This window comes from Peromyscus leucopus, chromosome 3 (assembly GCF_004664715.2).
Source record: "Peromyscus leucopus breed LL Stock chromosome 3, UCI_PerLeu_2.1, whole genome shotgun sequence".
NCBI classification, from domain to species: domain Eukaryota; kingdom Metazoa; phylum Chordata; class Mammalia; order Rodentia; family Cricetidae; genus Peromyscus; species Peromyscus leucopus.
In genome coordinates, this window is record NC_051065.1 from 60,947,075 (window position 1) to 61,088,540 (window position 141,466).

General features: G+C 45.3%; 8 protein-coding genes, 1 long non-coding RNA gene and 2 pseudogenes across 31 annotated transcripts; 8 read left to right on the forward strand and 3 right to left on the reverse strand.

The window, feature by feature from the left end:
• Positions 1-12,770: 12,770 nt before the first annotated feature.
• Positions 12,771-17,144, forward strand: LOC114700099 (GTPase IMAP family member 7-like). The gene is made up of 2 exons (XM_028879592.2): positions 12,771-12,855; positions 15,986-17,144. The coding sequence occupies exon 2, from the start codon at positions 16,018-16,020 to the stop codon at positions 16,888-16,890; it is 873 nt and encodes a 290-aa protein (XP_028735425.1). The 5' UTR covers positions 12,771-12,855; positions 15,986-16,017; the 3' UTR covers positions 16,891-17,144.
• On the forward strand, positions 12,786-82,945 carry LOC114700098 (GTPase IMAP family member 7-like). 2 transcript variants are annotated; one of them, XM_028879591.2, is made up of 2 exons: positions 12,786-12,855; positions 81,783-82,945. In XM_028879591.2, exon 2 carries the CDS (start codon positions 81,816-81,818, stop codon positions 82,686-82,688), a length of 873 nt encoding a protein of 290 aa, XP_028735424.1. In that variant the 5' UTR covers positions 12,786-12,855; positions 81,783-81,815; the 3' UTR covers positions 82,689-82,945. The 2 variants fall into 2 exon arrangements, with proteins under 2 accessions (XP_028735424.1, XP_028735423.1); XM_028879590.2 differs by lacking the exon at positions 12,786-12,855 and adding an exon at positions 78,467-78,605.
• LOC114700137 lies at positions 33,300-37,530 on the forward strand (annotated as a pseudogene).
• LOC114700136 (GTPase IMAP family member 3-like) lies at positions 39,235-47,832 on the forward strand. Of its 6 annotated transcripts, none has more exons than XM_037203710.1 (4): positions 39,235-39,814; positions 40,300-40,346; positions 43,935-43,983; positions 45,869-47,832. In XM_037203710.1, exons 3-4 carry the CDS (start codon positions 43,941-43,943, stop codon positions 46,750-46,752), a joined length of 927 nt encoding a protein of 308 aa, XP_037059605.1. In that variant the 5' UTR covers positions 39,235-39,814; positions 40,300-40,346; positions 43,935-43,940; the 3' UTR covers positions 46,753-47,832. The 6 variants fall into 6 exon arrangements, with proteins under 6 accessions (XP_037059605.1, XP_028735476.1, XP_037059603.1 ...); XM_028879643.2 differs by lacking the exon at positions 40,300-40,346 and adding an exon at positions 40,541-40,611; XM_037203708.1 differs by lacking the exon at positions 40,300-40,346 and having other exon boundaries at positions 39,237-39,814.
• On the forward strand, positions 49,782-51,556 carry LOC114700135 (GTPase IMAP family member 4-like). The gene has a single exon (XM_037204302.1). It carries the CDS (start codon positions 49,782-49,784, stop codon positions 50,769-50,771), a length of 990 nt encoding a protein of 329 aa, XP_037060197.1. The 3' UTR covers positions 50,772-51,556.
• On the reverse strand, positions 59,197-65,100 carry LOC114700097 (GTPase IMAP family member 6-like). Its single transcript, XM_028879589.2, has 3 exons — positions 64,823-65,100; positions 61,668-61,749; positions 59,197-60,055 (listed from the first exon to the last, which is right to left on the reverse strand). The coding sequence occupies exons 1-3, from the start codon at positions 65,021-65,023 to the stop codon at positions 59,415-59,417; spliced, it is 924 nt and encodes a 307-aa protein (XP_028735422.1). The 5' UTR covers positions 65,024-65,100; the 3' UTR covers positions 59,197-59,414.
• A 16,327-nt stretch (positions 82,946-99,272) lies between the features above and the next one.
• LOC114700095 (GTPase IMAP family member 1-like) lies at positions 99,273-103,498 on the forward strand. Of its 2 annotated transcripts, none has more exons than XM_028879581.2 (3): positions 99,273-99,420; positions 101,299-101,390; positions 102,437-103,498. In XM_028879581.2, the coding sequence occupies exons 2-3, from the start codon at positions 101,309-101,311 to the stop codon at positions 103,312-103,314; spliced, it is 960 nt and encodes a 319-aa protein (XP_028735414.1). In that variant the 5' UTR covers positions 99,273-99,420; positions 101,299-101,308; the 3' UTR covers positions 103,315-103,498. The 2 variants fall into 2 exon arrangements, with proteins under 2 accessions (XP_028735414.1, XP_037059612.1); XM_037203717.1 differs by lacking the exon at positions 99,273-99,420 and adding an exon at positions 99,427-99,668.
• LOC119087607 lies at positions 100,236-101,299 on the reverse strand. Its single transcript, XR_005091082.1, has 2 exons — positions 101,191-101,299; positions 100,236-101,104 (listed from the first exon to the last, which is right to left on the reverse strand). It is a non-coding gene; the product is annotated as an uncharacterized LOC119087607 (long non-coding RNA).
• LOC114700096 (GTPase IMAP family member 5-like) lies at positions 101,372-113,652 on the forward strand. Of its 13 annotated transcripts, XR_005091077.1 has the most exons (5): positions 104,951-105,837; positions 106,567-106,637; positions 109,956-110,004; positions 111,375-111,488; positions 111,891-111,977. XR_005091077.1 is itself a non-coding variant. In XM_037203715.1 (4 exons), exons 3-4 carry the CDS (start codon positions 109,962-109,964, stop codon positions 112,763-112,765), a joined length of 918 nt encoding a protein of 305 aa, XP_037059610.1. In that variant the 5' UTR covers positions 105,253-105,837; positions 106,325-106,371; positions 109,956-109,961; the 3' UTR covers positions 112,766-113,652. The 13 variants fall into 13 exon arrangements, 7 of the variants coding, with proteins under 7 accessions (XP_037059608.1, XP_037059610.1, XP_028735421.1 ...); XR_005091076.1 differs by having other exon boundaries at positions 111,375-111,983; XM_037203715.1 differs by lacking the exons at positions 106,567-106,637; positions 111,375-111,488 and adding an exon at positions 106,325-106,371 and having other exon boundaries at positions 105,253-105,837; positions 111,891-113,652.
• Positions 113,653-123,745: 10,093 nt separating this feature from the next.
• LOC114700093 (GTPase IMAP family member 3-like) lies at positions 123,746-130,797 on the reverse strand. Of its 4 annotated transcripts, XM_037203718.1 has the most exons (5): positions 130,551-130,797; positions 128,298-128,409; positions 126,745-126,876; positions 125,935-125,986; positions 123,746-125,412 (listed from the first exon to the last, which is right to left on the reverse strand). In XM_037203718.1, exons 4-5 carry the CDS (start codon positions 125,975-125,977, stop codon positions 124,532-124,534), a joined length of 924 nt encoding a protein of 307 aa, XP_037059613.1. In that variant the 5' UTR covers positions 125,978-125,986; positions 126,745-126,876; positions 128,298-128,409; positions 130,551-130,797; the 3' UTR covers positions 123,746-124,531. The 4 variants fall into 4 exon arrangements, with proteins under 4 accessions (XP_037059613.1, XP_028735408.1, XP_028735412.1 ...); XM_028879575.2 differs by lacking the exon at positions 128,298-128,409; XM_028879579.2 differs by lacking the exon at positions 126,745-126,876.
• Positions 128,032-141,466, forward strand: part of LOC114700134 — a 20,275-nt pseudogene continuing 6,840 nt past the window's right edge.

Here is a 141,466-nt window from a genome sequence, read left to right on the forward strand (position 1 = left end):
CCAGTGGGTATTTGACCTTGTATTTGAAAACTGAGGCATCAATACCTGGTTCAGCTCAAGTAGCTGCAGTCCTCAGGGCCTTTCCGGGGGCTTGTCGGTGTTCTGGTCCTAATCTTACTCCTACGGACTTCATTCTTGAAGACAGTTCTCACGAATGTAGGTGCTGCCTGGAAAGGGATGGCATGAGTAAGGCATGATGGTGAAAGAGGAAACCCAGGAAAGGCAAGGTTGGTCTTTCTTTTAGCTGGTGTCAGATTGCAACTCTTGAAAACTGACAGATGATGTATTTATATCAACTGAAAATGGAGGTGCAAATAGACCAAGGTATTTCCCCCAAATCTGTTCTCAGTCAGTGTGTCAGTGCATAAGACCTTTCCCTCAGCCTGAGTTAATGGTGTTAGCCATTTTAACGCTTTTATGCACAAAGTTTTTTTTTTTTTTGATGTGCTGTGCAATGATACTTTATAAACATGAGTTTTTGGTTGGTGGCAAATGCATCTTCTATGAATTTGATAAGTCTCTATGATTCACCATCACTAGGGTAGGATGAAATAGATTAATAATGAACAAAGAAAATCAGTTGAACGTTTGTTTTGCAACTTCATATAAATATCTTGTGTAAGTGTGTCTACGTATCCATATACATGTACCTGTCTGAGCATGCATGTGCCACAACAGCACATGTGTGGAGATCAGAGCACAGCTTTGCAGGGACCATGTAGGTTCCAGGAACAGAACTGAGGTTCCACGCGTGGTGGTAAACTCCTTTACCTGCTGAGCCATCCCAGAGGATACAGTTACGTATTTTGTCTTTCCGATTTGTCTGCTTTCCTGTGGATATAAGCCTTGGCACAGGTGCGGGGTGAGAAGGGAACTAAAGAGAGTGGTTCTCTGCTTCTACCACGTGGGTTTGGGGGTCAAACTCACGTTGTCAGCCTTGGCAGCAAGAGCCTTCACCTGCTAGGCACCTCGCTGGCCCCCAGTTGTGTGTTTTAAGGGCACTAAAGAAGCCATTTCTTGCCAGGTGATGGTGGCCCATGCCTTTGATCCCAGTACTTGGGAGGCAGAGGCAGGCAGATCTCTGTGAGTTTGAGGCCAGCCTGGTCTATAGAGCAAGAGCCAGGACAGGAAGAAGAAGAAGAAGAAGAAGAAGAAGAAGAAGAAGAAGAAGAAGAAGAAGAAGAAGAAGAAGAAGAAGAAGAAGAAGAAGAAGAAGAAGAAGAAGGAGAAGAAGAAGAAGAAGAAGCCATTTCTTCAGGGACATTATCCTTGCCATCAACACCACTGCTAAAAACGGCACGTTCTGCTGTACCTTTAGCATCAACGCTGTCATCCACCAAAGACAGTATAAAATGTAACATTGGTGCCTCCACTCTTCCAACCCTTCCCATAGATGTTCCAGTTTCTTCAGCTAGGCTGGCTATAAGACTAACTAATTTGAGAAATAATATAGAACAATTCCTTTTTAGGGCACACTGTATCTTTCATAGTCTCCATGCATTGCTTAGTAAACTCATCATAAGTAGTTTTGATTTTCTACTAAAGATGCCATCCCATAATGAGCTTTACAGTGGGTTCTGAGTTGTGACTTTTAAGATAGTTCTGGTGGAGACAATGCATTTGCTTTTCAGTTTCACCATTTTATAGTTCCAGCACAATCCCCAGTGCTCATGGGATTTGGCAGCGTGCATTTTTGCATAGGATGCCTTTTCAAACAACTCATGCAAAGCCCCTGCAAAATAAGCAGGCTGCCTTACCACAGCCCTCTACAAAAGAGCCAGTTGTCAGCTCATCTGTCGTTGGACAATCTTCCTTCATCTGTAAATGTGGGGGGCTGGGGGAGGCTTTGTTTTCTCCCATGTACCATGTACCATGACATGTGTACACCCACATACATACACACAGGGAAAAAATAAACATGAAAAAAGGAAAATAACACAAAAGCATTTAACTGCATGAGAAGGTTCAAAGGGAGCTTGCAGGGTCCTAGTGACCCGAGTTCCATCCTTGGGCTGCATATAAAGGTAGAAGGAGAGAATTAACTCCATAAAGATTATCCCTGACTGCCACACGTGTGCTGTGTCATAAGCATGCATTTTCTCTGCCTCAGACATGAGATTAGTGAATACATACAAAAGAATGTTTAAGTCAAGAATCAAGGCATGCTGAGATGTAAAAGTAATAAGTGAAGAGACTATATACTTTTACTATAAAAATTAATCAACAGGAAAATACAAAGCAAGATTTAGACCCTTGCACATCTCAGCTTAATGCTTTAGTGGACAATCAATAATTAAGTGTTGTGGGCAGTGAGAGAGGCATGGCCAAGGTATGGATGCACCCTTCAATATGAAATAAGAACACTTGCCCACCTTTCACATGACATCAAAAGCTGTCCTTGGCAGTGGAAAGTCACAACAGTATGGTTGACTGCTATGTCTCATGAGTCAAGTCACCATGAGCACAAGTAATGTCTGGTGGTGCCAGTTTGACCCTCTGTTCTGGGAAATTGCACACCATTTATACGAAGTCATACATGCATGTAGATGGTGAGGGCATGGATGCATTTATTTTGGGTGACACTGTGAAACAACGTTGTCCTCTACAAAGTTCATGTTTGAGAACCACATTATGGCTTACCAAAAAAAAAAAAAAAAAAAAAAAATCCCCTTCACACACAAGTGTCATACTTTGGTGATGTCATGATCATCGGGTAAGATCACTGGCTACTCTTGTGGAGGACATAAGTTCAGTTCCCAGCACCCACATGGCAGCTCCAACCGTCTGTAGCTCCAGTTCCAAGGGATCTGCTCGCCTTTCTGACCTCAGCAGGCACCAGGCATGCACGTGGGACACACACACACATGCAGGAAGACACTCATCCACAATAAATAAGTAAATAAATAAAGCTCATGCTTTAAGTAAGTTCCCAGTTTTGTCTTGGACCACATTTAGAGCTCTTGCGGGCTATGTGGTAGATACCCCTATGTCGGTACCCCAGTATTATAGCTTCACTTATTCAGCAAGTGCCTCAACATGGTCGGTTCTTAGGACTCACACGGTGCTCTTTACTGTTCCTTCCTTCATCATGTAAACATCGCTGTTCTTCCCATAATTCTTTCACCGTGTAAATATCGCTGTTCTTCCCATAATTAAAGAAAGGCAACTATTTTCAATTCTGATAGTCACTGTTTTCCACAACACTGCTTTGAGTCGCTCAGATCTGTGGCAGATCAGGTCAGAGATCAGTATGATATTTAGCTAGAATATCACAGTATTTGTTTCTGTAGCATAGTTGGGTACAACCTGACAGATGCAGGATATAAATGTGATATTCGAATATTGAGCTCTTTCCAACTTTCACTCCCCAGTCTCTCACTTTTGATGATTTCATTTTTTCTGGTGAGAGTTCCCTGGGTTTGGGTTTTGAATGGACATTTGGAGACTCCAGGGACTGAAGTCAGGTGCTTTTATTCCAAAGTTTGTATTTTACCAGGAACTGAGGAACTAGTACTACTGAACAGGGAATACTTTAGTCTCCTTATTAACGCTCTGGACTCATTCACAACTAAGTGAAGATGTAGGCCCAGGGAGTTCAGCTGACACCTTCAGTCATCACCCAGGAAATCAACCTTCCCCTTTGAGTGTATAGCTCATTAGCTCACAGTTCCCATCTCAACTTAAGGTCATTCTCTCTCTCTCCCTCTCCCCCCCTCTGTTCTCGCTCTCTCTCTCCCTCCCCTCCTCTCTCCTGAGCCAGGGTTTCTTCATATGGCTCAAGCTGGCCTTGAACTTGCTGTCTTCCTGCCCTAATGCCTCTTGGGTGCTGGGATTGCAGATATGTACCGCTATTCCCAGGATTTATGTTTGTCTTTCTGTGTGTGTTTAACTACTGTGTGTTAGCCTCCACTTCCTGAAAATCAAGTACTTCTTTGTTCAAGTCTCTTAGATGTCTGCGTGAAGGTGGTTCAGTCTTTCTCATTGTCTTGTCTATGAACCACATCTCTGCTCTAGAGCCTAGATGCCTGTTTCCTAACTAACAACTAGAAGACAAAGGAAGCATACAGTTGTCGGTGAACAGTGATGGTGTTGGAAATTCCATATAACTCTGGGGTTTTTGGAGAAAAAAAAATCACAGTTACAAATAACTCTTAAGAAAGTGTGTGTGGTTTATCGGGAGAATGGTGACTGCAAACGCAACCACTAACATTTAAGTAGCATTTGCTGTCTTTGGGACTATATTTGGGTTAACTCACTTCACCCTTGGCCCTCCGTTGAAGAAGAAAGTTCTGTTCTCAGCCTAGCAGATCAAGAAACAGGCACCATAGGCTGAGCTTTCTATTAACTACCTCGGGCTTGCTATGACTGTGTTCCCGACAAAAATAACTTAAAGGAGGAACTAGTTATTTCTGTCAGAACGAAATGCTAGAATGCAGGCAAGACTGCCGTTCTGCAGGTAACCACAGCAGGCCCCCCCTCATGGATGCGGCCTGGTTACCACTGAGGTGTTGTCCAGGAGCCCCCAGTTACCAGACTTCCAGCTGTTCAGATTTCTCACCCAGGGAGGTGAGTTTACCTCAAAGGGGCTTTTGATGCTCACACTTTCTGCCCAGCACCCCCTTCCCTGGTTGGGAATCAGAGTCAGACCACAGGGTTCTGCTGTTAAACTACCCCTCATGCTCAGAGAGCTGTAAGAGAGTTCCACTTCTGCCTCGGGGCCCTGATTCCTCCTCACAGTCTCTGCAACCATGCTGTTGTCTGTCTGTCTGTGTGTCCGTGTGTTAACAACTCTTCTAATAAACTCTTTAGTACCCAACAACCTACCTTCCCATCCAAAAGGACCTGAAACCAAGACCTTTTAAGTTTGTCTCATGGCTTCAGAGGGCTTGGAATGGGATTCTCAGACAGAGGCACAGGAAAGGGAGGCTTTTCTGCTGGTATTTTTGGGCTGGCACAAGTCCAGCAGATTCATGGCTGGAGGCTGAGCCCCGAGTGCAAGGCTTTGCCTTGTGTACATTTTGACCCTCTGTCCCCTTGTATAGACTATGCATTCTCACTGGCGTTTACAGTTGGAAGTCTGTGAGTCTAAGGCTGCACAGATGCCATGGCATTGTTGTGAGACTGTAGCACCCAGGCTGCAGAGATGAGATGAAGCACAGTGCTGACTAAAGCTTGTTGCCTTCTTTCCTGTCTTTTCTCTAAAGAGCCCTTACCACAGGTCCAGTCCATCACAGCAAAAAAGCAATCCATTTTGTGTCTGGCCTCCCAGACCATGGGATGATGCCACTCTTATTCAGGGTTGATTATCTTCCCTGGAGACATCCCCACAGGTACACCTGGAAGTATCCCTTCCTATTTATTGCTTATGTGATTCTAAACTTAGTCAAACTGATGATTCATCACGAGTATTTTTGCTAAGGCGCAGATCACGGAGTGGTCACCCTGGGATTTGGATGGTCAATCCATCTCCTGAACCCATGCTTTTTATTTTATGATTTTCAATACTTGAATCCAACCAGGGTTTTACATATACTACTGGGGTACTCTCTCTGACTTATGTCCCCTATTCCACTACCCCCTTTTTTTTGAGATAGACTTTCATTAAGATTCTTGGGTTAGCCTTGAATTTGTAGTCCTTATGCCTAGCATCCCATATTATTAAGCATCAAATATAATTTCATGAGATCACTCTTGAAGTAGCATGTGGTCCAAGTAGATTGGAAAAACAGAAAGATTCTCCTTCCAGCAATTTTATCCCCATGGCCAGAGCATTTGTGCTGCTAACACGGAGCCCACGTGTCTCTATATGCTCTCTGTACACAACAGGAGAACAAAACAGACACCATTTTGTATGAGCTGCCATAAAGATCCTGCCCCTCAAGCCTTGTCCGCCCCATGGGTCAGCACTTTGGGCAGAAAGTTGACCATCTCCTTTTCACAAACTCACAACTCATGTGGAAATGTGTCCTGACTAGTCTGCAAGTCCCAGATGGAGGGCAGTTGACATGGAGCAGAGCTGGCCCTGCCAACCCACCTGTTATGTAGAGGCTAACAAAAATGTCACCTGGCCTCGGTGACAGAATGCAGATAGATGTTCATCCAAATAATGGCCTGGCATTGCTGGGAGTGTGTTAGTTAGCTGTGGCTGATGTTGTTTTTCTTTTTCAAAGAAAATAAAGTATAGTATCTTTATTTTTTTTTGAGAATTTCATACATGCACACAATGTGTTTTGATTATACTTATCTCCCACTCCTCCCAGATCTAACCTCTACCCCTTCCCAATTTCAGGTCTTACCCTATTTTTTAAAAAACAAAACTCATCACATCCAATTTATGCTGCCCACATATTCCTGAATGTGTGGCCTTCTACTGAATGGTTGACTTATCAGGGGCCACGAAAATTGACTGTCCCTCCCCTAGAAGCTGCCAACTGTTTGACTGACATTTTTTTTTTTTGGTTTTTTTTCGAGACAGGGTTTCTCTGTGTAGCTTTGCGCCTTTCCTGGAGCTCACTTGGTAGCCCAGGCTGGCCTCGAACTCACAGAGATCCGCCTGCCTCTGCCTCCCGAGTGCTGGGATTAAAGGCGTGCGCCACCAACGCCCGGCTTGACTGACATTTTAAGTCAGTAGATTTCACACAAGTCAGATACCCTCTATGGCGTGAGTGGGTCTTGTCCAACCAGTTGAAGGCCTTAATGGAGCAGAGCAAAATTTCCCCCCAAAGAAGTTTGACCTCAAGATTAATACAGCAAACCTGTGTGAGATGAGAAAAGTACAATGATAGACACAAAAATGTCATAATGAAACCCATTTGTCTGCACACTGACTAAAAATATTAATTAACAAAGAGAAAGAGGAAACAGAAAACACCCCCTCAGTTTCCAGTCTGCCTCGCTTGGACAGTGGATTTTGGTCTATGGACAGAAACACCCTTCCCTCCCTGGCTGCTGGCCTGTCCTCTGCATTTTGGCCTTTTGAGTTCTTACAGTTGTGTGAAATGGCTCCTTAAAATATCTGTCTGTCTATTTGTCTGTCTGTTTGTCTGTCTATCTATCCATCTATCTGTCATTTATCTATCCATCTATCATCTATCTATCTATCTCATCATCATCTATTATCTATCTATCTATCTATCTATCTATCTATCTATCAATCAATCATCTACTACCTATCTATCATCTATCTATATCTATCATCATCATCTATCATCTATCTATCTATCTATCTATCTATCTATCTATCTATCTATCTATCTATCTATCTATGCATCTGTCATTTATCTATCCATCTATCACCTATCTATCTACCTCTTATCTATCTATCTATCTATCTATCTATCTATCTATCTATCTATCTATCTATCTATCCCCTTCTCTCTCTCAATACAGATAAAGATAAACTACAGATACAGTTGCCCTTTGGTCCCTGTGGGGGGGTTTTCTGGGGATATTCAAGTCCGTTACACAAACTGGCCCTGAATTTGCATATAACCTGCAAACAGTCTCCCTATACTTCAGATTGTCTCTAGAACACTCACAGTAGTAACACAGTGCAATGACTATGTAAATAGTTGCCACACTGTGCTGGCCAGAGAATATCCACAAGAAACAGGGACCATACATGGTCAGTACATATCAAGCCTTGTAGGCCTGACCACATTTTTATCTGCATCTGACTGAATCCATGGATGCAGAACCCATGGGCACACTGGGCATTCAGTCCAGATCAGATCTAGATCTAGATCCATAGAAAACATAGAGTCGGAATGTAGAATTATAGATACAGGTATAAGATAGTACTGATTATATAGATTATAAAGATACTTCTTACTATATTCCACAGAACTACAGAAGCCTAGTTCTGCCAAGCTGGACCCAGCTTTCTCTGCTAAAACCCAACAGAACCACACACCAGTGTAATAAACTCAGGATTGAGCCCCACAGTTCGGAAGCATTTTATTATGTGACACTATGTGGCAAACAATAGCAAACACCACCAATCCATTTTCAGTGGTTTTTGCACGAGTGTGTGGACTTGGCCAAATGCTCTCGGCATTAGAAGATAATCAGATTTTCCAGTTCTCTATAGTCTAGATATGACTACCTGATGTGTAGCTCAACCTTATTTCCCATTCTGCACGCCGCCTCTTAACTCTTTCAGTTGCTTCTCACACTGAAATGTACTTCTTATACATTTTGTGTAACCCCACTGGTCAGTCCCTGGGGTTATGTCTTATCCTTTTCACAATGATCTTGCCTATCAGCATCTTGAAGCATTTCCCCTGAACTTTTCTCTGTAGTTTCAAAGCTTCAGCTCTCTCACTGTTTTTGATCTGTTTTGTAATTTTGTTTTTTTACAGGGTGAGAGTTAAGGATCTCTTCTGTGAGTGGATGCGCAGTTTGTCATCACTATTTGCTGAGGTGTTTTTTTGCTAATTGTGTTTTTGACACCTTTTTCAAAATAGTGGGTGTCTATAGCCGTGTAGTTGATTTCTAGGTCCTCTACTGTAACTCATCAGGCTACACGTCTGCTTTTGGGACGGCACAGTGCTGTTTTCATTACTATGGCTCTGTAGTATGGTTTGAAATCAGGGATTGTGGCATCTCTAGCTTTGCTCTTTGGGCTTCATCATCTTTTCTGCTCCCATATAATTTTTTTCCCTTTTTCTCTAGTTCTGTGAAGAATGCCATTAGAATTTGTTGTTGTTTGGTTTTTCAAGACAGGGTTTCTCTGTGTAGCCCTGGCCATCCTGGAATTTACTCTGTAGACCAGTCTGGCCTCGAACCCAGAGATCTACCTGCCTCTGCCTTCTAAGTGCTCAGATTAAAGGTGTGGGCCACCTCCACCTGTTGTCATTAGAATTTTCATGGGGATTGTGTTTTTGTAGATTTCTTTCAATAATGTTGCAGTTTTTACAATATTAGTTTTGCCAACCTATGAGCATGGTATCTTTCCATCTTTAGTAATTTCTTTAATATCTGAAGGGACACTGGCCCACTCAAGCATGTGGCTCTGGCAGGCCTTGCCCTTCTCCTCATTCCCTCTGCCTTGCTAAAAACTGTAAGATTACGTTCCTAAAGCGAGCTGCCAAGGTCTATTCCCTTATTTGGCCACTTCCTTCCCCTGAGCCTGACGACCAAGGTCCATTAATCAGAAGCCCCTTTTGGCTCACCTAATTAACATGCCCAATTAAAATTAAACACCTTTACCTTTATAAACCGCCACTTTCCTATGTGCCTCATCTGTCTCCCCTCTCTGCAGAGGCTGTCCTTTGCCCCTCCAGAGCAAATATCCCTGTCCCCTCTCCCTTGTCCTCCATCTCCTTTACCACCACATCCTAACTCATTCTAACACAGACCTCCCCCTTCTTCCTCTTAAAACCACACCTGCACAGGCGTTTGCTGCTGTTTTTCAGTCTGAGTCGAAAAGCAGCCACTTTAACTTTTCTTTCTGCTCTGTTCAAGGATCCAGTTTAACTTGGTTGTGTTTATCCCAGTTTGTTTGTTTGTTTGTTTTTCTGGCCAAAGCAGATGGGACTGTCGACAAACATCTTTCTTATATGTTTGCTATTACGACACAGAAGACTGGCTGAGATCTCTATGGTGGTTTTGTGTCCTTGTTGGAGTTATTTCAGTTTCTTAAGCATTTCATGACTTCTCTTCACTAACCATGGGGAAAACTGCTATCAAATTACTTATCAAGAAAAGTATCTATTCATAAAGAGATCTTGATAATCATTTTCTATTAAGCTGTGATCCCATTATGCAGGCCAGCAGAAACTAAAACAATGAAATAAATTCACCAGGTGCTCTGAGTCAGCAATGGCAAGCTCACTCATGGGGACACACACACACACACACACACACACACACACGCACACGCACACGCACACGCACACGCACACGCACACGTGCACACACACAGATGATAACTAAATATCAGCACAATTCTTTAACTGAATAACCTTTCATTGCTAGGTAAGAATGCTAAGGTAACTAAATGTTAGGACATCTACAAATAAAGTTTGTAGGTATACATAAATATATTTCGGATAGACAGGTGATCTTCAAACACTTCAAAGACCTACAAAATATGACACTTAAAATGTTTTAAAAATTTAAACTTTCTAGACCCCACTTTTCTGTGGGGTTGATGGCAGATTTTTCAGAGAGCCTCAAGAACGCAGCTTTCATGAGTCATGAAAGCCACTCCATGCTGGGATGGACTTTTCAGTGCCTTTGAGTCATTCATACTCCTTCCTGTAAGTAATTCCTATAAGGGACCCTAACAAATTCACTGGTTCACTAAGAGCTAAATGAGTTGGAATTCTTTCTGTGACCTTTCATTGGTGTTCTTTCTGGAATGAATAAACCTTTTGTTTCTATCTTTCCAGGAACAGTCACACATAGTCTTATGCACATAGTCTACTGACTGCTCTGCTTCTGGGTACACACCCACCATAAATAAACAAGGACAACAAGTTAGCTTGTTTGTAGAAATTTAGATCACCCACAAATAGAACCAGCTTTTCAAAAGACTAAAATAATTACACTGCATGGTATAGTCACTAGGGCCACCCTAGGCTGCTTCAGGTACCACAAACTGAGTAAAGCTAAGCTGGACCCTCCCCCAAATGGAGCCCTCAGCTTTCCACCAACATAGATGAGATGGTTAGGCAGAACTTTCTGGAGCTCCTAGAAGAAGTGCACAGGTAACAGATCGTTACATTGAGATATGTAGGTGCGAATGTACTTAGGATGCCTTCTAGGCACAACGCTTCTAGGACACTCAAGTAAACAGAAGACAAAGGACTGTGGTGAGTGCCAAGAAGACCCAGAGAGTCAGTTCAGTTGGAGCATGGGAGCTTGGGTGGAACTCTGGCCATATCCCAAATTAGTGCTAAAGGGTGTGCCTTTATGTCTCCATGCCAACCAGTCATTGATTAGGAGCTGCCTGGGCATGGAGGATGACATTTCAGGAGGCTACTGTTCAGCTAAGGGTGATCCTCTAGCGTGTCTGGGGTGGGTGCACACTGATCTGAGTCCTGTCAGTTGTTAGCAGTTCTCTCAGTTTGGAGATTAGGGCCACACTCCTGCAAAGAGGAGCAACGTGCAATCCTGCAGCAGATGATGGAGTGTCCTGTAGCTGGAGTTTTCTCTCCAGGTCCCACCAAGCCCCAGCAGTCCAACAGCCTACTTATAAAATAAACACACAGACATTTATATTATTTAAACTGTTTGACCTAATGGCTCAGGCTTTTTGTCAGCTGTTTTTATACCTTAAGTTAACTCATTTTTATTAGTCTATAAGTTGCCACATGGCTCGTGGCTTACTGGTACCTTATATCTCTCTTGTCAGGGCGGCGGTGGGCAGCGTCTCTCTGTCTCAGCCTTTTACTTTCCAGAATTCTCTTCTCTCCTTGTCCTGCCTATACTTTCTGTCTGGCTACTGGCCAATCAGTGTTTTATTTATTAACAAACCAGAGCAACACATTTAACATATAGAACATCCCACAGCACTTTTCCTTTTTTTTTTTAAAAGGAAGGTTTTAACTTTTGCATAGTAAAATTACAGATAACAAAACAATTATCAAGTAAGAATTACAGTTACAATATTTAGTTTATTTGTATTTGGCAAAATTAAAGAAGATATCCTATCTCTCTTATATTTGTGAGTCTGAGGTTTTATATCTAACTTAGCTCTTATCATAACTAAGGAAATTATAACTATTTAGTTTTTTATTACATCAAAGGCCCCAGAAGGATATAATATTACCTGAGAAATGGGAGAAGGATGTAAGTAACTTTTGGGAGTCTTGTGAGAGTAGACAGAGACAGACAGACAGTCACCTAATATTTTTTTGTAATGTTTGGGCATCTGTCTTTAGCCCACAGGCCTAGAGTCTTTTAGTTACTTTTCTCTGTGTTTTGTAGAATATTTGGTAATTTTTTTTTTTGTAAAGTAGGAACCTGAAGTAGTACCATTTTGTCAAGTAAAGTTTAGTGGTCACATTTCTTTGGGTCTTGTATGTCTAGTTGATATATATTTTTAAAGCAGTCTAGGCAAGAACAGTTTCTTGCCCAAATAGCTATTTTTGTCAAGAAGAAGATAAACTCTATACCAAGTGTCATTGATGTCCATCTTCTTTTTTGAAGTAAATCAGTGTTGTCAGGAGTAGACATGTCTCATTGTCTAGAAAGTTTAAATTTTTAAAACATTTTAAGTGTCATATTTTGTAGGTCTTTGAAGTGTTTGAAGATCACCTATCTATCTGAAATATATTTATGCATACCTAGAAAACTTAACTAACATGTTACAAGTTTGACTGTCATAGAAGACTAGTTAATCTGTATTTTAATTATCTTTTATAATCTAAATGAGTTACATAAACATAATTCCTCAGAGTAGAAATAAATATATATATAGTATAACGAAATTAAGTTTAAACTTGTATCAATAAACTAAAATTTATAGTAATGTAAAACATTTTAAACAAGTTGATTTTTAAAAAGAGATTTAATAATTTATCTTTTTATTTTATCATTATCTATACTATCCCTTTTGTATCCTACGCTGCATGCGGAGCACTGAACAGGGTCTTCAGAGCCAACACTACTGAACACAAGCCCTGGCTGTGACATCACAGCAGGCCCAAGAGGAAGAGATTCATCTAGGGCTAAGCTGAAGCCTCAGCCACAGCGCGGGACTGTTTCCCCTGCTCTTCAAACTGAAACCTCTGTGCTGGCTCCACCCCTCTAGTTTCTCTGCTCAGGGTTTGCAGAGCTGCAGCGGAGCGGTGGTACAGCCAGCTTCCTGGAGGACTGGGTGAGGACTCGTCGGTCCTGCAGGAGAAGGTGAGCTGGGCGGGATGGAGGACACAGAGCATGTGGGATGGGGGCTGGGGGTGATGGTGCACCCCAGGCATTCAGTGCATGAAGTGGGGAGGTCCTGAAAAGATACTCAGACTGCTTAGGATCAGGTCCATCATCTCATGGCTAACAAGAAAGACTTGCTTGATGGGTGGCATTAGATGCTGTTGCCTGAAAACCCACTACTTTTCCTTAAAATGTCACTGCTGTCCCTGGGGCAGATCTTAGAACTAGGAGGCAGGTCACCAGTTGTAAACGTGCCCTAACTCGCTTCAACTCCCCGTATCAAATCTCAGTGCACCAATGACTGCCAGAGGGACATCAAGGTGGGCAAGACTGATTCCTATTTCTGACTCCAAGTCGAGGCCCACCTTGTGCTTCTCAGGAAAGAGGTCATGACCCTAAAAGTGTGGGGGCTGGAGTGGAGGGTGTGAGCTCTAGGAATAGGGCACGCTGTGCTGAAGGCCCAGGGTGTCTGTGATTCTGGCTGAGCTTGCGAGCTGCTGTGTTTGAAGTCCGGGTCTTCTTTCACGGTGCTAGCAAGTCTAACCAAGGGCCATGCACACGCTGGGCCAATGCTGGGCCACTGAGCAATGGCTTCTGCCCTTTCTCAATTTTCTTCGTACAAATGGCCTTGCACAACAAATGCCTTGACCTTGAGTGAGGGTCACACTCAGCACTGTAAGCGACCTTTACAGAACTTGCCCTGTGGCGTCCTGGAACCATCCTGATGGGTTGGTTGCATTGTCTCTTTTCACAGTGGAGAGAACTGCATCTCACGGGGCTTAGGAATTCTCAAGAGTGGACTAGGTCCTGACCTATCTCTGCAGTATTCTGAAACACTCTCTATGTCCACTTCTTAGCTGCAGGTTCTCTGGGTCTTCCTAGAACCACTTTAGAAAGTTTTGAGATGAGTGTTTCTGTCTCCCAACCTTAGCTTGTCAGTATGAAAAAAAAAAAAAAGAAAAAAGAAAACCACTGAGAGATGGGTGGTCCTCACCGGGCATCCCTAGGGTAGTCTTATCTAGAGCTCCACTTCCTAGAGGGAGGGCTGTTCTCTCCCTTCTTGTTCCTGGTGGCACATTGATATGATCTCCACTGGCATTTAGAATCATGGCCTGAGGATGAGCCAGGAAGAGATTGCTTAGGGCCTGGTTATGAGGGGGTTTGGTGGAGTCAGAGGGTCTTGGCCTTCAGTCCCTGCACTGGATAGTGTGAGTATAGGGACCTGGGGCAGGTGTTTGGGTATGCTGGATCTGCAGTTTTCTTACCTATAAAATTAGGAAGGGAATTGATCCTCTATCCTTGAGCCTTTATGAGGACAAAATACTCCCATGAAATGTGCACATGTGTGGAAGCAGTACATAGTGAGTTGTACTTATATGCATATACAAACCATAACTCTTTACTAGAGAAAATACTACACATTTACAGAGGAGGTGAGGTGGTCATTCCCCACCTCCTGGTCCTGGGCAAATTGTTCCTGTGACATCCCATGGGATACAGCACATCCTCTGCGAACATATGAGTTACTCCACTAGTCTCCTAATTATGGCAAATGGGCTCATGCTTTGCTTTGCCTTTTATAACTATTACTCCCACGAGTGAGGGTCTGCACACTTTTCTTTATATTGTTCTCAGTGTGTCTCAGATTAGATGTTGTGGTTTCCAGGGTAAATACTTCAGTGATGACCTTTCACAGACCTGTGTGGCTCAGCTTTCCCATCTGCTGTCAGAGAGTTTCTGCTTTCCCCACATCTGTGTTAGTGGAATGTGCTGCTGCATGTTCAGACTTCTGCTAAATGAATATCTGGATAAGAATATCCAGGACTTACCACTTGTCTAGGGATCTTTCATTGAATGGTAGGACTCAGGCACCAAGATCAGAGCCCCTGATGAACCTGTTTTTACTTCTCTCATTTAGCAGGCAGAGTCAGGAAAAACACCTAGGTATCTCACCATCCTCTCACTTTACCTCTCTCCACTCTTTGTATGTGTATGTGTGTTTCATTTTTGAGAATTTCATATTTGAGTACTGTATTTATATAATTTCTAGTGCTCAGAATTGACTCTAAACCTTTGCACTTTCTTTATGATGTCATTATATTTGCAAATTGTTTAGGCATTTGTTCAGCGCTACTATTCATATGCTGATCCATATAACTGCAAGTAGCAGATTACTGGATAGAATGTTTTATCTGCAGTTTTCCTACAGATAGTGAAAATGTCTATTTCTTGTTCCCTCTATTTGAGGGAACAAGTCCCTAGGGAAAGTGAGGTGGGAACATCTGGGTTTTAGTAGAAAAGATTTTCCCCACTAATAACTTGCTAGCTTGGGCCCTCAAAGAATAAGAGGGAGACAAAGACAGAAGGACAAACATATGGGAAGCTTCCTCGGTCCACATGTTCTGCAGAGTTCTTATGTGAACCCTGACTGGTGGGTTACCATAGTAACTTTCTCTTCTTGAGCCCTGGTACTTCGCAGTAACTCCACTTTGTCATAATGTACCATGTTTATGAATTCCACTGGAGTCTATCTTGCTAATATTTTGTTAGGATTTGGCATTGATAATTGTATGTGAGATTTACTTGCATTTCTTCAGTCATTGTCAACTTTGGCCTATGAATTTCATTTGCCTCCTAGAAAGCACATGAAAGCCCTCTTTCCTTCGCTGGGTTCTGGGGAATAGACTAGCGTTGGAATTCTCCAGTCACCCAGGGTTTAATGGAATAAAATTGTTCCGAGAAGCTATGAGGAGCTGTGCATTTTGATAAGGAACTTAAGACGTGATTTGTGATGTCTCTCATGGTTCCCTGGACTATCTCACTGCCTGTATCCATTTGGTTCAAAACTGAAAGGGGATATTTATGGAGTTACATCTGTGATTTAAAATCCAGACATTAGCTTTCCTGTTTTCTCTTTAGAGTGGGATGATCACCTACAGTTCTGAGCCAGTCGCCCTCCAAGCACGTTGTGTTGCTAGACCCCACAGTGTGTCTGCTCTTGCCCCTGATTATGAGAACCTTTGCAGAATGGAAAGGTAGAAAGATTGGAAGGGCCAGTGTGCTTTTCAGTTTATCTAAACTACTTTCTTCCCTTTGACATGTACTCAAGGTGCCTAGAGTCCAGAGCTTCCTGAAGAAATCATGGCTGAGCCCAGTGACAACTCTCTGAGGATTGTTCTGGTAGGAAAAACAGGAAGTGGAAAAAGTGCCACAGCAAACACTATCCTGGGGCAAAAGCTATTTGCTTCTAGAATTGCACCCCATGCTGTCACTCAGACCTGTCAGAAAGAATCCCGCAAGTGGAAGGAGAGAGACCTCCTGGTTGTTGACACCCCAGGGCTCTTTGACACCAAGGTAAAACTGGAAACCACCTGCACTGAAATCAGCCGCTGTGTCCTGTACTCCTGCCCCGGGCCTCACGCCATCATCCTGGTACTGCGGCTGGGCCGCCACACAGAGGAAGAGCAAGAAACTGTTATTCGGATCAAGGCAATTTTTGGGGAGGCAGCCATGAAGTACATGATTGTCTTGTTCACCCGCAAAGACGAGCTGGAGGATCAGCTCCTAAATGACTTCATAGCAGACTCAGATGCAAACCTAAAAAGCATCATCAGGGAGTGTGAGGGCCGCTGCCTGGCCATCAACAACAAGGCAGAGGAGGCTGAGAGGGAAGCCCAGGTGCAGGAGCTGGTGCAGCTGGTGGAGGCCATGGTGCAGAGCAATGGCGGAGTCTACTTCTCCGAAGCCATCTACAAGGACGCGGAGCAAAGGCTGAAGAGAGAAGTGGAGATCTTGAGGAAACTTTACACTGTTCAAAAGGAGAATGAAATCAGAATAGTTGAGGAAGAGTGTGCCCTCGGGAAATACAGTGCTCAGAAAAAAGAGGAAATAATACAAATAATCAGGGAAAAATATGACAAGAAGATAAGACACGAGGCAGAGAATAACATACTCAGCCAGATTGTCGAAGGAGTTAAGAAAATTCTCTTGAAAATATGGCAGGTTTTTAAGTAGTCTATGTATTTTTTTCATTCACTCTGAGCATTTCTCTGTCCATCTCACTCCCTACCGTTCTCCCTGCTGGCCCTTTCCTACCGCCGCCAACAAACTCAAGAGATAGTAGAACCAGGAATTCGCTGACCCAGCGTCAAGACTCAATGTTGCACACTCCACACTCGGCTCCCTCTGCTAGCCTGCCCTGCCTTGCCCACTCTGATGGACTGAAATGTCTCTGTAACCAGGAGCCAAAATAAACATTGCTCGCTTAAGTTGCTTCTGTGAGATGCTTGTCACACTAGAAGGAAACACAAAATATAGCCCTTTATCAGTTTGTAATTCTGATTTTATTGACAAGGCATTCATCTATAGTGTTAGGACTTTACAGAGGCCTCTGTTCTGGATTTCAGAGTCACATTCTTTACCACTAGCACCCTCACACACCAATGTCTCCTCTAGGAATCCTCTCCATGCTTCCTTTTGTACCTCTTTGGAATCACACACGCAGGGTTGGTTAATCCTAACTCTACAGAGCCTCTGTCACCCACAGGAAGTGACTGACTGACACACAGAGCACAGCTTTGGGCTGGGACACAAGACTAGGAAGAGAGGAGAAAGCATCTCCTCACACTTGCTGTGAGGAACTGCCCAAGAGCACATGCCTGAGGGTCGATGCTCGAATGAATACCGTATCCCACTTGACTATAACCTGTTGTGAATTCAGGTTTTTGGTCTCCCAGATGGGGTGGCTCAGTTTTGTCCAGAATTTTCTTTCCGTAGTTGCCCTGTTTCTGTGTCCTTTGTGAAGATAGATTAGGATATGAAAACATGGCCATCAGTAATGTTTAACTGGTGATCAGAAACAAGAATAGAATCACACACATTCCAAAGAAACAATCATCTCCCAAGCACCCAGCCAGCAGGAGTGGCTCAGAATCTGACTAGCAGACTCCTCCCAAACTCCACCTGATGGGTGATGCGGCTATGAATACCTGCAACCCAGCTGAGGGATCTTCTAGCCCATGCCTATATTGAGTCCAGAGTCTTGCAATAACGGAGGACAGACCACTAAAGTCTATTAAACCAGAAGCAAACTTTATTCCAGAAAAATAAAAAATAAAACACTGTGGGGGCACAAAAGCTTATCAGCTAGCTGAGACCACAGTCAATGTTGGAATTCTGAGGCTGTGGCAATCAAGGTGGGTACTGGCCTCCTTTCATAGTATCAGGCATGGGATGCACGCTAGGAGTCACGTAAAAGCAACTATTAAAAGTTGACTTTGGTCCAGGCAGTTGTTGGCTATAAGGGGCAAGGGGGCTAAAAGTTAACCCCTGGCTGTTGGCGGAGGAGCTGGCCGTAAAGCAGAGAGCCACTGTTAGCAGTTAACCTTTAGAGCTCATGACTGTCAGTTTTTATCTCTTAAGCTTATAATTTTTTTTAATTTTGATATTTCTGAACCCTTTACCTGACACCCATTTCCTTCCCTCCTAAACTTGGCTCTCTTTATACAATTGATGAGATTAAGATATTCCCAGTGCCAACTCAGGATCAGTTGTTGCCCTAAGACTGATGTCTTTGTGGTCTCTGGCTTCTTCTAGCTAATTCCTGAGCCCCCCTGATGGCCCATGAGCCTGAGAAACCATCACCAGGGCAGGTAGAGCATGATTCCAGAAGCTATCCATGAACATGTGGTTAGCAGAGGCCAATAGACGATACACAAAAAATGATCAAGTAAATAATGTTAATTATGCACTCTTTAAGCAAATAGACCACTGTTTCTCAGAACAATTGCTCTGTGATGAGCAATTTTCTTAGGAGGAGTGAGTTTCACCTTAGTATGGTAATAATGTCTCTGTCGGCTTGTCTACCTGTGTGTGTGTGTGTGTGTGTGTGTGTGTCTGTATTACACAAATATGTTACATGTCTAATATATGTAAAGTCAATTAAGGTTTTGAGGATAAACTCCTGCATACCTTTTCCACATCTGTTGACAATTGTAACAACCCTGTGGCTCCTGGGAAGCCCAACCAATTCCCATAGACGCCATTTCTTTGCATTCTCAGTGGGTCAGCCACTGTCCTAATGAAATGCACAGATGGGGTCCCCAGACACCCGATCTTCCTCCCTCCAGCTCACGGAGAAGCTTGCCCTGGAAGAACCTCTCAGAGAGGTCCTGACCATTTCTCAAGGCCTCTGAACATGCTCCTTCCTCAGCAACCTCTCCTTCAGCCTTCTCCATTTGTATCACACAATTCCATATAGATCTTACAGAATGCTTGACTTGATTTTTTTTTGCATTGCTAATGAGGTCTTGCATGGCACTTGTCATCAATTGGTCTGATTACTATTGTGGTAGTGGGGGTGGACCCTAGGCCTCCAGCATCACTGGATTTGCATAATCACAGAGCTACATCCCTAGCTCTTGTTTTGTTTTGTTTTGGGCACAGGGTCTCACAAAGTTGTCCAGGCTGACCTGCAAAGACATAATCCTGATTATAGGCATACATCACCATACCAGGCAGAAGTTTCATTTTAGAATAATTGGAGTCCTTTATCTTTAACATTTGTTTTTGGTATTTTTGAAAGTTTGTGTGTAGGTGTGTGTCTGCATGTGGTTGTGTGAAGGTGAGTGAGAGGCCAGAGGCTTTGCACGCCCTTGGGCTGGAGCTCCGGACAGTTGTGGGCTGCCTGACATGGGTGCTGGGAACTGAACTCTGTTCCTCTGGAAGAGCGACAAGTGCTCGTAGCCACCGAACCATCTCTCCAGCCCCACATTCTCTTATATTAAAAGTGTCTCTAAAGCTATAAACTGCAGCGCCCAGGTCAAGGCAACACAGTCCCAAGTGTTAGAACTTTAACAATTGCTTGTGTTTCCATTTCGTGTGAAACTGAGTCCCAGTAAGTAGAGACTGGTCCCCACATCCCACACCTCCTCACTGTTTCCCAGGGCTGATGCAGCCTCTGTGTGCTGGTATCTACAATGACTTGTTATGGACATTTAAAATTTGAAAAATCATTTTCAATGTTTTTGTGGCTTCAAAATATACACTAAACCTAGAAAAGAGGGCTAGTGGTTTACACTTTGAGAACCATGCTACCCAGTTTCTCAATTGCAGGGCAAGACTGAAAGAACATTCCACAGCTATAGAGTTCTGCTTGCTCCTGGGGAGGAAAAACGTGCCCCGGTTACTCTGTTCTGAGCGAGACTCTGTGGGTTTAACAGGAAACATCTCTTATGTCACTCTGGTCCAGTACTCAGGAGAGCCTGAAGTGTCTGAAGGAGGCTCTGTAAAAGAGATTAAAACACCTCAATGGGACCCGTCCAGTCTACCCTTTTGACTCATCCCAAGCCTTGAATGGGCAGACTGTCTAAGGAATCCCACATAAGGGGAGAGCTGTCAGCCCCATTCTAATTCTGCCCTGTGGGGTTACCATGCTGTTATTAAGAGAGGTGGAGGTGGAAAAACAGGAAATGGCCCAGGTGAGGAGAGCATGTGTGGTACTGCTACACACACAGTCAAAATGACAGCAGACCATTTTGTTTTCATAATTTGAGACCTTTCTGAGAAACAGAGGTCACAGACTCCCAGAGACACGTAGAGACATGAACAAACCTACGTTCTGCATAATGAAGTGGGAGCAATGTTCTGTGAGTGGAGCCAACATGTATCAAGAAAGATAGGAAGTTACAAAAGACAGGGAGATCTGAAAGTAGAGTGCTGTGTTGACCTCGTGTGCAGACGTGGGGTGAACATGACTGATTCTCCTCTGCCTTCTTCCTGCTCACACTCTCCCTAGAGACTTGGCTTACTTCATGATAGTGGGGACCAGGTAGAAGCTGGAGGCTGTGCAAGGAGATAGTACAGTGTATGATGAGGTAAGAGAGGGACTTGGAGAAGAACTGGTCACTTGTCTCACAGTGTGACCTGCCCCCTGAGATCTTAATATTTTGTGCCAATAAGGGGGTGCTGATCCCAGTTTTAATCACTCACCAGTGTCTCCAGTGCAACAAGGCTGTGAGGAACCTTGGCAGCCAAAGTTTCAGACTCCTGCTTTCTGACAGAACTCTTTACCCTAGCCTCACAGAACCTTCCCCACTCAGTATCTCTGGTCTCTAACAGGGATTGCTAGTCCTGAGAAGTAGCACTGTAGAGTTTGAACCATGTTCAACTAGTGCTCTGGAGGCTGGGTCAGTGTTGATGGGCCAGCAAGCTGGGCCATGTCACGGACGAGAGTGGCTTGCTTGCTTGAGCGTGTCTAGAAATTGAGAGTCTTAGGTGTCAGAGGAGGAAGGGACTTGACTTGATCTGCTGTAGTCCTCCCTTCAGGAAGCTAGGCTCCGAGGATTAATAACACGTTGCCTAAGAGCACAAAGTGCAGGTCACAGCTGCGCCCCTGGTCCCCGGCCATTGGTTCTACTCTTCCGGGTTCGGAGGACAGGCACAATACTGAGGTGCTTCCCGGAAAGGCCAGTGCTGAGGGGCTCCCTGAGGAAAACTGGTGTCATTTCGAGCATATAGAGCCTTTCCCATTCTGAAATGGCTCCAAGATGTTCCCTATTCCCCTGGTGTGAAGCACTTGGTTTCTTTTTCATGGTTGTGGTCTCGTTAGCAATTTTCCCTCTGCCCTCTTGATAGGACTTTCTTTAAATGTGCTTCTTTTCCAGCTTAATCAGCTTTTCAGAAATTCCACTGTTCTCTTTGCTCTTTGTTCTCACAGCAAATTGAGTTGAAGGTGGTCAACAGTGCCCATGCCACTGCCTAGATGCTGTGCAGCCTAGAGATGTCGTCCAGCAGATGAACTTTCATCAGCTTTAAATGTGGTCTGCCACAAAGTCTCAAGGCAGCGACATAATGAATTCAGATTCTTTGCCAAGGTATAATAAAGATGTCATCTAGTCCAGTTCCCAGTAGAGAGCTTATTTACATCTGAAACTTCATGAACATAACCTTCATAGTCCATATTTCTATTAAGATTCTGGAATATTCTATTAAGATTCTGAGCTCCCATCAGAACTATTCATGAAGCTCTGCTTCCATAATTTCTAGGTACCAGATTCTCCAAAATTTTCAAATTCCTCCCACACACCAGTTATCCAGCTTCACTGCACCTCAGTTATAATCACAGTAATGACCCACTTTCTGGTTCCAATTTTCCGATAGCTTCTTGTGCTTTAGAAAATACCCAAGACAATCAGTCTGGAACTCATAACACTAGTGAGGCTGGTCTCAAACTCACAACCTGATTATCTCCTCCCAAGTGCTGTCATTTCAGGCACACACCACCATGCCTAACTAGAAAAATAAACACACAATGGAGAAAGTTTCTGAGGCATACTCCGTGTTCGATTGGTCCAGGTACTTTGGACCTGTTGTACCACCATAGACTTTGGTGGAAATGTGTGGTGAAGAAGACCTCTCTATCTCATAGAAGCAAGAAAATAAAGGGAGAAACAGGAAGGGCCATAGGGCACCAACAGCCGCTTTAAAGACACGTCTTCAATGACTGGTGCTGTGAATCACGACATGGGCGTGTAGGTACACACGGCTCCATGAAAATAGACTCAGAGGCACCTTAAGAATGTATTTAGCCTTTGGCAGCTGCAGAGGGGATCTAGCCTTGAAGGACTGAAGCACTTTCCCTTCGCCTAGGGCATGTTTATTTACTCTCTATTATAGTTCAGCCAGTTAATTTCTGTACCTTCAACACAACCTAAAAAGAGCTCCCAGAGACCAAATGCCAAGTGCAAATTACTTGATGTATCAGGTACCATGGTCTTCTGGGTTTCCTGAACCAAGTTTTTCATAGGCCTTTGATCCTTGGGGGACTCTGGGATCCTTGACTCTCAGACAAGATTCACATAGGTCGATAAGAGAAACAAAAGGTAAGAGAAAGGAAAGGTGTGGTTAAACAAAGGAAGGATTTGGGCTAGGTGCTATTCCCTGAAACCAGGCCAGGAGCTCAGCAGGAATGCACCATAAATGACAACTCCTTCACTGGGCTTTATCTCCTAATGGTCCCATCACCTCCTTTAAAGCCTTAGATGGGAGATAAAGCAGTCACCATGTGGGTCTTTGGAGACCATTGTCCACTCTATAGCACAGCCTAGATGTCACATATAAGCAGCAAACCTAGAAAGTTAAGATATCTTAGAAATAAACTCTCCACTTCTAATTATATAATTATAAATATTAGCCCAGGACCTGTTCTATTGGATATGACGGTGAGCCAGTGTCAGTAGTCTGCATGAGGGCAGCACCCCGGGACAGCAGTTGTGAATTTGAAGTTTCTGCTCCAGCAGCATCTTGGGAACCAGATCTTCCGGGCTCTGGAACAGGCCCTCAGGTGATGCAGACAGGTGAAAGGAAGAGTTAAGAGGGTGAATCTGGTAAGGAGAGTGAGCTCTGCTATCTCTTCATTTGTTTCTGTTTTCTTGACATTTCTAATGATATTAATGGCATGATATTTACATGTACACACATAGTGTGTACCGACCAAATCCTGCCTCCCTCTCCCAACACTTCGCAACCTCTGTAGTCACCGGTTTATATTCAGGCTGATTTTTAAAAAATTTCCATGTGTGGTGTTTATCTTTCTGTATTTCCTCCATTTTGCTGCAAATGACAGGATTTCCTTTATGGTTGAATGAAATGAACATATATATATATATATATATATATATATATATATATATATATATATAATGAATTATATATCACCTCCTTTTTATCCACCCATTTGTTGAGCTCCTACATTGATTCAGTCTCCCATCTGTTGTGAATACCGCTCCAATAAACAGGGGTGTGTGTGCAAGTATCTCTTTCCTATTCTTACATCATTTCCTTTGGACCTGCAGCCTCATGCGGACTCTCTGTATTATGTGCTACATGTTTTTCCAGTGTGTTGGAGAGCCTCCCTGTTTTCCATAGTGGCTGTACTAAGTAACAGTCCCCAGTCAGTGTGTAAGTACCCCTCCTGCCTCACCAGCATTTATTGTTGTTTGTTGTTTTATTATGTCCATTCCGATTTAGATGGGCTGGCATTTTGTTGTTTTGGTTTGCATTTCCTTCAAGGTGACTACACTGAGAATTTTTCGTATATGTGTTGGCTCTTTCTTTGTCGTTTGAGAAGCACCTATTTGGTCCATTTTTTTTGTTCGGATTTTACGTGTTCTCTGTGGTTAAGGCTTCCAGTTCCTTACATGATGCAGATATTAAAGCAATTGTGTTCTCCTGCTTGGTGTGGTGTCTCTTCATTCTGTTTTTTTTTTTCTATGATGTAATCTCACTTTGGGGTCATATACAAAGCATTTACCCTCAATATCAATCTCTTGAAGTATTTTCTACATATTTTTTTCTAGTAGTTTCAGAGTTTCAGGTCTTATATCTAGACCTTTCACCCATTTTGAGGTTTTCTTTTTAAATCTGGGTTACAGATAAGGGCAAAGTTCCAATCTTATGTGTGTAAATATCCATTTTTGGGGGTGCTATTGGTTGAAGAGAGTGTTGTGGAATATTATTTTAAGATGTGACACATTTGTTTATGTTGTGGGATATTTGTTTAATGATTCAAATATTGCATTCTTTTACGTTGCATTTGTTTAACTCTGTGAAGCTGTGTTTCTGTGCCTGTCTAAAACACCTGATTGGTCTAATAAAGAGCTGAACAGCCAATAGCAAGGTAGGAGAAAGGATAGGTGGGGGCTGGCAGGCAGAGAGATAAATAGGAGGAGAAACCTGGGAAGAGAAGATCTAGGAGCAAGAGAAAGAGGAGGACATCAGGGGCCAGCCACCCAGGGGCCAGCTACCCAGCTACACAACCAGCCACGGTGTAAGAAGTATGGAAAGGTATACAGAAATGGAGAAAGATAAAAGCCCAGAGGCAAAAGATAGATGGAATAATTTAAGAAAAGCTGTCTAGAGATAAGCCAAGCTAAGGCTAGGCATTTATAAGTAAGAATAAGACTCCATGTGTATTTATTTGGGAGCTGGGTGATGGGCTCCCCCAAAGAGCAAAGAGCCAAAAGAACAAAGAGTTAAAAAAACAAAACAACAACAACAAAACCAAAAACAAAACAAAAACCAGGCCTTCCTTTCTCCAGTGAATATTCCTGTCACTTCCATCAAGAATCAGGGTGAAATACATGTATTTTTTTCTGGACCCTCAGTTGTGTTCTGCTGGTTTATGTGTCTGTTTTTATGTCAGCACTATACTTGTGTGTTCCCATGGCTATGTTACACTCACAACATGGCTTGGTCCATGTGGAGGTCTTTTGTGCTTCCATATGAATTTTTGGATTGCTTTTTCTTGTTATCTGAAGAATATCACTGGAATTTTGATGAGGATTATGTTGTCTCTGTCAAGTGATTTGGGTAATATGGACATTTAAGCTATATTTTCTCCAATTCATGAACTTGGCCAGTCTTTCCATTTGTGTGTGCATGCACACACATGTGTACAGCTGTGTCTCTGGGTGTATCTATGTACATGTGTCTTTCTCAATTTATTTCATTAGTGTTTTATAATTTTCTTTGCAGAGGCCATTCACTTCCTAAGTTAAATTTATTTCCATGTGTCTTTGTAGCTATCATGGATGAAATGGCTTTTATTTTAGAGTATGCTATTTGAGCCTTGCATCTAAAATAAGTATTCAAACCCAGTCTCCTAGTGTTAGGTGTGCAGAGCTCACCTCATTCACATGGTGCTGTGCATCCAAGAGTAACAAATAGGCCATGGGTCATAACAGCAGAACTGCCAGCAAACACCCACCATGTAGGGACCTGAGTCCTTGAAGTGTTTATCATATTCAGCTGCTTTGAGCTTTATCCCAGCCTCTACCTGAGCTTTTTGCTTTGTCTGGTCATTGTCCTCATGGAAAACTTTGCTCATAAACTTGAGACCAGTGGGTGTATGTTTTGTCAGAGGAGGATGTGCGACCCTCTGCTCACACAGGGAAGGACGGTCCTCTGCCGTCCACGAGGACTCCGTAGCACCATCTCACAGTTTTCTTCACACATCGAACCCAAAGCAATGATCTTTCACACGTGGTCAACCACCTAACCGTATCGTTCATCTCACAAGATAGCTGAACTCAGCACAGATAAGAGGTCGAAACAGGAGGGGCTTTCACAGCACATTTGGAGAGGAAATGGTGGTTGTTGCGGAGCTTCTGAGGAGCAGGTGAGACACCCGGGAGCGTTCTCAGAGGTCTCAGTTAAGGTCTCTGCTCCCTTTGACCACAACCACCTGTCTACAAGCACTAAGGAGGTGGGTGAGGAAGCCAAGAAGTGGGCGAGGGTCCCAGTTAGAGAACCAGAACCCAGCTCCTGTGAAGCACAGTGAGGGAGAGGGATGCGACAAACCCTGAGGAGATTTTTCATTTTCTGTAAGAAAACTGTCAGGCCCCATCTGCCCGAACCCAGCTCCACGTCCTGACTTCCATCTGTAGATCTCTAGCCCTTTGGTTCCCTTGACAACCTGAGGGCATCTCGTTGCCACTGACCTCGGGTTGTGCTGCCGTTTCTTCCTAGAAACACATCCAGTCCCTTCCCAACTCACTTTCAACACTTCAGCTTCATTAAAAACCATCTCATCTCTTCTTAGAAGTGTTTACAGACTGCTGCCACCATCAGTGGGCCCCCTGTCACTCCCAGAGCACCCCAGAATTCTTCTCTATAACACTCGCCAGGGTGGGAGCACAGTCAGAAAAGTACCGCAGTTGAGATGTCTGGAGGTGAGATGGAACCTATGCTTTCCTGAACCAGGTTCAGATACAACTAAGGTGAGGAACCAAAGAGAGAGGAACTGGGGACTGGAGAGGTGGCTCAGCCGCTAAAAGCACTTGATGCTCTTGCGAAGGACCTGGGTTCAATTCCCAGCACCCACATGGCGATCACAACCATTTATAACTCAGATTTTGGGGATCCCAAGCCCTTTTCTGGCCTCCCTGGGTACTGTATGCATGTGGAGCACAGACATACAGGTAGGCAAAACACCATACATATAACAGTGATAAACTGAATTTTTTTTAAAAAAAAATAGAGAATCTTTCTATATACCAGAAGTGGACAAGATCACTTATTAATATCAATGCCCAAAACTAAATATGCTGACAACCAACAGAATCTGGCAGTGTCTTAAATGACTGAGACATGTCCTATGGAGGCAAACAAGATTCAATATTTGAAAATATTTCCATATAACTTAAAGTGTTCCAGAGTTGCGAAGCAGTGACCACTTCCTTCGCTACCAAATGGTAATTAATAAAGTTAAAACTCTGACAAATGGGTACCTTCCTACCTGTAGCTAAGTTTTTCATTCCAACCACAGTCACCATCCTGGTTAATAAGAAACACTGACATCATGCCATGGACACCAGGAAGAAGATACAGGACCTACTGTCACAGCCACTACTAACATTCTTCTAGACATTAGCTATAATAAGACAACAGTGGAAGGATCTAGAAGTTTGGTTTCTAAATTCAAGAGGACAAGGCAAGCTGTCTGTCATTTGAGCTAAAAAGAAAGTGTACCTCTACAAAGTAACATCAAAATAACCAACAGCAGAACTGAGAAATGGTCAGAAAATGCGTAAGATAATATCAATAGACATTGTTCTTAGTATATTAAAAATGATTCAACTATTTCCACACTGAGCAATTTGTATGAAAATCACAATGAAAAATTCACCTATTATATTGGTAAAGTGAGCAAAGATTTGAGAAAAACTAACATTAATAAGATGCTAGTGAAATGAATTTTGTGAGTTTTTATTGTAAGCAGTAATATTTATCAAACTTGTAAGTGCACATATCAATTATTAACTGGTTCTCCTTGAAGAAGTCAATTTAGGCAACTGAGTCACTTGTTCCTCCGTTAAGAGTCACTCTAAAATCTGAGGACATACAATACTTTTATTACATTCATGGTTTCAGAAGTTCTGGCAAAGCCCAGAGGGTCCAACTGAGTTCTGCTGGGGCTCAGAAAGAGTGGTCCAAATGACCACAGAGAGCAGGGACAGTTAAACAAGGGGACGTGTTTGCGCCTCTGGCCGTCACCTGTTCCTAGGTTCTCCGATGTGCACTAGTGAAGATAGTGAGGAGTGGGATCTTTCACACCTTCCCAAGGTGGAGCATTCCTGCCCTGATGAGTTTGCTTCCCAAGACCACCAGAGCACTGTAAAGTCAGAGGAGTCTGAAGGTGGCGTTGGTCAGCTCTGTTCGTTATTGGGCTAACAACAGGGTAGAAGGCAGATTCTGTGGGAGACCCTGAGTTCACAGAGGCACCAAGATTCCATTTTAACAGCCCACTGCAGCATCCCAGCAGCTCCACCACGTGCACTCACTGAAGTAACGGCTCTGAATATGCCCGAATGGAACTTTAAGAAGCATCGCTTTGCATGTGCCTTTAAGGACTTGTCTGCGAGCCCTGCAGACAGAGGCTTTGACCCACTCACAGCTCCCTCCCACTGAACCTTCTCCATTCCCATCACACTGTAGTTCACACTAAAGGCCCCCTTGTTCTGAATAGAGCACATCCAATATAAAGCTATATAGCAAAACTCCAGATTGAGAAGACCTACATGGTAATCTTAAGGAAGGAAGCCATCATTGCATTCCCCAGCCTCTGCAAAGCCCTAACAATTCCATCCAAACGTCTCGAAATAACTCTCAAGTAACTCTAACAATATATGATGGGTTTCTATAAAGTATACGGAAATTAAATGCCAATCTAACAGTTTACCACTTCTCTCCATTGCATGAGCGAGCACTAAATTTATAAGTTTGCCTGCAGTGGGCGAGGGCTTGAATGCCTTCATCTTTTCTAATACACCTCTGCAAACATCCAGTAAATAGAGTCAATACAAGAGTGGGTTCATATGAAGAATGACGTCACATTAATTCACAAATAAAGGCACATGCATACCAGTACCCATGGAGGTCAGAAGAGGGCAGAGGGCAGGAGAGGTTGGAGGTCAGAAGAGGGCAGAGAGCAGGAGATGGTGGAGGTCAGAAGAGGGCAGAGGTCAGGGGAGGGTGGAGGTCAGAAGAGGGCAGAGGGCAGGGGAGGGTGGAGGTCAGAAGAGGGCAGAGGGCAGGGGAGGGTGGAGGTCAGAAGAGGTCAGAGGGCAGGGGAGGGTGGAGGTCAGAAGAGGTCAGAGGGCAGGGGAGGGTGGAGGTCAGAAGAGGGCAGAGGTCAGGGAATGGTGGAAGTCAGAAGAGGGCAGAGGTCAGGAGAGGGTGGAGGTCAGAAGAGGGCAGAGGTCAGGGGAGGGTAGAGGTCAGAAGAGGATTGGATCCCCGGAACTGGAGTTATGAATAGTCAGTCATGAATGGCCATGAGCCATCATTAGGGCGCTGGGAATTGAACCTGCACCTCTGCAAGAATAGCATGTGCTCTTAATTGATGAGCCATCTCTCCAGCCCCTAATTCACAAATAAAAAGGACCACTTCATATGTATTTATCTACTCCTTAGCATCATTTAAAAGAGGTTTGGGGTGAGAAGAAGGAGATGCTGTCTGTGGAGCCTGAGGATGACATGTTGGAGCAGGACATTGCGCTGTCCCTGCCCAAGCTTTTTCCATGAACTGATCCAAAGAAGTGGCCACTGTCTTTACATCATGACCCTTGACCCTCAAGAAAAGGACAGTGGCTTACAACGGACACCACAGACAGGAAACTCACAAGCAACACATCTGTGTGCTTCCTGTGCTGGAGCACCTGCCTCTCAGTACTGGCTCCGTGTTCTCACAATTGCCTCTGGGGGTGTGTGGCTTTGCACCTGTCTCTTCTGTGAAACTTTGACAGTCTGCAGCAAGCAGACTCTGCAGAAAGAAGCGGGGAGATGTATTCATTCTGCTTCCTTCTGCCCTGCCCACAGGGAACAGAAACGCCTTCACTGGGAGTGCACAGGCAGCCTGGCTTCTGTGGAGTTTCCTCTGAAAGAACGGGTGTGGGAAAAAGAGATTGCAAGCGATTTATAGCAAATGATCTAATTATGAGAATTTGGATATTTTGGGAGTATATTCAGAACAATTAAATTAAACTCGTAATCATTCCAAAGTATGACGAGTCCAAAACTTCCCCCAAAGGACAGCAGGCTACTTAAGCTTACAAGAGAGCACTGTAAAACTTACCAGTGACATGCCTTTCCACCACAGCTTGGGATTTTTAAAATACTAAATCCATCTGTTCTTTTTGCTTTGCAATTTTTATCACATCTTTACTTGTGCCTCGTCCCTCACCACATACAGTATTCTGCCTCATCTTGTTAAAAAAAAATGCCTTAGCCAAGCCTGGTGATGCGGGCCGGTAATACCAGTTACCTGGGGAGGCTGAGGCAGGAGGATGGCAAGCTGAAGGGATGCCTCAACTACAGAGCAAATTCAAGGCTAGCTTGGGCAACTTAGTGAGACATTGTCTTATAGTGAGAGGTAAAAAGATGGCCAGAGATACAGCTCACTGCTACAGCACCTGCCTAGCGTGCATGTGCTGGGCCCAGGGTTCAATCCCCAGCACTGAAAAGAAAAAGGGGGAAGAAAATAAATATGATAACTTCTGCTCAAATGGTAACCACAGGCCACGTGAGGGCAATATTTAATCTCATGAACTAAAATGTGCAGAGTAGCCTCTCCCCATCACTCCAGCCACACTGCAAAACCTCATAGCCTCATGAACCCTGGGAACATCGGCGTCACTGCAGAATGCTTGGTTAAGCAGAAATTCTTCACAAACAAGGACTGTGCAAGAAACCACAAGACAGTTGTCAATAATGTCTTCATATGTCTGTGGTCTGAATCATTTCCCAGAATTGCTCTAAACTGCAAGAATAAAATGTATCGTGAATTCAGTAGTTCACAGAAGGCCTGCTCTTTGGCTTTAGCCGTGGTCTGTTTCTTCTTCCTCACTTCTGTCTTGAATTGGTCCACTTCTACAGTCACACGGCTAGATGGTGGAGAACACAGGGAAAATGTTCCTTCTAAGCTGAGTATTACAAGGGCAAGAGTGGAGAGGTGGGTCAGGAAGAAGCTTCCTTGAGGGGGTTCCCAGCCTCTCTAGTGAGGACTGAACCTAGGGTCGCACACGTGTTAGGTAAGTATTAGGCCACTGAGGTATTTCCCCGACCCCTTTTTAGTTTTTATTTTGAGACAGGGACTTACTAAGCTGCCTAGGCTGGTCTTAAACTCTTGATACTTCCTGCCTCAATCTCCCTAGACTTGGACATGTCTGTGCTTGTTAGGTACATCTTTAAAGCTGTGCTGAGACAGAGGCTGAAAGCATGGAGCAAGAGAAATTATATCAGCATGCCCAGCGTGTAGGGACAGCTCAGAGACGGCCTTTCCCTCCTCCAGCTGACCACTGGCAGTCCACACTGGCTATCACCCTTGCCCAGAGGCTGGCATCCGCAGAAGAGAGATGCCTCTAGGTGAGGCGTTTTCTCCAGGGGAAATTTACATCCAATACCTGGCTGATAGAATTATAGAGTCCAGTCTCCTCTTGTTCAATCTCAAGGTCTGTGCAAACTGTAGAGTGCCTTCCTGAAGTCACCATTTGTCGTGACTGAGTCTCAGTCTAACTTGTCTTTGGCCAATCCTGTGCTTTGCTTCTTTCTTCCGTAGATCTCAAGATGAGTCCCTAGCAGCTCCTTTCATCATCATTCTGTCTCCACATCAGTAGTCCACAAGCCTTGGAACTGATCTTTACACACACAAGCACACACAAGCACATGAGTGCACACACACATACACACACACAAGCTCATGAAAGCACACACATGCACACAAATATGCATGCACATATGCATAAATACACACATAGGTATAACATAGTTTACAATATTAATAGATCAAAAGAAAACATACAATTACCCCAATCACCATTAAAAGACCTTTTAAAATAACTTATATTTTGATAAAAATAATCTTCATTTAGTGAAATAGGAATGAACAAAGTGTGTATGCACTGATTTAAAAATTAATTACTAATAAGCAATATCAGTCTTAGTGATATTAGGTATTCTATTCTTTTAAAGTTTTCTTTTGTTACTTCAGTACTGTGTATATAACCCAGGACCTTGTGCACTCAGGTAAATGTTCTATCAATGAGTTACACACCCCTAACCTTTGATATTTTGTTTTGAGATGGGGATCTTTATTTTCCCTTTGTTTTTTGTTTGTTTGTTTGTTTGTTTGTTTGTTTTTGAGACAGGGGTTTTTTCTTTTGTAACAGCTCTAGCTGTACTTTGTAGAACAGGCTGGCCTCAAACTCACAGAGATCCACCTTCCTCTGCCCCTCAAGTACTGGGATTAAAGGCATGCCCGGAGAGATGGGGTCTTCTTAAGTACCCTAGAATGGCCTTAAATTTGTCATCCTCTGTCTCAGCATGAAGACTAATTTATAGTAAGAGAAACTCTTAAAGAACAAAAGAGAACTGAAGATTAGCAGGAACCAATTCTAGGATAGAGTGAGACCTCAGGTCCCAGATCTTCCTTCCATTCCTTAGCTATGGCAGCATGTTTGATGCTGCTGACCCTGCTGGACACAGGCACCCCTTGGTCACAGTGATGGATTCCATAGAGGAAATGCCAAGACCACAACTGCATGGAAAATGGTTCTTTTTTTTTTAAGACAATTTTTTCATTCATTTTACACACCAATCAAAGATCTCCCTCTTCCCTCCTCCCACCCACCCCCAGCCTCCCACTCCCAACCCACCTCCCACTCCCCCCCACAAGAAGGCAAGGCCTCCTATGAGGAGGCACATCCAGTAGAGGTAAGTCCAAGCCCCTCCCCCTGCCTCAAGGCTGCACAAGGTGTCCCACTATAGGTAGTGGGCTCCAAAAAGCCTGCTCATGCACCAGGGATGGATTCAGATCCTACCGCCAGGGTGCTCCCCCCCAAAAAAAACCAGATCAAGCTACACAATTGTCTTGCCATGCAGAGGGCCTAGTCCAGTCCCATGCAGGCTCCACAGCCATTGATCCAACTTTCATGAGTTCCCTCTGGTTTGGTTTGGTCGTCTCTGTAGGTTTCCCCATTATGATCTTGATGCACTTTCTCATAGAATCCCTCTTCTCTCTCTTTGACTGGACTCCTGGAGCTCTGCCTGGTGTTTGGCTGTGGATCTCTGCATCTGCTTCCATCAGTCACTAGAGAAAAGTTCTGTGGTGACAGTTAGGGTATTCACTGATCTGATCACTGGGATAAGCCAGTCCAACACAATAAAGACAATTTACAGCAAGCCAACAACCAACATCAAATTAAATGGAGAGAAACTCAAAGCAATTCCACTAAAATCAGGAACAAGACAAGGCTGTCCACTCTCCCCATATTTATTCAATATAGTACTTGAAGTAAGACAGCAAAAGAGATCAAGGGGATACAAACTGGGAAAATGTTTCTGTCTCTTTAAGCCATCATCATCCGGCCTTTCTCTCAGTTTCCTGATCTCTGAGACCCAGGCAGCTCAGTGACTTCCTCTCCGCTCAGCCCTCGGCACAGAGACTTCTGCACTCACAGCTGAAGGGAAGGCAGGAGGCTGGGGCTTCTCTGGGCCACTTCAGAGTCTATCACCAAGAAAGGTGAGCCTGAGCCTGTGAGCTGGGGTGGAGAGGGGGCTGGGCTGCGAGACCCAAGTATCTGCTGCCTACCCACCGCATTTTACAAAGCACCACGCAGGTACACACCAGACATGCAGCACAGACAAGAGCAAACTTCCAGATGCTTGAGAGATGGTCTGGGTTTCACCTTGAGCAAAGTTGGAGGAAGTCTTAGGAGTACACACATTCTTGAGGAGCAGACTTGTTTCTTCCTACACTTCTTTCATCCGGTAAGAGAAATCTGTTCCAGACTCCCTTCCAGGAACAAAGCGCAGGTTAGAAGACACCGTTTCTCAAACTGCACATGCAGCGAAGGCCAGAGATCCTTCTGGGTCCCTACAAACCATTCTTTTGAGGCCAGTCTCTATGTGCCCAGTCTGCGCCCCTCTGAAGTCTCTTATCCTCACTACCTGTAGGAGGGGGCTGTAACGGACCTCAGAGAGTGGAACTTGGTCATCAAGCCCTGTCCCCACCTAGCATTTAAACCTTTGCTTCCTAATTCAAGTTTGTCCCACTCCAACTGCAGGGACCTTGGTTTCTTTATGTCTACAATGAAGAGCTTATGAAATAGCTCGTTTTCAAACCTGGATGTGGATTAACTTCATGAGAAATGTGCCACTTGTACCAGAACCGCTGGGATGGGTCCAAGAAATGTGATGTTGAGGGGAACACCTAAATATTTTTGAGAAACATCAAGCCTGGAGGCAAGGAACCAGATGACTCTTGAGTTCTCTTAAGCACATAGAATCATTCATGCTTTATATTTCCAGATAATAAAAACCATCTGCCACCCAAGATCTTACCCAGTGTTTATTTTTCTCTTCAAAACCATTGAAAATAACATCTGCTTTCACTATGAACTCTGGGAGTCCTGGTGGCCTCCCTGGAGACCCCTGGTGTCCAGCACACACTTCGTTTTTTTTCTCCAGGACAAGGTCTTCAAGCTCCTGCAGAAGTCTTGATTCTTGCCCTCAGTCTTATGGTTGTTTCTTCGTTTCTGCATCGTTTATGGGAATTTGTCGATTTCTGCACCCAGAACAGTGACACAGAACCACACAGTGCATTCTACTAAAGACTTTGGGAGAGAGAGGGAGTGTGTTAACCCAACCTGTCCCAAAGCCCCTCAGGCTGTTGAGTTAACATTTTCCATTTCTCAGTGTGTGGTGTCCAGAGGAGGGAGTGTGGGAGGAAACACATCACCCACAATGGACGCAAAGAGATTCTGAAATGATGGAGAAATGCAGAGAAATGCTCAGAAAGAACGTGGGAGCAAAGCTCTCACCAGAGAAAAGCCAGAGAGGGCTGGAGAGGCTGAATCTGGTGTCTGTGCAGCCACGGGCGGAGGCCTGTTAGCTGGAATGAGACTGGCGCAGCAGACTGAGGGGACACGTGCTTTTGTGCTTAGAGACTCCTGGGATCAGGCACATGGGACCAGAGAGCGCTTGACTCTATCGAATAGCGTTGCAGTCAGAGCATCTTTGGTGGAAGGGAAGCTGCTTAAATAGAAGGGCTCAGAAACGGGTAGGATAACTTGTGGAGTTGGTCCTCTCCATCTGCCTTTACAGGGGTCAGGAAAGCAAGCTCAGGTTGTCCAGCCAGCACTGCGGCCATCTTTCTGGGCTCCCCAGAAGCTGTTCTTCAAAATCCAGATGCTATCTCTAAGAAGAAATAGCAGATTTTACTATGGTGGACAAAAGGCACCCACCATATCTCTAGACACCCACCTGTCCCCAAAGCACACACCTGCATGTTCAATTCCTTGTAGACGGAAGCCTTACTTTGTCTCCCTGAAGTCTCCTGTTCCCTGGACTCTGCCTGACGTTGTGTTTGGGTGTTGTTGCCTGTTTGCAGGAATGAGCACATGGATGAGGAAATCGGAACTGAGAGTCCTCTGAGACGCGTGGGGGGAGGAAGATGGCAAGAGACGAGGAAAGCACCTATGGTAAGAGCCCTTCTCTCTAGGTGTCCTGGCTGGTGTGGGAGCTCAGGGTAAGAAGTGGGTGGAGCTTCCTCAGGTCTGGAAGCCCCTGGATGAAAAAGCAGGGCCTGGGTCCTGCATTTGGCTGTGTCTCTGTCCTGCTGAGAGAAGCTCAGAGCTTTGACCAGCCTGTCACTGGTTCCTAAGCATGAAGGAGGATCCTAAACCTACTGGTCTCCACAAAGATGACACAGAGGATGGGAAATCCAGCAGTGGAGTGAGCCTCACTCACCAAGTCTCCAGAACAGGGACTAAGTGGGTATTTAGTATTTGGGGGATCAGGGAGATGGCTGTGGGTAAAGGCACAAGCAGCCAAACCTGATGAGCTGATTTCAGCTCCTGAGTCCACATGATGGGAGGAGGGAACTGCCTCCTGAAACTTGACCTTTAGCCTCCAGAGGACATGGCGGTATGACTTCCTCATAAATAAAATGTAATAAAATATTATCTAAAAGGGGGGCATTCTCTTTAGGGAGCCAGCTTCAGACAAGAGAGGAGGATGAGGGATGAGGGTGAGCTCTCTTCTCTCACTCTCTAACAACCCAGTTGAAAGCCCCACATTATCTCTGCTTTTGCAGAAGAGTTATGTCCTAGACTGAGCACTCCCTGCCCTTACACAAGGAGCACTTGGTGGGCTGCGATTCAACCCGTGTCTGGACTGAGGGCTCCCCTGTGCTCAATGGCCAGCATCTGGGGGGAACATGAGGGTCAGATCAGCATCAGGTCGGCCTGTGTGTGCAGGACCAGAGACCCTGGTGGACCCAGAGTTATGATGAGCACTTTCTGAAATGCAGCAGGAGCATCCGCAGGTGCACAGAGAATCCAAATGCAGAGAGGAAAGATGGGAGGGGCCTGAGCTCTGAGAGCCCAAAGCAGATGGGAGCACCAAGCTTCCTAGGGGAGCAGGCACTGTGGGTCCTTCCCTTTTGTGTGAAGGCTAGACCACAGGTGAGTCCCAGGGAAAAGCCATGACTCTGACTCAATGCTGCCATATCTGGTCCTCAGGCTCAGAGGAGGATTCTCGGGCCCCACGGGTGCCCCTACTGAGGCTCATCCTGGTAGGCAGGACCGGGACCGGCAAGAGTGCCACAGGTAACAGCATCCTGGCCAGGGTACTTCCTTTCCAAGCTGGGGGCTGTGCCTGTCACCAAAGCCTGCTCCTGGGCCAGCAGGAAGTGGGCCAAATGGCACGTGGAGGTGGTGGACACCCCAGATATCTTCAGCTCTGAGGTCTCTCAGATCGACCCCGCGTGCATGGAGACAGCCCGCTGCTTCCTACTGTCGTCGCCTGGGCCGCATGTGCTGCTGCTGGTCACCCAGCTGGGTCGCTTCACCGCTCAGGACAGCCAGGCGCTGGCCGGGTGAAGAGGGTGTTTGGGGAGAAGGTGATGGCGCGGACCATTGTGGTGTTCACACGCAAGGAGGACCTGGCTGGAGAGCCTCTGCAGGATTACGTGCGCTTCACAAACAACCGTGCGCTGCGGGAGCTGGTCTCCGAATGCGGGGGCCGCGTGTGTGCCCTGAACAACCGCGCCACCGGCCAGGAGCGCGAGGAACAAGCTGAACAGCTGCTGGGCCTGGTCGCGGGCTGGTGAGGGAGCACGGGGCGCGTACTACACCAACGAAGTGTACGATCTGGTGAGGACCCTGCGGGGCGCTGACCCCCAGGACCAACTCACCAAGGTGGCAGAGATGGTGGCAGCACGGATGCGGAGGCCCCTGCCCACCAGGCTGCTAACTGGGCTGTGGAAATGGATGATACCCCACTGGCCAAGCAGGAGACGGGGCATGATTATCTTCCTGGGTGTGGCCATCCTGATCTGCGTACTGTACCACAGAATGATGCACCAGGCCATCGGGGACCAGGATAGCAGATAACACTGGTCTTAGAAGATGTTATATCTAGGAAGAATATCTTATAAAAATTGATTTTTACTTCGAACTCTGCTCGGAGTTCACAGTACGGGGAACACGACAACAGCTTTGCAAAGGGTCGGAGGTGATGAGCCTCAACTTTAACTGTGTGCATTCAGAGTTTTAAAAATAAATTTGTCTAACTAAAGTTTCCTTTAGACATTTACATCGTCTCTGTGGGTCATTCTTCCCTTGAAATAGTGAATACACCTGGTAGCTTGTAAATGGGGACAAAATCACAGCACAAAAAGAACGAGCGTTTTCTTTTCTTTTTTATATTTATTCTTTGATAATTCCATAGAATATATTTTGGTCATATTCTCTCACTTTCCCCAAGTAAGTCCTCCCAAATCCTCCCTACCTCCATCCCCTCTGAACTTGATGTTTTTTAATGCCTTAACAACAACATGAAGTTGGATTTGTTGGCCAAGTACTCCTGAGCATGAGGCCTGCCCTGGGATGTGATTGACATGTCCAGTGTCATCTCCTTGAAGAAAATCGATTTTCCTTCTCCCAGGTGTTGTAACTCGTGAATAGCTTCTGGGCTGGAGTGGAGGTTTTTGTCTGGCTTGCCCTTGCTCAGGGGTTGTGCATGCCGTCGCAGCCTGTGTGAGCTCCTCTGTGCACCGCCCTGTTGTGTCTGGTAAACTGTTCTCTTGCAGTCACCCACCACCTCTGGCTCTTACAGTCCTCCTGCCCTCCCTTCCACAGAGATCTCTAGTGACATAAGCTGGCCAGAGATTTCCTTCCTTGTTCAAACCAAAGCAAAGGGCCTGGAATTTTGCTTCCTTAAGTAACAGGAACAATGAGAGAAGAGTCGTGAACTCTGAGGTTTCTGAGAGTCTGGCCCTGTCTGAAGAGCTACAGCCTGTCAGGATGGATCATGGCCCGATGATTTCCTCACCCCTACCCACCCAGCACTGTCACTGTCTACTGGGTTGAAACTGCTTGAAAATGTAAAAGCCAAGGGGTGAATAAAACTCAAAACAAGAAAAAATTCTCTCCAACAAGAGCAGAGCCACCCCTCAGAATTCTTTCTCTTTCCCTTTTCTTTCTTTCTTAACAAAGAAACAAACAAACAAACAACAACAACCCCCCCCCCCGGAACCTTTGTCCTTCCTCCCCCGATTTACTTTGAAATGTAGATCTTTTAAAAATCTCTCTTAGGTTGAAGCCTGGCTGCACAGCTCTTTCCTCCTATTGCAGAACTTCTTCTCGTCCTAAGGATGTGAGAAACTTACTTCCCTCTGGATAAAGACAAAACATAAAACCAGATACAGCTGAATCCCGCTGGAGAGCAGACACAGCTGGTCATTACGGAATTCAGGATAAAGGACGATGACACCCATACAGGGTGCCACCACATCCTCTTGAGGAAGAGCTATGGCTTCTTGTTAGCCTGTCTGACTCAGTGGCCTAGGCTGTCTTCTAACTCAAGGCAATGCTCCTGCTTCAACCCCCTGACAAACAAGCCACCATGCTTAACTTGAGTTATATCTTCTCAAATGCTGCAGAAGGCTGTACCTAACTGGTCTCCTCTCTCTCTCTCTCTCTCTCTCTCTCTCTCTCTCTCTCTCTCTCTCCAGTCTCTTAGTGTGTCACCTCCCCAGACCCCTTGAAATCCTAGTGCTCATAATCTAAAGTCAAGCACACTTGCCCGCCAACAGACAGCATCATGGGGAATTCTCTGAGATGAGAACCTGTATAAGCCAGAGCTGTGTTTTATGCTCAAGACTCAATACTTAACAGGTGCCATCAGGTAAAGAAATGCTTTGCCCTGCTCCCAGCCCATCTGAACGTCCCATAGGCGAGAAACTCCACAATGACCATCTATAGCCCTGTCACATGGCAGAGAAGAGGCAGCCAGCACCCAGTCTCAGGTCTGAGCTCAGCTGTGCTTTGAAAGGGGCTGTCCAGGTCCTCTGGGACCAGCAGTGCTTTTCTGCCCCTGTTTAGGGGATCCAAAGCTGGTGACGCGGAGCCCAGGGGCTTGGGGGGAGTGCAGATTCTTACCCTGAGTGCTAATGGGGAAATCTGTGGCCCCAGCACTTTCCAGTCACAAGAAGGCCTGCTTGAACCCGGGGGAGGGGGCTGTCCCCCACTTCCCGGAGCCTGGCTCCCAATGCTGTGTGTATTCATACCTTCCTGCAGGGGAAGTGAGTAGGGCAGGGTGACAGCTTTCCACAGGAAGCGGCCATTCACCACAGCACTTGTGCTGTGTTCTGGCGGATGTCAGGTCGTTCAAGGCCTTCCCACCGACTTTGGAGGGCAGGCTGCAGGGCAGTGGTGTGTGCTGTGTCACAGTGGCGTTCTTCTTTTCCTGACTGGATTGATGGCTCTGCAAGTGGTCTTTCTGTGAGAGCATCACGCAGCGGGCACAGGTCCCCCACTTGCCTACAAGGGACTCACACTGGTGACTGGAGGCAGCCCCACCGCCGCCGCCGGCCCAGGTAAGGAGGAACCCACCATGGCTCTGACAGCCACTTAGGGGCTGGAGGACCCCCGGGGAGTCGCTCTGCTTTTCTCTAGCGGGTCCTCAGGGGAGCTCTGGTACTTTGGGTGCCCTGGACAGTGAAGTGAGCATCAGCGACAGCATATGGTGGGACAGAACCCTGAAATTTCCATGCCATCGTCCCTGGGCCTATGAGGATGCTGGGCTTTCCACCCCATTTCCTGTGTCTTTCTCAAACCTGAGAAACTCAAGTCCCAGCACCCACAGGCTTTCCCCAAGCTCCCCAGCAGGTGGCGCACACTTCTCCGTTTTAGCCCAGACTCCTCAAAGCCCACTCAGGCCAGACAGGATATCAGGATAGATTGTTGAGGCCTGGGTGGAATCTCCATGTTCTCTTCCTCATGATCCAGTTCTTCCCTAGAAGACCAGTCAGTGAATTCTATCTTATGATGTTGTTCTGAAAACCACCAAATTCTTTTACAGCCCTGGGTAGCTCATACCTTTCCCATAACACATCCCAAGACACTGCGGTAGGTCAACAGCTTGAGTTCACAACTCACATGAACACTCTACCCTTGTCAGCTGAACCTTACAGGAGAGGGTGCTGCTTCCGGGACCCTTGGTCACTAACCTGCCCTGGGACTCCAGTACCTGGACATAAAGGAACAGGGGAGGGCAGAGGGGTGGGGTGGATACCAGTGAAAATGTTTGTGCTTGTTTTTAGTTGTTTGAGGGAGCACAGGCGCACACTGGTGCCACAGGACAGCTGTGGAGGTCGGAGGACAACTTTCTGAAGTAATTTCTACCCTTCTACTTGGTGTGAACAGCCTCTTGTTTCTGCCGCACCGTGGCCTGGCTGGCCCCACAGCTTCTGGCCAGCTCTCCCATCTCCACCGGCTGCCTCACTGTGAGCACGGCTGGCATTACAGATGCAGGCCAGCATCTCCAGATTTTCACTCGAGTTCTGGGCCTCAAAGTCAAGCTTGTGCATCAGTTGCTTTGCCCCGAGTCATAGCTGCCAGCCTGGTACCCGAGAATAAGGAAGACAAAAAGACTGTCTCTCAGAAAGCAGCTCCCTGAGCTGCGTTCTCACTGCTGGGTAAAATGAAGCGTCGTGATAAAGTGGCTTGGCTGCTTCTAGACGAGAATGTTCATCGTGTGCGTTTGCTTCTGCCTTTTTCTCCCTGAGTAATGCCTGCCCCTTGTCAGCCGCTGCCGTGGGCACACTCCGATCTCCCATGGCCTCTGCACCCACACTGTGGGAAATTAGCAGAATTTTCCTTTTGGAGGAGAAACCTCCGTCCATTCTCGCTCTCCCGACTGTGTGTGCTCTGCAGGCTCAGCAGCCACATCTCTTCACGTCCATCACACGCTCCTGCCCTCCCCCTTCTTCTCCTAGGCTGTTGTCAGTCTCTCCTGTTTGGTCTGTGATTCATTTTTGGGTCTCCATCGCCTGCTCCCTGTCTCACCTCTGGGCATTTGTTCATCTCTACCAACAAATTGGTCTCTTAGCGGGACATATGTCTCCTGTAGTCTGTCGGATTTTTCAGAAACTGATTCAGAAAACGTCCCTGCTAGTGTTGATGAGTTTGGTTGTGACCGCCACATTGTACACATGCGAGGGGCACTGAGAACCAAGTCAGGTTCTAACTGAAATCCTTCAAAACAGAACAGACCCCCAATGCAGTCTTATCTTTGAGTAATTCTTTTGGGGGCACAGTGGTATTTTTGTTTTGTGAAAGCATGAACTTAGAAATCGAAGCACAGTTCTCTGGGTTGATTCTGGAGAGACTTCCAGCGATCAGTACTGGCTTGTGTCTAAAGCATGGGACAGCGGCATCGTACAGAGGGTTCCAGGGGGGAGATGACCTCCCCATCTCCCCACTGGCTGAGAAATCCAAGAGCCGACGCAGACAAAGGGAGCCATTTGGGGAGAGTTAGCATAAGGTAAATGTATGGCTCTGGGCAGCTCATGTAACTTTAATAAAAATTCCAGTGGCCTGTCAATAACAGCACAGGGAACACAAGACAAAAATGGGCATGCAGGAAACCTGGACATGATGAGTGTCTGCAGAGGATCGTCACGGTGGGGAAGCTCAGTTTCGTCAACACTGACACCATAGCCTTCACATTCCAGTCTCCGACCTTCAGCAGAAACAGCGTTCTATGACTTGAAGGATTTTCATAAGGACTAGGCCATAGCTTACAGTGATAAGAATGGTACCTAAGAGATGGTCACGAGAGGGCTGCTCTTCTCTGGGTGCAAGGAAGAGGGTGGAGAAGAGTTCGGTGGGAAGAAGAGGTGGAGGGGGGAGTGAGGAGGTGGACAGGCAGAGCAGGAAAGAGGAAGAGAAGGGGGACAGAGGAGGAGAGGGAGATGTCTTAAGATATTCTGAAAAATGTGAAAAGACTTGATGGGCTTTTATGAAGAAGTCCGAGAAAAGCCATTTTTTTCTTTGCAAAATAAAATTGTGAAAGACAAAATAGCAGAAGCGCTATGCATAGCACATAAGCCATGCCATGCTTTCAATTCAGTCCATGACCAGTCCTGTGTCCAGAAGGGTGATCAAAATGCAGTGTGCCACCATGCAACACCTATGGAGATTTGGGGGTTTCCTGAGATACTGGGGTAAGCAAGAGCTGACTTGATCCACTTAAGAGTTAAACCGGGCCATATCTAGCTAGCAGGAAATGTGTGCCCCAGATGAACTGTTCAACAGGAGTGCCAAGGGGTACCTATGAGGATTACCTTATAGCATTCTTTGTTGTGAAAAAATGATTTCAGAACAGTTTGGATGTCTATTAATAAAAAATGAACAAGATGTTGCAAAAATGGCATATATGTAGAAGTTTAACATGCAAAAACAGGACTGAGAATTATCTAAAGATGTAAATACATATGCAAGTACTCAAACACATAAAAGTGTCAAAATACTGATTGCTGTGAAGGCCAGAATGAGAGAATGAGACAGGAGATTGGGAGAAAAACAACCAAACCGAAACCCATGAAGTACATCTGTGATGTTTTAATTTTTAACCAGATGGTGCAACTGCAGGAGACCAGCAGACCATTTATGTTCGTTCGGTGCAAATGGCGGCTACTTGTTTTTTATTCTTATTATTATTCTATGTTTATTCTAAGATTTATTGTTACTATTTATCTATTTTTTAAAATTCTATTTTTTCATGTGCATTCCTTCAAGTATGAGTACATTTTAAAACTGTAAGCTTTTAAAACCCAGCTGACTAACATGAGCCAAGAGTTCACGCGGGGTGGCTGGTGTCACAGGCTAGCCTTTCCTACTGAATGCTTCTCTTCATCCCACCAAAAACCAGCGACACGACATTACACCACTTTTGGACAGGATATTTATGCCGTGGTTGCTCCAGTTTCTGGCTGAATGTGCTAAAATATAAAAACCATGATTATTTGACAGAGCAGGACCTCAGAGCCACGCAGGGAAGATGCTTGGTTAAACTCCCAGTGGGAATTTGATCTTGTCCTGAGTGTTGGCTCTTTCCATCATGGTACGTGGTACACACACTCTCTCCAGGCGTGTGGGGGGCGGAAGCCTTGTCAGCCCCTCCTGCCCTCCTTCCTCTCAGGCCAGTCCTCAGAGGAGTGGCCATCCTCCATTCTATCCCCCCAGGGAAGCATGTTGTATTTGCCTCTTTGCCTCTGGAACATTTCTGCATGCTGGAAATGCCTGGTACTTTAAACAAACAAAAATGTGTTATTCATAGCACAGCAATTATTTTCTCTATCCTGGCAGGTTCATCTATATGGTTCAGATTTAGTTTGTTTGTATGTTTTTTAAGTCTAGTTCTTGCCCATAGAAGAATGCTTCCCACATTTTACACTTTCAGCTTGGTGGAGATAATCAGTCTATCCGTAGCAGAACAGCTGCTTTCCCGTGAGTGAGGGAAAGCAACAGCACACTATGCTGCGACGAGCCTGCCTCACTCCGGCCAGTTACTTACAGATGTGTGAACAATGCTGGGAGAGTTAGCATTGGAAATGACCGTGTGCGGACCATTATCCTGAGTCACCTGAGTCCAAGTGTCTTACCAGTTCCCATGTGGACCTGACTTTAACTTCTTGCCTGTTTTGGTTCCAGAAGAGAATGGAAGGCCTTCAGAAGAGCACATATGGAACTATAGTTGAAGGTAAGAAAGCACCAAGGTCCTAAAGAGATTGAGAAGGGGAGGGAGTCACTGTCCCTCATCCCACCACACAAAAGGTTCAGACACTCAGTTAAGATCAAGAAGAAAGAGGCAATGCTGTTTTTTCCCCATGTCTCCAAATCTCTTACATACAAGCTGCTGTTGTTTTCATGTACACATATGCATACATACATACACACTCAGAGACACACATACACAAAGACACATATGCTTTCAAACACACACATGCTCACATGTGCGTGCACAAGTACACACACTCCACTGTGTCACTCTCCTCCACACAATATGGGGAAACATGACTCTGACATGCACTCAGAATTAGAAGGGTCTGGAACTAAATAGTGACATAGTTTCTCCTTTTTCTTATCTGAAAAGAAAAAAGAAATGAAAGAAAGAAAAGAAAGGTCCCCTAAAGGGATTGTTTCCCCCAAAACACTAAGGGAAAGGAAAAACCAGCACAGAGTAAAAGGAATAAAATGGATTTTTGTTTTCTGTGATACTGAGAACTGAACCCTGGGCCTCATTTGTGTCAAATGGGCATTCTACCACTGAGCCACACCCCAGCTTTCCCCCAAATGATAGAGTTTTAGGTGTCTACAGTGCACTTAGAATTCATTTGGGCTCATAAGACAGCCCCAGATCCTCGTCCCTTCAATGCTGGAGATTTGAGCTCTTGGCTTCATGGTGTCCCTCCAGCATTCCTTTTGTTATGGGCCCTGAACCACACCCGGCTATAGATGAAATTCTAAACGGTCTTATTAAATAAGAAACACAGAGACAAATGCAGAGTTAAAAGCCCAGAGATCAAGGCAGTAGTCAAGAGCTAAGACCACGTTATCTTACCACTCACTGCCGTGCTTTCCCTGAGAAAGAGACCGTCTCCTGTGTCCTGTCTTTTTATTGTCTTTCTATTCTGCCTTCTCATTGGCTCTAAACCCAACCACATGATTTCCTCATCACTGCCTGTCTATATAGACCTCCAGGTCTCTGTGGTTGGTACTGGGAATAAAAGTTCAGGTCACCTTGCTTTGGATGTGTCCTTGACCACAGAGACTCTGCCTGCCATGTGATTGGATTAAGGGCATGTGCTACCACTGCCTGACTCCCGCTTATGGCTCGCTGTGACTTCTGATCTCCAGGCAACTTTATTAACATACAAATACATTTCAGCACAAATAAAATATCACCATACCCGGCCAAATAGATGACCTTTTTAGCATGTCTACTTCTAAGTGTTTCTAACCATCTTCTCTTCTACCCTTCGTCAGTGGCCCACTCTGTATCATTTCCCAACTTTGACCTGGTATTAACTGTCATTGTCCCCCGTCTCAAATCCCACTTTGCTTCCTAGGCTATCAGCTGGCCCTGAGTGTGAGTCACTACAGCTCGTCCACCTGAAATAACCTCTGGGGGCACACGCTGAGCACATTTACACAGCATGTCTGGAACATTGTGGGTAAAAGAGGTGACTCTGTTTTGTCACTTATGACTTCTCATCTCTGCCTCTTCTAAACTCAAACTTATTTCACAGCCAGTTTTCTGGGGAGATACCCTGAGCATCCTCCAGGGGAGAGTACAGGGACCTGTAATTCAGAATTGACATATTTGTTGTGAGCCAGATGCAGCAGAGCCTCTCTTTCCTGTGGCAGTCCCACCCCCTGCCCATGTGTTCTAGAATGGGCTCCCAACAGGGACTTCATGAAAGCCAAGAACCACCTAAAATTATAGGCAAACAGTTGGGAAAATTTGAATGACACCTGTTTTTCTGGGACTGAGGACCATTGATTTCAGGAGACATTTGCAAAGACCCATGATGTCAAAGCCCAAAGAATCGCTAAGTGAGGCACAAACCTTCTCTTGTCCACAGGGAGCAGGGGCGTCTACCATGCAGCAGAATCGTACTGGCTGAGGATCCTCCTGGTGGGCAAATCTGGCTGTGGGAAAAGTGCCACAGGGAACAGCATCCTCTGCCGACAAGCATTCGAGTCCAGGCTCAGAGCCCAGTCGGTGACCAGGACCAGCCAGGCAGAGATAGGCACATGGAAGGGAAGGAGCTTCCTAGTGGTAGACACACCCCCCATCTTTGAGTCAAAGGCTCAGAACCAAGACATGGACAAGGACATTGGAGACTGCTACCTGCTGTGTGCCCCAGGCCCCCACGTGCTGCTGCTGGTGACCCAGCTGGGACGCTTCACAGCCCAGGACACCATGGCCGTGAGGAGGGTGAAGGAGATCTTTGGGGCAGGAGTCATGAAGCACATGATCATCCTCTTCACCCACAAGGAAGACCTGACAGATGAGACCTTGGATGGGTTTGTGACCCACACTGACAACCACAGCCTGCGCAGCCTGGTCCAGGAGTGTGGGAGGAGGTACTGTGCCTTTAATAACAGGGCCTCAGGGGAAGAGCAGCAGGGACAGTTGGCAGAGCTCATGACCGTGGTGAGGAGGCTGAAGCAGGAGTGTGAGGGCTCTTTCTACAGCAACGACCTCTTCCTTCAGGCCCATGTGTTCCTTAGTGGTGACAAGAGTGAGCATCAGGAAGCCTATAGGTGCTACCTGTTGAAGGTGAGGCAGGAGGTGGAGAGGCAGAAGCGCAAGCTGGAGGAGCAGGAGGGCAGCTGGGTTCTCAAGGTGCTCCTCAGAGGCAAAGAGTGGGTAGCTTTGCATGATGGGATTTGTGCTAGTTTTGTGTTGGGCATAGCAATCCTCATTGTTATTTTTCTGCTCATGTTTTACAGGGCTTATTAAACTTTCCCCCCACTGCTACTTTTTCCTCAAGAAATGTTTATGTGACCCTAGGTACATAGGCATATAAAATAGGTTACAAGTCAAACATAAGAAAATTGAAATGAATTTTTGGTACACACACACACACACACACACACACACACACACACACACACACACACAATTTACTGCTTCTGAAAGATTAAAGCATATTTGCCCTGTTCATATTGTGAGGAGTTTTAGTTAGATAGGATGAATACATTCTGGAGACCTGTTACATAACATAGTGAGCATTCTTAATTTTACAGTTGATAAGAACATAGATTTTAAGTGTTTTCACCACAAAACGTAGTTTTGTGAGCAATAGAGATGTTAACTATTGTGAGTACCTGCATCGCACACTATTACTATGTACAAGTTGTGTTGAACAACTAGTCCTTGACAACACTGAAGAAGTGTATGGCATGTACAAAGAAAGTAAATAAGAAAATTAAAATTAATGAATGTATTATTTTTCTTCAACTTCAAAAAAAAGCATATTTGCACACTAGTGAGGTGGATATGCTTGGGTTTTGTTTTGTATACATAAGTCTTGAATGAATATTTGATACTGCAGGATAGAACATCTCAAACATTTTTCAGGGTCAATTGATATTTTAATTTTACAAAAATAAATTCTAAGAACTGCATTCACTAAGTCCATAATAGAAAGTGGCAATAGTCTCGAATCTGAGTCACAGTGTTTTGGGCAGTGTTTATTGGTGTTGCATGATATGAGCAAGACAAAGGATTGGTGTTTTTTGGTCAGAACCAAGGTTGCTGTTTCATCATAGAACACAGGGAAGTGCGGTCAGAGACATTACAGATTCATTACTCCTTTGATTTCAAAATCAGTTTTAGTTGTTGTGTGTTCAGAATCCCTTACTGTTGCTAACTTTTTCTCCTCCTCCACATGTTCAGCTTTGTGGCCCCACATGGGGGTCACAGCCTGTGGTCTAAAGAAGCTTGGGTGTAGTCATCTAGCTCTTGGGCAGGCCAGGGTGGTGGGGATCTTGCCTGGCTGTTTGCTCTATTTTTAAAAGGTCTTATTAATAAAAAAAACTTTTGAGCCAGATATTAGGGTAAATGTTGAAACATCAGAGAGACAGAGGAACAAGTCACAGCCATGTCTCACCTCGCCAACTCCACGAATCCTCTGTTTGCTTCTGAGTCTTCAGCCGAAAAAGCCTCAGCTGAAAGAACTTAGTCAAAAGCCTAAGCCAAAAAGCTCCAGCCAAAAGAGAGCCTGACTGTTTGCTTCTGTGTCCCCAGCTCAAAGACTCTCATGAAAAACCAAGCCAAAAGGCTCTCTCATGAAAGGCCAAGCCAAAAGGCTCTAGTTCCTGTCTCCTCATACCTTATATACCTTTCTCTGCCCAGCCATATTAGTTTATTCTTAGTGCTGGGATTAAAGACGTGTGATTCCCAAGTACTGGGATTAAGGGTGTGTGCCACCACTGCCTGGGTCTGTTTCCTTCCTAGACTGAATCAATCTCATGCAATCCAGGGTGGCTTTGAACTCACAGAGATCCAGATGGATCTCTGCCTCCTGAGGATTCAAGGTGTGTGCCACCACTGCCTGGCTTCTGTGTTTAATTCATGGCTTGTTCTGTCCTCTGATCTTCAGGCCACTTTTATTAGGGTTCACAATGTGTCACCTCATGGCTGCTGCTGTCCAACAAGCTAGTCCAGGTGTCTTCACCTGGCAGCCGTAGAGGAGCCAAAGGAGCAGACAGGCCACGTTGCTTAAGAGCTCTTGGAAGTTTTGCTTCCTGGTCCTCCAGAGCAGAGTGTCCTCCACTATGTGTGTCATAGTGTCACAGTGTCCTCCAGATCCAGACCCACCGGCTATATTTTACTGGGAAAAGCTGAAAATCTCCATTCTCAAAGAGGAGGGGATTCAGAGATGGGAAGGGTTGGGGTATGTATTGCAATCTACGCAGGGATCATCATCACATGGTATCAACACTGGCTAATTGTGGCACAGGAGCTATGATTGGTGCTTTTTCCCATTCTTCCTTCCTATGGCCAAGAAACCAATGCCCACAAGAACCTTTCAGATGTGGCCCTCCACTGTGCAGCTCGGTAAACGCTGATGGGAACGACCCTCACATCTTGTCTTAGATCATCTCAGACAGTGTTCGAGTAATAGTCTTTCTTTCATCCTGGGATTTTGTTTTCCACACATGGGGAACTGTCTTTTTTTTCTCCTGAGTCTTTATTTTTATTTTTATTCATCTATTTATTTTACATCACAACCGCAGCCTTCCCCCATCCTCCCTCCCAGTCACCCCCTCCCCACCATGCTGCCCCCACCTCAGAATCTCCTCCTCTTCCATCTTCATGGGCAGTTCTCCCATGAGTATCAATAAAACATGGCATATCAAGTTGCAGTAATGCTAAGCACCTCTCCATGTACTAAGGCTGAGCAAGGTGACCCAGTATGAGGAGTAGGGTCCCAAAAGCCAGTTAAAGAGTTGGAGACAGCCCTTGTTCCCACTGTTAAAGAAGCCCCGGAAGAAACCAAGCTACACAACTGTGACATATATGCAGATGGCCTAGGTCACTATGAGGAAATATCATAAAGCTTGTATGTCACCCCTACTTGGCTCTCAGTTGGAAGAAGGAAAAGTCATTTTTAAATACAAATCAGAACAAAATACATCCTTCCCTATAGGTGCCCCAAACCCATACTTTGTGTGCCGCCCTGGATTCCATTAGCGGGGTGGCTGTTGGAAGCAGCTCACAGTTCTTTTCTGAAACTCTTATTTCTCCTCTGGGGGCTTGGGAGCCACAAAGGGTCAGAATGAGGAGTTCAAAAGATTGTCGTCCAGAGGCAGTGAAGAAGAGAGACCAAGGGAGGCACTTGCTGGAGCTCCTTGTTGTCCAGTCCTTCCAGATGGTCATTTAGACCCAGAGGCTGTTTGCAGACCCTGGGGGCAGAGGTGACAGCAAGGGGGAGCCCCTGTGAGTGGAGCAGCAGGAGAGCAGGCACGGGATGATGGGGCTCTATGCGCTTAACTGTTGGGGGCCCAGTCTGCACTGAATTTTGTTTCTTTGATGTTCTAGGGTTCGGAAACCAAGACCAGGAAAATTCCCAACTGAGAATTGTCTTACTGGGAAAAACTGGAGCAGGAAAGAGTGCGACAGGGAACAACATCCTTGGAGAGAAAGTGTTTCCTTCGGGCATTTCTCCAAAATCCATCACCAAGGTCTGTGAGAAAAGGGTGAGCACCTGGGATGGGAGAGAGGTCGTTGTCGTGGATACGCCTGGTGTTTTTGACACTGAGGTACCAGATGTTGACACAAGAAAAGAGATAGCAAGGTGTGTTGCCCTGACCTCCCCAGGGCCTCATGCTCTGCTCCTGGTGGTCCCATTGGGGCGCTACACTGCGGAAGACCATAAGGCTACACAGAAGATTCTGAACATGTTTGGAAAGAAGGCTAGAAGATTCATGATTCTCTTGCTCACCAGGAAGGATGACCTGGAAGACACTGATTTCCAGGAGTACTTAAAGACGGCTCCTGAATTCCTTAAAGAGCTGATCCGTAAGTTCGAGGATCGCTACTGTTTGTTCAACAACAAAGCATCAGGAGCTGAACAGAAGGACCAGAGGACACAGCTGTTGACCTTGGTCCAGCGCATGGTGATGGAAAATGATGGAAGATGCTTTACCAACAAGATGTACAAAAGTGCTGAGGAAGAGATTCAGAAACAAACCCGGGAGAAGCAAGAGCGTTACAGGGAGGAGTTCGAGAGAGAGCGAGAAAGGATAATACATGAGTATGAAGAACAGATTAGAGATCTGAGAGATCAGCTGGAGAGGGAAAGGAGAAAGGCCCAAATGGAGAGGGAATTCACCAGAGCAGAGGCCTACTATGCAGAGAGGAAGCAAAATGCTAGGCAGGAAGTTGAGCACCAAAATACGATACTTGAATTAATCATGAAAGCATGGGAGGTTGCTCAATTTGTCTTCAATCATTTTATGCAAGATGACTAGACCTAGTCTATAAGACTATACCTCATCCCTATTTTCTGCATCCCTGTCCCCCAAACCCTGCCCTGCAGGACTCACTCCTCAATGTCCAAATGCTTTAGCTTCCATCTTCCAGGACTAAGGAATGAACTATTGGTTGCCTTTGACAGTTGGTAGATGTTCAATTATCCAAAAACTGACCCATCCTCAATCTGTGAAACGCCAAGGCAGAATGTATGAATGCTTGCCACCCCTGTGTTCCTCCTCAGAGCAAGCCAGCCAGGAGCCCCTAGAAGATGACTATGAGATGTACCCACTCTTCCTTCTCAGGATTCTTGACAATGGTCTTCACCTGCAGCTTCTACACATTGCTGCTCACTTTCTGGACAACAGTCTTCTATGTTTTATTAGGAAGTTCAGTGCTTTGCATGAGGTAATCTTCAGACAGAAATAGATGGCTGTATAGTTCTCAGTGAATGTCGGTTTGTTTTATTACATGTTCGTAAAGAGCCTCAAATTGTTCCCTATCTGCCCTTTGAAGACAAGGCAATTCTCCCAAGTCCAGTAGTTCAGGATGAGCACAAATTAGCAACTTCACAGACAATTTACAGTGTTCGCTGTGTTCGAGTGTACCTCTAGAAGCTCTCATCAACCTTTTAACCTGTTTGATGAAGTCAGCTCTCTCCTTGGGAAATGATCTGACTGCCCCAACCCCACCCCGTACCCCAATACATCTAGCTTGTTCTGCTTCTGCCCCACCCAGCTAATTTGCTTATTATTGTTACAATAAACTTTTCAGCTGCTTCATACTTGTTCAGAATTGGAATCTGTTTTGTCTTGGAGGATGGTGCTGCTGTTATAGCACAGAAATGAATTTTGTTTTACTGGTAAAAGTTTAAAGTGTTTTCCCAGCCAGACTTAATCTATTGCCATGACATCTCCTCATCTTCTGCTTTGTTTTCTTATGCATGTGGGTGCATGTGCATATATGTATATGTGTGTGTATGTGTGCATGCATGTTTGTGTGTGGTCAGAGGACAAGTTGTGGGAGTTTGTTCTCTTCCACCATGTGGGTCTCTGGGATCAACCTCAAATCCTCAAATTTGGTAGAGGATCACCTTACCACAGAGCCTTTTCACAGACCCTCTCTTGGTAGAGGACCACCTTAACACAGAGCCTTTTCACAGTCTCTTGGTAGAGGACCACCTCACCCACAGAGGCTTTTCACAGTCTCTTGGTAGAGGACCACCTCACCCACAGAGCCTTTTCACAGACCCTCCCTGCTTTGTTTGAGACAGAGTCTCTCATTGAAATTTGGATCTTAGCCGGGCGGTGGTGGGGCACGCCTTTAATCCCAGCACTCGGGAGGCAGAGCCAGGCGGATCTCTGTGAGTTCGAGGCCAGCCTGGGCTACCAAGTGAGTCCCAGGAAAGGCGCAAAGCTACACAGAGAAACCCTGTCTCGAAAAATAAAAAAAAAAAAGAAATTTGGATCTTGCAGGTTTTCATACACTGTCTGTGAGGAAGCCACGGATACTTGTTACCCCAACAAAGCAGAGTAAAATCCTAGTGTAGCATAAGGTCTCAGAAGTCTACGTGTCCAAATGCTCACCAAGGAAATGTTACACGGCAGTGCTTCAGTTATGGGGAGTTTGAGGAAAACACTACATATATATATATTTTTAAATTTTGTTTGTTTTTCGAGATAGGGTTTCTCTGTGTATCCTTGGCTGTCCTGGAACTCACTCTGTAGACCAGGCTGGCCTTGAACTCAGTATCTACCTGCCCCTGCATCCCATGTGCTGGAACTAAAGACATGTGCCACCACACCTGGCTCCTAAGTACTTTCGTTTTTATTATAGAAGAAAGATGTCCCATCAAGTCACAAAGCAAAATCTTTGGCTGGTTGAACACTATAAAATGTGCAGTTTTGGTTGGTGCCAGATGGGAAGTGTGGCAAGAATCCTGCTGGGAGAGAGGCAGTAACCCTACTGTGAGAAACTTTTCAATGTCCCCTTGCTCAGGAAGTTTAGCTCTGGTTCTGCCCTGTTCCTGGGCTGGCCCGGGAAACCACTGAACCCCATTTCTTGCTTATATTTTTACTTTTCAAAAGCAGAGACTGGATTGCTCTCCCTTTGGGTCCCTGGTGAGAAGAAAAGGGGACACGTTTTCTTTCTCTTTCCATTTTGTAGGCCCCAGTGAAGGCCTTCTGGCAGGTGCAATCTTTGGTGGTCTCACTGTGCTGGCCCTTTCTGGGGTACTTTTCATGTAGGTAAAAAGAGTGAGATACTTAAGCACAGGATGGCTGTGGGTCCCTGCTGTGGACTCTCATTAATGACTGGAGAGTCGAGTCACGTGCTAGGCAGAGCAATCAAGTGGGTAAAATGATCCTCTCCCTTGCTGATTTAGTCCTTTGTGTTAATCCAGTTCTCACAGACCCCCTAGGGAGTGTGTCTCTGATGTCCTGCTATTTTCTAGTTTATTTGAAGCAGGGGAGATGCCTTTTCTTTCGTCCAGCACAGGACCTCAGTCTCAGTGTAGACATTAGAAATGGTACAGAAATGCCACATCAGTCACACCTGGGGATGGGTTTGGACAGTGCATTATCAGCTCTTGGCCCACACTTGATATTTCAACAACTTCCGGGTACCTGGTGAATGTATATGACAAATCCTGGATGTTTTTGTGAAATGCAGTGTTCACTTCTTAAAAAGACAGAAAGTATACAGTAGTGATCATCTTCTAACATTAATGTAAAACATTGATGCAGATTTAACAAAAGATGGCAGCCTTCTTCGTGAGGGCGTTTTGTTTAGAATGGACTGCCTCTATTAGGGCTTTTCCAATTACTCTCACTAACCCCACCAGCTTCCCTCACTAGGAGCTAACAGTGGATACAGCGGGTCTGTAGGCGGTCAGTATAGAAGCAGCCCTTGTCCCACAAGGAAAGGATCCAAAGGCTAGAGCCACAGAATCAATTAAACAAACATGTACCTAAAATCCAGTTTTTCCGGGTGTTGCTCCAGGAACTAAAAAGCCCACAGGGCCTTCAGCTCTTCTCACTCAATGCGGGGTGGCTCTGTGTGCATTTCCTTATTTCAAGAACCCACACCCCTTTAGTTTCTCTAGGTTTGGTTGATTTCTCTCTACCCAGGGTGTCTCTGTAGGAGTCTGGCCGGGTACAAGCTCTGTGTGGTGCGGAAGCAGACTCACTCTGACGGTTAATTTCTTGACCCATCCTTGGCCACTGTGTAGAATTAACAAGACTACAGCGGTTCGATGTAAGAGGCCGCAGAATGAGGCTGCAGCTGGCTCCAGAGTGAGGGGCGGAGCTGAGTCACCGGCTGGGCATCCATTGTACTACTAGTCTTCTGTCCTTACCACCTTTTGCTCCTTCCTTATTCGCAGACCCACACTGTTGCCTAGAAAGCAGAGTGTCCACATTTGTGGGCTGCATTCCACAGGGTTTCCTGTGGCTGGCAGCAGCCGTATGACCTAGAACATAAGCAGAAGTACTGTGGGTTTCTGCATTTCCTTTGCCTCGGTAATAAAGGCTGTATTCTCTCGCTTCTCCTGGTGACTCAGAGGCTGGAAGTTGCTTTCAAAGAATGCTGAGTAGGAAGGAAGGGAAACATGACTCGTGGTGCTAAGCTTAGCCCCAAACAGACACAGAACCTCCCGCTGTCACGTCGAAATCAGCACCTTTGATTGCCAGGCGACTGTAGTGAATTATCTCGAGGTATCAATGTGATATGCCTAGGCTGATGGGGAGCAGTCCCCACATGCCATAGGGAATTGTAGAGCCCTTGTAACACAAAGGATATTTCCTGAGCTGAGGAACTGAGACCTCTGTGTTGACTTCTTAGAGCCTGAAGACAAGAAGCCTCACTGGAGAGAGACAGAGTGTGGTCTGAAGAGTTCATCTGACTCTAGAACATACACAGAGAACTGCAGGACAGTTAGTGAGGCTACTAAGACCCCCTCCAGAGAAAGCCTGAGATCCTCACATGGAAGGGCAGAGAATGTACCACCACCACCACCATATAGAGCTGCAGAGAATACACACCAACATAAAGACTGCAGAGAATGCACATCACCACCATAAAGAGCTGCAGAGAATGCACACCAACACATATAGAGCTCCTGTGCAAAGAGGTCTTGTGAAACCCGGGTTCCCACCCTACATGCCTTCTAAGCACCTAGCCTTCTCGAGCGGGATCCTGTCTTTCATAGACCCCCTTCCCTCTGCTCACCCTTCCAAATGATCCTCCTGCAGAGCTCATTCACACAAGCACACCCTCCCTTCACCCCATCCACACACCTATCAGGGTAAAGGAGGTTCATGGAAGTATAAAATATCCTCTGCTCTCTAATATTCCCAAAGCTAGATCTAGACTGGGTGATGGAACCCAGAGGAAAAAGGGGAGGTAACCAGAGATAACCAGCCTCATGGGGAAGGGGGTACTGCTCTTTCTTGTCCAAATCCATGCAGATGGAGACACCCCCCATACCCTATAGCCTTGGGGTAAGGTTCTCCTAGGCCAAAGCTGACTTCTTCAGTTCTTATCCCAACTCCACTCATTCTGACCCACAGGAAGTGTCCATGAGAGCTGTTTGTTACAGCTCAAGAGAATCAAGTGTCATTTTAATTTTTATTATTTATTTGCCCTCTCTCTATAGAGCTCTCTCTATAGACCTGCAGAGAATGTACACCACCACCATATAGAGCTGTAGAGAATACACACTACCAATATATACAGCTGCAGAGAATGCACACCACCAACATAGAGGTCTATAGAGAATGCACACCACCATCATGTAGAGCTGCAGAGAATGCATACTACCAACATATAGGGCTGCAGAGAATGCACACAACTACCATATAGAGCTACTGAGAATGCACACTACCATTCACTATATAGGCTGCGGAGAATGCATACTACCAACATATAGGGCTGCAGAGAATGCACACTACCACCATAGAAAGCTGCAGAGAATGCACACCACCACCTATAGAGCTATAGAGTATGCATACCACAATAGAGCTGCAGAGAATGCATACCACCACCATAAAGAGCTGCAGAGAATGCACACCAGCACATATAGAACTGTAGAATATGCACACCACCATAGAGAGCTGCAGAGAATACACACCACCAACATACAGAGCTGCAGAGAATGCACATCACCACCATATAGAGCTGCAGAGAATGCACACCACCAACATACAGAGCTGCAGAGAATGCACACCACCACCATATAGAGCTGCAGAGAATGCACACTACTAACATATAGAGCTTCAGAGAATGCACATCACCACCAACATAAAGACTGCAGAGAACGCACGCCACCACCATATAGAGCTGCAGAGAATGCATACCATCATCATACAGAGTTGCAGAGAATGCACACTACTATATAGAGCAGCTCAATAGGTCAATTGCATTAATTTAAACAGTGTCAAGCATTTACTTTTAATCTGCCACCAAATGCAATGGGTGAGCACTAGGAAAGAATAAAGGTTTTTGTTTGTTTGTTTTTGAAAAGAAAAATGTCCAACTTTCTCCTGCTATCTCAATCCTAATCTGTATTTAATCCTGCCATTCAGGTTGCTGCCCATGAAGCTGCATTCTTTCCAGGCACCCTCTGACTGACAGTGGCTCCTTTTAAGCTCCCTCAAAGCCTTCTTTCTAGAGAGGCTCTGATTGGCATAGCAGGACTTTAGACACAACTGTAGGACATCTCTGTCTCCTTCCCATCTTGTCAGCTTGTCCTGCAGTAGTCCTTACCCGCATGACCACTTTCACTGGTGAGACTACAGCGCACCTTCTCTTTGCTCAGGACTTCCCCTCCTTTTCCCTCCCTGCTCAGTAATGGAATGCCTCCACACCATCTGCAGATCCAGCGTGTCCTTGGACTGTTATTACAAAGTGCAGGCTTATCTTCAATAAAGACGTGTGTTTCTGGTAGATGATTGTCTGGGGGTATCAAGACACCAGATTAGTAGTTCCCAACTCTCAGTGCTGAGGCTACCTTGGGTCAGAAGGAGGGGATCAAGGCAGTAAGAGCTGGGAGCCAGGGCTGAGGGAAGAGTCTGTTTCCTGTTTGGGAAAGTCAGGACAATACAAGGAAGTGCACATGCTCTGTCAGGTACTTCCCAGCAGGGTTCCAAACCAGGGCCATCACTGCCATTTGCCAAGAGAAGTGATTTATGATGTTGTTGCCTGTGCTAGGGAGGTTAGGAGTTCCTCTTCCTAGGCAGACAGAGGAGACTGGATCAGGCCTGCAGATGAGCAGCTAGCAGGACCCAGGCCACATCTTCTGAGTCCTGACAGTCTCCATGCTGTCCCTCCCACCCCATTCCCACCTTCCCGGAAGGGAGCTCAGCCCTGCTGCACTGCTGAGGGGGAGAAGAGGGGATTGGGAGTCTGTCCCCGCCCCCCCACCTCCTGTTAGCTTCCCATAAGCTGGTCACGCTCCAGGCCCTTTCCTGAATCCCACGGACGTTCACGTGCATCTGAGGCACCACAGCCTGTACAGTTAGCTAAACTGCTTCCTTTAAGAGGTCTGAGCCAATGTCATTTCCTTCTTTTGTTGACTGCACTTTATCTGTAGGCGCATCTCTCCAGGAAGACATCCTGTGCTGAAGAGGTCTTGTGAAACCCAGGTTCCCACCCTACATGCCTTCTAAGCACCCAGCCTTCTTGTGCGGGATCCTGTCTTTCATAGACCCCCTTCCCTCTGCTCACCCTTCCAAATGATCCTCCTGCAGAGCTCATTCACACAAGCACACCCTCCCTTCACCCCATCCATACACCTATCAGGGTAAAGGAGGTTCATGGAAGTATAAAATATCCTCTGCTCTCTAATATTCCCAAAGCTAGATCTAGAACTGGGTGATGGAACCCAGAGGAAAAAGGGGAGGTAACCAGAGATAACCAGCCTCATGGGGAAGGGAGTACTAGTCTTTCTTGTCCAAATCCATGCAGATGGAGACATCCCCCACACCCTATAGACTCGGGGTAAGGTTCTCCTAGGCCAAAGCTGATTTCTTCAGTTCTTATCCCAACTCCACTCATTCTGACCCACAGGAAGTATCCATGAGAGCTGTTTGTTACAGCTCAAGAGAATCAAGTGTCATTTTAATTTTTATCATTTATTATTTATTTGGCCTCTCTCCAGATTCCTATTCACATTCCCCTATAGCCCAGGATACATCTTGGCATGTATGCCAGAGCCACTGTGGTTACCAATCAGTTCAAGGCTCCTTTCCCAAGTCAGACAAAAATCATCACGAGGCAAGTAGTACCAATGGAACAAAGCTTTATTGGGGGCATGTGTTGGAACACAGGGGAGACCGCACACAGGGGAGAGTTCTGGGTCGGCTCCCTCGGATTTCTGACTCCTCGGGATCTCTGCCTTGTCCTGTTTGCCGCTGTTGTGTTCTTAAGGTTTGCACTTGCACGGAGATCTGCTCCCACACATTCAGTCCAGCTGTACTCAGCTCACAAAGGACGGGGGAGGCACTGTCCTCTCCATCCCAGGAAGGACATACAGGGTCCAGAATTAGTCACTGTGCACATGGGGTCATTGCGGCCAAGTCTCTCAGAAGCTTAGAAATACGTCAGTGCTCAGAACATGGTTACAGAATGCAAACCTATTAAAATACCTTACATAGTGGAAGAAAATCCTAACTGCTGCTCTGGGCCTCTCTATTCTGTCTCATTGTCATTTTCTACCACTACATAGGGTAGGCACCTTGTAGTTATAATGTCTGTCCCCCTTTATGGGTAAGGGTGCAGCTCGAACATGTACAAGTACCTGGTCCATGGCTGCCCGTGGGCTGATTCAAAAGAAAGAGCCGGACGATGGCAAGAAGCTTTGGTTGTATCAGAGAACAGACACAGAACATGAGCACGTGATATCAGTGGGATAGAAGATCCCGTATCAGGGCACTGTGCTGCGGACTAAGTGTAAGGAGGGCCCATGTGTCCAGAAAGAAGCTGTGTAGCTGGACACAGACTGTAGCTGGGTCCCCTGAACTGAGGCCTCACCCATTGCCACACTTGACAGTGTGACCCAGGGACTGGAAAACTCTTTGTGGAAACAGAGGAAGAAGGCCACAAGGGCACTGGGTGCAGCTGGTGATGGACTGTCCTTGTAGTGGTTTGAATGAGAATGGCCCCCATAGGCTCATGGATTTGAATACTTGGTCACCGGAGAGTGGCACTATTTGTAAGGATTAGGAGGTGTGGCCTTGTTGGAGGAAGTATGTCACTGGGGATGGGCTTTGAGGTTTCAGAAAGTCCATTCTATACCCAGAGTCTCCCTCTTCCTGCTGCCTAAGGATCTGGATGCAGAGCTCTCAGCTACCTCTCCAGCACCATGTCTGCCTGCATACCATGCTTCCTGCCATGATGATAATGAACTAAACCTCTGAAACTGTAAGCGAGCTCTAATTAAATGCTTCCTTTTATAGGAGTTGCCGTGGTCATGGTGTCTCTTCACAGCAATAGAACACTAACTAAGATACCCCTGCTTATGGTCGGCCCACATGGATGCCCTCCCTATCACATACCTACAGGTCTTCTCGGAGGCCATCTGGATCTGGGACAGCCTTTCCAGCCAGGACTCCTCGAGGGATCCTCCTCAGAAGCCTGCTCTGTGGCTAAACTGTTTTGCTGGGACCATGTGGAAGTTCTGTGATGTAACAGCGGCCCTCGTTCTCCCACAGGATCAATTCGATCTTCTCCATGAGGTCCTGCAGCTGGGCCTCCTTCTTAGTCCCTTGGGCCCTGTTGTTGAAGCCACAGTGTCGCCTCTCACACGCGACATCCAGATCATCCAGGCTCTTATTGTTGTTTTTTTGGATATATTCTTCCAAGGATCCCCCGTCTAGGTCCTCCTCCCGAGTGAACACCAGGATGGTGTAAGCCAGGATCCCTTCTCCAAAGATCTCCTGGAGGCGCCTGGCAGCTTGCTGGTCCTCTACTGTGTACCGGCCCACCTGTATCACCAGGAGCACTGCATGGGGCCCTGGAGAGTCCAGGACTCTACAGATCTTCTCAGCTGCTACCTCAGGCAGGTCCTGATGTGACAAAATGTCTGGGGTGTCGATCACCTCAAACACCTTTCCATTCCAGTCTCTGCTCCTTTTCTGGAAGGTCCTGGTTACTGGTCTAGCGCTGATTTTGGACTCAAATACTTGCCTGCCAAGGATGCTATTTCCGGTTGCACTTTTCCCGCTTCCTGTTTTCCCCACCAGAAGGAGCTGCAATCTCTTCGGGGTGAGCTCTTTCTCCTTCAGACCTAGAAGAATTTTACAAAACAAAACATCAGAGGGGAATGGGACGAGAGTCTATCCTCTCTGTTTATCAGAGGCCATGCCCCACGCATCTGAGAAACAGTCCCAGGATGAGGAGATGGCAGAGACAAAGGCCAGCATCTGTCCCTGAGGTCTGCCCTGGGCTTACATTCTCAGCCTGCGTCCTGGAAGGCAGAGGTGAACATTTCTACAAAGAGGGACATCAGAGCCACCGGGTGAGAAGGGAGACCCACATGTCAGCTAAACACTGGCTACTCCAATGCCAAGATGTTTAAATATGCCTGGGGCTGGGTACTGGAAGGAGATGCCCTTCTGCCAGCCCCGCAGGTGCTAAGACCTAAACCACATAAAATGCCAAATAACAGTTTTCAAGTGTGATCCCCGTGGAAGACACTGTTGGGTCTCTGATCACAGAGCACGAATCCTGCCAAAGGCAGCTAGGCTCGGCCTTCAAACCTTCTCAGCACCCACTGGTTTGCTTCTGCACGCCTCTACCCTAGCCTGACCTGCAATCTTCTCTGCTCTCTTGAGCTTTTCCAAAGGGGATAGGAAAGAATTTGAGTGGATTCACGTAAGTTTCAATCAGGCATGGATAGTTGGATGTCCATTCCTGCCTGCCTAGTTAAGGCACAGTTAGGACCAAAGAATACCTATTTCTGAGCAGCCAGAGCCCAAACTTAAAAGCCAAATGCATCATGGGATGCAGAGAGGGGACTTTCCAAATAATGACTAACTCTGCTTCCCGTAAGAAGTGAAGGAGGCGGCCAGGAGTGGTGGCGCACGCCTTTAATCCCAGCACTCGGGAGGCAGAGCCAGGCGGATCTCTGTGAGTTCGAGGCCAGCCTGGGCTACCAAGTGAGCTCCAGGAAAGGCGCAAAGCTACACAGAGAAACCCTGTCTCGAAAAAACAAAAAAAAAAAAAAAAAAAAAAAAAAAAAAAAAAAAAAAAAAAAAGAAGTGAAGGAGGCTTAGCCTGCGTTGGTGACTTTCCCAAGTGGTAAAATAAGTGGGCTTTCTTCTGATGGTCCAGGCCTTTCAAATTCATAAAGAAAAAAGTCATTCATGTTAAAATACAATGAGTCACAGATAATTTCTTCTAGAAAGAAAACGTGGGTAGGTTTCTAACATCCCCAGATTTTATCTCCCTTGGTTAGGTGGCAAAGGCGAATCTCCGAGAAGACTGAACCCGGTCCCTGCCAATGGCCACTGGAGACATTGCATGGTACTATCAATCAGTGTGACTCATCACATGCAGCTAATCACCCACACAAGAGCTGTGAGAAAGCACTAGTCTTTGTAACGTGTCCACATGACCAGCGTGTCCTTCTCAGGGAGGAGCTTGGATGCGAAGACTCTTTTCCTTGGAACTGGCATTTCTCACCTCCTATGGCCACCCACCTGTCAGGGGTCCCTTTCCTTAGTTTTTCCTGGTGTAAAGAAGAGCCATTTTGCTTTGTTTTGGCTACAGTGGGCAAATCTATGTAAAGAGGGCCTTCACCTGCCCCTCCCAGCACTCAGTGGGTGGTCTCATGTCCATTTGCACACCAGTGTCCCATCTACACCTCTCTGATTCACCTCTCTAGGAGAGCAGTGTACCTTCTGTCGGCCCTTGTGCGGAGTCCAGGGGCACCTGCCTTGTGGGATTCTTCTGGGGGCTGTGTCCACATCCTTCTTCCACCTGCAGAAAACAATCATACATTTAAATACATGCAAATAGCTTCATTTTGTTATGCGTGTGTGTGTGTGTGTGTGTGTGTGTGCGCGCGCGCGTGCGCGTGCACGGGTGCGCTTGATGAGGAGTGGGGAAGAAGGGTATGAGACACTCTCTGGAGGTTTCAGGAACCCTACCCCTCAGGCACTGTGTTCTCCGCCATGAGTTGACGAGATTGTCATAAGAAAGGAGTCACTGAATTTGTTTGGGTAGACAGTGTCCAGAGCTGTGCATTGAGGGCCGGGGGCGGGGAATGGGGTCAGGAGAAGGAGAATGGTGAAGAACAGGAAGAAGAGAGGGAGACAGTATGGTCTTGATTTTGTGTCTCAGACCATAGAAGATCTAAATAGGCAGGGGCAGGAAGTTATGGCGAGGGTGTAGCTTTGGGTCTTGGGTCCAGAAAGAACCATCGAGGTTTTAGCACCGAGAATTGGCATGGCTGAAAGCTAGTGGCTGTGTTCAGCAGTTGCAAGGAAGGTGAGAGCCATGGGGATCTTCACAGTGCAAGGCAGAACCCTGCTGAGAACAGGGCACTCAGCGTGCGATGGAGACATAGTTAGTTACTGCCTGGGATGCTCACACTGCCTGGGCCTGAGTGTCACTTCAGGGGGAATTTGAGGTCTAAATCTGCAAAGACCTGCTCCTCCAATGTCACAGCATGTCCACAATCACAGGCCCACTTCTAATTCTCTTTGCTAATTAGAGCCACGGCATCCCAGCCAGGAATTCCCAATGACTGCTCTGATGAGTGATGTCTGCCTGCTTCCGGGGCTAATACCATCCTCTGCTTCCAGAGTCTGCAGTGATGCTCTTAGAGTGAGGTTCCCTAGAGGGTTGGGAGGAAAACTGGATGATCTGTGACTTTCTCAGGACCCTCACAGCCAGACTAAACAATCTGGACAAAGACTCTGGGGTGGGCCCCCAAGTGCAGTCTGGACTTGTCACAGTCCTGTTAGATGGTCTATGCTACTCGGCTAGCAGGCTGCCTTATCTTCTCTGAATCCCAGGGAGAAGCCAGTGGGAACACCAGAGACATGGCTTTGTGATGTGCTTTTATGACGTTCAGCCAATGTCTGACTTAATGGGCTGACATGTGGATGCAGGGAGCTGAAGAAAGTCTGGCGGTTCCCGAGAAGAGTGAGGAAGCAGACCAGGCCGATAGCCGAGCTCAGATCTGGTCAGGTGTCCTGGCTTGAGCAGCGCTGCCATTGCCTTGGTGAGCTGGAGGCCTGCAGACCCCTCAGTCTCTGCGGCGTCTTCCCTGACCTCGCTCCTTCTTTGGAGAACAGGTGGACTGACAGAAACAGCTCCCAGCAGATGACGCTGGAGAGTGCAGAGCCCAGGCATCACCCAGGCAATAGTTATGTACCCAGCACCGTGCCCACAGCACTGTCAGAGGAAGGAGGCTGCGTCCTCTGAGCCTTGCTGGCCCGCCTCAGTCACACACACACACACACACGGGACACTTTGAATTTTTATCTCCAGTCCAGATGAGAGAGACATTATCACCCTGGTTCCATTGCTCAGAAAGAATGTGACATTTAAAAAAGTGCCCTGGGGAGCACTGGCCAGTTGGGGGTGGTGGACATGACTCAGAGGTAGAATGCTTGTAGGGAGTGTGCCAGACTCGGGCTGCAGGTCCCCATCACTGAGAAAACAGCAAGCTCTCCTGGCTCGGTGCTGCAGCTCTTTCTATCACACCACTTGTTATTTATATGAATGTGGATACACAGCCACACACACGGGTTTATAAACACACAAACATGTTTACATCACGTTCAACATACATAGAAATACTTGCATAATACAAAACGAACTCCAGGGTTTTCTGTGGGCTCTCCCCTCCTTATTTTTCTTTTATTGAAAATAGATTTTTTTCATACAAAATATTCTGATTATGGTTTCCCCTCCCCCAACTCCCCCAAGGTCCTCCCTGCCTCTCCTCCCATCAAATTCCACACCCTTTCTGTCTCTCCTTGTAGACATGTAAAGAATAATAATAAAATAAAAGAGATAAAACAAAAACAAACGAGAACAGGACAAAGCAAGCAAACAAACAGATGAAAAAGAGCTAAAGAAAACATATGAGAAACAGACGTAGTCCGCACACACAGGAATCCCACAGAAACTCAAAACCGGAAGCCATACATGCTCTGACAAACATGAGATGAAGAACCTCCAACCAAGGCCATCACCCAGTTCATTCTGGGTTCCTTTCTATTGCTGGCCATGGGCTCACAGTTCATTCTGGGTTCCAATCTATTGCCAGCCATGGGCTCACAGGTGAAAAGTTAGTCTTGTGAGCTTTTTGATTTGTTTCATTTTGTTTTGACTTTTTCTTTTCCTCTTATTGGTTTTTTGTTTGTTTATTTTGATTTTCAGGTTTTTAAAATTGTATTTTATTTTTTAAGAGAGAGAGAGCATGAAGTTTGATTGGTAAGGAGGTAGGAAAAAGGGAAAAACATAATCAAATATATTCTATGAAAAAACTTTAAATAAAAATATAAACATAATACCCACCAATCACTCACCATGCATACATGTAAACACACACAAACATAAATGCATACATGTGGCACACATGCCATTTATACACATATACAACTCATACATATACACAAACAATACACACATGTAAACACATACATGACACATATAATACATAAAAATACAGTGTACCCCATTCATACACATACATGTAAACACGAATACAGATGAACAGAAATGTACATACATGGCCACTCATACATGCCTGTGAGTACACAAATATACATACAACATGTACAGATACACAAGCTGCATACCCATGTGTAATACAAACACTATACACAGTATACGCGTACCACATAGGCATGTAAACACATATATACACAAATGCAAGTGTTCGTAAACAGTACATATCCTTAAACAAATAAACACACACATATATGAAACATACATATACACAAACAGCATACACACACGTAAAACATATACAAATCCAAACAAGACACACACCACACACGCATACGTGTAAACATACACACACAGTGGGACTTACCATGGGGCTGGCTGACAGGCAAGAATGGCTTCGTTTCCTGTCTCCTGTGACACTGCACTCCCATGAAGTTTCTGGCTTTCCTGGTAGGGCCAAGATGCTGTATCTTTCGCAGATGGAGTAGAAAAGCCAGGAAACAGTTTCCATAGTATATGAGCCAACGGACTCTGCTTGCCTGTACAGCCGATCCATATTCCAACCCATGTTTTATCAGCACAGTATGTTCTGAGCTCAAGCATGACCCTTCAAAGAGCCGCTCACTGTGAAATGAGAAACAGGAAGTGAGCAGCCAAGCCAGACACTTCCGCTTACAGCCTAGAAAAACAACTTTAAAAGAATATAGTGTGGTGGTTATGTTTATTATTTATACAAGGCTTAGAGAATTAGGAAGCTGCAGATCTCTGGAAAGCTTGTCTCAGGGACACGAACCCCGATCCCATCTTTTGGAACTGAGCTCACATCCCGGAGTGATCCAGAGGTTTAGGACTGGACAAGCATCCACCATCCCGTCTCTCCCTCAATCCATCTTTTAAATATCTTTTCTTGGAACTGTTAAGTTTCAAACCTGGAATGGCTGAGGAGCCTATTTAACATATCAAAGCAGACCTGGCCTCCAGGTTCTTCCAGCTTCCCTCAGGCCCTCCCTGTTACAGTGTAAGGCTGGCAAACCCCACCTGTACCCTAATTCTCAGGCCCGGGGGCTGGGCTGCCCTTGCCCCAGAGGCTCTTTCCTATGTAGTCCAGACATCTTGGTTACCTGCTCCTTTTGTACCTCTGGCCTCTGCACCTGTTCGCTCCCCCACCCCCACTCTTTGCATGGACCAGTTCAGTCTGGTCCTGTCCACTCTGGGCTCTTCCAGATATCCCTGCCTCTGACTATGCCGTCCCACGTACCTATAATAAACTTTCTCCTCCACCGTACCTAGGAGCAGTCATGTCCTTCCTTTCCTTTTTATTTCTTTTTTTTCATTCACCAACAAGCTCTAAAATCTCACTCTTTTTAAGATTCTCTATGTTTGAAGAATCTTTTGAAATTATCAGGCAGGTCCCAAGTTTTTGATCACCAATAAAGAAAATGAACATAATTCATTAATTCAACTTTTACTAGTTGGTTTGTTGAGATATTGTTGAGATAGGTCTCACTAAGTGAAGCAAGCTAGCCTAGAATTCATGGAGAACTGCCTGCCTTTGTCTCCCAAGTGCGAGAATTCACTGATTTAAAAGAAAAAAGCTTGTTTTTATTTTTCAGTTGTGTGTGTGTGCACGAGCGTGCAGGTGCCTGTGGAGGCTAGAGGTATTGGATCTCCTGGAGCTGGAGTTACACACTGTTGTGAGCCGTAAGATTTGGTTGCTGGTAACCAAATTTTGGTCCTCTAAAGCAGTATACACTTTTTGTTTTGTTTTTGTTTTTGAGATGGGGTTTCTCTGTGCAGCCCTGGCCCTCCTGGAACTCACTCTGTAGACCAGGATGGCCATGAACTCAGAGACCCACCTACCTCTGCCTCCTGAGTCATGGGATTAAAAGGCATGTGCCACTGTGGGAGCCCGTTTTCGGGTTCCTCGTGGCTTTACCCAGCAGGTCCGCATAGAGGATGATTAGGATCACAGGCCTGAGTGCAGGTGTCTGAGATGGTCTGCACTTGGCTGTGCTGGGGGAGGAGGTCTTTTGTTCCACCCCTTGACGTCTCTATAAAAACCCTGGGCCAGAGACAGGGCCCGTTGAAAAAGGTTCCAGGCCCTCTCGAGGCTATCCTTATTTTCTGTTTATCTCCGCAATATAAATCATTCTATCTAACATTTCCTGCTGCTCACACTCAAGAAAACTCTGGGGAACTGTGGGGTTGGTGGGTAAACACCCCACATGCCACCACTGCCCAACTCAGTATACACTCTTAAATGCTGAACCATCTCTCTAGTCCTTACTAAGTTTTGGGGGATAATTTTTATTATAAAAGTAAAAGAAAAGAGAGCAACATAAACCCAGTGGGTATTTGACCTTGTATTTGAAAACTGAGGCATCAATACCTGGTTCAGCTCAAGTAGCTGCAGTCCTCGGGGCCTTTCCGGGGGCTTGTCGGTGTTCTGGTCCTAATCTTACTCCTACGGACTTCATTCTTGAAGACAGTTCTCACGAATGTAGGTGCTGCCTGGAAAGGGATGGCATGAGTAAGGCATGATGGTGAAAGAGGAAACCCAGGAAAGGCAAGGTTGGTCTTTCTTTTAGCTGGTGTCAGATTGCAACTCTTGAAAACTGACAGATGATGTATTTATATCAACTGAAAATGGAGGTGCAAATAGACCAAGGTATTTCCCCCAAATCTGTTCTCAGTCAGTGTGTCAGTGCATAAGACCTTTCCCTCAGCCTGAGCTAATGGTGTTAGCCATTTTAACGCTTTTATGCACAAAGTTTTTTTTTTTGATGTGCTGTGCAATGATACTTTATAAACATGAGTTTTTGGTTGGTGGCAAATGCATCTTCTATGAATTTGATAAGTCTCTATGATTCACCATCACTAGGGTAGGATGAAATAGATTAATAATGAACAAAGAAAATCAGTTGAACGTTTGTTTTGCAACTTCATATAAATATCTTGTGTAAGTGTGTCTATGTATCCATATACATGTACCTGTCTGAGCATGCATGTGCCACAACAGCACATGTGTGGAGATCAGAGCACAGCTTTGCAGGGACCATGTAGGTTCCAGGAACAGAACTGAGGTTCCAGGCGTGGTGGTAAACTCCTTTACCTGCTGAGCCATCCCAGAGGATACAGTTACGTATTTTGTCTTTCCGATTTGTCTGCTTTCCTGTGGCTATAAGCCTTGGCACAGGTGCGGGATGAGAAGGGAACTAAAGAGAGTGGTTCTCTGCTTCTACCATGTGGGGTTGGGGGTCAAACTCACGTTGTCAGCCTTGGCAGCAAGAGCCTTCACCTGCTGAGCCACATCGCTGGCCCCCAGTTGTGTGTGTTAAGGGCACTAAAGAAGCCATTTCTTGCCAGGTGATGGTGGCCCATGCCTTTGATCCCAGCACCTGGGAGGCAGAGGCAGGCGGATCTCTGTGAGTTTGAGGCCAGCCTGGTCTATAACGCAAGAGCCAGGACAGGCTCCAAAACTACACAGAGAAACCCTGTCTCGAAACACTAAAAGAAGAAGAAGAAGGAGGAGGAGGAGGAGGAGGAGGAGGAGGAGGAGGAGGAGGAGGAGGAGGAGGAGGAGGAGGAGGAGGAGAAGAAGAAGAAGAAGAAGAAGAAGAAGAAGAAGAAGAAGAAGAAGAAGAAGAAGAAACCATTTATTCAGGGACGTTATCCTTGCCATCAACACCACTGCTAAAAATGGCACATTCTGCTGTACCTTTAGCATCAACACTGTCATTCACCAAAGACAGTATAAAATGTAACATTGGTGCTCCACTCTTCCAACCCTTCCCATAGATGTTCCAGTTTCTTCAGCTAGGCTGGCTATAAGACTAACTAATTTGAGAAATAATGTAGAACAATTCCTTTTCAGGGCACACTGTATCTTTCATAGTCTCCATGCATTGCTTAGTAAACTCATCATAAGTAGTTTTGATTTTCTACTAAAGATGCCATCCCATAATGAGCTTTACAGTGGGTTCTGAGTTGTGACTTTTAAGATAGTTCTGGTGGAGACAATGCATTTGCTTGTGGAGGACATAAGTTCAGTTCCCAGCACCCACATGGCAGCTCCAACCGTCTGTAGCTCCAGTTCCAAAGGATCTGCTCGCCCTTCTGACCTCAGCAGGCACCAGGCATGCACGTGGGACACATACACACATGCAGGAAGACACTCATCCACAATAAATAAGTAAATAAATAAAGCTCATGCTTTAAGTAAGTTCCCAGTTTTGTCTTGGACCACATTTAGAGCTCTTGCGGGCTATGTGGTAGATACCCCTATGTCGGTACCCCCGTATTATAGTTTCACTTATTCAGCAAGTGCCTCAACATGGTCAGTTCTTAGGACTCACACGGTGCTCTTTACTGTTCCTTCCTTCATCATGTAAACATCGCTGTTCTTCCCATAATTCTTTCACCGTGTAAATATCGCTGTTCTTCCCATAATTAAAGAAAGGCAACTATTTTCAATTCTGATAGTCACTGTTTTCCACAACACTGCTTTGAGTCACTCAGATCTGTGGCAGATCAGGTCAGAGATCAGTATGATATTTAGCTAGAATATCACAGTATTTGTTTCTGTAGCATAGTTGGGCACAACCTGACAGATGCAGAATATAAATGTGATATTCGAATATTGAGCTCTTTCCAACTTTCACTCCCCAGTCTCTCACTTTTGATGATTTCATTTTTTCTGGCGAGAGTTCCCTGGGTTTGGGTTTTGAATGGACATTTGGAGACTCCAGGGACTGAAGTCAGGTGCTTTTATTCCAAAGTTTGTATTTTACCAGGAACTGAGGAACTAGTACTACTGAACAGGGAATACTTTAGTCTCCTTATTAATGCTCTGGACTCATTCACAACTAAGTGAAGATGTAGGCCCAGGGAGTTCAGCTGACACAGTCAGTCATCACCCAGGAAATCAACCTTCCCCTTTGAGTGTATAGCTCACTAGCTCACAGTTCCCATCTCAACTTAAGGTCATTCTCTCTCTCTCTCCCTCTCCCCCGACTCTGTTCTTGCTCTCTCTCTCCCTCCCCTCCTCTCTCCTGAGCCAGGGTTTCTTCATATGGCTCAAGCTGGCCTTGAACTTGCTGTCTTCCTGCCCTAACGCCTCTTGGGTGCTGGGATTGCAGATATGCACCACTATTCCCAGGATTTATGTTTGTCTTTCTCTGTGTGTTTAACTACTGTGTGTTAGCCTCCGCTTCCTGAAAACCAAGTACTTCTTTGTTCAAGTCTCTTAGATGTCTGCGCGAAGGTGGTTCACAGTCTTTCTCATTGTCTTGTCTATGAACCACATCTCTGCTCTAGAGCCTAGATGCCTGTTTCCTAACTAACAACTAGAAGACAAAGGAAGCATACAGTTGTCGGTGAACAGTGATGGTGTTGGAAATTCCATATAACTCTGGGGTTTTTGGAGAAAAAAAAATCACAGTTACAAATAACTCTTAAGAAAGTGTGTGTGGTTTATCGGGAGAATGGTGACTGCAAACGCAACCACTAACATTTAAGTAGCATTTGCTGTCTTTGGGACTATATTTGGGTTAACTCACTTCACCCTTGGCCCTCCGTTGAAGAAGAAAGTTCTTTTCTCAGCCTAGCAGATGAAGAAACAGGCACCATAGGCTGAGCTTTCTATTAACTACCTCGGGCTTGCTATGACTGTGTTCCCGACAAAAATAACTTAAAGGAGGAACTAGTTATTTCTGTCAGAACGAAATGCTAGAATGCAGGCAAGACTGCCGTTCTGCAGGTAACCACAGCAGGCCCCCCCTCATGGATGCGGCCTGGTTACCACTGAGGTGTTGTCCAGGAGCCCCCAGTTACCAGACTTCCAACTGTTCAGCTTTCTCACCCAGGGAGGTGAGTTTACCTCAAAGGGGCTTTTGATGCTCACACTTTCTGCCCAGCACCCCCTTCCCTGGTTGGGAATCAGAGTCAGACCACAGGGTTCTGCTGTTAAACTACCCCTCATGCTCAGAGAGCTGTAAGAGAGTTCCACTTCTGCCTCAGGGCCCTGATTCCTCCTCAGAGTCCCTGCAACCATGCTGTTGTCTGTCTGTCTGTGTGTCCGTGTGTTAACAACTCTTCTAATAAACTCTTTAGCACCCAACAACCTACCTTCCCATCCAAAAGGACCTGAAACCAAGATCTTTTAAGTTTGTCTCATGGCTTCCGAGGGCTTGGAATGGGATTCTCAGACAGAGGCACAGGAAAGGGAGGCTTTTCTGCTGGTATTTTATTTGGGCTGGCACAAGCCCAACAGATTCATGGCTGGAGGCTGAGCCCCGAGTGCAAGGCTTTGCCTTGTGTACATTTTGACCCTCTGTCCCCTTGTATAGACTATGCATTCTCACTGGCGTTTACAGTTGGAAGTCTGTGAGTCTAAGGCTACACGGATGCCATGGCATTGCTGTGAGACTGTAGCACCCAGGCTGCAGAGATGAGATGAAGCACAGTGCTGACTAAAGCTTGTTGCCTTCTTTCCTGTCTTTTCTCTAGAAAGCACTTACCACAGGTCCAGTCCATCACAGCAAAAAAGCAATCCATTTTGTGTCTGGCCTCCCAGACCATGGGATGATGCCACTCTTATTCAGGGTTGATTATCTTCCCTGGAGACATCCCCACAGGTACACCTGGAAGTATCCCTTCCTATTTATTGCTTACGTGATTCTAAACTTAGTCAAACTGATGATTCATCACGAGTATTTTTGCTAAGGCGCAGATCACGGAGTGGTCACCCTGGGATTTGGATGGTCAATCCATCTCCTGAACCCATGCTTTTTATTTTATGATTTTCAATACTTGAATCCAACCAGGGTTTTACATATACTACTGGGGTACTCTCTCTGACTTATGTCCCCTATTCCACTACCCCCTTTTTTTTGAGATAGACTTTCATTAAGATTCTTGGGTTAGCCTTGAATTTGTAGTCCTTATGCCTAGCATCCCATATTATTAAGCATCAAATATAATTTCATGAGATCACTCTTGAAGTAGCATGTGGTCCAAGTAGATTGGAAAAACAGAAAGATTCTCCTTCCAGCAATTTTATCCCCATGGCCAGAGCATTTGTGCTGCTAACACGGAGCCCACGTGTCTCTATATGCTCTCTGTACACAACAGGAGAACAAAACAGACACCATTTTGTATGAGCTGCCATAAAGATCCTGCCCCTCAAGCCTTGTCCGCCCCATGGGTCAGCACTTTGGGCAGAAAGTTGACCATCTCCTTTTCACAAACTCACAACTCATGTGGAAATGTGTCCTGACTAGTCTGCAAGTCCCAGATGGAGGGCAGTTGACATGGAGCAGAGCTGGCCCTGCCAACCCACCTGTTATGTAGAGGCTAACAAAAATGTCACCTGGCCTCGGTGACAGAATGCAGATAGATGTTCATCCAAATAATGGCCTGGCATTGCTGGGAGTGTGTTAGTTAGCTGTGGCTGATGTTGTTTTTCTTTTTCAAAGAAAATAAAGTATAGTATCTTTATTTTTTTTTGAGAATTTCATACATGCACACAATGTGTTTTGATTATACTTATCTCCCACTCCTCCCAGATCTAACCTCTACCCCTTCCCAATTTCAGGTCTTACCCTATTTTTTAAAAAACAAAACTCATCACATCCAATTTATGCTGCCCACATATTCCTGAATGTGTGGCCTTCTACTGAATGGTTGACTTATCAGGGGCCACGAAAATTGACTGTCCCTCCCCTAGAAGCTGCCAACTGTTTGACTGACATTTTTTTTTTTTTTTTTTTTTTTGGTTTTTTTCGAGACAGGGTTTCTCTGTGTAGCTTTGCGCCTTTCCTGGAGCTCACTTGGTAGCCCAGGCTGGCCTCGAACTCACAGAGATCCGCCTGGCTCTGCCTCCCAAGTGCTGGGATTAAAGGCGTGCGCCACCAACGCCCGGCTTGACTGACATTTTAAGTCAGTAGATTTCACACAAGTCAGATACCCTCTATGGTGTGAGTGGGTCTTGTCCAACCAGTTGAAGGCCTTAATGGAGCAGAGCAAAATTTCCCCCCAAAGAAGTTTGACCTCAAGATTAATACAGCAAACCTGTGTGAGATGAGAAAAGTACAATGATAGACACAAAAATGTCATAATGAAACCCATTTGTCTGCACACTGACTAAAAATATTAATTAACAAAGAGAAAGAGGAAACAGAAAACACCCCCTCAGTTTCCAGTCTGCCTTGCTTGGACAGTGGATTTTGGTCTATGGACAGAAACACCCTTCCCTCCCTGGCTGCTGGCCTGTCCTCTGCATTTTGGCCTTTTGAGTTCTTACAGTTGTGTGAAATGGCTCCTTAAAATATCTGTCTGTCTATTTGTCTGTCTGTTTGTCTATCTATCTATCCATCTATCTGTCATTTATCTATCCATCTATCATCTATCTATCTCATCATCATCTATTATCTATCTATCTATCTATCAATCAATCATCTACTACCTATCTATCATCTATCTATATCTATCATCATCATCTATCATCTATCTATCTATCTATCTATCTATCTATCTATCTATCTATCTATCTATGCATCTGTCATTTATCTATCCATCTATCACCTATCTATCTACCTCTTATCTATCTATCTATCTATCTATCTATCTATCTATCTATCTATCTATCTATCTATCCCCTTCTCTCTCTCAATACAGATAAAGATAAACTACAGATACAGTTGCCCTTTGGTCCCTGTGGGGGGGGTTTCTGGGGATATTCAAGTCCGTTACACAAACTGGCCCTGAATTTGCATATAACCTGCAAACAGTCTCCCTATACTTCAGATTGTCTCTAGAACACTCACAGTAGTAACACAGTGCAATGACTATATAAATAGTTGCCACACTGTGCTGGCCAGAGAATATCCACAAGAAACAGGGACCATACATGGTCAGTACATATCAAGCCTTGTAGGCCTGACCACATTTTTATCTGCATCTGACTGAATCCATGGATGCAGAACCCATGGGCACACTGGGCATTCAGTCCAGATCAGATCTAGATCTAGATCCATAGAAAACATAGAGTCGGAATGTAGAATTATAGATACAGGTATAAGATAGTACTGATTATATAGATTATAAAGATACTTCTTACTATATTCCACAGAACTACAGAAGCCTAGTTCTGCCAAGCTGGGCCCAGCTTTCTCTGCTAAAACCCAACAGAACCACACACCAGTGTAATAAACTCAGGATTGAGCCCCACAGTTCGGAAGCATTTTATTATGTGACACTATGTGGCAAACAATAGCAAACACCACCAATCCATTTTCAGTGGTTTTTGCACGAGTGTGTGGACTTGGCCAAATGCTCTCGGCATTAGAAGATAATCAGATTTTCCAGTTCTCTATAGTCTAGATATGACTACCTGATGTGTAGCTCAACCTTATTTCCCATTCTGCACGCCGCCTCTTAACTCTTTCAGTTGCTTCTCACACTGAAATGTACTTCTTATACATTTCGTGTAACCCCACTGGTCAGTCCCTGGGGTTATGTCTTATCCTTTTCACAATGATCTTGCCTATCAGCATCTTGAAGCATTTCCCCTGAACTTTTCTCTGTAGTTTCAAAGCTTCAGCTCTCTCACTGTCTTTGATCTGTTTTGTAATTTTGTTTTTTTACAGGGTGAGAGTTAAGGATCTCTTCTGTGAGTGGATGCGCAGTTTGTCATCACTATTTGCTGAGGTGGTTTTTTGCTAATTGTGTTTTTGACACCTTTTTCAAAATAGTGGGTGTCTATAGCCGTGTAGTTGATTTCTAGGTCCTCTACTGTAACTCATCAGGCTACACGTCTGCTTTTGGGACGGCACAGTGCTGTTTTCATTACTATGGCTCTGTAGTATGGTTTGAAATCAGGGATTGTGGCATCTCTAGCTTTGCTCTTTGGGCTTCATCATCTTTTCTGCTCCCATATAATTTTTTTCCCTTTTTCTCTAGTTCTGTGAAGAATGCCATTAGAATTTGTTGTTGTTTGGTTTTTCAAGACAGGGTTTCTCTGTGTAGCCCTGGCCATCCTGGAATTTACTCTGTAGACCAGTCTGGCCTCGAACCCAGAGATCTACCTGCCTCTGCCTTCTAAGTGCTCAGATTAAAGGTGTGGGCCACCTCCACCTGTTGTCATTAGAATTTTCATGGGATTGTGTTTTTGTAGATTTCTTTCAATAATGTTGCAGTTTTTACAATATTAGTTTTGCCAACCTATGAGCATGGTATCTTTCCATCTTTAGTAATTTCTTTAATATCTGAAGGGACACTGGCCCACTCAAGCATGTGGCTCTGGCAGGCCTTGCCCTTCTCCTCATTCCCTCTGCCTTGCTAAAAACTGTAAGATTACGTTCCTAAAGCGAGCTGCCAAGGTCTATTCCCTTATTTGGCCACTTCCTTCCCCTGAGCCTGACGACCAAGGTCCATTAATCAGAAGCCCCTTTTGGCTCACCTAATTAACATGCCCAATTAAAATTAAACACCTTTACCTATGTGCCTCATCTGTCTCCCCTCTCTGCAGAGGCTGTCCTTTGCCCCTCCAGAGCAAATATCCCTGTCCCCTCTCCCTTGTCCTCCATCTCCTTTACCACCACATCCTAACTCATTCTAACACAGACCTCCCCCTTCTTCCTCTTAAAACCACACCTGCACAGGCGTTTGCTGCTGTTTTTCTGCCTGAGTCGAAAAGCAGCCACTTTAACTTTTCTTTCTGCTCTGTTCAAGGATCCAGTTTAACTTGGTTGTGTTTATCCCAGTTTGTTTGTTTGTTTGTTTTTCTGGCCAAAGCAGATGGGACTGTCGACAAACATCTTTCTTATATGTTTGCTATTACGACACAGAAGACTGGCTGAGATCTCTATGGTGGTTTTGTGTCCTTGTTGGAGTTATTTCAGTTTCTTAAGCATTTCATGACTTCTCTTCACTAACCATGGGGAAAACTGCTATCAAATTACTTATCAAGAAAAGTATCTATTCATAAAGAGATCTTGATAATCATTTTCTATTAAGCTGTGATCCCATTATGCAGGCCAGCAGAAACTAAAACAATGAAATAAATTCACCAGGTGCTCTGAGTCAGCAATGGCAAGCTCACTCATGGACACACACACACACACATACACACACACACACACACACACACACGTGCACACGTGCACACACACAGATGATAACTAAATATCAGCACAATTCTTTAACTGAATAACCTTTCATTGCTAGGTAAGAATGCAAAGGTAACTAAATGTTAGGACATCTACAAATAAAGTTTGTAGGTATACATAAATATATTTCGGATAGATAGGTGATCTTCAAACACTTCAAAGACCTACAAAATATGACACTTAAAATGTTTTAAAAATTTAAACTTTCTAGACCCCACTTTTCTGTGGGGTTGATGGCAGATTTTTCAGAGAGCCTCAAGAACGCAGCTTTCATGAGTCATGAAAGCCACTCCATGCTGGGATGGACTTTTCAGTGCCTTTGAGTCATTCATACTCCTTCCTGTAAGTAATTCCTATAAGGGACCCTAACAAATTCACTGGTTCACTAAGAGCTAAATGAGTTGGAATTCTTTCTGTGGCCTTTCATTGGTGTTCTTTCTGGAATGAATAAACCTTTTGTTTCTATCTTTCCAGGAACAGTCACACATAGTACCCTCTTATGCACATAGTCTACTGACTGCTCTGCTTCTGGATACACACCCACCATAAATAAACAAGGACAACAAGTTAGCTGGTTTGTAGAAATTTAGATCACCCACAAATAGAACCAGCTTTTCAAAAGACTAAAATAATTACACTGCATGGTATAGTCACTAGGGCCACCCTAGGTTGCTTCAGGTACCACAAACTGAGTAAAGCTAAGCTGGACCCTCCCCCAAATGGAGCCCTCAGCTTTCCACCAACACAGATGAGATGGTTAGGCAGAACTTTCTGGAGCTCCTAGAAGAAGTGCACAGGTAACAGATCGTTACATTGAGATATGTAGGTGCGAATGTACTTAGGATGCCTTCTAGGCACAACGCTTCTAGGACACTCAAATAAACAGAAGACAAAGGACTGTGGTGAGTGCCAAGAAGACCCAGAGAGTCAGTTCAGTTGGAGCATGGGAGCTTGGGTGGAACTCTGGCCATATCCAAAATTAGTGCTAAAGGGTGTGCCTTTATGTCTCCATGCCAACCAGTCATTGATTAGGAGCTGCCTGGGCATGGAGGATGACATTTCAGGAGGCTACTGTTCAGCTAAGGGTGATCCTCTAGGGTGTCTGGGGTGGGTGCACACTGATCTGAGTCCTGTCAGTTGTTAGCAGTTCTCTCAGTTTGGAGATTAGGGCCACACTCCTGCAAAGAGGAGCAACGTGCAATCCTGCAGCAGATGATGGAGTGTCCTGTAGCTGGAGTTTTCTCTCCAGGTCCCACCAAGCCCCGGCAGTCCAACAGCCTACTTATAAAATAAACACACAGACATTTATATTATTTAAACTGTTTGACCTAATGGCTCAGGCTTTTTGTCAGCTGTTTTTATATCTTAAGTTAACTCATTTTTATTAGTCTATAAGTTGCCACATGGCTCGTGGCTTACTGGTACCTTACATCTCGCTTGTCAGGGCGGCGGTGGGCAGTGTCTCTCTGTCTCAGCCTTTTACTTTCCAGAATTCTCTTCTCTCCTTGTCCTGCCTATACTTTCTGTCTGGCTACTGGCCAGTCAGTGTTTTATTTATTAACAAACCAGAACAACACATTTAACATATAGAACATCCCACAGCACTTTTCCTTTTTTTTTTTAAAGGAAGGTTTTAACTTTTGCATAGTAAAATTACAGATAACAAAACAATTATCAAGTATGAATTACAGTTACAATATTTAGTTTATTTGTATTTGGCAAAATTAAAGAAGATATCCTATCTCTCTTATATTTGTGAGTCTGAGGTTTTATATCTAACTTATCTCTTATCATAACTAAGGAAATTATAACTATTTAGTTTTTGATTACATCAAAGGCCCCAGAAGGATATAATATTACCTGAGAAATGGGAGAAGGATGTAAGTAACTTTTGGGAGTCTTGTGAGAGTGGACAGAGACAGACAGACAGTCACCTAATATTTTTTTGTAATGTTGGGCATCTGTCTTTAGCCCACAGGCCTAGAGTCTTTTAGTTACTTTTCTCTGTGTTTTGTAGAATGTTTGGTAATTTTTTTTTTTTTTTTTTTTTTTTTTTTTTTTTTTTTTTTTTTTTTTTTTTTTTTTTTTTGTAAAGTACGAACCTGAAGTACCATTTTGTCAAGTAAAGTTTAGTGGTCACATTTCTTTGGGTCTTGTATGTCTAGTTGATATATATTTTTAAAGCAGTCTAGGCAAGAACAGTTTCTTGCCCAAATAGCTATTTTTGTCAAGAAGAAGATAAACTCTATACAAAGTGTCATTGATGTCCATCTTCTTTTTTGAAGTAAATCAGTGTTGTCAGGAGCAGACATGTCTCATTGTCTAGAAAGTTTAAATTTTTAAAACATTTTAAGTGTCATATTTTGTAGGTCTTTGAAGTGTTTGAAGATCACCTATCTATCTGAAATATATTTATGCATACCTAGAAAACTTAACTAACATGTTACAAGTTTGACTATCATAGACTAGTTAATCTGTATTTTTAATTATCTATTATAATCTAAATGAGTTACATAAACATAATACCTCAAACAGAGTAGAAATATATATATAGTATAACGAAATTAAGTTTAAACTTGTATCAATAAACTAAAATTTATAGTAATATAAAACATTTTAAACAAGTTGTTTTTTAAAAAGAGATTTAATAATTTATCTTTTTATTTTATCATTATCTATACTATCCCTTTTGTATCCTACGCTGCATGCGGAGCACTGAACAGGGTCTTCAGAGCCAACGCCATCGAACACAAGCCCTGGCTGTGACATCACAGCAGGCCCAAGAGGAAGAGATTCATCTAGGGCTAAGCTGAAGCCTCAGCCGCAGCGCGGGACTGTTTCCCCTGCTCTTCAAACTGAAACCTCTGCGCTGGCTCCACCCCTCTGGTTTCTCTGCTCAGGGTTTGCAGAGCTGCAGCGGAGCGGTGGTACAGCCAGCTTCCTTGAGGACAGGGTGAGGACTCGTCGGTCCTGCAGGAGAAGGTGAGCTGGGCGGGATGGAGGACACAGAGCATGTGGGATGGGGGCTGGGGGTGATGGTGCACCCCAGGCATTCAGTGCATGAAGTGGGGAGGTCCTGAAAAGATACTCAGACTGCTTAGGATCAGGTCCATCATCTCATGACTAACAAGAAAGACTTGCTTGATGGGTGGCATTAGATGCTGTTGCCTGAAAACCCACTACTTTTCTTTAAAATGTCACTGCTGCCCCTGGGGCAGATCTTAGAACTAGGAGGCAGGTTACCAGTTGTAAACGTGCCCTAACTCCCTTCAACTCCCCGTATCAAATCTCAGTGCACCAATGACTGCCAGAGGGACATCAAGGTGGGCAAGACTGATTCCTGTTTCTGACTCCAAGTCGAGGCCCACCTTGTGCTTCTCAGGAAAGAGGTCATGACCCTAAAAGTGTGGGGGCTGGAGTGGAGGGTGTGAGCTCCAGGAATAGGGCACGCTGTGCTGAAGGCCCAGGGTGTCTGTGATTCTGGCTGAGCTTGCGAGCTGCTGTGTCTGCAGTCCGGGTCTTCTTTCACGGTGCTAACAAGTCTAACAAAGGGCCATGCACACGCTGGGCCAATGCTGGGCCACTGAGCAATGGCTTCTGCCCTTTCTCAATTTTCTTCGTACAAATGGCCTTGCACAACAAATGCCTTGACCTTGAGTGAGGGTCACACTCAGCACTGTAAGCGACCTTTACAGAACTTGCCCTGTGGCGTCCTGGAACCATCCTGATGGGTTGGTTGCATTGTCTCTTTTCACAGTGGAGAGAACTGCATCTCACGGGGCTTAGGAATTCTCAAGAGTGGACTAGGTCCTGACCTATCTCTGCAGTATTCTGAAACACTCTCTATGTCCACTTCTTAGCTGCAGGTTCTCTGGGTCTTCCTAGAACCACTTTAGAAAGTTTTGAGATGAGTGTTTCTGTCTCCCAACCTTAGCTTGTCAGTATGAAAAAAAAAAAAAAAAAAAAAAAAGAAAAAACAAAACCACTGAGAGATGGGTGGTCCTCACCGGGCATCCCTAGGGTAGTCTTATCTAGAGCTCCACTTCCTAGAGGGAGGGCTGTTCTCTCCCTTCTTGTTCCTGGTGGCACATTGATATGATCTCCACTGGCATTTAGAATCATGGCCTGAGGATGAGCCAGGAAGAGATTGCTTAGGGCCTGGTTATGAGGGGTTTGGTGGAGTCAGAGGGTCTTGGCCTTCAGTCCCTGCACTGGATAGTGTGAGTATAGGGACCTGGGGCAGGTGTTTGGGTATGCTGGATCTGCAGTTTTCTTACCTATAAAATTAGGAAGGGAATTGATCCTCTATCCTTGAGCCTTTATGAGGACAAAATACTCCCATGAAATGTGCACATGTGTGGAAGCAGTACATAGTGAGTTGTACTTATATGCATATACAAACCATAACTCTTTACTAGAGAAAATACTACACATTTACAGAGGAGGTGAGGTGGTCATTCCCCACCTCCTGGTCCTGGGCAAATTGTTCCTGTGACATCCCATGGGATACAGCACATCCTCTGCGAACATATGAGTTACTCCACTAGTCTCCTAATTATGGCAAATGGGCTCATGCTTTGCTTTGCCTTTTATAACTATTACTCCCACGAGTGAGGGTCTGCACACTTTTCTTTATATTGTTCTCAGTGTGTCCTTGGGTACATGCTCAGATTCGATGTTGTGGTTTCCAGGGTAAATACTTCAGTGATGACCTTTCACAGACCTGTGTGGCTCAGCTTTCCCATCTGCTGTCAGAGAGTTTCTGCTTTCCCCACATCTGTGTTAGTGGAATGTGCTGCTGCACGTTCAGACTTCTGCTAAATGAATATCTGGATAAGAATATCCAGGACTTACCACTTGTCTAGGGATCTTTCATTGAATGGTAGGACTCAGGCACCAAGATCAGAGCCCCTGATGAACCTGTTTTTACTTCTCTCATTTAGCAGGCAGAGTCAGGAAAAACACCTAGGTATCTCACCATCCTCTCACTTTACCTCTCTCCACTCTTTGTATATGTATGTGTGTTTCATTTTTGAGAATTTCATATTTGAGTACTGTATTTATATAATTTCTAGTGCTCAGAATTGACTCTAAACCTTTGCACTTTCTTTATGATGTCATTATATTTGCAAATTGTTTAGGCATTTGTTCAGCGCTACTATTCATATGCTGATCCATATAACTGCAAGTAGCAGATTACTGGATAGAATGTTTTATCTGCAGTTTTCCTACAGATAGTGAAAATGTCTCTCTATTTCTTGTTCCCTCTATTTGAGGGAACAAGTCCCTAGGGAAAGTGAGGTGGGAACATCTGGGTTTTAGTAGAAAAGATTTTCCCCACTAATAACTTGCTAGCTTGGGCCCTCAAAGAATAAGAGGGAGACAAAGACAGAAGGACAAACATATGGGAAGCTTCCTCAGTCCACATGTTCTGCAGAGCTCTTATGTGAACCCTGACTGGTGGGTTACCATAGTAACGTTCTCTTCTTGAGCCCTGGTACTTTGCAGAAACTCCACTTTGTCATAATGTACCATGTTTATGAATTCCACTGGAGTCTATCTTGCTAATATTTTGTTAGGATTTGGCATTGATAATTGTATGTGAGATTTACTTGCATTTCTTCAGTCATTGTCAACTTTGGCCTATGAATTTCATTTGCCTCCTAGAAAGCACATGAAAGCCCTCTTTCCTTCTCTGGGTTCTGGGGAATAGACTAGCATTGGAATTCTCCAGTCACCCAGGGTTTAATGGAATAAAATTTTTCCGAGAAGCTTTGAGGAGCTGTGCATTTTGATAAGGAACTTAAGACATGATTTGTGATGTCTCTCATGGTTCCCTGGACTATCTCACTGCCTGTATCCACTTGGTTCAAAGCTAAAAGGGGATATTTATGGAGTTGCATCTGTGATTTAAAATCCAAACATTAGCTTTCCTGTTTTCTCTTTAGAGTGGGATGGTCACCTACAGTTCTGAGCCAGTCGCCCTCCAAGCACGTTGTGTTACTAGACCCTGAAGTGTGTCTGCTCGACCCTGAAGTGTGTCTGTTCTTGCCCCTGATTATGAGAACCTTTGCAGAATGGAAAGATAGAAAGATTGGAAGGGCCAGTGTGCTTTTCAGTTTATCTAAACTACTTTCTTCCCTTTGACATGTACTCAAGGCACCTTGGAGTTCAGAGCTTCCTGAAGAAATCATGGCTGAGCCCAGTGACAACTCTCTGAGGATTGTTCTGGTAGGAAAAACAGGAAGTGGAAAAAGTGCCACAGCAAACACTATCCTGGGGCAAAAGCTATTTGCTTCTAGAATTGCACCCCATGCTGTCACTCAGACCTGTCAGAAAGAATCCCGCAAGTGGAAGGAGAGAGACCTCCTGGTTGTTGACACCCCAGGGCTCTTTGACACCAAGGTAAAACTGGAAACCACCTGCACTGAAATCAGCCGCTGTGTCCTGTACTCCTGCCCCGGGCCTCACGCCATCATCCTGGTACTGCGGCTGGGCCGCCACACAGAGGAAGAGCAAGAAACTGTTATTCGGATCAAGGCAATTTTTGGGGAGGCAGCCATGAAGTACATGATTGTCTTGTTCACCCGCAAAGACGAGCTGGAGGACCAGCTCCTAAATGACTTCATAGCAGACTCAGATGCAAACCTAAAAAGCATCATCAGGGAGTGTGAGGGCCGCTGCCTGGCCATCAACAACAAGGCAGAGGAGGCTGAGAGGGAAGCCCAGGTGCAGGAGCTGGTGCAGCTGGTGGAGGCCATGGTGCAGAGCAATGGCGGAGTCTACTTCTCCGAAGCCATCTACAAGGACGCGGAGCAAAGGCTGAAGAGAGAAGTGGAGATCTTGAGGAACCTTTACACTGTTCAAAAGGAGAATGAAATCAGAATAGTTGAGGAAGAGTGTGCCCTCGGGAAATACAGTGCTCAGAAAAAAGAGGAAATAATACAAATAATCAGGGAAAAATATGACAAGAAGATAAGACATGAGGCAGAGAATAACATACTCAGCCAGATTGTTGAAGGAGTTAAGAAGATTCTCTTGAAAATATGGCAGGTTTTTAAGTAGTCTGTGTATTTTTTCCATTCACTCTGAGCATTTCTCTGTCCATCTCATTCCCTACCGTTCTCCCTGCTGGCCCTTTCCTACCGCCGCTGCCAACAAACTCAAGAGATAGCAGAACCAGGAATTCGCTGACCCAGCGTCAAGACTCAATGCTGCACACTCCACACTCGGCTCCCTCTGCTAGCCTGCCCTGCCTTGCCCACTCTGATGGACTGAAATGTCTCTGTAACCAGGAGCCAAAATAAACATTGCTCGCTTAAGTTGCTTCTGTGAGATGCTTGTCACACTAGAAGGAAACGCAAAATATAGCCCTTTATCAGTTTGTAATTCTGATTTTATTGACAAGGCAATCATCTATAGTGTTAGGACATTACAGAGGCCTCTGTTCTGGATTTCAGAGTCACATTCTTTTTTTTTTTTTGGTTTTTTCGAGACAGGGTTTCTCTGTGTAGCTTTGCGCCTTTTCCTGGAACTCACTTGGTAGCCCAGGCTGGCCTCGAACTCACAGAGATCCGCCTGGCTCTGCCTCCCGAGTGCTGGGATTAAAGGCGTGCGCCACCACCGCCCGGCTCAGAGTCACATTCTTAACCACTAGCACCCTCACACACCAATGTCTCCTCTAGGAATCCTCTCCATGCTTCCTTTTGTACCTCTTTGGAATCACCCACGCAGGGTTGGTTAATCCTAACTCTACAGAGCCTCTGTCACCCACAGGAAGTGATTGACTGACACACAGGGCACAGCTTTGGGCTGGGACACAAGACTAGGAAGAGAGGAGAAAGCATCTCCACACACTTGCTGTGAGGAACTGCCCAAGAGCGCATGCCTGAGGGTCGATGCTCGAATGAATACCGTATCCCACTTGACTATAACCTGTTGTGAATTCAGGATTTTGGTCTCCCAGATGGGGTGGCTCAGTTTTGTCCAGAATATTCTTTCCATATTTGCCCAGTTTCTGTGTCCTTTGTGAAGATAGATTAGGATATGAAAACATGGCCATCAGTAATGTTTAACTGGTGATCAGAAACAAGAATAGAATCACACACATTCCAAAGAAACAATCATCTCCCAAGCACCCAGCCAGCAGGAGTGGCTCAGAATCTGACTAGCAGACTCCTCCCAAACTCCACCTGATGGGTGATGCGGCTATGAATACCTGCAACCCAGTTGAGGGACCTTCTAGCCCATGCCTATATTGAGTCCAGAGTCTTGCAATAACGGAGGACAGACCACTAAAGTCTATTAAACCAGAATCAAACTTTATTCCAGAAAAATTAAAAATAAAGCACTGTGGGGGCACAAAAGCTTATCAGCTAGCTGAGACCACAGCCAATGTTGGAATTCTGAGGCTGTGGCAATCAAGGTGGGTACTGGCCTCCTTTTATAGTATCAGGCATGGGATGCACACTAGGAGTCACGTAAAAGCAACTATTAAAAGTTGACTTTGGTCCAGGCAGTTGTTGGCTATAAGGGGCAAGGGGGTTAAAGGTTAACCCCTGGCTGTTGACAGAGGAGCTGGCCGTAAAGCAGACAGCCATTGTTAGCAGTTAACCTTTAGAGCTGATGACTGTCAGTTTTCATCTCTTAAACTTATAATTTTTTTTAATTTTGATATTTCTGAACCCTTCACCTGACACCCATTTCCTTCCCTCCTAAACTTGGCTCTCTTTATACAATTGATGAGATTAAGATATTCCCAGTGCCAACTCAGGATCAGTTGTTGCCCTAAGACTGATGTCTTTGTGGTCTCTGGCTTCTTCTAGCTAATTCCTGAGTCCCCCTGATGGCCCATGAGCCTGAGAAACCATCACCAGGGCAGGTAGAGCATGATTCCAGAAGCTATCCATGAACATGTGGTTAGCAGAGGCCAATAGACGATACACAAAAAATGATCAAGTAAATAATGTTAATTATGCACTCTTTAAGCAAATAGACCACTGTTTCTCAGAACAATTGCTCTGTGATGAGCAATTTTCTTAGGAGGAGTGAGTTTCACCTTAGTATGGTAATAATGTCTCTGTCGGCTTGTCTACCTGTGTGTGTGTGTGTGTGTGTGTGTGTGTGTGTGTGTGTGTGTGTGTGTCTGTATTACACAAATATGTTACATGTCTAATATATGTAAAGTCAATTAAGGTTTTGAGGATAAACTCCTGCATACCTTTTCCACATCTGTTGACAATTGTAACAACCCTGTGGCTCCTGGGAAGCCCAACCAATTCCCATAGACGCCATTTCTTTGCATTCTCAGTGGGTCAGCCACTGTCCTAATGAAATGCACAGATGGGGTCCCCAGACACCCGATCTTCCTCCCTCCAGCTCACGGAGAAGCTTGCCCTGGAAGAACCTCTCAGAGAGGTCCTGACCATTTCTCAAGGCCTCTGAACATGCTCCTTCCTCAGCAACCTCTCCTTCAGCCTTCTCCATTTGTATCACACAATTCCATATAGATCTTACAGAATGCTTGACTTGATTTTTTTTGCATTGCTAATGAGGTCTTGCATGGCACTTGTCATCAATTGGTCTGATTACTATTGTGGTAGTGGGGGTGGACCCTAGGCCTCCAGCATCACTGGATTTGCATAATCACAGAGCTACATCCCTAGCTCTTGTTTTGTTTTGTTTTGGGCACAGGGTCTCACAAAGTTGTCCAGGCTGACCTGCAAAGACATAATCCTGATTATAGGCATACATCACCATACCAGGCAGAAGTTTCATTTTAGAATAATTGGAGTCCTTTATCTTTAACATTTGTTTTTGGTATTTTTGAAAGTTTGTGTGTAGGTGTGTGTCTGCATGTGGTTGTGTGAAGGTGAGTGAGAGGCCAGAGGCTTTGCACGCCCTTGGGCTGGAGCTCCGGACAGTTGTGGGCTGCCTGACATGGGTGCTGGGAACTGAACTCTGGTCCTCTGGAAGAGCGACAAGTGCTCGTAGCCACCGAACCATCTCTCCAGCCCCACATTCTCTTATATTAAAAGTGTCTCTAAAGCTATAAACTGCAGCGCCCAGGTCAAGGCAACACAGTCCCAAGTGTTAGAACTTTAACAATTGCTTGTGTTTCCATTTCGTGTGAAACTGAGTCCCAGTAAGTAGAGACTGGTCCCCACATCCCACACCTCCTCACTGTTTCCCAGGGCTGATGCAGCTTCTGTGTGCTGGTATCTACAATGACTTGTTATGGACATTTAACATTTAAAAAATCATTTTCAATGTTTTTGCGGCTTCAAAATATACACTAAACCTAGAAAAGAGGGCTAGTGGTTTACACTTTGAGAACCATGCTACCCAGTTTCTCAATTGCAGGGCAAGACTGGAAGAACATTCCACAGCTATAGAGTTCTGCTTGCTCCTGGGGAGGAAAAACGTGCCCCGGTTACTCTGTTCTGAGTGAGACTCTGTGGGTTTAACAGGAAACATCTCTTATGTCACTCTGGTCCAGTACTCAGGAGAGCCTGAAGTGTCTGAAGGAGGCTCTGTAAAAGAGATTAAAACACCTCAATGGGACCCGTCCAGTCTACCCTTTTGACTCATCCCAAGCCTTGAATGGGCAGACTGTCTAAGGAATCCCACATAAGGGGAGAGCTGTCAGCCCCATTCTAATTCTGCCCTGTGGGGTTACCATGCTGTTATTAAGAGAGGTGGAGGTGGAAAAACAGGAAATGGCCCAGGTGAGGAGAGCATGTGTGGTACTGCTACACACACAGTCAAAATGACAGCAGACCATTTTGTTTTCATAATTTGAGACCTTTCTGAGAAACGGAGGTCACAGACTCCCAGAGACATGTAGAGACATGAACAAACCTACGTTCTGCATAATGAAGTGGGAGCAATGTTCTGTGAGTGGAGCCAACATGTATCAAGAAAGATAGGAAGTTATAAAAGACAGGGAGAACTGAAAGTAGAGTGCTGTGTTGACCTCGTGTGCAGACGTGGGGTGAACATGACTGATTCTCCTCTGCCTTCTTCCTGCTCACACTCTCCCTAGAGACTTGGCTTACTTCATGATAGTGGGGACCAGGTAGAAGCTGGAGGCTGTGCAAGGAGATAGTACAGTGTATGATGAGGTAAGAGAGGGACTTGGAGGGACAGGGGGAAGAACTGGTCACTTGTCTCACAGTGTGACCTGCCCCCTGAGATCTTAATATTTTGTGCCAATAAGGGGGTGCTGATCCCAGTTTTAATCACTCACCAGTGTCTCCAATGCAACAAGGCTGTGAGGAACCTTGGCAGCCAAAGTTTCAGACTCCTGCTTTCTGACAGGACTCCTTACCCTAGCCTCACAGAACCTTCCCCACTCAGTATCTCTGGTCTCTAACAGGGATTGCTAGTCCTGAGAAGTAGTACTGTAGAGTTTGAACCATGTTCAACTAGTGCTCTGGAGGCTGGGTCAGTGTTGATGGGCCAGCAAGCTGGGCCATGTCACGGACGAGAGTGGCTTGCTTGCTTGAGCGTGTCTAGAAATTGAGAGTCTTAGGTGTCAGAGGAGGAAGGGACTTGACTTGATCTGCTGTAGTCCTCCCTTCAGGAAGCTAGGCTCCGAGGATTAATAACACGTTGCCTAAGAGCACAAAGTGCAGGTCACAGCTGCGCCCCTGGTCCCCGGCCATTGGTTCTACTCTTCCGGGTTCGGAGGACAGGCACAATACTGAGGTGCTTCCCAGAAAGGCCAGTGCTGAGGGGCTCCCTGAGGAAAACTGGTGTCATTTCGAGCATATAGAGCCTTTCCCATTCTGAAATGGCTCCAAGATGTTCCCTATTCCCCTGGTGTGAAGCACTTGGTTTCTTTTTCATGGTTGTGGTCTCGTTAGCAATTTTCCCTCTGCCCTCTTGATAGGACTTTCTTTAAATGTGCTTCTTTTCCAGCTTAATCAGCTTTTCAGAAATTCCACTGTTCTCTTTGCTCTTTGTTCTCACAGCAAATTGAGTTGAAGGTGGTCAACAGTGCCCATGCCACTGCCTAGATGCTGTGCAGCCTAGAGATGTCGTCCAGCAGATGAACTTTCATCAGCTTTAAATGTGGTCTGCCACAAAGTCTCAAGGCAGCGACTTAATGAATTCAGATTCTTTGCCAAGGTATAATAAAGATGTCATCTAGTCCAGTTCCCAGTAGAGAGCTTATTTACATCTGAAACTTCATGAACATAACCTTCATAGTCCATATTTCTATTAAGATTCTGGAATATTCTATTAAGATTCTGAACTCCCATCAGAACTATTCATGAAGCTCTGCTTCCATAATTTCTAGGTACCAGATTCTCCAAAATTTTCAAATTCCTCCCACACACCAGTTATCCAGCTTCACTGCACCTCAGTTATAATCACAGTAATGACCCACTTTCTGGTTCCAATTTTCCGATAGCTTCTTGTGCTTTAGAAAATACCCAAGACAATCAGTCTGGAACTCATAACACTAGTGAGGCTGGTCTCAAACTCACAACCTGATTATCTCCTCCCAAGTGCTGTCATTTCAGGCACACACCACCATGCCTAACTAGAAAAATAAACACACAATGGAGAAAGTTTCTGAGGCATACTCCGTGTTCGATTGGTCCAGGTACTTTGGACCTGTTGTACCACCATAGACTTTGGTGGAAATGTGTGGTGAAGAAGACCTCTCTATCTCATAGAAGCAAGAAAATAAAGGGAGAAACAGGAAGGGCCATAGGGCACCAACAGCCGCTTTAAAGACACGTCTTCAATGACTGGTGCTGTGAATCACGACATGGGCGTGTAGGTACACACGGCTCCATGAAAATAGACTCAGAGGCACCTTAAGAATGTATTTAGCCTTTGGCAGCTGCAGAGGGGATCCAGCCTTGAAGGACTGAAGCACTTTCCCTTCACCTAGGGCATGTTTATTTACTCTCTATTATAGTTCAGCCAGTTAATTTCTGTACCTTCAACACAACCTAAAAAGAGCTCCCAGAGACCAAATGCCAAGTGCAAATTACTTGATGTATCAGGTACCATGGTCTTCTGGGTTTCCTGAACCAAGTTTTTCATAGGCCTTTGATCCTTGGGGGACTCTGGGATCCTTGACTCTCAGACAAGATTCACATAGGTCGATAAGAGAAACAAAAGGTAAGAGAAAGGAAAGGTGTGGTTAAACAAAGGAAGGATTTGGGCTAGGTGCTATTCCCTGAAACCAGGCCAGGAGCTCAGCAGGAATGCACCATAAATGACAACTCCTTCACTGGGCTTTATCTCCTAATGGTCCCATCACCTCCTTTAAAGCCTTAGATGGGAGATAAAGCAGTCACCACGTGGGTCTTTGGAGACCATTGTCCACTCTATAGCACAGCCTAGATGTCACATATAAGCAGCAAACCTAGAAAGTTAAGATATCTTAGAAATAAACTCTCCACTTCTAATTATATAACTATAAATATTAGTCCAGGACCTGTTCTATTGGATATGACGGTGAGCCATCAGTAGTCTGCATGAGGGCAGCATCCCGGGACAGCAGTTGTGAATTTGAAGTTTCTGCTCCAGCAGCATCTTGGGAACCAGATCTTCCGGGCTCTGGAACAGGCCCTCAGGTGATGCAGACAGGTGAAAGGAAGAGTTAAGAGGGTGAATCTGGTAAGGAGAGTGAGCTCTGCTATCTCTTCATTTGTTTCTGTTTTCTTGACATTTCTAATAATATTAATGGCATGATATTTACATGTACACACATAGTGTGTACCGACCAAATCCTGCCTCCCTCTCCCAACACTTCGCAACCTCTGTAGTCACCGGTTTATATTCAGGCTGATTTTTAAAAAATTTCCATGTGTGGTGTTTATCTTTCTGTATTTCCTCCATTTTGCTGCAAATGACAGGATTTCCTTCATGGTTGAATGAAATGCATATATATATAATGAATTATATATCACCTCCTTTTTATCTATCCATTTGTTGAGCTCCTACATTGATTCGGTCTCCCATCTGTTGTGAATACCGCTCCAATAAACAGGGGTGTGCAAGTATCTCTTTCCTATTCTTACATCATTTCCTTTGGATCTGCAGCCCCATGCGGACTCTCTGTATTATGTGCTACATGTATTTCCAGTGTGTTGGAGAGCCTCCCTGTTTTCCATAGTGGCTGTACTAATTAACAGTCCCCAATCAGTGTGTAAGTACCCCTCCTGCCTCACCAGCATTTATTGTTTTTTTGTTGTTTTATTATGTCCATTCCAATTTAGATGGGATGGCATTTCGTTGTTTTGGTTTGCATTTCCTTCAAGGTGACTACACTGAGAATTTTTCGTATATGTGTTGGTTCTTTCTTGGTTGTTTGAGAAGCACCTATTTGGTCCATTTTTTTTGTTCGGATTTTACGTGTTCTCTGTGGTTAAGGCTTCCAGTTCCTTACATGATGCAGATATTAAAGCAATTGTGTTCTCCTGCTTGGTGTGGTGTCTCTTCACTCTGTTTTTTTTTTTCTATGATGTAATCTCACTTTGGGGTCATACACAAAGCATTTACCCTCAATATCAATCTCTTGAAGTATTTTCTACATATTTTGTTCTAGTAGTTTCAGAGTTTCAGGTCTTATATCTAGGCCTTTTACCCATTTTGAGGTTTTCTTTTTAAATCTGGGTAACAGATAAGGGCAAAGTTCCAATCTTATGTGTGTAAATATCCATTTTGGGAGTTGCTATTGGTTGAAGAGAGTGTTGTGGAATATTATTTTAAGATGTGACACATTTGTTTATGCCGTGGAATATTTGTTTAATGATTCAAATATTGCATTCTTTTATGCTGCATTTGTTTAACTCTGTGAAGCTGTGTTTCTGTGCCTGTCTAAAACACCTGATTGGTCTAATAAAGAGCTGAACAGCCAATAGCAAGGCAGGAGAAAGGATAGGTGGGGGCTGGCAGGCAGAGAGATAAATAGGAGGAGAAACCTGGGAAGAGAAGATCTAGGAGCAAGAGAAAGAGGAGGGCATCAGGGGCCAGCCACCCAGCTACACAGCCAGCCACGGTGTAAGAAGTATGGAAAGGTATACAGAAATGGAGAAAGATAAAAGCCCAGAGGCAAAAGATAGATGGGATAATTTAAGAAAAGCTGTCTAGAGATAAGCCAAGCTAAAGCTAGGCATTCATAAGTAAGAATAAGACTCCATGTGTATTTATTTGGGAGCTGGGTGATGGGCTCCCCCAAAGAGTAAAGAGCCAAAAGAACAAAGAGTGAAAAAACAAAACAACAACAACAAAACAAAAAACAGGCTATCCTTTCTCCAGTGAATATTCCTGGCACTTCCATCAAGAATCAGGGTGAAATACATGTATTTTTTTCTGGTCCCTCAGTTGTGTTCTGCTGGTTTATGTGTCTGTTTTTATGTCAGCACTATACTTTTATGTTCCCATGGCTATGTTACACTCACAACATGGCTTTGTCCATGTGGAGGTCTTTTGTGCTTCCATATGAATTTTTGGATTGCTTTTTCTTGTTATCTGAAGAATATCACTGGAATTTTGATGAGGACTGTGTTGTCTCTGTCAAGTGATTTGGGTAATACGGACATTTAAGCTATATTTTCTCCAATTCATGAACTTGGCCAGTCTTTCCATTTGTGTGTGCATGCACACACATGTGTACAGCTGTGTCTCTGGGTGTTTCTATGTACATGTGTCTTTCTCAATTTATTTCATTAGTGTTTTATAATTTTCTTTGCAGAGGCCATTCACTTCCTAAGTTAAATTTATTTCCATGTGTCTTTGTAGCTATCATGGATGAAATCGCTCTTATTTTAGAGTATGCTATTTGAGCCTTGCATCTAAAGTAGGTATTCAAACCCAGGCTCCTAGTGTTAGGTGCGCAGAGCTCACCTCATTCACATGGTGCTGTGCATCCAAGAGTGACAAATAGGCCATGGGTCATAACAGCAGAACTGCCAGCAAACACCCACCATGTAGGGACCTGAGTCCTTGAAGTGTTTATCATATTCAGCTGCTTTGAGCTTTATCCCAGCCTCTACCTGAGCTTTTTGCTTTGTCTGGTCATTGTCCTCATGGAAAACGTTTGCTCATAAACTTGAGACCAGTGGGTGTATGTTTTGTCAGAGGAGGATGTGCGACCCTCTGCTCACACAGGGAAGGACGGTCCTCTGCCGTCCACGAGGACTCCGTAGCACCATCTCACAGTTTTCTTCACACATCGAACCCAAAGCAGTAATCTTTCACACGTGGTCAACCACCTAACCGTATCGTTCATCTCACAAGATAGCTGAACTCAGGACAGATAAGAGGTCGAAACAGGAGGGGCTTTCACAGCACATTTGGAGAGGAAATGGTGGTTGTTGCGGAGCTTCTGAGGAGCAGGTGAGACGCCCGGGAGCGTTCTCAGAGGTCTCAGTTAAGGCTTCTCTGCTCCCTTTGACCACAACCACCTGTCTACAAGCACTAAGGAGGTGGGTGAGGAAGCCAAGAAGCGGACGAGGGTCCCAGTTAGAGAACCAGAACCCAGCTCCCATGAAGCACAGTGAGGGAGAGGGATGTGACAAACCCTGAGGAGAGTTTTCATTTTCTGTAAGAAAACTGTCAGGCCCCATCTGCCCGAATCCAGCTCCACATTCTGACTTCCATCTGTAGATCTCTCGCCCTTCGGTTCCCTTGACAACCTGAGGGCGTCTCATTGCCACTGACCTCGGGTTGTGCTGCCATTTCTTCCTAGAAACACATCCAGTCCCTTCCCAACTCACTTTCAACACTTCAGCTTCATTAAAAACCATCTCATCTCTTCTTAGAAGTGTTTACAGACTGCCACCACCATCAGTGGGCCCCCTGTCACTCCCAGAGCACCCCAGAATTCTTCTCTATAACACTCGCCAGGGTGGGAGCACAGTCAGAAAAGTACCGCAGTTGAGATGTCTGGAGGTGAGATGGAACCTATGCTTTCCTGAACCAGGTTCAGATACAACTAAGGTGAGGAACCAAAGAGAGAGGATCTGGGGACTGGAGAGGTGGCTCAGCCGCTAAAAGCACTTGATGCTCTTGCGAAGGACCTGAGTTCAATTCCCAGCACCCACATGGTGATCACAACCATTTATAACTCAGATCCTGGGGATCCCAAGTCCTTTTCTGGCCTTCCTGGGTACTGCATGCATGTGGAGCACAGACATACAGGTAGGCAAAACACCATACATATAATAATGATAAATTGAATTTTTTTAAAAAATAGAGTATTTCTTTCTATATACCAGAAGTGGACAAGATCACTTATTAATATCAATGCCCAAAACTAAATATGCTAACAACCAACAGAATCTGGCAGTGTCTTAAATGACTGAGACATGTCCTATGGAGGCAAACAAGATTCAATATTTGAAAATATTTCCATATAACTTAAAGTGTTCCAGAGTTGCGAAGCAGTGACCACTTCCTTCGCTACCAAATGGTAATTAATAAAGTTAAAACTCTGACAAATGGGTACCTTCTTACCTATAGCTAAGTTTTCCATCCCAACCACAGTCACCATCCTGGTTAATAAGAAACACTGACATCATGCCATGGACACCAGGAAGAAGATACAGGACCTACTGTCACAGTCACTACTAACATTCTTCTAGACATTAGCTATAATAAGCCAGCAGTGGAAGGATCTAGAAGTTTGGTTTCGAGGACAAGACAAGCTGTCTGTCATTTGAGCTAAAAAGAAAGTGTACCTCTACAAAGTAACATCAAAATAACCAACAGCAGAACTGAGAAATGGTCAGTAAATGCATAAGATGGATATCAATAGACATTGTTCTTAGTATATTAAAAATGATTCAACTATTTCCACACTGAGCAACTTGTATGAAAATCACAATGAAAAATTCACCTATTATATTGGTAAAGTGAGCAAAGATTTGAGAAAAACTAACATTAATAAGATGCTAGTGAAATGAATTTTGCGAGTTTTTATTGTAAGCAGTAATATTTATCAAACTTGTAAGTGCACATATGAATTATTAACTGGTTCTCCTTGAAGAAGTCAATTTAGGCAACTGAGTCACTTGTTCCTCCATTAAAAGTCACTCTAAAATCTGAGGACATACAATACTTTTATTACATTCATGGTTTCAGAAGTTCTGGCAAAGCCCAGAGGGTCCAACTGAGTTCTGCTGGGGCTCAGAAAGAGTGGTCCAAATGACCACAGAGAGCAGAGACAGTTAAACAAGGGGGCGTGTTTGCGCCTCTGGCCGTCACCTGTTCCTAGGTTCTCCGAGTGGAGACAGGAGTGGGATCTTTCACACCTTCCCAAGGCGGAGCGTTCCTGCCCTGATGAGTTTGCTTCCCAAGACCACCAGAGCACTGTAAAGTCAGAGGAGTCTGAAGGTAGCGTTGGTCAGCTCTGTTCGTTATTGGGCTAACAACAGGGTAGAAGGCAGATTCTGTGGGAGACCCTGAGTTCACAGAGGCACCAAGATTCCATTTTAACAGCCCACTGCAGCATCCCAGCAGCTCCACCACGTGCACTCACTGAAGTAACGGCTCTGAATGTGCCCAAATGGAACTTGAAGAAGCATCGCTTTGCATGTGCCTTTAAGGACTTGTCTGCGAGCCCTGCAGACAGAAGCTTTGACCCACTCACAACTCCCTCCCACTGAACCTTCTCCATTCCTACCACACTGTAGTTCACACTAAAGGCCCCCTTGTTCTGAATAGAGCATATTCAATATAAAGCTATATAGCAAAACTCCAGATTGAGAAGACCTACATGGTAATCTTAAGGAAGGAAGCCATCATTGCATTCCCCAGCCTCCGCAAAGCCCTAACAATTCCATCCAAACGTCTCGAAATAACTCTCAAGTAACTCTAACACTATATGATGGGTTTCTATAAAGTATAAGGAAATTGAATGCCAATCTAACAGTTTACCACTTCTCTCCATTGCATGAGCGAGCACTAAGTTTATAAGTTTGCCTGCAGTGGGCGAGGGCTTGAATGCCTTCATCTTTTCTAATACACCTCTGCAAACATCCAGTAAATAGAGTCAATACAAGAGTGGGTTCATATGAAGAATGACGTCACATTAATTCACAAATAAAGGCACATGCATAGCAGTACCCACGGAGGTCAGAAGAGGGCAGAGGGCAGGAGAGGGTGGAGGTCAGAAGAGGGCAGAGGTCAGGGGAGGGTGGAGGCCAGAAGAGGGCAGAGGGCAGAAGAGGGTGGAGGTCAGAAGAGGGTAGAGGTCAGGGGAGGGTGGAGGGCAGAGGGCAGAAGAGGGTGGAGGTCAGAAGAGGGCAGAGGTCAGGGGAGGGTGGAGGTCAGAAGAGGGCAGAGGGCAGGGAATGGTGGAAGTCAGAAGAGGGCAGAGGTCAGGGGAGGGTGGAGGTCAGAAGAGGACAGAGGACAGGGGAGGGTGGAGGTCAGAAGAGGATTGGATCCCCGGAACTGGAGTTATGAATAGTCAGTCATGAATGGCCATGAGCCATCATGAGGGTGCTGGGAATTGAACCTGCACTTCTGCAAGAATAGCATGTGCTCTTAATTGATGAGCCATCTCTCCAGCCCCTAATTCACAAATAAAAAGGACCACTTCATATGTATTTATCTACTCCTTAGCATTATTTAAAAGAGGTTTGGGGTGAGAAGAAGGAGATGCTGTCTGTGGAGCCTGAGGATGACATGTTGGAGCAGGACATGGCGCTATCCCTGCCCAAGCTTTTTCCATGAACTGATGCAAAGAAGTGGCCACTGTGTTTATATCATGACCCTTGACCCTCAAGAAAAAGACAGTGGCTTACAACGGACACCACAGACAGGAAACTCACAAGCAACACATCTGTGTGCTTCCTGTGCTGGAGCACCCGCCTCTCAGTACTGGCTCCGTGTTCTCACAATTGCCTCTGGGTATGTGTGGCTTTGCACCTGTCTCTTCTGTGAAACTTTGACAGTCTGCAGCAAGCAGACTCTGCAGAAAGAAGCGGGGAGATGTGTTCATTCTGCTTCCTTCTGCCCTGCCCACAGGGAACAGAAACGCCTTCACTGGAGCGCACAGGCAGTCTGGCTTCTGTGGAGTTTCCTCTGAAAGAACGGGTGTGGGAAAAAGAGATTGCAAGCGGTTTATAGCAAATGATCTAATTATGAGAATTTGGATATTTTGGGAGTATATTCAGAACAATTAAATTAAACTATTAATCATTCCAAAGTATGACGAGTCCAAAACTTCCCCCAAAGGACAGCAGGCTACTTAAGCTTACAAGAGAGCACTGTAAAACTTACCAGTGACATGCCTCTCCACCACAGCTTGGGATTTTTAAAATACTAAATCCATCTGTTCTTTTTGCTTTGCAATTTTTATCACATCTTTACTTGTGTCTCGTCCCTCACCACATACAGTATTCTGCCTCATCTTGTTAAAAAAAAAAATGCCTTAGCCAAGCCTGGTGATGCGGGCCAGTAATACCAGTTACCTGGGGAGGCTGAGGCAGGAGGATGGCAAGCTGAAGGGATGCCTCAGCTACAGAGCAAATTCAAGGCTAGCTTGGGCAACTTAGTGAGACATTGTCTTATAGTGAGAGGTAAAAAGATGGCCAGAGATACAGCTCACTGCTACAGCACCTGCCTAGCGTGCATGTGCTGGGCCCAGGGTTCAATCCCCAGCACTGAAAACGAAAACGGAGAAGAAAATAAATATGATAACTTCCGCTCAAATGGTAACCACAGGCCACGTGAGGGCAATATTTAATCTCATGAACTAAAATGTGCAGAGTATCCTCTCCCCATCACTCCAGCCACACTGCAAAACCTCATAGCCTCATGAAGCCTGGGAACATCGGCGTCACTGCAGAATGCTTGGTTAAGCAGAAATTCTTCACAAACAAGGACTGTGCAAGAAACCACAAGACAGTAGTCAATAATGTCTTCATATGTCTGTGGTCTGAATCATTTCCCAGAATTGCTGTAAACCGCAAGAATAAAATGTATCGTGAATTCAGTAGTTCACAGAAGGCCTGCTCTTTGGCTTTAGCCGTGGTCTGTTTCTTCTTCCTCACTTCTGTCTTGAATTGGTCCACTTCTACGGTCACATGGCTAGATGGTGGAGAACACAGGGAAAATGTTCCTTCTAAGCTGAGTATCACAAGGGCAAGAGTGGAGAGGTGGGTCAAGAAGAAGCTTCCTTGAGGGGGTTCCCAGCCTCTCTAGTGAGGACTGAACCTAGGGTCGCACACGTGTTAGGTAAGTATTAGGCCACTGAGGTATTTCCCCGGACCCCTTTTTAGTTTTTATTTTGAGACAGGGACTTACTAAGCTGCCTAGGCTGGTCTTAAACTCTTGATACTTCCTGCCTCAGTCTCCCTAGACTTGGACATGTCTGTGCTTGTTAGGTACATCTTTAAAGCTGTGCTGAGACAGAGGTTGAAAGCATGGAGCAAGAGAAATTATAGCAGCATGCCCAGCCTGTAGGGACAGCTCAGAGAGGGCCTTTCCCTCCTCCAGCTGACCACTGGCAGTCTCCACTGGCTGTCACCCTTGCCCAGAGGCTGGCATCCGCAGAAGAGAGATGCCTCTAAGGTGAGGCATTTTCTCCAGGGGAAATTTACATCCAATACCTGGCTGATAGAATTAGAGTCCAGTCTCCTCTTGTTCAATCTCAAGGTCTGTGCAAACTGTAGAGTGCCTTCCTGAAGTCACCATTTGTCGTGACTGAGTCTCAGTCTAACTTGTCTTTGGCCAATCCTGTGCTTTGCTTCTTTCTTCCGTAGATCTCAAGATGAGTCCCTAGCAGCTTCTTTCATCATCATTCTGTCTCCACATCAGTAGTCCACAAGCCTTGGAACTGATCTTCACACACACATGCACACACAAGCACATGAGTGCACACACACATACACACACACAAGCTCATGAGAGCACACACATGCACACAAATATACATGCACACATGCATAAATACACACATAGGTATAACATAGTTTACAATATTAATAGATCAAAAGAAAACATGCAATTACCCCAATCACCATTAAAAGACCTTTTAAAATAACTTATATTTTGATGAAAATAATCTTCATTTAGTGAAATAGGAATGAACAAAGTGTGTATGCACTGATTTAAAAATTAATTACTAATAAGCAATATCAGTCTTAGTGATATTAGGTATTCTATTCTTTTAAAGTTTTATTTTGTTACTTCAGTACTGGGTATATAACCCAGGACCTTGTGCACTCAGGTAAATGTTCTATCAATGAGTTACACACCCCTAACCTTTGATGTTTTGTTTTGAGATGGGGATCTTTATTTTCCCTTTGTTTTTGGTTTGTTTGTTTGTTTTTGAGACAGGGTTTTTTTCTTTTGTAACAGCTCTGGCCTCAAACTCATCCACCTTCCTCTGCCCATCAAGTTCTGAGATTAAAGGTATGCCCGGAGAGATGGGGTCTTCTTAAGTACCCTAGAATGGCCTTAAATTTGTCATTCTCTGTCTTAGCATGAAGACTAATTTATAGTAAGAGAAACTCTTAAAGAACAAAAGAGAACTGAAGATTAGCAGGAACCAATTCTAGGATAGAGTGAGACCTCAGGTCCCAGATCTTCCTTCCATTCCTTAGCTATGGCAGCATGTTTGATGCTGCTGACCCTGCTGGACACAGGCACCCCTTGGTCACAGTGATGGATTCCATAGAGGAAATGCCAAGACCACAACTGCATGGAAAATGGTTCTTTTTTTTTTTAAGACAATTTTTTCATTCATTTTACACACCAATCAAAGATCTCCCTCTTCCCTCCTCCCCCCCCCCCCCAGCCTCCCACTCCCAACCCACCTCCCACTTCCCCCCACAAGAAGGCAAGGCCTCCTATGAGGAGGCACATCCAGTAGAGGCAAGTCCAAGCCCCTCCCTCTGCCTCAAGGCTGCACAAGGTGTCCCACCATAGGTAGTGGGCTCCAAAATGCCTGCTCATGCACTAGGGATGGATTCAGATCCTACCGCCAGGGTGCCCCCCCCCAAAGCTTCCTTCCATAGCTAAGGAATGGAAGGAAGATCTGGGACCTGAGGTCTCACTCTATCCTAGAATTGGTTCCTGCTAATCTTCAGTTCTCTTTTGTTCTTTAAGAGTTTCTCTTACTATAAATTAGTCTTCATGCTGAGACAGATCAAGCTACACAATTGTCTCGCCATGCAGAGGGCCTAGTCCAGTCCCATGCAGACTCCACAGCCATTGATCCAACTTTCATGAGTTCCCTCTGGTTTGGTTTGGTCATCCCTGCATGTTTCCCCATTATGATCTTGATGCACTTGCTCATAGAATCCCTCCTCTCTCTCTTTGACTGGACTCCTGGAGCTCTTCCTGGTGTTTGGCTGTGGATCTCTGCATCTGCTTCCATCAGTCACTAGAGAAAAGTTCTATGGTGACAGTTAGGGTATTCACTGATCTGATCACTGGGATAAGCCAGTCCAACACAATAAAGGCAATTTACAGCAAGCCAACAACCAACATCAAATTAAATGGAGAGAAACTCAAAGCAATTCCACTAAAATCAGGAACAAGACAAGGCTGTCCACTCTCCCCATATTTATTCAATATAGTACTTGAAGTAAGACAGCAAAAGAGATCAAGGGGATACAAACTGGGAAAATGTTTCTGTCTCTTTAAGCCATCATCATCCGGCCTTTCTCTCAGTTTCCTGATCTCTGAGACCCAGGCAGCTCAGTGACTTCCTCTCCGCTCAGCCCTCGGCACAGAGACTTCTGCACTCACAGCTGAAGGGAAGGCAGGAGGCTGGGGCTTCTCTGGGCCACTTCAGAGTCTATCACCAAGAAAGGTGAGCCTGAGCCTGTGAGCTGGGGTGGAGAGGGGGCTGGGCTGCGAGACCCAAGTATCTGCTGCCTACCCACCGCATTTTACAAAGCACCACGCAGGTACACACCAGACATGCAGCACAGACAAGAGCAAACTTCCAGATGCTTGAGAGATGGTCTGGGTTTCACCTTGAGCAAAGTTGGAGGAAGTCTTAGGAGTACACACATTCTTGAGGAGCAGACTTGTTTCTTCCTACACTTCTTTCATCCGGTAAGAGAAATCTGTTCCAGACTCCCTTCCAGGAACAAAGCGCAGGTTAGAAGACACCGTTTCTCAAACTGCACATGCAGCGAAGGCCAGAGATCCTTCTGGGTCCCTACAAACCATTCTTTTGAGGCCAGTCTCTATGTGCCCAGTCTGCGCCCCTCTGAAGTCTCTTATCCTCACTACCTGTAGGAGTGGGGCTGTAACGGACCTCAGAGAGTGGAACTTGGTCATCAAGCCCTGTCCCCACCTAGCATTTAAACCTTTGCTTCCTAATTCAAGTTTGTCCCACTCCAACTGCAGGGACCTTGGTTTCTTTATGTCTACAATGAAGAGCTTATGAAATAGCTCGTTTTCAAACCTGGATGTGGATTAACTTCATGAGAAATGTGCCACTTGTACCAGAACCGCTGGGGATGGGTCCAAGAAATGTGATGTTGAGGGGAACACCTAAATATTTTTGAGAAACATCAAGCCTGGAGGCAAGGAACCAGATGACTCTTGAGTTCTCTTAAGCACATAGAATCATTCATGCTTTATATTTCCAGATAATAAAAACCATCTGCCACCCAAGATCTTACCCAGTGTTTATTTTTCTCTTCAAAACCATTGAAAATAACATCTGCTTTCACTATGAACTCTGGGGAGTCCTGGTGGCCTCCCCTGGAGACCCCTGGTGTCCAGCACACACTTCCTCGTTTTTTTTCTCCAGGACAAGGTCTTCAAGCTCCTGCAGAAGTCTTGATTCTTGCCCTCAGTCTTATGGTTGTTTCTTCGTTTCTGCATCGTTTATGGGAATTTGTCGATTTCTGCATCCAGAACAGTGACACAGAACCACACAGTGCATTCTACTAAAGACTTTGGGGAGAGAGAGGGAGTGTGTTAACCCAACCTGTCCCAAAGCCCCTCAGGCTGTTGAGTTAACATTTTCCATTTCTCAGTGTGTGGTGTCCAGAGGAGGGAGTGTGGGAGGAAACACATCACCCACAATGGACACAAAGAGATTCTGAAATGATGGAGAAATGCAGAGAAATGCTCAGAAAGAACGTGGGAGCAAAGCTCTCACCAGAGAAAAGCCAGAGAGGGCTGGAGAGGCTGAATCTGGTGTCTGTGCAGCCACGGGCGGAGGCCTGTTAGCTGGAATGAGACTGGCGCAGCAGACTGAGGGGACACGTGCTTTTGTGCTTAGAGACTCCTGGGATCAGGCACATGGGACCAGAGAGCGCTTGACTCTATCGAATAGCGTTGCAGTCAGAGCATCTTTGGTGGAAGGGAAGCTGCTTAAATAGAAGGGCTCAGAAACGGGTAGGATAACTTGTGGAGTTGGTCCTCTCCATCTGCCTTTACAGGGGTCAGGAAAGCAAGCTCAGGTTGTCCAGCCAGCACTGCGGCCATCTTTCTGGGCTCCCCAGAAGCTGTTCTTCAAAATCCAGATGCTATCTCTAAGAAGAAATAGCAGATTTTACTATGGTGGACAAAAGGCACCCACCATATCTCTAGACACCCACCTGTCCCCCAAAGCACACACCTGCATGTTCAATTCCTTGTAGACGAAAGCCTTACTTTGTCTCCCTGAAGTCTCCTGTTCCCTGGACTCTGCCTGACGTTGTGTTTGGGTGTTGTTGCCTGTTTGCAGGAATGAGCACATGGATGAGGAAATCGGAACTGAGAGTCCTCTGAGACGCGTGGGGGGGAGGAAGATGGCAAGAGACGAGGAAAGCACCTATGGTAAGAGCCCTTCTCTCTAGGTGTCCTGGCTGGTGTGGGAGCTCAGGGTAAGAAGTGGGTGGAGCTTCCTCAGGTCTGGAAGCCCCTGGGATGAAAAAGCAGGGCCTGGGTCCTGCATTTGGCTGTGTCTCTGTCCTGCTGAGAGAAACTCAGAGCTTTGACCAGCCTGTCACTGGTTCCTAAGCATGAAGGAGGATCCTAAACCTACTGGTCTCCACAAAGATGACACAGAGGATGGGAAATCCAGCAGTGGAGTGAGCCTCACTCACCAGGTCTCCAGAACAGGGGACTAAGTGGGTATTTAGTATTTGGGGGATCAGGGAGATGGCTGTGGGTAAAGGCACAAGCAGCCAAACCTGATGAGCTGATTTCAGCTCCTGAGTCCACATGATGGGAGGAGGGAACTGCCTCCTGAAACTTGACCTTTAGCCTCCAGAGGACATGGCGGTATAACTTCCTCATAAATAAAATGTAATAAAATATTATCTAAAAGGGGGGCATTCTCTTTAGGGAGCCAGCTTCAGACAAGAGAGGAGGATGAGGGATGAGGGTGAGCTCTCTTCTCTCACTCTCTAACAACCCAGTTGAAAGCCCCACATTATCTCTGCTTTTGCAGAAGAGTTATGTCCTAGACTGAGCACTCCCTGCCCTTACACAAGGAGCACTTGGTGGGCTGTGATTCAACCCGTGTCTGGGACTGAGGGGCTCCCCTGTGCTCAATGGCCAGCATCTGGGGGGAACATGAGGGTCAGATCAGCATCAGGTCAGCCTGTGTGTGCAGGACCAGAGACCCTGGTGGACCCAGAGTTATGATGAGCACTTTCTGAAATGCAGCAGGAGCATCCGCAGGTGCACAGAGAATCCAAATGCAGAGAGGAAAGATGGGGAGGGGCCTGAGCTCTGAGAGCCCAAAGCAGATGGGAGCACCAAGCTTCCTAGGGGAGCAGGCACTGTGGGTCCTTCCCTTTTGTGTGAAGGCTAGACCACAGGTGAGTCCCAGGGAAAAGCCATGACTCTGACTCAATGCTGCCATATCTGGTCCTCAGGCTCAGAGGAGGATTCACGGGCCCCACGGGTGCCCCTACTGAGGCTCATCCTGGTAGGCAGGACCGGGACCGGCAAGAGTGCCACAGGTAACAGCATCCTGGGCCAGGGGTACTTCCTTTCCAAGCTGGGGGCTGTGCCTGTCACCAAAGCCTGCTCCTGGGCCAGCAGGAAGTGGGCCAAATGGCACGTGGAGGTGGTGGACACCCCAGATATCTTCAGCTCTGAGGTCTCTCAGACCGACCCCGCGTGCATGGAGACAGCCCGCTGCTTCCTACTGTCATCGCCTGGGCCGCATGTGCTGCTGCTGGTCACCCAGCTGGGTCGCTTCACCGCTCAGGACAGCCAGGCGCTGGCCGGGGTGAAGAGGGTGTTTGGGGAGAAGGTGATGGCGCGGACCATTGTGGTGTTCACACGCAAGGAGGACCTGGCTGGAGAGCCTCTGCAGGATTACGTGCGCTTCACGAACAACCGTGCGCTGCGGGAGCTGGTGGCCGAATGCGGGGGCCGCGTGTTTGCCCTGAACAACCGCGCCACCGGCCAGGAGCTCGAGGAACAAGCTGAACAGCTGCTGGGCCTGGTCGCGGGGCTGGTGAGGGAGCACGGGGGCGCGTACTACACCAACGAAGTGTACGATCTGGTGAGGACCCTGCGGGGCGCTGACCCCCAGGACCAACTCACCAAGGTGGCAGAGATGGTGGCAGCACGGATGCGGAGGCCCCTGCCCACCAGGCTGCTAACTGGGCTGTGGAAATGGATGATACCCCACTGGCCAAGCAGGAGACGGGGCATGATTATCTTCCTGGGTGTGGCCATCCTGATCTGCGTACTGTACCACAGAATGATGCACCAGGCCATCGGGGACCAGGATAGCAGATAACGCTGGTCTTAGAAGATGTTATATCTAGGAAGGAAATCTTATAAAAATTGATTTTTACTTCGAACTCTGCTCGGAGTTCACAGTACGGGGAACACGACAACAGCTTTGCAAAGGGTCGGAGGTGATGAGCCTCAACTTTAACTGTGTGCATTCAGAGTTTTAAAAATAAATTTGTCTAACTAAAGCTTCCTTTAGACATTTACATCGTCTCTGTGGGGCATTCTTCCCTTGAAATAGTGAATACACCTGGTAGCTTGTAAATGGGGACAAAATCACAGCACAAAAAGAACGAGTGTTTTCTTTTCTTTTTTATATTTATTCTTTGATAATTCCATAGAATATATTTTGGTCATATTCTCTCACTTTCCCCAAGTAAGTCCTCCCAAATCCTCCCCACCTCCATCCCCTCTGAACTTGATGTTTTTTTAATGCCTTAACAACAACATGAAGTTGGATTTGTTGGCCAAGTACTCCTGAGCATGAGGCCTGCCCTGGGATGTGATTGACATGTCCGGTGTCATCTCCTTGAAGAAAATCGATTTTCCTTCTCCCGGGTGTTGTAACTCGTGAATAGCTTCTGGGCTGGAGTGGAGGTTTTTGTCTGGCTTGCCCTTGCTCAGGTGTTGCGCATGCGGTCGCAGCCTGTGTGAGCTCCTCTGTGCACCGCCCTGTTGTGTCTGGTAAACTGTTCTCTTGCAGTCACCCACCACCTCTGGCTCTTACAGTCCTCCTGCCCTCCCTTCCACAGAGATCTCTAGTGACATAAGCTGGCCAGAGATTTCCTTCCTTGTTCAAACCAAAGCAAAGGGTCTGGAATTTTGCTTCCATAAGTAACAGGAACAATGAGAGAAGAGTCGTGAACTCTGAGGTTTCTGAGAGTCTGGCCCTGTCTGAAGAGCTACAGCCTGTCAGGATGGATCATGGCCCGATGATTTCCTCACCCCTACCCACCCAGCACTGTCACTGTCTACTGGGTTGAAACTGCTTGAAAATGTAAAAGCCAAGGGGTGAATAAAACTCAAAACAAGAAAAAATTCTCTCCAACAAGAGCAGAGCCACCCCTCAGAATTCTTTCTCTTTCCCTTTTCTTTCTTTCTTAACAAACAAACAAACAACAACAACCCCTCCCCCCCGGAACCTTTGTCCTTCCTCCCCACTTTGCTTTGAAATGTAGATCTTTTAAAAATCTCTCTTAGGTTGAAGCCTGGCTGCACAGCTCTTTCCTCCTATTGCAGAACTTCTTCTCGTCCTAAGGATGTGAGAAACTTACTTCCCTCTGGATAAAGACAAAACGTAAAACCAGATACAGCTGAATCCTGCTGGAGAGCAGACACAGCTGGTCATTACGGAATTCAGGATAAAGGACGATGACACCCATACAGGGTGCTACCCCATCCTCTTGAGGAAGAGCTATGGCTTCTTGTTAGCCTGTCTGACTCAGTGGCCTAGGCTGTCTTCTAACTCAAGGCAATGCTCCTGCTTCAGCCCCCTGACAAACAAGCCACCATGCTCAGCTTGAGTTATATCTTCTCAAATGCTGCAGAAGGCTGTACCTAACTGGTCTCCTCTCTCTCTCTCTCTCTCTCTCTCTCTCTCTCTCTCTCTCTCTCTCCTCTCTCTCTCTCTCTCTCTCTCTCTCTCTCTCTCTCTCTCTCCAGTCTCTTAGTGTGTCACCTCCCCAGACCCCTTGAAATCCTAGTGCTCATAATCTAAAGTCAAGCACACTTGCCCGCCAACAGACAGCATCATGGGGAATTCTCTGAGATGAGAACCTGTATAAGCCAGAGCTGTGTTTTATGCTCAAGGCTCAATACTTAACAGGTGCCATCAGGTAAAGGAAATGCTTCGCCCTGCTCCCAGTCCATCTGAACTTCCCATAGGCGAGAAACTCCACAATGACCATCTATAGCCCTGTCACATGGCAGAGAAGAGGCAGCCAGCACCCAGTCTCAGGTCTGAGCTCAGCTGTGCTTTGAAAGGGGCTGTCCAGGTCCTCTGGGACCAGCAGTGCTTTTCTGCCCCTGTTTAGGGGATCCAAAGCTGGTGACGCGGAGCCCAGGGGCTTGGGGGGAGTGCAGATTCTTACCCTGAGTGCTAATGGGGAAATCTGTGGCCCCAGCACTTTCCAGTCACAAGAAGGCCTGCTTGAACCCGGGGGAGGGGGCTGTCCCCCACTTCCCGGAGCCTGGCTCCCAATGCTGTGTGTATTCATACCTTCCTGCAGGGGAAGTGAGTAGGGCAGGGTGACAGCTTTCCACAGGAAGCGGCCATTCACCACAGCACTTGTGCTGTGTTCTGGCGGATGTCAGGTCGTTCAAGGCCTTCCCACCGACTTTGGAGGGCAGGCTGCAGGGCAGTGGTGTGTGCTGTGTCACAGTGGCGTTCTTCTTTTCCTGACTGGATTGATGGCTCTGCAAGTGGTCTTTCTGTGAGAGCATCACGCAGCGGGCACAGGTCCCCCACTTGCCTACAAGGGACTCACACTGGTGACTGGAGGCAGCCCCACCGCCGCCGCCGGCCCAGGTAAGGAGGAACCCACCATGGCTCTGACAGCCACTTAGGGGCTGGGAGGACCCCCGGGGAGTCGCTCTGCTTTTCTCTAGCGGGTCCTCAGGGGAGCTCTGGTACTTTGGGTGCCCTGGACAGTGAAGTGAGCATCAGCGACAGCATATGGTGGGACAGAACCCTGAAATTTCCATGCCATCGTCCCTGGGCCTATGAGGATGCTGGGGCTTTCCACCCCATTTCCTGTGTCTTTCTCAAACCTGAGAAACTCAAGTCCCAGCACCCACAGGCTTTCCCCAAGCTCCCCAGCAGGTGGCGCACACTTCTCCGTTTTAGCCCAGACTCCTCAAAGCCCACTCAGGCCAGACAGGATATCAGGATAGATTGTTGAGGCCTGGGTGGAATCTCCATGTTCTCTTCCTCATGATCCAGTTCTTCCCTAGAAGACCAGTCAGTGAATTCTATCTTATGATGTTGTTCTGAAAACCACCAAATTCTTTTACAGCCCTGGGTAGCTCATACCTTTCCCATAACACATCCCAAGACACTGCGGTAGGTCAACAGCTTGAGTTCACAACTCACATGAACACTCTACCCTTGTCAGCTGAACCTTACAGGAGAGGGTGCTGCTTCCGGGACCCTTGGTCACTAACCTGCCCTGGGACTCCAGTACCTGGACATAAAGGAACAGGGGAGGGGCAGAGGGGTGGGGTGGATACCAGTGAAAATGTTTGTGCTTGTTTTTAGTTGTTTGAGGGAGCACAGGCGCACACTGGTGCCACAGGACAGCTGTGGAGGTCGGAGGACAACTTTCTGAAGTAATTTCTACCCTTCTACTTGGTGTGAACAGCCTCTTGTTTCTGCCGCACCGTGGCCTGGCTGGCCCCACAGCTTCTGGCCAGCTCTCCCATCTCCACCGGCTGCCTCACTGTGAGCACGGCTGGCATTACAGATGCAGGCCAGCATCTCCAGATTTTCACTCGAGTTCTGGGCCTCAAAGTCAAGCTTGTGCATCAGTTGCTTTGCCCCGAGTCATAGCTGCCAGCCTGGTACCCGAGAATAAGGAAGACAAAAAGACTGTCTCTCAGAAAGCAGCTCCCTGAGCTGCGTTCTCACTGCTGGGTAAAATGAAGCGTCGTGATAAAGTGGCTTGGCTGCTTCTAGACGAGAATGTTCATCGTGTGCGTTTGCTTCTGCCTTTTTCTCCCTGAGTAATGCCTGCCCCTTGTCAGCCGCTGCCGTGGGCACACTCCGATCTCCCATGGCCTCTGCACCCACACTGTGGGAAATTAGCAGAATTTTCCTTTTGGAGGAGAAACCTCCGTCCATTCTCGCTCTCCCGACTGTGTGTGCTCTGCAGGCTCAGCAGCCACATCTCTTCACGTCCATCACACGCTCCTGCCCTCCCCCTTCTTCTCCTAGGCTGTTGTCAGTCTCTCCTGTTTGGTCTGTGATTCATTTTTGGGTCTCCATCGCCTGCTCCCTGTCTCACCTCTGGGCATTTGTTCATCTCTACCAACAAATTGGTCTCTTAGCGGGACATATGTCTCCTGTAGTCTGTCGGATTTTTCAGAAACTGATTCAGAAAACGTCCCTGCTAGTGTTGATGAGTTTGGTTGTGACCGCCACATTGTACACATGCGAGGGGCACTGAGAACCAAGTCAGGTTCTAACTGAAATCCTTCAAAACAGAACAGACCCCCCAATGCAGTCTTATCTTTGAGTAATTCTTTTGGGGGGCACAGTGGTATTTTTGTTTTGTGAAAGCATGAACTTAGAAATCGAAGCACAGTTCTCTGGGTTGATTCTGGAGAGACTTCCAGCGATCAGTACTGGCTTGTGTCTAAAGCATGGGACAGCGGCATCGTACAGAGGGTTCCAGGGGGGAGATGACCTCCCCATCTCCCCACTGGCTGAGAAATCCAAGAGCCGACGCAGACAAAGGGAGCCATTTGGGGAGAGTTAGCATAAGGTAAATGTATGGCTCTGGGCAGCTCATGTAACTTTAATAAAAATTCCAGTGGCCTGTCAATAACAGCACAGGGAACACAAGACAAAAATGCGCATGCAGGAAACCTGGACATGATGAGTGTCTGCAGAGGATTGTCACGGTGGGGAAGCTCAGTTTCGTCAACACTGACACCATATCCTTCACATTCCAGTCTCCGACCTTCAGCAGAAACAGCGTTCTATGACTTGAAGGATTTTCATAAGGACTAGGCCACAGCTTACGGTGATAAGAATGTTACCTAAGAGATGGTCACGAGAGGGCTGCTCTTCTCTGGGTGCAAGGAAGGGGGTGGAGAAGAGTTCGGTGGGAAGAAGAGGTGGAGGGGGGAGTGAGGAGGTGGACAGGCAGAGCAGGAAAGAGGAAGAGAAGGGGGGCAGAGGAGGAGAGGGAGATGTCTTAAGATATTCTGAAAATGTGAAAAGACTTGATGGGCTTTTATGAAGAAGTCCAAGAAAAGCCATTTTTTTCTTTGCAAAATAAAATTGTGAAAGACAAAATAGCAGAAGTGCTATGCATAGCACATAAGCCATGCCATGCTTTCAATTCAGTCCATGACCAGTCCTGTGTCCAGAAGGGTGATCAAAATGCAGTGTGCCACCATGCAACACCTATGGAGATTTGGGGGTTTCCTGAGATACTGGGGTAAGCAGGAGCTGACTTGACCCACTTAAGAGTTAAACCGGGCCATATCTAGCTAGCAGAAAATGTGTACCCCAGATGAACTGTTCAACAGGAGTGCCAAGCGGTACCTATGAGGATTACCTTATAGCATTCTTTGTTGTGAAAAAAAATGATTTCAGAACAGTTTGGATGTCTATTAATAAAAAATGAACAAGATGTAAAAATGGCATATATGTAGAAGTTTAACATGCAAAAACAGGACTGAGAATTATCTAAAGATGTAAATACATATGCAAGTACTCAAACACATAAAAGTGTCAAAATACTGATTGCTGTGAAGGCCAGAATGAGAGAATGAGACAGGAGATTGGGAGAAAAACAACCAAACTGAAACCCATGAAGTACGTCTGTGATGTTTTAATTTTTAACCAGATGGTGCAACTGCAGGAGACCAGCAGACCATTTATGTTCGTTCGGTGCAAATGGCGGCTACTTGTTTTTATTCTTGTTATTATTCTATGTTTATTCTAAGATTTATTGTTACTATTTATCTATTTTTTAAAATTCTATTTTTCCATGTGCATTCCTTCAAGTACAAGTACATTTTAAAACTATAAGCTTTTAAAACCCAGCTGACTAACATGAGCCAAGAGTTCACGCAGGGTGGCTGGTGTCACAGGCTAGCCCTTCCTACTGAATGCTTCTCTTTTCATTCCACCAAAAACCAGCGACACAACATTACACCACTTTTGGACAGGATATTTATGCCGTGGTTGCTCCAGTTTCTGGCTGAATGTGCTAAAATATAAAAACCATGATTATTTGACAGAGCAGTACCTCAGAGCCACGCAGGGAAGATGCTTGGTTAAACTCCCAGTGGGAATTTGATCTTGTCCTGAGTGTTGGCTCTTTCCATCATGGTACGTGGTACACACACTCTCTCCAGGCGTGTGGGGGGCGGAAGCCTTGTCAGCCACTCCTGCCCTCCTTCCTCTCAGGCCAGTCCTCGGAGGAGTGGCCATTCTCCATTCTATCCGCCCCCAGGGAAGCATGTTGTATTTGCCTCTTTGCCTCTGGAACATTTCTGCATGCTGGAAATGCCTGGTACTTTAAACAAACAAAAATGTGTTATTCATAGCACAGCAATTATTTTCTCTATCCTGGCAGGTTCATCTATATGGTTCAGTTTGGGTTTGTTTGTATGTTTTTTAAGTCTAGTTCTTGCCCATAGAAGAATGCTTCCCACATTTTACACTTTCAGCTTGGTGGAGATAATCAGTCCATCCGTAGCAGAACATCTGCTTTCCCGTGAGTGAGGGAAAGCAACAGCACACTATGCTGCGACGAGCATAGTGTCAGTTACTTACAGATGTGTGAACAATGCTGGGAGAGTTAGCATTGGAAATGACCGTGTGCGGACCGTTATCCTGAGTCACCTGAGTCCAAGTGTCTTACCAGTTCCCATGTGGACCTGACTTTAACTTCTTGCCTGTTTTGGTTCCAGAAGAGAATGGAAGGCCTTCAGAAGAGCACATATGGAACTATAGTTGAAGGTAAGAAAGCACCAAGGTCCTAAAGAGATTGAGAAGGGGAGGGAGTCACTGTCCCTCATCCCACCACACAAAAGGTTCAGACACTCAGTTAAGATCAAGAAGAAAGAGGCAATGCTGTTTTTTCCCCATGTCTCCAAATCTCTTACATACAAGCTGCTGTTGTTTTCATGTACACATATGCATACATACATACACATTCAGAGACACACATACACAAAGACACATATGCTTTCAAACACACACATGCTCACATGTGTGTGCACAAGTACACACACTCCACTGTGTCACTCTCCTCCACACAATATGGGGAAACATGACTCTGACATGCACTCAGAATTAGAAGGGTCTGGAACTAAATAGTGACATAGTTTCTCCTTTTTCTCATCTGAAAAGAAAAAAGAAATGAAAGAAAGAAAAGAAAGGTCCCCTAAAGGGATTGTTTCCCCCAAAACACTAAGGGAAAGGAAAAACCAGCACAGAGTCAAAGGAATAAAATGGATTTTTGTTTTCTGTGATACTGAGAACTGAACCCTGGGCCTCATTTGTGTCGAATGGGCACTCTACCACTGAGCCACACCCCAGCTTTCCCCCAAAATGATAGAGTTTTAGGTGTCTACAGTGCACTTAGAATTCATTTGGGCTCATAAGACAGCCCCAGATCCTCGTCCCTTCAATGCTGGAGATTTGAGCTCTTGGCTTCATGGTGTCCCTCCAGCATTCCTTTTGCTATGGGCCCTGAACCACACCCGGCTATAGATGAAATTCTAAACGGTCTTATTAAATAAGAAACACAGAGACAAATGCAGAGTTAAAAGCCCAGAGATCAAGGCAGTAGCCAAGAGCTAAGACCACATTATCTTACCACTCACTGCCGTCCTTCCCCTGAGAAAGAGACCTTCTCCTGTGTCCTGTCTTTTTAATGTCTTTCTATTCTGCCTTCTCATTGGCTCTAAACCCAACCACATGATTTCCTCATCACTGCCTGTCTATATAGACCTCCAGGTCTCTGTGGTTGGTACTTGGATTAAAAGTTCAGGTCACCTTGCTTTGGATGTGTCCTTGACCACAGAGACTCTGCCTGCCATGTGACTGGATTAAGGGCGTGTGCTACCACCTTCTGACTCCTGCTTATGGCTCGCTGTGACTTCTGATCTCCAGGCAACTTTATTAACATACAAATACATTTCAGCACAAATAAAATATCACCATACCCGGCCAAGTAGATGACTTTTTTAGCATGTCTACTTCTAAGTGTTTCTAACCATCTTCTCTTCTACCCTTCGTCAGTGGCCCACTCTGTATCATTTCCCAACTTTGACCTGGTATTAACTGTCATTGTCCCCCGTCTCAAATCCCACTTTGCTTCCTAGGCTATCAGCTGGCCCTGAGTGTGAGTCACTACAGCTCATCCACCTGAAATAACCTCTGGGGGCACACGCTGAGCACATTTACACAGCATGTCTGGAACATTGTGGGTAAAAGAGGTGACTCTGTTTTGTCACTTATGACTTCTCATCTCTGCCTCTTCTAAACTCAAACTTATTTCACAGCCAGTTTTCTGGGGAGATACCCTGAGCATCCTCCAGGGGAGAGCACAGGGGCCTGTAATTCAGAATTGACATATTTGTTGTGAGCCAGATGCAACAGAGCCTCTCTTTCCTGTGGCAGTCCCACCCCCTGCCCATGTGTTCTAGAATGGGCTCCCAACAGGGACTTCATGAAAGCCAAGAACCACCTAAAATTATAGGCAAACAGTTGGGAAAATTTGAATGACACCTGTTTTTCTGGGACTGAGGACCATTGATTTCAGGAGACATTTGCAAGGACCCATGATGTCAAAGCCCGAAGAATCGCTAAGTGAGGCACAAACCTTCTCTTGTCCACAGGGAGCAGGGACATCTACCATGCAGCAGAATCGTACTGGCTGAGGATCCTCCTGGTGGGCAAATCTGGCTGTGGGAAAAGTGCCACAGGGAACAGCATCCTCTGCCGACAAGCATTCGAGTCCAGGCTCAGAGCCCAGTCGGTGACCAGGACCAGCCAGGCAGAGATAGGCACATGGGAGGGAAGGAGCTTCCTAGTGGTAGACACACCCCCCATCTTTGAGTCAAAGGCTCAGAACCAAGACATGGACAAGGACATTGGAGACTGCTACCTGCTGTGTGCCCCAGGACCCCATGTGCTGCTGCTGGTGACCCAGCTGGGACGCTTCACAGCCCAGGACACCATGGCCGTGAGGAGGGTGAAGGAGATCTTTGGGGCAGGAGTCATGAAGCACATGATCATCCTCTTCACCCACAAGGAAGACCTGACAGATGAGACCTTGGATGGGTTTGTGACCCACACTGACAACCACAGCCTGCGCAGTCTGGTCCAGGAGTGTGGGAGGAGGTACTGTGCCTTTAATAACAGGGCCTCAGGGGAAGAGCAGCAGGGACAGTTGGCAGAGCTCATGACCGTGGTGAGGAGGCTGGAGCAGGAGTGTGAGGGCTCTTTCTACAGCAACGACCTCTTCCTTCAGGCCCATGTGTTCCTTAGTGGTGACAAGAGTGAGCATCAGGAAGCCTATAGGTGCTACCTGTCGAAGGTGAGGCAGGAGGTGGAGAGGCAAAAGCAGGAGCTGAAGGAACAGGAGGTGAGCTGGGTAGCTAAGATGCTTTACAGAGTCAAGCCATGCATGGGCCTCCACATTTTCATTATTGTGTGTGGTTTGATTTTGATTGCCATTTTAATTAACTTGTTTATTACCAAGGGGAACTGAGCCTTTTCAAGTGATTTCTGCCATCAGCTCCTTCCCGCAATGTTCACAATCTCTGTTCTGGGGCACCTCAGTTTCACTCTCATTTGACTCCCTTGCATCAGACATGCCAGGAATTTTCTTCTAAATACCATTATGTAAATAAAGTATGAAAGAAAAACGTATTTCTTGCCCATGACCATGTCTGAGCAACAGCAGATGACAACTAATATTCAGGGGTCAGCCTACCAGAAGTTCAGCTCTCTGATGGGAATGTCTTGTTCAAGCAAGGCTTACGAGAATACAGACTCCAGAATGTCTTTTGCTTATGCTGTGCCTCCATATTGTTGTTGCTACATGCTCTTCTCTATCTGATATGATGTATTTATATGTGGGGCGTCCCCCATTGCCAGTATTGTAGTGTGTCTATCTCATGATTGCATCTCGATTTAATGAGCATTTTTCTGTGGATTGTCAGGAAGACGCTGTATAATTTTGACACAGTCAGGGCCTATTGAGTTCCACTAAAAGAACTGTTTTATATCACAGCTCATATTTATAATTTAGAAAAACATTTGAGTCCAAGAGCCAGTCACAGGTTTCTTGTGCATCATAAGGTGATATTAGGCTTCAAAAGAGCTCTAGATGAGACCAGATGCCTTACTAATGGTTTTTTAGATAAACATTCCCAATCTTTTAGTTCACAAGGTCACACAACTGTTTGGCTAGGTTGTAAATAAAAAGCCCAGTTAATGCTAGCTTACAAATGACTAAGTCCTTGCACCATTCCTAACCTCAATTTGTGAAAATATGTTCTAATTAGTCAAGGCTACAGAAAATAACTTAACTCTGTAGTCCCTAATGAGGGCTGTAGGTGTTCTTAGATAATTAAAAGTTACAAACAATCTTTACCTTTGTAATGTGACCTTTTTATGACTCTTATATTGCCTGAAATAATTATTTGGGATATATAAACTTTAAAAAGACATAATAAAATGGAGCAACAAGAGAGAACAACATGAGTGTAACAGGAAGAGAGAAGCCAATATGAGAGACTAAGGAAGACTCAACATGACAGAAAAAAGAAAGTAACCATCAGAATGCATGTGAATTCATTCCATTCCTAAAAATTCCCTCAGATAAAAGTCCTAAGTTTTGCTATGCGGTGGCTTTCTCTTTGAGCCCTGTTCTGCAGCCTGGAGTGGGTCTCATAGGCTGTCATAATTTCTTCCTTTATGTTGTGAGGGTAAATGATGAATCATGTAGTTACCATCATAAAGGACTGGGGACTTGCAGAAAGGAGGGTGCTTGTGCTACATGGCAATGGGTTTGTCTCACCTAGTGCCCCACTTCCTACAGATGGAGAAACATGCAAAGCTAAGAACAGAATCTTTTTTAGTCATAAGTACACCCTGCTCTCACTACAGCAGTAAAAGTCAGATCTCCATCATCTCTCCACCCCCAAGAAAGGATAAGGACAGTGTGCATGAAATGGGGGGGGGATCTCTGAAGGTATAGAAGAGAATAGAGTCAAGAGGCCTGGACATGAGTGGAGAACTGAGTGAGAGGTTACAGGTCTCACCCCAGGGAAAGCAAGGTCAGCAGTCAGGAAACACAGAAATCAGAAAGTCTAAGATCAGTAATACAAAGAGCCAGAGGGTGGGTATCTTGGGCTTGGAAGACTGTATAGTGGACATCACAGCCACTCAACAGCACATGCAGGCAAAAGCCACTATAATCAAGAGGCCATGTGTTCATAAAACTTGATGAGCACTGAATTTTGAATTACATGTAATTTTCATGTGAAGCTAGAATATTATTTTCCTGAATTCTTCAGCCACCAAAAAAGGTAAAAATGAGTTGCTGTGGGATATCTTTCTGTATGCTGAGAATATGTGTACCTCTCACTGGTCGATAAATAAAACTGCTTTGGCCCATGGCAAGGCAGGATAGAAACAAGTGGGAAATCCAAGCTGAGTTACAAGAGAAGAAGGGCAGAATCTGGGTGATGCCAGCCAGCTGCCCAAGGAGCAACATGCCAGCAGACTGGTAATGCCATGGTCATGTGGCAATACATAGATTAATAGAAATGGGTTGAGTTAAAAATAACAACTATCTAGTATTAAGCCTAAACCATCTGTAGCTAGAGAGTTTTCTCTCCAGGTTCCGCCAAGCCCTAGCAGTCTGACAGCCCACTTATAAAATAAACACAAAGATCCTTATATTATTTAAACTGTTTGGCCTAATGGCTCAGGCTTCTTGTTAACTGTTCTTATATCTTAAATTAACCCATTTCTACAAATCTATACCTTGCCACGTGGCTCGTGGCTTACCGGCATCTTCACATGCTGCTTGTCATGGTGGCAGCTGGCAGTGTCTCTCTGACTCAGCCTCCCACTTCCCAGAGGGGAAGTGCTGTGGGATGGTCTGTATGTCAAATGTGTTGCTCTGATTGGTCAATAAATAAAATACTGATTGGCCAGTAGCTAGGCAGGAAGTGTAGGCGGGACAAGGAGGAGAAGAATTCTGGGAAGTTTTTAAAGAGACAGTAAAGCTAGCATAAAAATAAGCCACATAAAGATGGATATTACACAGAGAATCTGGATTGTGTTGTCTTTGGGATTTTTAACTGCAGAAAAGCATTTGATGGTAAAAAGCTGTTGAGTTAAACAAAAATGTATATTTTAAAGATACCTTGACTTCAAAATTTGGATATAAGGATATGTTGCTTCGGAAAAGAGGCTCTGCTTTTATTCCCACAGAAAGCCAGAGGCTATGGATTTGTTCCAGATTAATATACATCAGGTTTGACCAGCCAAGACCCCCTGAAAGGTCTCCGATGACACCAAGGCCCAGATGACCCAGCATTCAGAACCATTTCAAGGCAACTGGCTCAGACGATACACCCTCACAGACTACTCTATAATCCTAAAATTTTCTTTGTGTCCCCATAAGATACAGTGCCCCCCTCCAGCAGGAAGTAGTAAGAGAAGCTATGCCCAAATTCCCAAATATACCAAGCTGGCTTTGGAGATGGAATTGGCTCACTTCTCTAAACCCAAGTATATTGCTAAAAAAAAAAAAAAAAAAAAAAAAAAAAAGATTAAGAGATTCTTGTGTCCCATATCAGAAGAGCCCTCTGGTGTGGACAGAGAAAAACCAGTATTTTTATTTAAATCAGGTTGATTATAAATGTGATCTCTTTCTAAAGAAGAAAAGGAGATATAGTATAGATATGATAGAATAAAAAGATGATTAATGAACTTGCTTTTAAAGAGCAACAACTTGTTTGAAATGTTTTACATTGCTATGGATTTTAGTTTATTGATACAAATTTAAAGTTAGTTTTGTTATACTGTGTGTATATTTCTACTCTTGTTTAAGGTATTATGTTTGTACAGCTCATTTAAAATTGTACTGGATAATTAAGAAATAGATTAATAATTAGTCATCTATGATAATCATACTTGTAGCCATGTTAGTTAAGTCTTCTAGATATACATAGAAATATTTCAGATAGACAGGTAATCTTCAAATACTTCAAAGACCTACAGAATATGGCATTTAAAATGTTTTAAAAATTTAGACTTTCTGAACAGTGAGACATGTCTGTTCCTGGCAGTACCGGATTACTTCAGAGAGGAGGATGGGCATCAAAGACACTCTATATGGAGTTTATCTTCTTCTTGGCAAAAATAGCCATTTGGGTAAGAAACTGTTCTTGCCTGGACTGCTTAATTGACTGGACATGCAGGATCCATAAGAAGGTAACCACTAAACTTTGCTTGGCAAAATGGTCCTTCAGGTTCCTGCTTCATGGAGGAAACTGTCAGACATTCTACAGGGCACTGAGAAAAATGACTGAGAGACTCTAGCCCTGTGGGCTGAAGACAGATGCCCCAACTTTACAAGAGAACTTTGGATGACTCTCTCTGCCAGCTGTTTCTGTCTACCCTGCAAGACTCCCGAAAGTTGCTTGCATGCTTCTCCCATTTCTCAGGTAGTATTATATCCTTCTGAGGTCTTTGATGTAGTTGAAGACTAGAGATGGTTATAATTTTCCTTAGTTATGATAAAAGATAAGTTACATATGAAACCTTAGACTCACAAATATAAGATAGATAGGATATCTTCTTTAATTTTGACAAATAGACTAGTTATTATGAATAGACTAGATATTATAACTGTAATTCTTGCTTGATAATTGTTTTGTTATTTCTAATTTTACTATGTAAAAGTTAAAACCTTCCCTTAAAAAAAAAAAGAAAAGGAGAAGTGCTATGGGATGGTCTGTATGTCAAATGTGTTGCTCTGATTGGTCAGTAAATAAAACACTGATTGGCCAGTAGCCAGGCAGGAAGTATAGGCGGGACTAACAGAGAGGAGAATTGAGAGAACAGGAAGGCAGAAGGAGACACTGCGAGCCTCTGCCATGACAAGCAACATGTAAAGATGCCGGTAAGCCACGAGCCACGTGGCAACTTATAGACTTATAAGAATGGGTTAATTTAAGATATAAGAACAGTTAAAAAGAAGCCTGAGCCATTAGGCCAAACAGTTTAAATAATATAAGGGTCTTTGTGTTTATTTTATAAGTGGGCTGTCAGACTGCTGGGGCTTGGCGGGACCCGGAGAGAAAACTCTCCAGCTATAGCCATCAGCCACACATTTATAATTAATATAAGACTCTGAATGGTTATTTGGGAACTAGTGGGTGGGGGAGATTCATCTGGTTACATTTGGTGCCCAATGTGGGGCAAGAATTTCCACACAAACCCTGAGAGAGCTTTTAAAAAAAAGGTTCTAAAATGGAGCCAAGAGCAGCTCCCTAGTTCTTATTGCAGACCACAAGTACAGAACATGCAGAACAGCATCCCCTGGCTGCAGTAGGACTCAGCTGAACATCATGAACTCCCACGGTATCTCACAGGCCACGTTACAAGGAGGCTTCTCCCAGCCACTACCTATGGGCTTGAGAGCACAGTTGTGGGCTTAAGAACACGGTTACATGCTACTTAATACTGTGTCCCAGAGTTGGGGAGGTAAATGTGACTCTTGTTGGTACCTCCACCGTGTTGAAAAGCTGAGCTGGGTGGAGCCAGCCACCAAAGCTGCTGCTTTGGTCCTACCCATGCCTGTTGAGCAGTTTAAAAACTGTTCTTGTAAAAAAGGATTGCAGATCCACAATAGAAACAGATTCAGGTTTTAAAAAAATAAAAACTCCAAATGGGTCACAGTATGTTTAAAAAATGTACGCAGGCTTGGAAGAGTGAAGAGAGAGGGTATAGACAGTCATGAAAATATAACAAAGTCTTTAAAGAGAGAAACAAAATACTAAAAACAAAGAGATGGGAAATAGATAGGGAGTCTGGATCCTGTATGTTATTGTATTGATTTTGAATTTTTTGATTGTTGAGAAGCCAAAGACAGCTGCTAAAAGACATGGGATTGTGACCTGGACTGCTAAATTGAACCAATCTAGGTACTTCAGAAATGCCTTAACTTGGAAAAAAAGTCAAAAAATATTTGTGTCAAATGGAAATAAAAAATGCTTTTGAGTTTTGTTCCCACAGGAGATAAGAGGGTATGGATTCCTTCAGAAATAACATAGATCAGGTTTGAACAATGGAGACCTCCTGAATCTTGACAGGTGAATCTATCAACAAACATTACTGCTGATCTACCCAGGACTTGATCATTATCTCAAAAATTTCTTAGGGACCCCTGGGGATGCCTTCACCCACAGACAGCAGGAAACAGTATGGAAAAAAGTATGCCTACATTACCAAGAGTTGAGGGATGTGGGTGGTCTTTGGTTATTTGATGGGTTATGGGTATTTGTTATAATTTAGAGAAATATAAGAATATAGAATAAAAAGACAGCTATTAATCTCAGATATTTTGTATTGACATGGATTTTGGTTTGGTACAATGATACAAATTTAAAGTTAATTTTGTTACACTATTATGGTGATATTTTATTTGTACTAAAATGTGATTTTATTTGTATGTTAATAAATAAAGTTGCCTGGGGGTCAGAGCTAATAGCAAGCCATAGCAGAAGCCAGGTGGTGGTGGCGCACACCTTTAATCCCAATCACATGACAGACAGATCTCTGTGTGTTCAAGGATACAGCCAGCATGGAGACACATGCCTTTAATCTCAATACCGACCACAGAAGACCTGGAGGTCTGTACAGACAGGCAGTGACAAAGAGGTCATGTGGTTAGGTTTATAACCAATGGGAAGGCAGAACAAAAAGTCAATAAAAAGGACAAACACACAGGAAGTAGGTCTCTTTCTGAGAGGAAGGACAGCAGTTGCAGGAAGGGTAAGAAAGGGTTTTTAGCTCTTAGCTACTGCTCTGACCTCTTGGGCTTTAACTCTGCATTTGGCTCTGTGTTTCTTATTTAATAAGACCATTATATCTACACAATATACATATGTTTCTATTCTTGTTTAAAGGATTTTTGTATGTTGATATAAATTTAAGGTTATTTTTGTTACAACATATTGTATATATGTTTCTAGTCTTGTTTAAGGCATTGTACCTATATAGTTCATTTAAAATATAAGGTAAAGTTCTAAATTTTGAAAGCTATTATTATAAACTATTTAAGATAATCAGGAAACATAGGTTAATAGTCATCTATAACAATAAAATTTATAGAGATGTTAGATATGTTTTCAGAATCATATAGAGATATATTTTAGATAGATGGTCTCCAAATACTTCAAAGACCTAAAGAATATGGCATTTAAAATGTTTGGTTAACTTAGGACTTTTCATGACAATGAGACCCATCTGCTCCTGGCAATACTAAACCACTTCAGAGATGTTGGGCATCAAAGAAACTCCTTATGGAGTTTCTTTCAATGTGGTAAGTCTAGCCATTTGGGCAAGAAACTGCTCTTGCCTGGATTGCTCGACAATATGTTGTTTAAACCAGACATTCAGGACCCAGAAGAAAGTGACCATTGAACTTTGCCAAAAAAGGGTGAGATGGTCCTTCAGGGTCCTGCTTCATAGAAGAAACTGCCAGTCACTCTGCATACAGAGGAAAGTGACTGACAAGCTTTGCCAAAATAGATGGGACAGTCCTTCAAATTTCCTGCTTCACTGAAAAGTTTGCCAAATGTTCTGGGCCTGTAGGCTGAAGATGGATGCCCCAACATTACAGAAAAACTTTGGGTGACTATCCAGACAGCCAGATATCTATGTCATTTATAGAATTTTTGAAGTTGTTCACAATGCACTTCCTGTTTACTCAGGTAATATTATATCTTCTGGGGTCTTCGATAGAGTTGAAAACTAGATAGTTATAATATAGTTTTCCTTAATTATGATAAAAGATAAATTAGATATGAAACTTTAGACTCACAAAAATAAAATAGATGATAGAGTATTTTCCTTAATCTTGCCAAATACAAATAGACTGGATATTGTAACTGATTTTTGCTCGATAACTTGTTCTGTTATATGTAATTTTACTATGTTAAAGTTAAAACCCTTCCTGTTTGATTAGACAAAAAAGGGAAAATGCTGTGGGATGTCTTCTGTAGGCTGAGAATATGTGTTCCTCTCACTGGTTGATAAATAAAGCCACTTTGGCCTATGGCAAGGCAGGATAGAGCCAGGTGAGAAATCTAAGCAGAGATACAGGAAAGGAATCTGGGTGATGCCAGCCAGCTGCCCAAGGAGCAACATGCCAGCAGACTGGTAATGCCATGGCAATGTGGCGATACATAGATTAATAGAAATGGGTTAATTTAAATATAAGAACTAGCTAGTAAAAAGCCTAAGCCATTGGCCAAACATTTATAATTATTTGTACATATAATGGTCTTATTAAATAAGAAACACAGAGCCAAATGCAGAGTTAAAGCCCAAGAGGTCAGAGCAGTAGCTAAGAGATGATACTAAAAACCCTTTCTTACCCTTCCTGCCGCTGCCGTCCTTCCTCTCAGAAAGAGGCCTACTTCCTGTGTATCTGTCATTTTATTGACTTTCTGTCCTGCCTTTTCGTTGGTTGTAAACCCAACCACATGACCTCCTCATCACTGCCTGTCTATACAGACCTCCAGATCTTCTATGGTTGGAATTGAGATTAAAGGCATGTGTCTCCATGCTGGCTGTATCCTTGAACACACAGAGATCTGTCTGTCATGTGATCAGGATTAAGGGCATGTGCTACCACTGCCAGACTTCTGCTATGGCTTACTATTAGCTCTGACCCCCGGGGCACTTTTATTTATTAACATACAAATAAAATCACATTTCAGCACAAATAAAATATCACCATAATAATTATATATTATAATTAATATAAGCCTCTGAATGATTATTTGGGAACTGGTGGCCAGGAGAGATCCACCCAGTTACAATGAGTTTGAGAACTGACTCAGGGATTAAGATCACATATTGCTCTTCTAGAGAACTGGAGTTTGAATCCTGGCATCCACACCAGGCCACTCACAACAGCCTGTGATTTCAGCTCTGGGTGATCCAGTGCCCTTTTCCAGCCTCCACAGGCACTGCACTCACATGTGTACACCTCCATACAGACACACATGTACACACACACAAATGAAAATAAAATTAATATTTTTAAAATTGTGAAGAATCAGGTTGGGAAGATGGATTTGGGGTGGGTGAGTAAAGTGCTTGCCAAACAAGTGTCCATATAAAATCTAAGCTCAGTGGTGCACATCTGTAATTCCAGAAGTGGAGGGAAAGGGAGACAGGTGGGTCCTGGGGCTCTCTGGTCAGCCAGTCTAGTGGAAAAGGCAGCTCCAGGCTCAATGAGAGAAATGTCTTGGAATAAAGCTATCCAAGAAAACAAAAGAACTCTACAATGAAAACTGTGAAACAGAGAAAGAAATTGAAGAAAATAGAAACTGAAAGGAGTGATCATACTCAATAGTTGGAAGAATTATATCATGAAAATGCCAATACTGACAAAAACCAACCTACAGATTCAATACCATCTTTGTCAAAATTGCAGTGTCATTCTTCAAAAATAGGAAAAAATCTTAACATTCCTATGGAAGGAAAGAGATCCCAGATAGTTAAAGAGGAATTCTGAGCAAAAGAACAGTGCTGGAGGTATCACCAACCTGATTTGAAATTATATTAGAGGCATACTAACAACAACAATGGCAAAAAAACCCACAAAAGCAAAAATAAAAATATGTTATTGGCATAAAACCAGATAGATACACATATCAATGGAATAAAATAAAGGAATTAGACACAAACCTGCAGGGTTTTTTCTCCTTTCTCTTTGCGGGAGGGCATCCCCCAGCTCCCAAATAATTACAAGGAGATTTATTCTTTCTTATGAATGCCTGGTCTTAGCTTGGCTTATTTCTAGCCAGCTTTTCTTTTTTCTTTTTTTCCTACAATTGATTTATTTTTATTTTATGTGCATTGGTGTTTTGCGTGCATGTATGTCTGTGTGAAGATGTCAGATCTTGGAGTTACAGACAGTTGTGAGCTCCATGTGGGTGCTGGGAATTGAACCTGGGTCCTCTGGAAAAGCAGTCAGTGCTCTTAACCACTGAACCATCTCTCCAGCTCTAGCCAGCTTTTCTTAAATTATTCCACCCACCTTTTGCCTCTGGGCTTTTACCTTTCTCTATTTCTGTATACTTTTCTTTACTTCTTACTCTGTGACTTGCTGTGTAGCTGACCCCTGGTGTCCTCTTTTCTTCTCCTTTTTTTTTTCTCACTCCTCCCGCTTCTCTTTTTCGCCCTTTATTCTCTTCATCTGCCAGCCCTGCCTATCCCTCTCCTGCCTTGCTATTGGCCATTCAGCTCTTTATTAGACCAATCAGGTGTTTTAGACAGGCACAGTAACACAGCTTCACAGAGTTAAACAAATGCAACATAAAAGAATGCAACACATCTTTGCATCATTAAACAAATGTTCCACTGCATAAACAAATGTAACACATCTTCAACTAATATTCCACAACACAAACCCACACAGGTATAGTTATGTGACTTTTGACAAAGATGAAAAAAATACATACATCAGAGGAAAGATAACATCTTCAACAAATGATGTTGGAAAAGCTGGGTATCCTTGTGTAGAAAAATGAAGCTATACCCCTGCCTCTCAATCTGTGAAAATCAGTTCAAACTGTATTGCCTTGACATAAGAACTGAAACCGTTGAAAGAAAAAGTAAAGGAAATACTTCCAGGTTCAGGTAAGGAGTTTCTGAAAGGGCTCAAGCTACTCTGGAAATGATGCCAACAATCAACAGATGGGGTGTTATGAAATTCAAAAGCTTCTGCACAGTGTAAGAAATAACTCACTGAGTGGAGACAGCCTGCAGTGTGGGGAAACCCTTTCACAGCTGTTCATTTGCTGTAGGATTGATATCCAGACACACCAAAAAAGTCAAAAGAGAAGAAAACCAAACAGTCTAATTCCTAGATATAGCTAGAATTTGAAAGAAAGAAATCAAACAACCCAGTTGATAAATGAGCTAACACAGAGACATTTCTCAAAAGATGGACTACAAATGACCAATAAGCATAAGAAAAACATCTCCTTCACTAACCATTAGGGAAATGCAAATTTCTTGAGGAGTGTTAGAAAGATGGCTCAGCAGTTAAGAGTGAGCATGTTTCAGGGGACCAGAATTGGTTCCCCAGCACCCACGTCAGGCAGCTCTCAGCTGCCTGTAACTCCAGGTCCAAGAGACCTGGCACCTTCTTCTGGAGAGGATGCATAAAAAAGGGGAATAGTTATACACTGTTGGTGGGAATGTAAACTAGTTCAGCTGCCATGGAAATTAGCATGAAGCATCTTCAAGAAACTAAAAATGTAACCCAGCTATAGCATATAGAATGAAAATAGTCTGACCTCCTCAGTTTTGGTACTTCTGTTCTTCTTTTGGAAATGGGAATATTTACTATGTGACACAGTATGGTGGAAGTATGCAAAAATTTATATATATCATCCAAAACTCCAGATCAGCACAACACAAAGACAACCACACATCAGTGTTTATGGCAGCACTGTTAACAACAGCTCAATTATGGAACAACCCAGGTGATGTAAAATGGGAGAATGGATAAATAAAATGTGATTATATCATATATAAAATATATATGATAATATATGATGATATACATGCACAGTGGAACCTTTTTACATTTATTTTATTTTTTGAGAATTTCGAGAATGGCAACTATAGTTACATCATTTCTATCCCCCCCAACTCCTCCCATGTCTTCCCTATTCCCTCTCAACCTCATGACTTCTTATCTTCTAATTATTATACACATATGCCCATATGTGCACATATGTACACATAAATACTACCTGCTGATTCATTTAGTATGCCTAATATGTATATGTGTTTAGGGATGACCACATGGGATTGCATAACCTATTGGGGAGTTCATCCTTGGAGGAAATTGACTCTCTTAGTACAATATAGTTGCCTAATATATATATATATGCAGAGGATGTAGGTTAGACCCCTACAGGCTCCCTGATCTCTGTAAGTTGATTCTGGGTCAGTTGATTCTGTGGACTGTGGTCTCTCTTGTGGTGCCCCTGACCTTCTGGTTCCTCTAATCTGGTTCCCACGCCTTCTCTGCAGGACTCCTGGGCTCGGAGCTCTGCCTAATCTAAACTAGAATCCTAAAGGGGAAACAGAAGAGACCCAGATTAGCAGTCTCACAGATCAGAGAGTGGTTTTCTGAAGGTGATGTTTTCATCAAAATGAATCCCAACATGGTGCTTTAGAAACTTCCCTCAAGTGCAAAGTGTCAAACATTGTAAAATATGAGCAGAAAAATAACAATGAGGATTGCTATGCCCAACACAAAACTAGCACAAATTCCATGGTGCAAAGCCACCCACTCTTTGCCTCTGAGGAGCACCTTGAGAACCCAGCTGCCCTCCTGCTCCTCCAGCTTGCGCTTCTGCCTCTCCACCTCCTGCCTCACCTTCAACAGGTAGCACCTATAGGCTTCCTGATCCTCACTGTAGCTGCCATTAAGGAGCTCATGGGCCTGAAGGAAGAGGTCGTTGCTGTAGAAAGAGCCCTCACACTCCTGCTCCAGCCTCCTCACCACAGTCATGAGCTCTGCCAACTGTCCCTGCTGCTCTTCCCCTGAGGCCCTGTTATTAAAGGCACAGTACCTCCTCCCACACTCCTGGACCAGGCTGCGCAGGCTGTGGTTGTCAGTGTGGGTCACAAACCCATCCAAGGTCTCATCTGTCAGGTCTTCCTTGTGGGTGAAGAGGATGATCATGTGCTTCATGACTCCTGCCCCAAAGATCTCCTTCACCCTCCTCACGGCCATGGTGTCCTGGGCTGTGAAGCGTCCCAGCTGGGTCACCAGCAGCAGCACATGGGGTCCTGGGGCACACAGCAGGTAGCAGTCTCCAATGTCCTTGTCCATGTCTTGGTTCTGAGCCTTTGACTCAAAGATGGGGGGTGTGTCTACCACTAGGAAGCTCCTTCCCTCCCATGTGCCTATCTCTGCCTGGCTGGTCCTGGTCACCGACTGGGCTCTGAGCCTGGACTCGAATGCTTGTCGGCAGAGGATGCTGTTCCCTGTGGCACTTTTCCCACAGCCAGATTTGCCCACCAGGAGGATCCTCAGCGGCGGTGATCCTGGGGTGCAGGAATCTTTCTTTCTGCCTTTGGGGTGAAGGGAAGCTCAGGTGTAAGAAATGATTCATGAAGAGAAGGACCCCAAACTGACAGGACCTAGTGCAAACAAATGGGGTCTCAGCCCCTTTCACCACCTCACACCCACCACACCCCGGGCTTGTGGGATAAAGTGATGGTCAGGGTCCAAGGCATCTTTCCCCTAGGGATTCATCAACGCAACTTTTACCATTTTCTGTCCAGGTCTCAAGTGGCAAGCCAATGCAGAATGCTCAGGGGAGTCCAGGGCTGGCTGGCCATTCTGGTTGTCTGCCCCTTTATATTCATCTCCTGCCACCCTCCCTGGGCTCCATTTTACAGGATGGCAGGGTTTTATCTTGGGAAACTTGCCCTTGCTTTGGAGAGTGTGACAGTTAGTGGCCTAATCCGTTCAATTGTCTGGTGGTACATTTGTCTGGCTTCAGGGGCCTGGGAGGAAGTTTGTCCCTGTCTAGGCACTGAGCAGGGCTCCTTGACCTTTGAAAAGAGTCCCACTGCCAGCAGCCTTCTTACCTGTGGGCAAGGAACTGTTTACACCTTTCTGAAGCATTTCCATCTTTTGTTTCTAAAAGAGAAAATATACAAAGAGTGTTCGTGTTGGATTTCAATGTAATACGCAGCACCAAACGCAACACCTTGTAGAAAGGGACATCAAAGCAAAGAAAAAGAACTGCTGGAGTGGCCCACGCCCACTTACAGGTAGTTCTAAATGATGCAAAAGAGAAAGATCCAGGAAATGGGTATGCACAGTGTGATCACATGGACAGACTCATTGTCACCATGACTTGTCTTCAGCCCACAGGCAGAATGAAAGTGGGCTGTGTACCCACAATAACAGTTAACTAAGCTGTTCAGTTATTTCCTACTGAGCACATGGCTGTCTGGGCTTCTTTAGGAACCTAGTACTAGAGGATGCTCCCTGCCCCCCAGCATCTCCAAGAGATAAACACAATTCTTCCTTTGTTCCATGGCAATGGTCCCTCTTGCTCTGCCCTGAGCTTAGCTGAGTCCAGATCACAGGACTTTCTCTGCCTAAACTGGGAAATCTCCAGGAAATCTCCAGGCAAACCATGGCCAGCTGTTCACCCAGGAGTAGGAGTCTATTGTGGGGCCAGGTTGGAAAGTGGTGGGGTGCACCCAGTAAGCAGAGAGAAAGGCTAAGTTCTGAGGCTACCTAATCAGTATGTGTGCTCCTGAGATCACAGCTCAGTTTCCAGCTCAGTCCTGGACTGGAGACACCTTGAGGGTATCTCTCTTCCTTTCTTTCTGACCTGTCCCTCACAGGCCTTCCTTTTGATCCTTGTCCTGGCCCACTCTACCTACCTCCTGTACCAGGTAAGGGATCCACCGGAGAATGACTTCCTAGCTTCCTTCCATGTTCTTTATACAGGATGCCAACTGAAGGTGTGGCCCAGATTAAAGGTGGTCTTCCCACCTCAAAGATCTAGATTAGATCTAAATTAAAAGGTTTAATTAAGAAAAAATCCCTCACAGGTATGCCCAGCAATTTGGTTTTAATTAATTCCACATGTAATCAAAGTGACAACCAAGAATAGCCAACACAGGCCTTGAAGTGAATGTCTAATTACAGAATCTCAGGGTCTTTGGTGAGTCAAAACACTCTTGGGAACAAAACACTTTGGGGAGCAAATGCATTTCCTAGGTGCCTTATCATGCCTCTATATATGAAACTGGCCAGAGACCAACTTGGCCAGAAACACAAATTAATAAACAAAGTTTGGGTCCTTTAATTTTGATACTGGATGCCAGAACCCAGCATTTTCCCAGTAACTTCTTTGTCATCCATGCTGAAGATGTTTTCAGCTCCAGGCGACAAGCTGTGGTGATTCTGAGTCTGTCCTTGTGATCACATTACAGGTTCCCATTTCTTGGGTCTTCTTCCTTTGGGTCAGCAATTTCCTGTCTCTTGGATTCTCTGCTCGGTAATCAGTCTCACAGAAACTGATCTAATCTGGTTCACACAGATGCCCAGGACACTCACAGTCCTCATAAAAATGGCTAGCTATGTGTCTTGGGCATGGGCTTTCACATGGAGACCTGTTCCTGAGGACCATCTGTCATCCTGCCCTCCGAGAGGTTTTCAGAGATGGTTAGTCTGTATCGGCTTGATTGGGCCACTGGGCCAGCAATCTGATCACACAGAAAGGCAGATGCTGCTGTGATGGCTGTGTGCACATCACTCCATAGCAGTGATTCTCAACCTTCCTAATGCTGCAACCCTCTAATACAGTTCCGGGTACTCACATGTGGGCAGATCTGCCTGGACACCGATAGAGAAGCAGTTCCTAAAACCATCAGAAACACATGTTTTCAGATGGTCTGAGGTGACTCTGTAGGGTCTTGACCCACAAGTTAAGAACTGCTGCCCTACAGAGCAGGCCTCATCCAATCACGGAAAGGCCTTAGGAGCAAAGCTGAGGTCTCCAGAGAAGAAATCTACCCAAGACTGCCCTGGCCTGAGTTTCTAGCCTCCAGACACCTACAGGGTTCAGACGTTCTGTCCTTCCCTGGTCACGAGAGCCATTTCCTTAAACAAATCTCTGACTGTGCGAGGAATATGTTTCCTTTTCTCTGGAGAAGCTGAAGACCATGAGAGCCAAAGCCCAGCTCAAGCAGAGACGCAGCAGACCGAACTCGGTCTTCAGCTTTGCTCTGTGCTCCTTACAGGTGAGGAAGGAAAAGCAGGCGGTTTGAAGAAATGGCTAGGGGTTATCATTTAAACTCAAGACACCGTTGCTGGAGCTGTCTCTGGGTCCCTTGCATGGTGGATTCCAGCAGGGCATCGGGGAGGTGCCCCTGAGCAGCGGTGGGTAGTGCAAGATCCAGGTAAGAGGCTGGGGAGGCGAGTGACTTACAGGGTAGAAAGGAGCACGTGCAGCCAGCTACAGACACAGGCAGAGGGAGATGGTGCTGGTGTTTCTAAGCTAAGATCCGGGCACCCTGGAGGCCCTGTGCGGCTTCACACTCCTGTGAGGAGAACAAGACTTTGGAGGTTGGACAAAACCACGCTTCACAACACTGCATGAAAGAGCAATGGTAACACTGTCGCAGCTTCCTGGGCAGTGTGCCCCCAACTCAGGCTGATAGGATGGGCTCCCCCTGCTGTCTGTGGCCCCTGGGTGCTGGCTGACCAATGGTGTCTCAGGCAGGACTATTCATATGATGCCTTTGGCCGAGCAGCAAGTGGCGGGTCATTCCCCCAAAGTGAGAGCCTTAAATTGCTGCTGGCTCAGGATCCCGCCTGATCAGAAAGGAACGAAAGCAAGGGCGGGATCATGGGGGCTTCTCATTTCTCAAGCCTTCTTTATTCTTCAGGATTGGGAACGTCTCAGTGTTTCCACATGTCCCTCTCCTGTGCTTTCTCTAGTTGGAACCCCCACCCCCACCCCCCACCCCACCCCCGCCAGCAAAATGAATGTCACCTTTTCCGTTTCTAGGTCGCACACTTTTGCATTCTGCCCCCTTCGGGGTATCTTATCGTAAGCCACCACCCTCTTGGCGCAGCACTGAGCCCTCTCCCAGCCCACTGGGAGCCCATCATCCACCACCCCACCCACCTCACACCCATCCGTTCTTCCGCTCATTTTTCCCGTAGTCGGTAGAACGACCAGTGGGTGTGCATCAGCTATTTCCTGCCCCTGGTTGGACCTCAGAGCCAGCAAAAGTGGAAGAGCTTCCCCACGCCCCTCCCAGGACGTGCTCCCTGGCATGGTGCAGAACTGGAAGAGACTGGAGGAGAAAGTGGGGGGGGGGGCAGGCCATGCTTTGAAATACTGTGAAAAGGTCACAAATGTTGGCCTTGAGTAGATTATCTTAGTCTCATTTGACAAAAGTAATTTGTCAAAAGTACTATCCTTTCCCATATCCTTGACCACAACATCTTGAAGATAAATGGACCCTGATCAGAAAAACATGACATGCTGATATAAAGATAAACCACTGTGCAAGGGTCATGGGGGTCATTTCCAGGAAAATGACCTGGAAAAAGCTTCATTCTGGTTGCTTTGACTCATCTTTTTTTTTTTTTTTATGTATTACTTTATCCAAAACACAAAAAGCAAATGCTTTATGTGAATAGATCAACCCAAGTGGTACCCTGACATCCTCTCCATCTTTAAAATGAAAGCCACTTCCCTCCTGTCCAGCACTGTGAATATTCACCAAGAAAAAGAAAAGTAATGGGAAAGAAATAAGACTAAAACTCCCGGGGCTGAGGAGATGGGACAGCCAGTCCAGCCAATGGGTGAGCACCGGATTCCGTGAGACCTGTTTCAATAGCCCCTATAAAGAGACCGGGGAGACATCTCCCTCTCACACATGAGGAGTGGAGTTTGTATTCTCAGAACCCACGTAAGAGATGAGTGTGATTGTGATTGAGTTCATCTGTAACCCTGGCCCTGGAGGGACAAGATGGCATGGAGACAGGTGATCCCTGGAGCTCATCTGAAGTTTCCGCTCCAGAGCCTAGGGTTCCTTACTGCAGCAGCAGAAACTTCAGGGCAGTTCTGGGCCCCTGAGCCTGACTTGGTGAAGCAAATGTTCCTAGGGGAGGCTAGGGAATTTCAGATCACTCATGAGGGCAGTACTCTATCTTCCTTCCCCAGCACTAATTTCCCAGACCACAGGAAGCATGGATACCCCATCCTAAAGAGTGGTTTCCCTCCAGCCAGCTCCTCTCTAGCCTCCAGACGCTTAACACGGCCACCTGAGCAGCCACGGGGAGATTACTTTAGAAAGTTCGCCATTCCTCTCCCTCCTTGGAAACTCCTGGCAGGAAACAATCTCTAAGAGTCGACCTCCCCTGAGTCCCAAGTGGGGTATTAGGCTTCTCAGATCGAGAGAGAAAACTCACTGATGTTCCACAGATAGACTAGAAACCCTCAAGGAGAACTCTTGAGGCACAAGACACTATGGCCTCCACAACTTTTCCTAAAGTTAATAAAGAGATCAAATGCCTTGCCCTTCAGGTTGACACTAATTGTTACGGGTAGATTCAAAGGGGAGCAGGGGAGAGGGACACACACACACACACACAGACACAGACACACACACACACACACACACACACACACACACACACACACACACACACACACGAGCTCTGTTACCTGGTGGGCGCTGGAGGATCTTTCAATTCAAGGTCTACACGCACTGTGGAGCACCTTCCTGTTCTAGGCAGCCTCTCACAATGTTTTTTAATCTCTTCATGAAAATACAGGAGTTATGAGAAGAGAAAAACAGCTCACAAAATCTGTCTGCCGGGGGAAGAAGATGGTGTCTCCTGGGGCAAAGGAAAGAGTGATGTGTACGGGTTTCTCAGCTGCTCAGAGAGCAACTGAGTAGAGCACCCAGAGGAAGAGGTTGATTTAAAAAAAAAAAAAAAAAAAGTTCTTTCCTGCCACACCCCTGCCGCCCACACCACCGAGATGCTTTTGTGAAGAACACATTCTCTACAGGACTAAGAGAACAGAGAAGCATAGAAGCGTGCGTCCCAATCCTCCACCTCTCCCCCTGGGCCAGGCAGACAGCACGCATCTCCCCAGCCTCGCATCTCCCCAGCCTCGCATCTCCCCAGCCTCGCATCTCCCCAGCCTCGCATCTCCCCAGCCTTGCATCTCCCCAGCCTCGCCATTCACTTCTGCCCTACAGCTGAGACTAAAGTGGCTTCCCAGGGTCCGCTGGGCAAACCGGCAGGTTTGTGCTTGAGTCAGGATGGTTGCCCGCCTTCTGGGGAGAACGTGGGAGGACAAGGCTTAGATTTCCTCACCTGGGCAGATCTTGTCTCCACAGAACCCACGGAGCTAGCTACCCAAGCAATGATAGGACATAGGCAAACCACAAGCACTTACTTAGGGAATCCCAGGTCCCCTCCGCCTCTGCCTGCTGCCCTGCTGGGCTCAGGGTGGGAGGGTGATCCAGGTCTCCTCTCTGGAGAGCCTTGCAGGTGCCCCACTTCCCTGCATGTTTGGGTTCAGATAACTGTTTTTATTTTCTGTGTATGAGTGTTTTGCCTACATGTATGTAAGTGCCCTTTGCACATACCCAGTCCTTGTAGAAGCCAGGAGAGGCTGCTGGACCCCTGGAACTGGAGTTATCGACAGTGGTAAGACTTTCTTAACTACTGAGCCATCCCTCTGGTCTCAAGTCCAGATGATTGAAGAAAGTCTAAGCAGGAAAGTGGGGTATGAGTGACTCTGGACCCCTGTGGAGTGTGGAGAGCAGACATTCCAGTGCAGTGGCATTCATAAGCGAAAGCCAGGCTTGACTTCCACAAACCTTCTGTAATACAACTTTAACTTTTGAGATAATAGTGAGTATTTCATTGAGCGAGTGGAGGCTTTGAACCAATAGGAAGCATCTCTTCTTTTAGCTGCTGAAGCATTTATTTAATCATTATCAATAAAAACTCAGGAGTCAGATATAATGGTAAGAACCTGAATGATCAGAGAAGTAGCGGCAAAGTGACCAGTGACCTCCTATCTCTTTCCTTCCTTGATCCAAAAGGCCTAAGAATCTCCTAAGCCCCTCCCCACTACTTCCTGTGTCTCTCTATATGTCCTCCATCTTCCAAAACCTCTATGGCTAATTTTGGTCAGTTAGTAGCTAGCTCTGTCCTCAGATACTAAGTAAACTTTATTGCCAGTCTTAGGAGTGTCAGAGTGAGATCAAAATATCTACAACAAGCTGCAGAACATCTTCTAGTCTCTTATTTTTACCAATTAAGAAAGATCAGCTCTAAAATAACAATGATATTCATGGGTGTATCACAAAAATGTTCCCACCCGAGCCAACTTCCAAAGCTGCCTTGGCGTGTATTTTATAAAAACCTCATGCATGGGAATGGAGTGCTGCTGAAGGTGTTGGAGCCCCCAGGCCTCACTGGGCTTCCACGGAGAAGATAAGCTCAGCAGCCTTAACACCTGCAGGCTAATCCGTATATGTCTGAGCCACAGAGAGAAGCCTGGGGACCTTGAGCCACACCTGTCTGGACATCAGGGAAAAGGCAACTGGAAGGAAGCACAAAGATGCTGTCTTCAGTCTGCTCTCTGGGCACACAGGAGATGACATCGATCTGGGCCAGATGAAAGGATGCCTTTCCTATAGCACGTTCATATTCTTAGCTGGGTTTTTTCCCCCATCAAATTACAGGTGTTTTCTTGGTTCCTGAAAGCCCCGTGTTTTATAGATGTAAATATTATCTACCCCAGGTCCTGCCCATCCAATCCTCTGCAGCTCCCTCTCTTCCTCAAGTTGGAGCCTGTGGCTATTTGGAACTCTTTCTTAGTCAATGTTCACTGCAGAATTCTGGTGCTGGCCTTCAAAGCAAAGGTGCATGCTGCTGCGAAGGAGCTGTCAGCAGCGAGGAAAGGAAACTAAGCACCTGCAGCCACAGAGAAAAGCCGCACACATCTCTTCTACCAGAGCCTGGAGCTCAGAACTGTAGCTCTGTGCCGTGGAAACAGCCCCTGCCATCCACATGCTGTTGTGGCTGTTTCTTTGACAATGTGTCCTTCATATAAGATTTCCTAGACAAATCCCGAGAGAACTGATGATCTGTCCCCTCCTGACACACACATGCCTGGAAATAATAAGGCGACACAGGGCTCGAGAAATGGTGTAGTGGTTCCGAGCGTTTGCAGCTCTTCCAGAGGACCAGAGTACAGCCCCAGGAACTCCAGTACCTACTTCTAGCCTCCTGTACCTGCACACATCTCTCTCTCTCTCTCTCTCTCTCTCTCTCTCTCTCTCTCTCTCTCTCTCTCACACACACACACACACACACACACACACACACACACACACACACACACACAGAGGGGGGTAAGAAGAGAGGGGGAGGGAAGAGAATTTCGAAACATTTTAAGCAATACAGTGAAAGAATTAAAGAATTGGAAACTTTCATTTAAGTTCAAATATGCAAACTACTTAGTAACTGTTGTCAATGTCTTGCAAACACTGCCCCCTGCTGGTTTCCTCTTGAGTTTGCTGTGTTGCTTTTTGCCCAGTCTGGAAATGCTAAACAATGTTTTGAAGGGGAGGGGTTGTCTGTTTTTGGTGTATGTGTGTGGTGTGTGTGCGCGCATGTGCGCTCCTGAGTGAACACGGGGAGGTCAGAAGAAGACTGACTGAAGGCGTCTTCTATCACTCTTCCATCCTTTGCCCTTGAGATGGGGTCTCTCACTGAATCAGTCTCTACTAGACTAGCTGCCAGGAGCTCCAGGATCTGCCAGTCTCTGCCCCCAGTGCTGGGATTACAGGCACAAGCAGTCACACTAGATTTTTATTTGAGTGCTGGGGATTCGAACTCAGGTTCCCATGCTTGCACAGCGAGTACTCTTACCCACTGAGAGCTAATGCTCATCTCCCCAGCCCCAACAAATGTTTTCTTTATGACTTGTTAATTTAGAGAGCCCTTCTCTCTCATGCTTTGTTTAAAAACATGTTACTTTGCCTACACAGGAATCCAAATGTGAATGCCTATGTCAGTTTTGTTCACAATGTCCAAATGCAGAGGCCACACAGGCGCCTTTTAGTAGGTGGATGGATGACTGGATAAAGTGACACATCCAGGCCATAGACATTAAAAAGAGATGAGTTAGCCAGACACACGAAACTTACATGCATGCTGCTAAGCAAAAGAAGCTAATCTGGAAGCGCTCTGTGCTGCACAACCACAACACAGTGGTAATCTGGAAAAGGCAACCATGAAGACTTCAAAGACCACCTGTTGTCAGGGACTTGGGAAAGTAGAGAGAGAAATGAACAGTGGCGCATAAAGGAGTTGTTTTAGTCTTGGTTCTCTAGAGTCACAAAATTTATGGAATGAATACATATATTCATTGATTGGAATGATAAATTACAGGCTGCAGTTCAACAATGACTAGATGTGAATGGAAAGTCCAAGAATCCAGTAATTTCTCAGTCCCGTGAAGCTGGGTGTCTCAGCTGGTCTTCTGTAGATGCTGGAATCCCCAAGAAGTAGGCTCCAATTCAGTGAAGGGACGGATGTGTTGACAAGGCGAGGGCAAGCAGTTGAGGAAGAAGGAAACTTCCTTCTTCCACTGTCCTTATCTAGGCTTCCAGCAGAAGGTGTGGCCCAGATTAAAGGTTTGTCTTTCTGCCTCGAGATCTAGATTAAATGTCTGTGTCATCCACCTCAAGATCCGGATCAAAACCCTCAAGATCCGGGTCAAAATCATGCTGTCTTCTGTTGCTGTTTGGTTTTGCTAGCTACTCTTTTGGGGGACCATCACCCAGCTCCCAAATAAGTCACACACAGAGGCTTATATTTAATTATAAATGCCTGATCTTAGCTTGGCTTGTTTCTTGTCAGCTTTACTTAACTTATCCTGTCTGTCTTTTGCCTCTGGGCTTTTACCTTTCTTTTTTGTATACCTTTCTTTCTTACTCTTTTGCTGGTTGTGTAGCTGGGTGGCTGGCCCCTCGGTCCTCCTCCTTTTCTGGCTCCTTCTTCCTTGAGCTCTGCCTATCCTTTCTCCTGCCTTGCTATTGGCCATTCAGTTCTTTATTAGACCATCAGGTGTTTTAGACAGGCAAAGTAACACAGCTTCACAGAGTTAAACAAATATAACATAAACAAAAGTAACATACCTTAAAAAATATTCCACTACAGTCTTCCTGCCTCCAGATCCAGATCGCAGGTGTGCCCTCCATTTCTGTAGTGTAGTTCATTACTGATATAGTCAAGTTGATAACCAAGAAGAGCCATCACAGGAATCTTATGGTAAGAAGTCTGACTTGTCAGTTCCTGTTACCATCCACTTGTCAGGACCCACAGAATGTCAAATACCAAGAGTGACCCCTGGTGTAAAGCTACAGACTTTAGTTAATAAAATACATGAATATCATTTTAGTGACAGTAACAATGCTACCCTAATGCACCATGTAACTGACAGGAGAGACTGGAGGCCGGGGTGAGGAGGGCGTGGCCCCTTTGTACTTTCCACACAGATTTCCCGTAAATTTAAATCGAGGCTGGAGAGACAGCCCTGCAGTTAAGAACACTGGCCGCTCTTTCAGAAAATCAGGGTCCAGTTCCCAGCATCCACATGGCATCTCACAACCACCTGTAAGTCTAGTCCCAACACCTTCTTCTGGCCTCTGTGGGCACTGCGGTGCACAGACACTCATGCAGACGAAATCATCCAGACACATGAAAAACAGAATACAGGTTTAAAAGCGACTGTCTTTAAAAACTGATTTTTAGTAAGGCCAGTTAATTAAACGCAGACGAGGATGAAAAGATATGAGTTAGGGCAAGAGGCAGGGGTGGTGAGATAGAAAGGGGAGTTGAGGAGGGGAGCGAATAGGAGGGAAGAGGGAGATAAAGGGTGGGGAGTAGGAAAGCAGTGGTCATTTGCAGGTAACAAACTCACTGCCAGGACAGGCAGGCTGTGGCCGGCCGGCAGTGCTGTCAGGGATGGGGAGGTGGGGTGAGCGCTCAAAGGAGACTTATTTTTATTTATGTGTGTGTATGCCTTCATCAGCATTTCTATTGCTGTCAAGAGACACCGTGATAACGACAGCGCTTATAAAGGAAAGCACTTAATTGAGGCTGGCTTACAGTTCAGAGGTTCAGTCCATTATCATCATGGTGGGACATGGCAGCATGCAGGCAGACGTGGTGCTGGAGAGGTAGCTGAGAATTCTACATCTTGACCCACAGGCAACAGGAAGTGATCTGCCCCATTGGGAGTGGCTTGAGCATAGGAGACCTCAAAGCCCACCTCCGCAGTGACACACTTCCTCCAACAAAGCCACACCTACTCCAACAAGGCCACACCTCCTAATAGTGCCACTCCCTTTGGGGGCCATGTTCTTTCAGACCACCACAGTGTATATCTGTGAGTATATGTGCACATGACTAAAGGTGCCAGAGGAAGACATCAGATCGCCTGGAGCTGGAGTCGCAGGAGGTTGTGTGCTGATGTGGGGGCTGGGGACCAAACTTGGTTCCTCAGGAAGAGCAGAAAGCACTCTTAACCCCTCAGCCATCTCTCCAGCTCTGTGAATTAGTCTTAAATGACCGTGAAGGCCTGATTCTAGCATAAGATGACATTTCTTCCCATTGCTGCCCACTGTGGCTTATGTCAAGTGAAGGCTTTTACCCCCCCCTCCCCCACACACACACACAACTCTCCTAACACTGTGTTCTTTATCTGGTTACTTGGGTTTACTGCTGTTGATAAAACCTGACACTAGCTTCTCTAATCTCCCATTTAATTCATAGGCAGACAGACAACAGGCAGATGATAGGTAAATAGGTTAGATATATAATATAAGGAGAGATACAGTTCATGGAAATAATTGTAACATACATAGCAACAGGGAAGTGGGACTTGGATGTTTTGGAGCCTTAAATCATGTGTACAGTGAAGTGGCCATCCCCTCTTATAACAGGACTGGACCTAACAGGGCCAGTTGTTTGTTTGTTAGTAAGTTTGTTTTTTCCAGGGGCCACTTTGCTAAGATCTCTGCCTCATATTACCCCACCATCCTGTGTTGACTCATCTCTGGCTTCAATCAGACCCTCGGGAAGTACTTCCAGTCTGGTAGCCAATAAGGGTTCTACTGGCCACAAGCAGAAACTGTTCTTACTATTTCAGTCAGACAGACCCCTGACAGACACTGCAACCACAGTTACTGACTAGATGTCGTGAGCCAATCATAAAATGATTGCTGTATCAATAAGGGTCTATACACCATCACTTCAAAGCACACTTACCTACAGCTGGAGTTCCCCTAGTCCTGCTTAAAAGGAGCCTGCAAGCTTCTCTCGGGGTCACCATTTGCCACTGTGTCAGATGGTTTGACCCCAGCATGCTGGAATTCTTTGTTAAATGCTCTTGTTGATTGTATACATGACTGGTGGTCTTTCATGGGACTTTTCACAGATGCTAACATACAGTATTATTTAATAATATACCTACTAATTAAAATGTATAGCTCCTATACCAATGATGTAGAAATTTTTAAAGAGATACAAATAGTAAGTCAATCCACTGGGCCTTTAATCCTAGCACTTGAGAGGCAGAAGCAGGTAGACATTCATGAGCTTGTGACCATCCTGGTCTACACAGTGAGTCCTAGGCTAGCTAGAGCTGAAAAGTGAGATTCTGTCTAAATAATAATAATAATAATAATAATAAGTTAATAATGAAAATTCAATAGAATAACAAAATGGAATCACAAATTGCTCAATAATACAAAATAAGGCAAAATTAAGACTAGAAAAACCTAGAAAGATTAAAAACAGCTACAAGATTATGATTTTAATTTAACAGTATCATAAACATAGTTTGTTAGAGTATTAGAAAACAGGACCCATTTATATGATGTGTCTGAACTCCCACCTTAAAAATAAAGACATAAGTATGTTAAAAGTAAGAAAACACTAATGTCAAACAACGCGAGATAAAACTATGTTAATGATAGAAAGGTAAACTGCAGTACAAAGGGCATCACCAGGATTCAAAGGCTCTCTACACAGTGCTGAAGATGTCACTTCCCAAAGATGATGCAATAAAAAATTCTCAAAACACATGAAGAAAAATGAAAAGAGCTAAAGGAAACAACCATGAAAATACACTGTTGTAATTGGAGATTTTAATACTTTTCTCAATAATGGGTAGAGCAAGCCAGCAGAAAACCATTAAGTTTGTATGTAAATGGCTTGAACAATACTAATGACCAATTGACTTACAGGTGTTACAAGACACCCCGACCACTGTCAGCAGAACACACACTCTACCCATGGAATTTTAAACCAAACAGACCATATTCCGGGCAATAAAACAAGTTTTCACAAATATTAGGACACAGAAATTTAGCCGGGCAGTGGTGGTGCAAGCCTTTAATCCCAGCACTTGGGAGGCAGAGGCAGGCGGATCTCTGTGAGTTCGAGGCCAGCCTGGGCTACCAAGTGAGTTCCAGGAAAGGCGCAAAGCTACACAGAGAAACCCTGTCTCGAAAAACCAAAAAAAAAAAAAAAAAAAAAGAAAGAAAAGAAAAAGAAAACAGAAATTGTGTCATATGTTTGCAAACTACAGGGGAGGTAGCAGACCTTTTGAGAGGCAGGGCCTTGTGAGATGTCAGAAGGTCACTAGGACATTCCTTTGAAGTGGACAGTGAGTCCCCAAATCTTCTCCTCTCTCTCTCTTTCATATTGTCCACAGAGAAACAGATTTCCTCAACCACACACCCTTACCATGCTATCCTGCCCTGACACTGGTTCAAAGGCAATGATCATGAATCAGAACTTCCTGAAACATAAGTGCAAAAAGAAATAAAATAAACCTTTCCTCTTTTAAAGTTGATTATCTCGGGCATTTTGTTTCAGTGATGGAAGGCTGACTAACACAGACGAGGCAGTAAGTGGGATTAACACTCACCGTCAATGGGAACACAAAAACTGAATAGGTGTATAGTGAAGGGGGAGGCACTAATCCAGGTCAGTTTGCCCAGATGTGGAGATTAGGCGGCTGGAGACTAAAAGAACTTTATATAAAATAGCAAGTTATAGTTGGTAGATTGATTCTCACAAACTTACAAAACTATCACATACTAGGGCTTCAACAGACAAGCTAGCGTATTGCAGATGATGGGTCTGAGCTTCTCCCTGCCAGAGAAAGAAGTTCTAGATAAGCAGGGCTAATGCTAGGATAAAGTCTGGTATTGGACTAGAGCATATATGTCAATATTTTCTCATGGTTCCTTTCTTTTCTTTTTTGTAGAGAAATGAATGTAGATGTGTTTTGATTGTCATCTTGATTGGATCAAGGGACATCTAGAAAACGAGTTAAGCCCTCTTTCTGGGCATGTCTGTGAAGCTGTTTCCAGCGGGTCATTGGCAGGTAGACAACAAACTGAGTGTAAACAGAGCCATTCCCCAGGGCAGGGCCATGAAGGAATGAGAAAGCAGAAGCACGAAGTTGGCATAGACCCACATGGGGCCCTTGGACGGGGGTGCATTTTGCTGCTGTTGTGACCTATGGGTGTCAGACTCCAGAGTCCTTAGCCCTTGGCTATGGCCTTGTGCGGTCATCTCGCTGGAGATTTCAGGCTTCCGCCTAGGGCTGGGGCTGCATTCTTGGTCCCAGCTGTTCTGATTTTTTCTCTCTGTAGCCTGCAGGCAGCTGCCGTGGGATCATTCATGCCCTGATCAAGCTAAGAAACCCACTGTTTTGATCACATTTTCTTGGTTCTGTTGCCCTGGAGAGAAAGTAATACAGTGTTTGTATGTGTGGTTGACAGCACATGTTCATGTATTTCCTAGCTCTGCCTACCGACTCCAGGAAGAGATGTCCTGTAGCAGTGAACACAGCCCACACTCAGATCTTGGTACCTAACATCCACTCCTTAGGAAACTAAAGAAGTGGATGATCCCAAGGACAGATGAGGGAAACCAATACACGATGATTGTAGAATAGATTATTGTGCACACAGTAAGTAAAAACAAACAGACTGAAAAAAGAAGGTGGGTGTCAAAAGAACCATGTAAAGGGAGGCAAATCTTTACCTCAGTCCTCCCTTCCACAGCTGGACCTAAGAACTAAATTGACATAAGAAAGCTCAGCAGAGGAAAATGATGCAAATGTATGGTGATATTTTATTAAGACGGTTGGTTACATCTACACAAATGTAATTAACACAAGTTTTACCCAGAGCGTGCCTTCCTGAGGAACTGAAGACTTAGAAAGGCACTTAGCATCAATACACAGATACTGGCTTGGATGGAAAGTAGTGGTCTGTGAAAAGGCACTAAGACAAGTGAACATGAGTGGGTAGAGAAGTGACCAGGAACAGCTTTTCCTCAGCCTCATCTACCTTCATGACAAGAATGCCATTGTCTTTTGGTAAAGTGTAGGTGGGGTGGGGAATCTTCCAAAAGGGAATTTCAAATTTAGCTTTTAGAAGCGACAAGTATCCAAGCGATCCCCTTGCACCCCCTGATGGCTTGGTGTCTTCAGCTTAAAATAATTCTTATGCTGAAGTAGCCTATTTGGGGGTGGTACGTTCTGAAAGAGCCCCCAAGGGCAGAAACTTCCTTTTTGTAAGACTGTCCCAGATCCATCACTTGCAGAAGGGTTGGTAAAATTGAAGTGACATCATTTTGTAATCCTCAAGATACTGAAGGACCCAGGCAGTGATCCTCAATGATGTCTAGACATCATTACAAGGGAGAAACAGCTATACATCCCTAGAAGCCAGGGCACACACCACTTCCGTAAGTCATCTTGGGTACTGTGAGTCCTGAATGTTTGATCGTAATGAAGTATATGATGGTCAGTTTTCATTGTCCATTTGGCTGCATTTAGAATTGCCTAGGAGACGTGACGTCTAGAGGGTGTTTCTAGAGAGTTCAAGCAAGGAAGAGGCTCCATCTTGAACATGAGCACCACTGTTCCTTGGGCCACAATCACAGACTGAACGAAAAGAGGAGAAAATGGGGAAGACAGCCGGATTCCAGTTTCCTGACTGCAGATGCTCCGTGACCAGCCGCAGTATGTTACTGTGGCCATGCCTGCCCTACACGGGATGTATGCTCCCCCATGTAAACCCTCCCTTCCTTAAGTTGCTGTGTGTTGGGTGTTTCATTACTGAGATGAGCAAAGGGAGTAATACAGAGTGTTTACTGAGCTTTTAATTGATAATGATAAAGGACAAGTTTCCACTCTTTTGGTATTATGTGAAGAAATTATTACATCTAAAACCACCTTTTAAATTACCAGGAGGCATAGGGGTTTAGATGACACAAGATGTCTACACATGACAGCTGTTGACATCTGGCAATGTATGAATCCAGTTCAGTGTATTAGTTTGTCTTCTTCTAGGAATGAACATCTTTCCACTTAACAAGCTCTCTGTACTAGCTTACTTTCTACTGCTTGATAAACACCAAGACCAAACATAACTTTGGGAGGAGAAAGGGTTTTATTTGGCTTCCTCCATCCCTGAAGTAACTCAAGGCAGGAACCGCAACAGAGGCTGTGGAGGTACACTG

Bases quoted from the DNA above. Each gene is read 5' to 3' on its own strand.
- LOC114700135 (XM_037204302.1), top strand. From the start codon at position 49,782: ATGCGCTTAACTGTTGGGGGCCCAGTCTGCACTGAATTTTGTTTCTTT.
- LOC114700093 (XM_028879577.2), bottom strand. From the start codon at position 125,977: ATGGAAATGCTTCAGAAAGGTGTAAACAGTTCCTTGCCCACAG. The intron at 125,413-125,934 runs GTAAGAAGGCTG...TTCACCCCAAAG, and splicing joins AAACAGTTCCTTGCCCACAG to GCAGAAAGAAAGATTCCTGC.
- LOC114700095 (XM_028879581.2), top strand. From the start codon at position 101,309: ATGGATGAGGAAATCGGAACTGAGAGTCCTCTGAGACGCGTGGGGGGG. The intron at 101,391-102,436 runs GTAAGAGCCCTT...TCTGGTCCTCAG, and splicing joins AGACGAGGAAAGCACCTATG to GCTCAGAGGAGGATTCACGG.
- LOC114700136 (XM_037203707.1), top strand. From the start codon at position 40,921: ATGAAGCGTCGTGATAAAGTGGCTTGGCTGCTTCTAGACGAGAATGTT. The intron at 40,975-43,934 runs GTGCGTTTGCTT...TTTTGGTTCCAG, and splicing joins TAGACGAGAATGTTCATCGT to AAGAGAATGGAAGGCCTTCA. The intron at 43,984-45,868 runs GTAAGAAAGCAC...TCTTGTCCACAG, and splicing joins ATATGGAACTATAGTTGAAG to GGAGCAGGGGCGTCTACCAT.
- LOC114700098 (XM_028879591.2), top strand. From the start codon at position 81,816: ATGGCTGAGCCCAGTGACAACTCTCTGAGGATTGTTCTGGTAGGAAAA.
- LOC114700097 (XM_028879589.2), bottom strand. From the start codon at position 65,023: ATGGGTTGGAATATGGATCGGCTGTACAGGCAAGCAGAGTCCGTTGGC. The intron at 61,750-64,822 runs GTAAGTCCCACT...TGTTTTCTGCAG, and splicing joins GCCTGTCAGCCAGCCCCATG to GTGGAAGAAGGATGTGGACA. The intron at 60,056-61,667 runs GTACACTGCTCT...AAATTCTTCTAG, and splicing joins CGCACAAGGGCCGACAGAAG to GTCTGAAGGAGAAAGAGCTC.
- LOC114700096 (XM_037203712.1), top strand. From the start codon at position 106,947: ATGAAGCGTCGTGATAAAGTGGCTTGGCTGCTTCTAGACGAGAATGTT. The intron at 107,001-109,955 runs GTGCGTTTGCTT...TTTTGGTTCCAG, and splicing joins TAGACGAGAATGTTCATCGT to AAGAGAATGGAAGGCCTTCA. The intron at 110,005-111,890 runs GTAAGAAAGCAC...TCTTGTCCACAG, and splicing joins ATATGGAACTATAGTTGAAG to GGAGCAGGGACATCTACCAT.
- LOC114700099 (XM_028879592.2), top strand. From the start codon at position 16,018: ATGGCTGAGCCCAGTGACAACTCTCTGAGGATTGTTCTGGTAGGAAAA.